Consider the following 136,664-nt stretch of genomic DNA (forward strand, 5'->3'; position numbering starts at 1 on the left):
GCATTTCCCATCTGCTGGCCACGGGAGCTGGCACCTTCCCTCAGCCCCGCCTGTCAGTGCCTCCCCCCAGGGTCCACCTTGGGACTTGGCCCCACCGTGCCAAGGTGACAAGAGCCTGCTCATTGGGCTCTGGCAGGACCCCTCTTCAGAGAAGGGTCTTCCCTGTGAGCCCCCAGATTTCCTCCCCACACCCCGGCCCTGCCCTGCGCTGGCCAGCTTCATACAGTGCAGGCTGGTCTGAGCCTCGAGTGGCCCGAGATGGGCCTGGGTCCTCCTCAGCCAGATGGGCAGACCCCCGCCCCTGCCCAGGAGCTGTCAGCAAGACCACGGGAGCCACAACACCTCTTCATCCCCGCCTGCCCCTGCGGCTCCTGGCTCCGGATGGGGGGATGGATGTGGGCCTTCCTGCTCTCTGCTCCTCCAGGGCTGGCTGGCAGGGCTCCCCACCTGGACTCCCTCATGCTCTCTGGCAGCCTCCCTGGGGAAGACCCTGGGAATGACAGCCCCGCATCCCAGGCACCTTCGTCAGGAGCAGCAAAGATCAGGAAGGGAGTTCTGTTTCTTGAGCACAGCTCAGGGGCCACGTGGCCTCCGTGGAGTCACCAAGTCTCTCGTGTTTCGGCATCTTGGCGCACGAGGTGAGCACAGTTCCCACACCTGCGGGATCTCAGAAAGCACTTGGGGGTGAGTGCATGAGGTCACGTCCGTGGACCCCGTGGAGAGCGGTGGGACGCTGTCCAGATGCCGAGGCAGAGGATTTCCCACCAGACCCAGAATGCTGCTGGGTAGCCCTGAGCCCAGCGGGCAGGGGGTACATGGCTGCCACAGAGACCTGTCGCATGCCCAGCATCTGGGATGCATCTGGCCAGACCCAGCCTACGCAATTTTAAGCAATGGTACCGCTTCCGAAGAGCAAGTTGGTGGCTTGTTTTAGATGCTGATTTGTCCCTTTTTAAAAAATGACAAACGGAAACCAGGCTCTCCTCTGGCCTCATGGTGGACTGCTGGTCGCCATGGTGTGGGCAGGACGGGGCCCAGTGCCTGGGCCGCCCCTGCCCTCAGCCAGCTCATCCGGAGGGGCCTCCACAGGAACTCATCTGCACCCTGGAAACCACTCTTTGTTTTGGGGACTGAGCATGCCCTGGGGACAGGCCGGCCCACACCCTGGGAAGGGTAATAAAAGGACAGTGGGTGGCCTCACACAGCAAAGAGTGACTCTCCCCACCCCCCACCCCCGCCAGGTCTCAGGACCCACATCTGCTGGACACAAAGCCCCTCAGCTCCAAACCTCTGGAGCCGGAAGCCACCTCTCAGGCCTGCCCTGAGATTAGGAGAAGGTTCTGGGGGTAATCCCAAGACGTCTGGGGAGCAGTGAAGAGTTTGGTTTGGTTTAGTGGACCGGTCAGGTCAGCTGTGAGGCCGGGAGAGGGCCAGGCCCACATGCAGGGCGGTTAAGAGCTCTCAGGCTTTCCTCTGCGCGAGGCAGGCTTTTGATTGAAGCTGGCCTGGCCGGGCCGACTGAGAAGCTGCAGAGGCCGGGGTCGGCAGAGGCGCAGGGAGGGGAGAGCCGGCAGCCCAGCAGGAAAGCGGCGAGCTTCCGGGGCCCCGGCGCCCAAGGGGGCCGTGCACACGTGTCTGTGTGCCGGGCACACGGGTGCTCTGTCCCAACACGTCAGCCTATGCCTGGGCGCCCCAGGTCCGGGCTTCCCTTCCTCCAGGAGCCCCGGGAGGACCGCAGCCGGCCGCAGGCCAGAGCTGAGTGTGGGGGCCATGTCCTCCAGCTGGCTGTGTGCTCAGACCTGAGAAACCGCCCCCAGCAGCTCCTCCTTGAGGTGCGGCCCCGCCGCCGCCCCTGTGGGTGACCAAGCCTGGCGCTGCCATCGGCTTCCCCTCCCCTGGCTGTGGATGAGAAAGGCATGCCCAGACTTCTGGCTGATCAAAGGGCTTGCTGAGCCCAGCGGGCTGCCGAGGAGCTTCGCCTTGATCCACTGCCCCCAGCAGGGGTTTGGAGAGAGGCGGGCTTGGGTACAGGTAGGACTATGTTTGCAGAATAATGGCACCCAGATTTTCTGCGTCCTGCAAACTCTCCCCGGCTCCTGACCCAAGGGGCAGCCTGCCAGCCTGGGGAGCAAGGCGCTGTGCCACTAAGACTCAGAGCCGAGCTTCTCTGGAGTGCAAACCAGGCCTAGGCTTGGGGGGCCGGGGGGGGGGGCGGTAAATGGGGTGGAGCTTCCAGAGTCCCACTGAGGGTCCAGCAGAGTCACACCAAGGCCGCATTTCTGAGACTCCACACTGGAGCAGTCCCTGGGGGTGGTCTTGGGCCCTGGTCCTTCCTAAGGACAAGAGAACAGTTCAATGAGTGGATATGAGAGACTCCATCCAGAGGTGGGGCAGTGAAGGCCAGAGGGTGGCTCACCTCCTGTCTCCAAGGTCCTGCAGAGCCACTCAGAGGCCGACAGCTTGAGCTTCTGTCCGTTAGAGACTCTGAGTGCCATTGCAGAAAGCCCTGCCTGGCCAAGCCTCCCCCAGGCCCAGTGTCACACCCTGTCCATCAGCCACGCCCTGTGTGCCCCTTCCTCCAGCAGGCTCCACCCCCTGCCGCCCCCGGGTCCCAGCGTCCTGCAGAGCTGCAGGGACCCTGTGTCCTCCGCTCTGGCCCAGGGCATCACACCACCTCCCAGGCCCCCCCCCACGGGTCAGGGTGTTACTGCCCGGCCACCCCCACCCTGTGCCCTCTGACCCCACGCATCTTATTGCCAGCAGGACTCGGCCCTTGTCAGGGGACACAGTTCGCAGTGACATTCTGAGTGGGCACACATGGATGGAAGTGACTTTAACTGTTCAGTCTAATTAGAAACTTGCTTTCAGGGTTACCAAGTCATCACGAGGCCCAACAGAAAAAGATCTCTGTTGCTCCCCAGTAGTGCCACCAACGGGCCACAGCCCGAGGTCCGAGCTCGGTCCCCCTCTGAGCAGTGCGCCCCGTGTGCCCAGACTCCTCCTGGGCAGAGCAGGAAGCAGAGGGCAGAGGGACCCTGAGCCACGGCACGGGCCCTCCAGGACTCAGGCCGCTCCTCCAGAAGAGGAAATGTGGGGGAGCCTGCACACCTCCTCTGACATGACTCTAAGTGGCCCCTTTCTTCCCAGCTCCTCGCTTGGTGTCAGCAGCAGGGCAAATCCAGTGTCCGTCACACGCCGCTGGCTCAAGGAACCCGGGCATTTTCTGTTTTTATGAGTGTGCAAACAACCAGCATGCTGGCACCTTCCACGGCGCTGCCATACGTGTGCGCCCATGGCGGACAGGCCGGCACCCCCCAGCAGAAGGGTGGTCCCATCCCCATGGCTGGGGCAAGGCGCACACACAGGGAGGGCTCTGTCAGCCCCGCACCCCCGCCCCCAGGGCTCCCCCCGGTGAACCCACCCAACCCACAGTGGCTCCTGCCCAGCTGACGGAGGCCGCGTGTGACGGCATGCGGGGCTGGTGAACAGGGTGACACGGACCTGTAGGGCTCAGGTGCTCCCTCCCCAGTGTGACCCAGCCCTGCTCCCGGTGCCCCCAGCTGCTTGCGCCAAGCTGTGCCCTGGCCTGGCCAACGGGCATCCCTCGTCCTGGGCTGTCCTAGACCGGCACGAAATCGAACGTGCAGAGCGGCCGCCCGAGGCAGCCCGGGTCTCGGGAACAGGAGGGCCGGGCCGGCACTTGGGGCAGCTGCTCAGGGGGCTCGTGGCCCGGGATGGAGCTCTCGGCCTCCCACAGTCCCAGAGCTCACCTCTGCAAAACCTCAGGACGCCCCTTGGGTGGGGGGGCAAGGAAGGCTCCGTGGGCCAGACAACCAGAGAGAAGACGGCAAGGGATTCTGCGGCGCGGGCAGCACCCCCTCCCCATATGCCCCCGCAGCCCCCGTCCCCACATCTGGCAGCCTTCAGCAGAGCCACCTCCCGCGGTGACTGCCTAGCGGCCACTACCACCCCCCTGTGCTTGGCCTCCCTGCTCCTTGTCATCAAGGCTTTCTGGCAGGTGCAGCCCCAGCAGAGCCAGGAGGACCACCCCCCCGGCCATGTGCCAGCCCCACGGAGAGGCTCTCCTCACAGCTCTTCTCCTTGCCCGGAGGGCTACTGCAGCGACCTCGCAGGGAGCGGGAAGGCTTTCTCTGAGGGATGGAGCCATGCTACACCTAGGAGGTGCCCCGGCAGGGCCGTCCTGGAAACCTGCCACGTAAGCGTGGCCCATGGACATTCTGGCCACGCTGCTGTCTGAAGACCCGGAAATGCACTGGACACCGACCCCACCCTGAGGAATTTCCCAATCTGGCTGGATTAAGAGATGGCAACAGTGATCACCATAACAACAAGACAGAAAGACCCTCAGGCAGGTTTAAGCCCCAGTCCAGGCTCCCGCCTGACCTGGAAGCACGTGGCCGTGGCCAGAGGTGAGCTCCTATAGACAGGGCCTGGGCCAGTGCTCCTAATCCTCCCAGGGGTGGCCTGAGCCAGGCAGGCATGTGGTGTGGTGGGGGGAGGTGGCCAGGCGGCTGTGCCAGGCGTGGGCAAGAAGGAGTAGGCTTGTGTGTGTGCACTGTTCGGGGGGAGGGGCGGGGGGGCTCTGTGAGTCACCAACATGATGAGGAAGCAGGTGCGTGGGGAGGGCAGGAGGTCTGTGCACTTGGGCTGGGTCCCCACAACCTCCCTCCATACAATGACTCAGTGTCTCTGGGTGAAGGGAGCAGGGCAGGAGACCCCAGGCCCCTTCTGGGGTTGCTGAGTCAACTGCTCAGGGAGGCAGGGGAGGGATGGAGAGCCCCCGACCCCACAGCCCACAGGGCTGGTGTGCCTGCAGGCAGGGGTGGGGAGGTATGGGCAGCGCCCCAGGGGGCTGCTTCCTGCAGGGAGTTCTGAGGTCCAGGCCCTCGGTGCCACGTGGTGGTCATCTCAGTGTCCTCCTGAGGGGGCACCACCAAGGGTGCCGACTTATTTGCTTTCCTCCCATTTCTGCCAGTTAGGCATCTGGGTTCATGACCTGGTGGCCTGGTGGTCTCTGAGGCCTTTGCCCACATGGCAGTGGGGAGAGCAGGAGGCCAGGGGAGGGGCGCAGCAGCTGGGGAAGAAAGAAACGGAGAAGCCCTCCAGACACCGGTGCCCTCGCTTCTTACCTCCCTTCCCACAACCCCCCCCCCCATCCCCACTCCCCTCTGCAGCTAAGGGCGCTGCCTGCCCACTCACTGCACCATCGTGCACGGTGCCCCATCAGCCTCACCGGGAGCTCTCCCGTCAAGCTCTCTGGCCTGCACCCTCTCCTCATCCCCCAGGCTACCTGACCTGTTGTTGGCCCCAAGAGGCCACCTGCCACCGCCCAGCGACCCAAGCCAATAGAGACGTTCTGCCTCGGTCACATTTGCTTCTCCAGGACCCACGCGGAGGGACCAAAAAGCGGCTGACAATCTCCAATAACTAAGTCGTCCGTTGCCTCTCTACAGGGCTGAGAAAGGTGGGGTCTAGTCTCCCAGCGAGTTTCCAGCGTACAGCCCCCCATCCGCCCCCACATAAACCTCAGGTGTGCGCTGGAGCCGTGGGAGAGGCGACTGAAGTGGACGTAGGGGGCGAGGGGCTGGTAAAGGGGTGCAGGCGAGCAGTGGGGGCGGCGCGCAAAGGGGAAGGAGGCGCTGCGGGAGCGGAGGCGCGGGGCGCGCTGCCAGGGTGCAGGGAGGCAGGGCGGGAGCGAGGGGGGCGGAGAAGGGAGGGATGCCGAGTTCGGCTGGGGGCGGGGAAGCCCCTGATAGGCGCGCGGAAGGCGTGATGTCACGTCCGGCGGGGGAAGCCCTGCCTCAGCACCCCCGCCCCCGCCCCCACAGGTGGTGCCGCCGCCCCGGGCGCTGGGCGTGGGGGACCCGCCCTCGGGGACCCCGCCGCGGCCCGCGCGCTCCCCGGCCGCCCCGCCTCCCTCGGGCGGTCCGCAGCTCTGCGCGATCCGGCGGGTCCAGGCCCTGGGGGGGCTGCAGGAGCGCGCGCTGCGCCCCGCGTCGCGCCCCGCGCCGCGCCCGGCCGCGCAGCTCCCCGCCCCGCCCGCTCCGCGCGCCCCGCCCCTGCTCGCCCCGCCCCGCCCCCTCCCCGGCAGCCGAGGGGCCGGGCCGCCGGCAGGGGAGGCGCCGAGCCGGGACTGCGCGCTCGCCCGACGCGCTCTGTGCCGCCCGACCGAGCGGCCGGACCTCGCGCCCCGCGCGCCCCGCGCCGCCGGCTTTTGTTGTCGCCGCCTCCTCGGCCGCCGCCTCCTGCGGACCGCGAGCCGCACGCGCCGGGACCTTGGCTCTGCCCTTCGCGGGCGGGGGCTGTGCGGCCCCGGGCGGGATCCGAGGGAGGCGCGGGCGGGCGGCCGGGGCGCCCCGGCCCCGCCATGGAGCTGCGGGCCCGAGGCTGGTGGCTGCTTTGCGCGGCCGCCGCGCTGGCCGCCTGCGCCCGCGGGGACCCAGCCAGCAAGAGCCGGAGCTGCAGCGAAGTCCGCCAGATCTACGGAGCCAAGGGCTTCAGCCTGAGCGACGTGCCCCAGGCGGAGATCTCGGGTAAGTGAGGGCGCGGCACCGGGGGCCCCGGACCCCGGCGTGTCCGGGTCTCTCCTGCGTACTCCTGCTCTCCCCTGGTCTGCCCTGCACCCGGATCGCGCCGCCCGTACCCCTGCTCGCCTGCACCCCTCGGGCCCTCGCCTCCGAGTGCCGCCCGGGTCTCCTGCGCTCCGTTCGGCCGCCCCCCAGCCCCCAGCACGCACACCGGCCCCTTCTCCGCGGAGTTCTCCTCGTGGGACTGTGGGCTGGGCGGTCCCCGGCAGGGAGCGTCCTCCAGGGCCACAGCTAGAGCTGGGCGTCTTCGGCCATTGGCTCGGCCCAGCGCGGTGGCGGGGCGGGAGTCCGAGCCCCGGGGCGCGCTCGGCTGACTGCGGGGCTGGCTGTCCGGGCGCAGCTGACGGCGGTCGCAGGTTGGGGACTCCCAGTTGGCTGCACGGGCCTCTCCGGGAGCCGCCTCGGGTCGGGCCTGAGGATTCCTGTGGGATCCCCAGCAACGGCAGCCTAGGTGGGTTCAATGAGAGGCCCCCCATTCCTGGCGGGAGTGGGGCCCCTGCGAGGTAGGGTGCGAGCTGTGCGCCTGGGGGTGGGGGCGAGGCGCGCCCTCTGCCACCTCGAGCCAGTAAGCAAGGGTTCCTGCCCAGGGAACTTGCACTCGCTGTTGCGCCGGCCTGGCACTCTGGGCTGCCTCTGGCGGGGGAGTCGAGCTGCAGGTGGTCGGTGCCTTGGATCCCGCCCAGGGGCCCTGTCTTTTCTTTGTAAGAGCGTCGACCCTCCCAGGCATCCTCAGGCCTGCAGCTGCCCGCAGTCCTGCCCACCCCCTCCCTGCAAGCCTCTGAGCTTTGGAGCCAGTATATGTGAGGGTGGGGGATGGAGTGCAGTGTCCTAGGGACCACCCGGACCCCCAGGCTCCTCAAACTGCGAATGTGTGGGGAAGCACACTGGGTCTGTGTGGGGTGCCTGGGACACAGTGGACAGCAGCAGAGCAGACCAGATTCCTCTAGGGAGGGGATTGCTCCCAAACTAGGGGGCAGTGTGTGCAAGTAAGGGCTCCGCGCAAATGGTGACACAGGGGACAGGGAATGACCCCGGCTACAGGAATTCTGAATGACAGAGGCGTGGATCAGAGTGAGGTCCATGGCCCTGCCTTGCTGGGGAGTGGGGGGAAGGCAGCCAGGTTCTGGCCCCCTGGCCCCTGGAAGGTCAGACACACAGAGGGCTGCCTTGAGAGATCCTTTGACGTAGCTGCCCCCCCAAGGTTCTGGAGAGCGCCCCCACCCAAGGACCCCAAAGCAGGCCTTCTTGTGCCTCCCTCTGCTGAGAGTTCCTGTCACTGTCAGGACTGCGTCTCTGGTGGGACGGGTGGGCATGCCTGGGTGCCTGGGGCGAGCTTGGGGGCTCTCTGCCCACCACTGCCCCTCTTCCCACACCAACAGAGGAACTTTTGCCTGGGTGTCCCTGGCCTTCCCGCTGGATCCTGCCCCAGGCCTGGGTCTCAGGGTCGACTGAGCAGCTGCCCCCCCCCCCAGCCCCAGATCTTGGATGGAAGCCTTCCCCTGTGCCTCTCCTTGAACCCTCTCCCACTTGGCCATTGTGTCCTTAGGGACCATCCTAAACTTACTCGAATCCACGGGCCTCTGTCCTGGTTAGGCCCAAGAGACAGAGTGGCAGAGTTTGGGCAGCTACGAAGGGCTGGGAGGGAGTGGGGCAAATGGGATGCTGAGCTGGGGCTGAGCTGGGGGCCGGGGGCTGGGCCTTGCTCCCCTTCAGTTGGGATGCTGTGGATTAGGGACCCCGGATGATCAAAGTGCATTGCAGTCTGTGAGTGTGATGGGTCCAGCTGGGCGAGGATGGCTACCCAGCAGCTGTCCCAGCATCGTGCTGATCAGGGCTCAGGTGCCACCCTCCTCCGGGCCTGGAACGCCAGGGACTGCGCTCTGGGCAGGGTCACCGCCCTCCCTGCCAGGACCCCTTCCTCCCGGAGCCCCAAGGCTTCTCCATCCTAGGGCCAAGGGCTTCTTCAGCAGAGCTCCTCTTCCTGACCCCCTGTGGCTAAAGCCCCAATGAGCACTGGAACTCCAGAGGGCCCTACAGGGCCCAGGCTCTGAGATGAGTGCCAGCGCCACGTGGAGCAAAGGATACAGGGTGACCTCCCGGGGCAGCAGCAAGCCCAGTGTCCCCTCCTGTTGCGACTGGGGCTGGCCTCTGTGGGCCAGGCGCCCTCTGGTGGCCCCGTGCCGCCCGCGCCTCTCAGGGCGCCCTGGCTTGGGTCCCCTCTCCTAGGGGCCTGGCCGCCAGACTTCTCCAGCGCCGGGCCCTGGGGTCACCGCCTGGCACTAACCCACCCTGACTCAGCTGGCCCAGGCCCCGGGGGAGCGACTGGGAGGTGAGGAGATGGCCCTGGGTCTGCGGGTGGTGCTTACAGCCTCTGTTGGGGGCCAGGAATGGCGGCGGGCTTGTGAGAGTGGGGAATGTCGGGCACATAGGGCTCCAGTTCGGGACTTGGGGGGATGTTTTTGGACGGCCAAGCCTGGCAGTCAGTGATGACAGCTGTCGTCATTTAACAGGTGAGGAAGCGGGCCTGGGGGATTCGCGGCCACGTGTGTGAACCAGAACTCCCTCGGGCCAGAGCGCTTCAGAGAAAGTGAGACCACGAGTCCAAGCCCGCCCAGGGCCCCTCTGCCGGGCGCCGGGCAAACGCAGAGCCCCGTGCTGAGTCACACACGCCCACTGGTGCTGGCAGGTTTTCTGCCCCCGCCAGCCAGCTTGCTCCTGGCTCCCAGACATTTCTGCACACCGGCCCAGCCTCCCAACACTCGAGGGATTTCCCTTGTATGGCTCTCACCCTCCTGAGGTGCTGGGGACAGGGACCACCTCTGTCTCTACGCTTCTCTGCCGTAGCGACAGAAGCTGGCCCAGTTCCCGGCACCAAGGAAGTTCTCAGTCAGCACTGCTGGGGACCCACATGTGTCCCACTCTCTGCCAAGCCACGCAGGGTGGGCGGGGGCAGACGAAGGGCCTGGGCGGCGGAGGAGGGGTCTAGAGGTCCAGCACTGGGGGTTGGAGGTCAGAGGGGGCTGTCCATGCAATGAGAACTGGTTGGCTGCCCCTCTGCCCCGGGGCTGAGGCCCACCTGCCAGCATGGGTGGGTACCAGTGGGCCGTGGAAGCCCCAGCGGGGACCACCCCTCAGGCCCATTGGCAGAAATGGGCCTGACTGCATGGGTGGTGAGAGATTCTGGGGAAGCGCCCTCAGAAGCCCTGGCCTTGCTCCCCACACCCCAGAAAGGGCCATCCTGGCTGGGCCCAAAAGAACCCACCCAGCATCTGTCCCTGAGCTGTGGTCTGTGGGGCTCTCACAAGCCGCCTGGCTCATGGCCCAGGGCCCCAGGCGGTCCTCAGCCCCGAGCCGTGCCGCCACTCTGGCCCTCCACCATTCGAGGACCTATGGTTTCATCATCCCCAGCTTGGAGACGGGGGGAGGCCCAAGGGAGCCAGGATTCGGCAGGGCCACCTGGATGATGCAATGGTCTGAGCACCTTGCTGGACACGTTGCCATGATCCTGAGAGAGGAGGGATATCCTCCCATCCTCCCTGGGCCTCGGTTCAGATGTCGGTCCTGCTGCACCAGCTTCCCGCCCCGCTTGGCCTCTCCCGGCCTCTGCTTCTTCACCGGCGACAGAGGAAGAGTCACAAGCCCCCTGACGGTCCCCAGGAGGAGCGCCGGCGCCACGCACTGCCCAGCTGGCCCCGATGCATGTTCTCCCCCTTGCCCCTGCCCCGAGGTCTCTGCGGGCCCGTGCAGACCCCCTCGGTCAGTGGCGTCCAGCCTTGAGAGCCCTTATTAGGACCCAGGCCCGGTGCACGTGTCTTCTCGTTACTGTCAACTTGACGCATCAGACGTGGAAGGGTGTTTGTAGACCTGACTTTCGGATGAGTAAACCAAGGCCCAGGGATGCCACGTAACTGCTCAGCGCACATAGGCCACGTGGAGCTCTAGGGACTGCAGCCCAGTCTGTTGACCCCAAAGCCTGTGTCATTCACTGCTCCCCTGTCCTGGGCTCTTGAGTTTTTGGAGGCCTCGAGCCCTCGCAGTCCAGAGGCCTGAAACAGGAATCCGAGGCCAGGCCATGGTGGACCACCAGCTGCCTTCTCCTGATGCCTGGCTCCCTCTCTCAGGCCAGCTTTGAACATGTGTGAACCAGAACTCCTCCTGAGCCTTTGATCTGGTCTCCCTGCGTCCATCGGGACAGGGCGTAGCTGGGCCGCATCCTCTGCCTGCTGAAGGCCGGCTCCTCGGCGGGCCTCGGGGCCTGCGGCTTCTGCGCTGCCAGGGAGGGCTGTTCCCAGGCCCCGTAGCGTGAGCCAGGCGGCCCCTGGGTGTACCCAGGATGGCCCGGCTGCGGACCACTGGCCAGTGCAAGGAGCCAGCACGTCCCCAGCACCACGCTGGGCCGGGGGTCACGGACAACGGCCTGATCCGGCGGCGAGTGAGCCTAGGAGACGGGAGAGGTCGGTCTGGCTCCGTGCGGGCACTAATGAAGGAACAGTGTAAGCCGGAGCTTGGCGGGCCTTCGGGGCCACAGAGCCCTCCTGGGAGAGGGACTGGGGACACGCTGGCCGGGCTTCAGAGCCCGGAGCAGAGCACGGTTGGCCGGTGTGGGTGTGTCCGTGTCCGTGTCCGTGGGAGGATGCCCACGCCCACAGGCGCGGGTGTCCGCCTGGCTGGCCCTGGACAGGAGACAGGCCGGGGGGGGCTCACCCCAGGCCACCGGGAGTCAGCTCGGGCGTGGGACCGGCATCCACCACTCCCAGGCCTGGACGTGCCCGGGCAGCGAGAGGCTAGGCACCTCTCTCATAACCCAGACTCTTCCTCCCAAGACCTGGCTTGGTTCAGTGTGGTTTCACACCAAGACTCCCAGCCCGAGTCAGGGGCGCAGAGGAACTGGGCCCCGCTGCCTAGTTCAGCCCTTGCCCGGCCACTGTCTCCTTGCTGGCGCCATCCCTGATCACGTGTGGCTGTCAGCACAGCCCGGGGGTCAGCTCACTGGCCACATCTGGGAGAAGAAACGGGCCCGGGAGCGGGAGGGCTCCAGCCTGAGGCCACCCACCCTGGAGCCCAGCTCCTCACTGCCGCGGTCGCTGGCGGCCTTTCTTGCCGGTACAGGCCCGGGCAAGTGCCCTGAGCTGCCGGAAGTCTCCTGGGGGTAGGGGTGGCACAGATGGGGGGGTGTTCCCTCCCATCCCAGGCCTTACCCCACCTTCCCAGGTGGGAGCACATGGTAGCCAGGTGTGAGGTGAGGGCAGGCATGGCCTCCCAGCTGTGTCCTCTACACTGGGGGGCAGGGCCCAGGCCGCCAGCCCCCTCAACTGTCTTCAGACAGGCTGTGGATGCCGGGGAAGCTGTGGGTGGGAGGGGTGCACACGTGCTCTCCCAGCAGGAATCCTAGAATCGTGGGTGGGTCTCAGAGCCCCTGAGGGGGCCAGGTCAGCCTCATCCCATCTCCTCATCTGCCCGTGGCCGTGGGGTCACCTCCCACGAGCTTCTGGCTGGCTCGCCTTCCTGGCACACACACCCCCTCCCACCAAGTGGGTCCTCCCCGTGCCCATCCACAGTACGTGGCTGGCTCCATCCTCCCTGGGGGGCTTGGCCCCGCTGCTCCGCTTCCCTGGGCATCCCCCAGCCACCCACACTCTGGAGCTCCCCCTGCTCCCTGGGGTGTGCCCCAAGTCTGGGCAGGCCTCAGCAGTAAGTGATTCCACGCACCTCCCGTGTGCCAGGCCTGGGCTGGGTGCCGGGGGTCGGGAGTACACCGGCTTTGCCAGGGCTGCCGTAAGACCCCAGGCAGCGGGCCGCTTACACAACAGAAGGTTCTCATCTGGCATTGCGGAGGCTGGAAGCTCGGGATTGAGGCGTTAGCAGGGCTGGTTCGTCCTGCAGCCGAGAGGCAGGGTCTGCTCCAGGCTCTCCCAGCTTCTCTGGCTGTCCTCGGCATTCCTGGGCCTGTAGGTCTCTGGCTCCATCTTCACGTGGGTTCTCCTTGTGCGGCCTCCAGATTTCACCTTATAGAAGTGAGGACAGCAGTCCTATCAGATTAGGGGCCCACCAACTCCCGTGTGACCTCATCTTAACCAGTGACCTCTGCAAAGCCCGCGTGCTCAGATACGGGCAGCTTCCCGTATCCTGCGGGTTAGGACCACGGCGCGTGAATCAGGGGCCACAGTGTGGCCTGTGGCTGCTGGTGGCCGGCACATCTGCTCCATGCTCTCAGTACTTTCTGTCTGGCAACGGCGATCCTGGGCCCAGGTGTTTCGTGACCGTGGCCCCTCGGGAGAGGGCCACGCCTCCTCGTGTCTGCTGCAGGCTCAGGGGCCCTGGCGACTGCGGGGAGGAGTCCTGGCCCACTCTGCACCCCTGCCACCCACAAGCTTCTCGGGGCACATCCGTGGTGTGGGGGTGCTTAGAGACCACGGGCCCGGGCCCTGACTGCCGCTGCGTCCGTGGCTCATCTCCGGCCCCTGTGAGCCTCAACTCCTCCATCCCTGTCGGGGTGGGAGGGCCAGGGACCACCCGTTCCGACATTCTGTGCCTGGAACTGCTGAGCCAGCGCATCTCCTTTGTGTCATGGCCCAGAACCAGGGTGGGCAATGAGGGGGGCCGGCCTTCTGACCCTCGTGGGAGTGGGGGCACCTGGCTAACGTCACTGTTACCCAGCGACACCAGTGTTCCTCCGACAGGCTCGGGGTCCCCACCTACAAGTGGGGGGCCGCCAAGCAGGGGACACAGCATTCAGGCCAGGCCCCCAGGTGGAATTCCGGGGGAAGGGAGTGGGGCTGAGACGCAGGGAGGCGGTGCAGGGTTTGGGCCGCAGGGAGGCAGACGACAGCAAGGGGCCCGCACACAGCTAGCCGCCCGTACGGTGGCCCAGCTGAGGAGGCGCGCTGCTCATTTGTGCTAAGTGCTCCCTGGGTTCTGGAGGCTTGGCTGGGTGACAGGGCAGCCCCGAGGGGCTCCATCAATCCTGCTCCCTTGCCATCTGCCCTGACCTCAGCCCCCCAGAGGCCAGAGCCCTGCCCGCCACCCCTGCTGTGTCTCACAGGGGAGGCCAGGCTGTCTGTGGGCCCACCAGGTAGGGGCTGAGGGTGGGAAGACAGAACACCAGACACTAGTGCTCTGCAGGGGTGCTAGGTGAGGGCCAGCTAACAGCCACGAGCGAGCTTCCCTCAGCACGGAGGGGGTGGGCTGCGCTGTGAGCTCGCCCCTGGGCCCTGCAGGGGACCTTCAGCATGGGGGGTGGGGGTGCTGTGAGCTCGCAGGGAACCGGAGGACCAGGATAGAGGAAGCAGGCTGGCCTGGCTGGTAAGGGGGGCCCTACAGGAGCCTCAGCTCTGGGCCTCTCCTTCCCACTGCTGAGGTGCCAAGGCCCTGCTTCCTTCAGCCTCGCCCTGGCCTCCTCTGGTCTACCCCTCGGTGGTCCTTCCAGGGGTGTCTGCAGGGCGGGCTGAGTACCATCTGGTCTAGCCACTTAGCGTGTGGATGAGGAAACTGGGTCCCAGAAAGGAGTCCCCAGGGCTCAGAGTCCTGTCCCTTGAGCGGCGTCTGGTGTGGGTACTGGGTAATGGACCCTGAGAGGGGTCCCCTGGAAAGGAGCCGGGGGGGGGCAGGCCATGCACACCTGCCTCAGGGGCACTAGGAGGGCACTGTGTGGCCCTGTCCCATAGGCGCTGGGTATGTGGTCCAGAGTGAGGCCAGCCAGGGGACAGAGAGCTGGGGGTCAAGGCTCCAGAGCACCTACAGGTGCAAGGAGAGATGGCAGGTCCCCGAGAACTGAGGGTTTTCATGCCGGGGTGGGGGGGCTGGGGAAGGCCCAGGAGAGAAAGGGGCCAGGAAACCCTTAGGCCCACGTGAGGCCCAGGTAAGGCCCTCATGACCGCTGGGATTACAGGAGGGCCTCCTAAGGTCAGAGCTGGTCATGCCGATGCACACCAAACGCCTGAGCCCCACTGCCCTGCCTCCCTGTGAGGGTGAGGAAGGCTGGCCAGGCGGGGGGCAAGGACCTCCACCCTTCCATGCATTCATCCGCGGTGTGCTCACCCTCTGCCGATTTCTGGAACACAGATATGAAAAGCCATGGGCTCTGCCTCCCAGAAGATCAAAGTTTAGTGAGAAACTCAGTTGGGGCTCCCTCCCAAACTGAGCAGCTGGAGCTCGTAGACACTGGCTGTGTCGTGAGCCTCGTCTGCTCCCCGGCCGGTCAGTCCTGGGACAGTGGCGGTGCTGCCGACCCCTGAAGGGACAGGCCAGCACGACTCCCTCCCTGGTGGGCAGCCGGGCCCAGGGTAGGGTGCCTCCCCAGGCTCCCTCCCCATCAGCACCAGAATCTTGGGTCGGTGGCCCTTGCATAGCTTCAGGCAACATCCCCAACACTGAGGACCCCCTTCCTGAGCCTGCCAGTGGCCGTCCAGGCCCATCCCTGTGTCTGAGCGTGACCTCAGTGTCTGACGCCACGTGGAGCCCTGTAGACCCCCATGGTGAGCTGTGTGTGACATCTGAGTGTGTCCTCAAGCATCGGGGCTCTGAGTGCCCATCCCCGGCTCTGGGGGCCAAGGGAATCCATCCCGCCCACCTGTGACCCCCTCCAGGCCCCAGGGAGAGAGAAGATGCCACCCATTGCCAGGGCTGGCTCAGATGATCACTCGCACCCCCGGTTGTCATGGAGCATGGGACACACTGGACCAACGCAGCTATTTTGAAAGGATGAGCCTCTTCATTAGCTCCCCCACTCCCTGACCTCCTCCTCTGGCATGCCGCGGGCTGCCCACACCACACTCCTGATACCCAGATGTCTCGGCACCTTCCCTCCGAGTGACCCAGGGACTGGCACCTCCCTATCGCTGTGCATCTGGGGGGCTGGGGGCCGTGGGGCCGCTGCAGGCCAGACACACACCGCTAAAGGCATAGGATAAGGTGGTATTTCCAACCAGGAGCAGTTAACCGGGGGGGAGTTTTTGGTCGTCACAGAGTCTTAGGGGTGGGGTTGGGGTGGCCAGGGACGCTGAGAAGTGCCGGACACTCTTGAACAGCTAGGAGGCGGCTTCCAGAAATCCCAGCAGCAGCTCATGAGAAGTACTTGAAGCAAAGCTCTGGGCGGGTGGAAGGAGTGGCCCGCGGAGCGCAGAGCTGGGGGCACCCGTCTTCGCCGGGCCAGGACAGCCCTGCAGTGTGGCTGGTGGGGTCAGCTCTAGAAGGAGGGCGAACTGTGGTGGACGGACACAGGTGTGAAGGCAGGTCATTTGAGGCGAGGGTTCGTAACTGGGGTGCACGGAGAGGCCCAGGGAAAGAATTCAGGGAGTTCGTGAACTTGGTCGAGAAAGAAATTACAGTTCTGTCTGTGCTAACCTCCACCCAGAATGCAGCATTCTCTGTTGCTGGGAGCAAGGGGCGATGGTGCTCCAGAATCTGGGCCGTCGTTGCCAGTAGAAGCTGCCGATGCGTCCGCATCCCTTTTCATTTGCCGCCGGCGCCTCGAAATCCCCTGTACGCCCCGCGCCACGTGAAGAGTGCGGCTGGTATTGGACGTGCTGCCAGGCTGTGCGGATCCTGCTGCGGGGAAAGCCCGCGAGGCACCCCGTCGCACCTTTGTTTTCTCATCGTCTGATCGCTGTTGCACTTCGCCTGCCTTCCTTTGTGATCCTCTGCATACTTCTTTACTTCCTACACCCCTGCAGAGGGTCCGCGGCCTTCTGCACACAGTCGCGTGGGCTCAGGGCACAGAGCAGAGACTGTGCTCGGGCCGCGTTTGCAGCCGGGAGAGCCGGCGGGGGCGGGGGCGGGGTGGTGAGGGGCATGGGGGGTGACGGGGCCTCTCCAGCCCGAGTCTCTCTGCATCCCTCAGCAAGTGCTCCCTGAGCTCCTCCTGTGTGCTGGGCTGTTCTCCCTGCTGACACGCAGCCACAAACCGTACCGGGGGCGCAGGGACCGCATGAGGCTCGGGGGTCTCCCGTGAGCTGTGGCCCCCCTGGCCACAGTGACCCGTGTTACTTTGTAAGAGGTCGAGAGAAGCAACCAGGGCATTTAGACAGACGCAGGAGGTTTGCGATCACACCCCCGGCCCGGGGCTGTAGAGCTAAGACCCCTCCCCGTGCGGGGCGCCCAAGGGCCCGGCCTCCTGGGCTGCCCATCCAGGACCGCTGCCTTGGGCCGTTCTCTGGTCCCACTTTCTGTGATCCTGAGAGTTTGCAGTCGGAGGCCTGGAGCACAGCTAGAGGAGGAGGAGAGGAGCTGGCTCGAGGCAGAGAGTCCGCGACACCTCACGAGAGGGAGGGGCACCGTGACCTGTGGCTCTGAGGGAGACGGCCTGCAGGCCTAACACGCACGGTCCCAGAGCCACTGTCCCTCAAGTCATCGTGTTAGGAAAGAAGCAGGTCTCCAGAGGAAGCCAAAACCTGGCCTGCTGGGGTTCAAGTGCCCACGTCACTTCCTGTGTGACCTTGAGCCAATCCCTGACCGCCTCTGAGCCTCACAGTGCTCTTCTGTCCGGTGGGGCTGGTAGCCTGCTGCATGGACAGCCGTGAGAACCGGTGCCCCCTGTGCCCAGCCAGGGCCGTGCTGTCCCCGAGTCCAGCCTTCCAGCGGGGCAGTGGGGGAGGTGCCCCCTGGTGGGCAGGCGGAGGACCCCTGGCCGGGGTCAGAGATCTAGGCTGGAGAGGCTTCTGCCCTTCTTCCATCACCCACTGCTGCTTCCCTCACCACACTGTGTGGTGTCCGCGCTTCTGCCCGGCCTGCCCTGCTCTCTGGTAGTTGAGCGGCGCAGGGAAAGCTGGCCCAGCCGGTCCTGGACGGCAGCCCGTGATGAGAGACTCTGGGTGGCGTTGGAGGGTGGCAGCTGGCTTTTGGAAGAGAGCCATGGGTGGAGGCACCAGAAATCAGCACAGGCCCTCTGTAGAGGTTGGAGGGGGATAGGAGTTGGTGCGGCAGGACCCCCACTCACGGTCAACCTGGAGTTGGGCCTAGAGTCTGGCAGCCTGCATTAGAGGGGCCTCTCCTCGCTGGGGGCGTGTGGGGCCTTCTCAGCAGCCCTCTGGCTACTCTCTGGGGATGGAGCTAGTTCTGTCCCCTCGGCCATCTGCTCCAGGATTGCCCTGGGCAGGACCATCCCACCTCTGTCCAGAGCTGTGTGCCTTTATGTGTGCGCTTCACTTGCTGGACAGGGCTGGACAGGGCAGGGGCCAAGACCCTTCATGCCTGGGGTGGCAGAATTCCCCCCTTCCTGAGGGGCCTGGCCCTCCTCTGACATGCTTGCAGCTTGACCGGCCCTGAGAAACTGAGCTGGAGAAGGCAGGGAATAGGATGGTCCCCAACATTCCCACCTGCTCCCAGGACCGTTCCACCTTTGGGGAGGTCACCTGACTGGTCCAGGTCTGGGAGCCCTCTTTGTGCTCAGCAGGGCCTGATGGGGGCTGTCTCTGGTGGTGGGTCTGTGCTACTGGCAGGAGCGTCCAGGCAGCTGTCCGTCCCCCAGTGAAAGTGGCCAGGCCTGGCTCTGCCACTAGGCCCTCGTGTTCCAGGAGAGGCCTCATGTCCATGCCTGGGACTTCCAGGCTGCCGGTGGGCCCCAGGTGCCCCTGGGCTCTCGTTTCCCCCACCTCAATGAAGGCAGGGAGGCACGGGGGCCAGCGACATTAGGTAGCAGGTCTGAAACACTGAGCAAGTCATGTAACCTCTCCTAGCCTCAGTCTTCCCATCTGTAAGATGGGTGTGATCATATCTTCTTGTTCATTGAGATAGGCCCAGTGTTCTCTGAGGAGGTTGGGGCTGTGGGTCTGAGGACCCCAGGCGGGGCCATGTGACCCGGGGTTGCAGGATGGGAACCCGTGTGACTTCAGTCAGGCGTCTCTCCACACCCCACAAAGGACCGCCAGATTTAGCAGATAAAACTGCAGGCTATCCGGTTAAATTGGTGTTCCAGGCAGTGAATAATCTTACAGTGCAGGTATGTCCTGAATATTTTAATTTGAAGTAAACAACAGATACGCTTTTAGTGAAAGCGTGCCCCACGTATTTAGTGTGTGTTGCAAATATGGGGGGGTGGGTGCTTGCTTTTTTGGTGATAAAATGTGCATAAAAAGGTTTATCGTTTTAGCTGGTTTTATGTATCGTTGAAAGTCATTAAATGCATTCACACTGTCGTGCAGCCGTCACCAGCCTCCATTTCCAGAACTTTCTCATCTTCCCCAACTGGAACTCTGTCCCCATGGAACACTGACTCCCCCGCCCCGCCCCTGGCGTCCGCTCTCTGTCTCTGTGAATCTGACCACTGTAGGGACCTCATGTCGGTGGAATCATACAGGATTTGTTGTTTTCAGTCTGGCGTCTTTCACTCGGCACAACATTTTCAAGGTCAGGGTTCATCCACATGGTAGTGGGTGTCCTACTTCGTTCCTTGTTAAGGCTCCAGAATATCCCATCGTGTGGATGGGCCACACTTTCTTCTCCATTCCTCCCTCCATGGACACTCAGGTTGTTTCCACCTTTTGGCTGTTAGGAGTAGTGCAGCCCTGAACAGGGGTGTGCAAAATTCCGTTCGAGTCCCTGCTTTCTTTCAATTCTTTGGGGCCAGATTTTTTTATACTAAGAAATAATGCAGTTCATCTTAAATTGCCGTTCACCTGCGTTCTGTCCTCTATCTCCAGCCCCCTCACTGGGGTGGCGAGGGCAGGGGCGGGCGGAGCTGCAGCCACCAAGTCAGCCAGGGGAGGAGACGGCGGGCCCCAGGCGGCGGGCTGGCCATGTGCTGCTCGCCACGCAGCGGAGCGAGCCTGCTTCTGCCTCCGCCTCCGCCCTCCTGCCCCGGAACCCCCCCGGGACTGGAATCAGGGGAGGTCTTGCGGTGGGAGGGGTAGGGGAGGCCAGCATTGTTCGGCGGCCACACCACGCTGAGTGACCTTGGGCACTTCAGCTCCTGTGTCGCCCCATCCGCGGTAGAGTGAGAAAGAGGGGCCCGATCGTAACACTCTGCCCAGCGCCGCAAGTCCTCCATCTCCCGCCGAGGTGGCCGGGTCTCCGTCAGAACAAGGGAGCCCTTGTGGGGAGCAAACGCACCCCGAGAACCCCCTCATGGCACCAGCACGCCGCTGGCTGTCCTGCTGCCCCTGGGGAGGGGTCAGGTCAGGGAGGTCTGAGACTCCCGTGCTGGGGCCGGGATGGGGTTAAGCCTTCAATGCCAGCCCTGGACAAAGAGTCTCTCTGTACGGTTTCTTCATATGTAGCTGTTTATTGACCCAGGTCTGGCCTGGGTGCTGGGCAGGGAGGCAAGAGAAGGGGAGTGGAGGCGCCCGCCAGCAGGCAGAGTGGTGCTCCTGCTGCCACGGGGGGTGGCCACCTGGGACTTGGGGAAGGCCCCGGGGTGGGCTGCCCGCACGAGCAGGTGCTGTGGCCCCGAGGGACCGGGGAAGGCTTTCTGGAGGGAAAGCTGAGTGGGTGTGGAAAGAGGGCCGAGCAAGGGGGAAGGGCGCTGAGATCCAGAGTTAGTGGACGTGGCAGGTCACAAGCTGGATCGGGGCGACGGGCTGGGACGCCAGGCCAAGGTTGGCCGAGACTCTGGACGTGGTTACCAGGCTTTGTGGGAAGTGGCTGAGTGAGAGGGGGTCAGCCGAGCCCTCTGCCCCTTGCTGGTCGTATCTATGGGGCCTGAGCTGAGAGTGGGCCCAGGTCACAGTGTGCCCCCACGGGCTCCGTCAGTTGGAGGGTCTGCTCGGGGTTCTGGCCCAGCTGAGAGTCCGTACCACCTCTGCCTGTTGGGCATTCAAGGGGTGAATGGGTGGGCCTGCGCTGTGTCTTCGTGGGGAACACAGCTGAGAGGATCTCTGAGCTGCAGTGTGCCCTCCTGCTGCTCCAGGTCGTTCCCTGTGGACCTCTCACAGGGCACCCTCAGCTGCCCCAGGCCCCAGGGGAGGGGAGGCAGAGCCCCACACTGCCCAGCCCCCAGCAGGGACTGGCGTGTGCACGTGCCCGCGGGGGTGCTCTCTGCAGCCCAGCGTGGGCCAAGGATGAGAAAGCAGGGCTAACTTCGGCCTGATGGGTGAGGTTGGGGGAGCACTCAGCCCTGGGCCCCAAGGGAGCGCTCCCTGCCCTGCAACCAAGACCTGGGGTCACAGGTGGCCCAGACCCAGGGTCCCCTTCCTCCTGATCTGTTCTGAGGCCATGGCATGAGTTGGGAACCTTGAAGCAATCCTGGGGAGGCTAGTTGGAGGTGGCCCGGCCCCTCGGCCAGAGCTGTGACCACATGGATGAGGCCCCCGGCCTCACCCAGGCACCCCCAAGCCTGGTGCCCACTGGCAGGGTGGCCTGCCCGGGAGGTCCCCAAGCAGGAAGCAGGCAGCACAGAGAGCAGCCTCGTGGGTTACCTGTGAATCCCGCCGTTTCTGGGGTCTGAGGTGCTGAGGCCTTGGAGAGGGGACTTGGATCAAGAGCTGCCTGCCAGGCAAGTGTCCGTGCCTACCGGCTGGCTGACAGAGAACACAGACGTGCTACTGAGTGGGTGAGAGGGTGGTGTTCTGCAGGGGGGTGGCAGCCGGGGGAAGGCGAGACCAGGGCTCCAGGGAGTAGAGGCTATCGGTGAGAGCTATCCCGGTGTCCTAGGAGGGAGAGGCCCAAGAGCGGGCTCGTGCCCAGGGAGGAGGTGGGGGCTCGGCCCATGGACTGTGCCCAGGTCGGGTTTGCTGTTTCCTAGGGGAAGGAGGTCAGTGGGGATGGAGGCCCAGGTCACTGAGGTGAGAGACTGGGAGGCTGGAGAGGGCTAAGTAGGGGATGTGGGGTAACTGATGGTGGCTTTGAGTACCCGGGGGGGAGGGGGGGGGAATCTGGTCGTCGTCAGCAGGAGAGGGGGCTCCCAGGTGGTCAGCTGCCATTCTGCACCCCGGGGAGAAACCTGACACCCTTCCCCCCGCCCCCCAGGCCCCGCCAGCATCCTGGGATGGGCCTGACTCCGGAGCAGCGAGCCCCAGGCGGGCGCCGGCTCTGCGGCAGGGACCAAGCCCGTCCTCCCGGCCCGGAGATGGGGAGGCACCCGGGGGCGCGGGGGGCGCGGGCCGCAGGGGGCGCGGGCAGGCGGCCCGCGGGTTCCTGGGAGACGGGGCGGTGCCGAGCGCGGCGGGGCGGGGGCTGCGGGAGGAGGCGCGTCCCCGCGCCGGGAGCCGCCGCCCTCGCCGTGCGCGCCAGTGCGGTGGCGGGGCTGCCGGGGCAGCGGTGGCCGCAGCTCCTCCCGGCTCCCGTCCGCCCGCGCCGCCTCCGAGCCCTCCGGCCCGGTCCTGCTCCTCCGCCTTCCCCCGGCCGGGTCCCCAGGCCCCCCACGCGCCCGCACCCGGAGTCGCGCGCCGCCCGGAGCGTCACCCGCCACCGCAGCTTGGGACGCCGCCGCTGGAGCCGCCGCCACCGCCGCGCAGGGCTCTCGGGCCACAGCGCGGGTGGCGTCTGCGGGGCTGGGATCCGGGCTGGGTGACCCCGCCTGGGCTCCAGCCAGCCGTCGGACCCAAGCCATCTCCATCTCCCCGGCCGCCCCCCGCCCCCCCGCATCCCCATCCCCAGGCTTGTCACCCCTACCTTCACTCCCTCCGCCTCAACATCCTCATTCCCACCCCTGTCCCCATCACCACTGCCTCGGCCCCATCTTCTGTCCATCCTGCCCCTACCCTCATCCGCACCACAAGCCCATCGTGGCCCCCGTCCACGTCCCCATCCGCTTCTCCACCCCTTCCCATCAGGACCCCATCGCCCAGTCCCCATGCCCACCCCATCCTGGCCGCACCCCAGCACCCCCCACCTCTTCTCCCCTACAGTTCCCCACCTCCCCTTCCCCGGGTCCCTCTCATCCCCGCAGCATCCTAACACCCCACCCCACCCCCATCCCTTCCTGTGCTTCCCAGCGCCTGCCGCAGCCCCCTTCCTGCAGCAAGCCCCCCTTCCTCTTCCGTCAAACCCATCCCCCTCCCCTTTGCTTGCCGCAGCCCCCACGAGTCCCGTCTGCTGCCACCCCCTCCCCACGCCTGCCGCGCCCACTGCGGCAAGCCCCTTCCCCGCCAATCGCGTTGCCCTCCTCCCCCACCCTCCCCCCGCCCCGGCTGCAGCAGCCCCCCACCCCGCCGCGTGGCCCCCCTGCTCTCTGCCTCCCTGCCCGCCTGCCTGCCGCAGCCCCCGCACCCCCTGGGTGCCCACCGCGCCCACTGCACCAGCGCCCGGTCCCCGCCGCGCCAGGAGCACCACCACATCTCCAGACCGCGCTGTCGCTCCCGCTCCCGCTCCCGCCCCACGGCGTGCGGTGCTCCGTCCAGCCCCCTGGCCCGCAGCTGCTGGCCAGGGCACCTGGCGCCCAGCCTTTGTTCCGCCGCCTGCGACCTGCCCCTCCTGCCCACCGAGGGAGGAGGTGTCCGCAGCGACGCCCCTCGGCTTTGGGTCCCAGTGCTGGTGGAGACTCTGCCGGGCAGTGGCAGAAGGCTCCTTGGTGATGCTGTCATTTGCCTGAAATGGTGGGGGAGGGGGGCTTTGGGTGGTCGGGGGTAGGGAGGCAGGTTGGGTCAGTGGTAGGAGGGGTTATGGGTGCTGTTGATGTGTTAGTACGGGAGGGTAGGAGATGATGGTTGAAATGTCCTCTGCAAGGTGGGTCCGAGGCCACCCTTCTGGATGATCAAGTGTGACCCTCTGACAGGGACCAGTCAGGGGCAAACGCTTCCGGACAGAGGGCTAAGAGAGGAAGGTCTGGAGCTCCCGTGTGGACAGTGCCCAGGGAACCTGCCTCTGTTTGCTCAGTGCCTCCCACCCCCAGCAGACTGGTGGACAATGCCAGCGGGATCCTGTGGCCACTGGAGCTGGATGGGGTCCAGGAGCAGGAGTGGGCAGGGGGCAGTTGTCCAGAAGAATATTGCTTGGGGGAAAGCCTTCTATACCTGCCCACCCCCAGCCTGCCAGCAAGGCCCGATGGAGGGTCCAGGACTGAGTAGAGGGGAGCGGTGGGGAAGCAGCCCCCTTCCTGCTCTTCCAGACCCGGGCCTCTCCCTTGGCGTGTTTTGGTGCCTGGAGCTGTCCACGCAGCTGCGTTTCCGCCCCGCGCGGGGAGGCCGGTGCCGGCGTCTGCAGTGAATTGGAGCCTTCTAGGGGTGGCTGGGACCGTCGGTGCGGAGCCTCTGGGATGTGGCTTTAAAGACAGGTTGAGCAGACAGTCTGCATCCTCTTGTGTGAGCAGTAGAAGCTTCTGGAGAGAGGGGCTTGGCATGGCGCCATCTTCCCTCTGCAGTCTCCTTGGGAGGGCTCTAGCGCCACCAGGGACAGGTGGCTGCCAGGCTGGGCCTGGCCACAGGAGGTCTGTCCAGCATTGGAAGTGGTGACCACTGTTGGGGTGGGTGTCTTGGGCTAAAGCACTGGGGTGACAGTGCCGGCGAGGTTGGCTGCTGGGTGGGCGTGCTCTTGGGAGGCTGCCGAGACAGGACAGCTGGGAGCAGCGGCTCAGCAGGTGGCGGGAGCGTGTGAGCCTTAGAGACGTTTGAGCCACAGACTGGGAGGGGCTTAGTGAAGAGGAGCTGGGGATCTGGGGTGACCCCAGGAGGTCTGGATCTGGAGGGCAGAAGATGGACATGCGGCCTGCCGCCCAGGAAGAGAAGCAGTTGCTTGCTGATGGGGTTAGGGAAGTGGGTGCAGGGACTTTAACCTGAGGAGCAGGATCAGAGGGCATCTGGGAATTTGGGGGCGGGGCCCGGAGGAGCCGTGCCACAGGGACCGCGGTGAGGAATGAACTATCCTCCCCTTTCTCTCCCCAGAAAACCTAGGATCACCCGTGGGAGGAAGTGTGCCCACAAGCTAAGGGAAGGGAGAGTTCTGGATGTGGCCAGCTTTTGCAAAAACAGCAAAGCACCCGAGGGAGAAAGGAGGGATGGTCGCTGGCCTGCTGGGGGAGGGGTCGGTGGGAAGAGGGGACCCGCTGATGCCTCCCAGGGCGGGGAGGGGGAGCATTCCCCCCCCCCCAGGCAAGTCTCCGTTCCTCTGCGGGTACTGAGCTGAGAGGAGAGGTGGGGGTTTGGGAGTCTGGAATGACAACGTACAGAAATCCTTCAGTCTGATTTGCACACTGCCAGGGGCAGGGAGCTCACTTGCGCTCCTGGCAGCCCCCCACCCGGGCACGAGTTGGCTCTGACCAGGAGACCAGGAGGCGCAGGCTTGCATTTCAGGGGGTGCAGGGGTGCCCTGCCGAACCCCCTCCAGCTGGCTGATGTGCAGACGCAGGCCGAGCTGGGCCGGGGTGGGCAGGAAAGAAGCACAAAGTCCTGACTACCGCTCTCGCACCCGCCGCGCACTGCGTCTGCCCTGCCGCTGGCTGGGGGGGCCGCCTCGGCCCAGCCCGCCCGGGACCTCAGGCCGGCGCCCGGGCTCTGGCTCCGTGTCTTCACTCCCGTGTGTCCGAGGAGGGAGGGAGGGACGGGGGCTGTGCTGGGGCGGCCGGAACAGCGCAGGCCACCGGGCGGCTGGACGAGGTGGCCAGGCAGGGCTGGCGAGGCTCCGGGAGGCCGCTGGGGTGGGAGTGGTGGCTGTGCTGACAGTGCCCAGGGGCCCACTCAGAGCCCGCCCGCGGTGGGGGAGGGGGGCTCCCTGTGTCTCCCCGAGTTTCTCCCCCGCCACCCGGCCTCTCTGCTGTCCGCATGAACTGGCAGGTTCGGGGAGGGGGTCTGTTGCTCCAGGGGACCGGAGGGTTCAGGAGGGAGGGCAGCCAGTCACAGACGCTGTCCGTCCCTGTGGCCTACAAGAGCTCTCGCTTTGGTAGCCCGTGCCCACCTGAAGACCTGTGGGTGCCCACCCACTGCCCACCCAGCCAGCCTGGCCCAAGTGCCCAGCACAGCAGAGCCCCGGGTGTCCCCCAGAAGCCCCAGGCTGGCACCTGCCCCCCGTCCCAGGGCACGCCCCCAGTTCATGTCCCCACCCCCTGGCACCATGGGGAGCCTGGCATGCAGAGGATGCTCTCCCAGCCCCTGTTGAGGCTGGGAGCTCAGCTTTCTCCTGGTTGGGTGCACAGGGACCCCATGGAGAGGACCCTCATCCTGCCCGGTGTCCTGCCTCCTGCTGGCAAGGGTCCTGGGCCACAAGTCAGAGTCAGTAAAGGCCCTGAGAGAGAGGGATGGCAGGTGTTCTTGGGCCCAGTCCCTGCCTGGAGACACCTGCCCACCCCACCCCTCACAAGAAGGGGCATAGGAATGTTGGCAGGTGCCTCCTCCCTATCAGGCCCTGGGGAGCCAGGCTCCGACCCTTGCCCCCAGCTGGCTCCCACAAGGCCCTGAAAGTCCTGATTCACCCAGGGGGTCAGGTCTCAGATCCCCAACTGTCACAGCCCCACAGACCTGATGCCCTCCCAGAGATGGGCCCAGGTGGTCTTGAGCGCCAATCTGTCTACCGCAAGGTTGGCCCTTTCCCAAGGTGGGGGCCACAGCCCCCCTCAGACGGACATGCTAGCATCACTTCCACACCCCTGGCGGAAGGGGTGGTGGTTCCCCCAGATAAGCAGCCCTGCAGGGCTCAGGTGTCTGAGAGCTGAGGGCACCTGGGGCCTGGGGAGTGGGACTGCTCAGGGCCCATGTGGGAAGAGGAAGAAGAAGGGGCTGGCTTTCCCCCCACCTGTGCCCCCCCAAACCTCCCCTCATCCACCGTGTCTGAGTGGGCTCCTCCAGGCACTCTGACAGCCTTCTTCCAGTCCCACCCCAGCATGCAGTGGCCCGTGGGCCGCCAGCAGTTGGCTGTCACAGGGATGGCACGGCGCCCACACATGGCTTCTCTGTCCTGTCCGCTTCTCACCAGCCCGGGGCTGTGCGCGTCAGCGCGGGAGATGATGCTCTAGCCTGGTCTGACCTGGTGGTGCCCACAGGCTCTTTACAACCAATTCAGCCGCGGGATAATTACGTCTTTATCGCCCCCCCCACCCCCCCCACCCCCCGCCCCAAGCTTCTACTGGAGGCTGCCTGTGCCCTCCAGGCCTTCTGCTGGGGCTGCTGACCCTCCCAGCCCTCAGGACAGCCTCGGGACCCCCGGAGCTCCGCCCAGGCTGCTCCACCCTACCCCGCAACAGTGCACAGGTGACCCTTCCCCACAGCCCCTGTCTGGGTTAGACCCCAGCCTCCTCCACAGCTTAGAGGCAGGAAATACCGCCGGTGGGGGGGGGGTGGGGAGGGCCGTGGGGGGGCGCACTGGGTGTGGGGGGGCTGCAAGCAGGCAGCCTGACTGAGCTGCTTGGCTCCTCCTGGCATAGCGTGGACTGGACGGGAAACCAAGTCTCTGCAAGGCGCAGTTTCCTGGGCTGCAAAATGGGGTCACAGCACCCGCCTCAGAACCACAGTTGTAACACTGGCATGGGCCCATTTTTAAAGGCGCCTGCTCTCTGGCCCGCACCCCTTCCTGCACGGCTCAGCGGTGTGTCTGCAGGGCTGTGTTGACCGAGCACCTGTCCCTGGCCCCAGGACGGAAGCATGGGTGGTGTGTTGCTGGGGAACACGAGGGGTGAGGGGGGCTTTCAGGTGCAGAGGAAGGGGCGCACCCCTGACAGGGACACAGGTGTGTCCAGACCCCCCGCATGCAGGACCACTCCTCACCAGGCACCCCCGGTCGGTAGCCCCACCCAGGCCCGCGGTCCTCATGGGAGCTTGCACCTCTGGCCTGGTGTGGGTGGGGGGGAGGCCCTGGTTATCCTGCCCTGCCCTGCCCTCCGGGGGTGGGGGATCCCTTCCTCCCTCCCCATCCTCAGCCTGGGCCCAGGCAGGGGGCACCCTCCAGGCCGGGAAGCTTGCCCCGGTGGGCCAGGGGTCTGGCAGCCCGCCCCTCTGCACAGACACAGGGCCCGAGGCAGTTCTGAGCTGCGCCAGGACCCTGGGCTGGCCCTCCTCACCTGCATGGTGACAGCAGCGGGCGCTGAGGGGCCAGGAGGAGCTAGGTGGGGATGACATGGGACGTCCCTGCCCTGGGGCTCAGCATTCTGCACCCCTGCTTGATGCCCACCGGCCAGGTTTGCCCCTGCAGAGGCGGCCCCACTCCTGTGTCCTGTGCTGGGGACTGCACGACCTAGCCCGGCCCCCGCCGGCGCTGTGCCCCCTCCCAGGGTCTGCCCGGGGCCCCCCTCCCCGCCTCCGGGCCGCCTCCTCTCCCTCACAGCAGCCGCTCCCCACAGGAGAGCACCTGCGGATCTGCCCCCAGGGCTACACGTGCTGTACGAGCGACATGGAGGAGAAGCTGGCCAACCGCAGCCGCGCCGAGCTGGAGACCGCCCTCCTGGACAGCGGCCGCGCCCTGCAGACCGCACTCGCCGCCCAGCTGCAGAGCTTTGACGGTGAGCAGGCCCCGGGCCGGGGACCGCAGGACACTGACGCGGGGGGAGCTGGGCCCGGGGGCACCTCTCCTGGCCCGGCGGGAGCAGAAGGCTGCCCGCATGCAGGGCCCAAGCCAGGGGGCCGCGAGCCCGGGAGCTGTCTGCAGGCATCCTCGTCCACCCTGGGGTGCGCGCAGCAACACATGTGCACGTTTGGGGAGATGGGGCCCATCCCTGCCAGCCCCTCAGAGGGTGCCTCCTTGTCACCGGCAGACAGGGACAGGCCTTGCCCTGGCCGCGGTGGTGCGGAGCCAGCTAAGCGAGCATGCTGGCCGGGGTCGGGGCAGGGGACTGAGGCTGCGGCTGCCCTGCTGTGGGAGCAGGGGCCCCGCTGTGGCCTTCCCATCTCCAGGGCAGCTGCTGGTCGGGCCTCTCATTCCCTGACTCTCGCCGGGTCTCACACCAGGTCTGGGCAGACAGCGAGTGCCCTGGCCGGCATGATGCTGCCCACAGTGGTCCCCTCAGGGGAATGGTGTGGGTGCTGGGGTGGGGCCCCCAGGAAGTGACCTGAAGCCTAACTGGAGGGGGAAGGTGCCCTGGCAGAGCCTGAGCGGAGAGAAGAGGGAGCGTGTGCGTCTGCAGCCACCAGGCAGCTCTGAGAGGCCTTGAGGCCCATGATCTCAGCCCCTGGACTCCTGCACACCATCCCACAGCCTGATCAGGATCTCCTGCCCCAGCCAGCCTGACAGCCCAAGGCCGGGGTGGGGGGTAGATGTAGGGGAGCCTGGAAACCCCTGGCTGCCCAGGGCCCCGGGGCCTGTGCCGGGAGGGTGGCCATAGCTCTTGGGGACGAGTCTGAGTGGAGGGCCTGTGTGGTCACAGACGGTGCAGTCTCCCTGCCAGAGGGGGGTGGGTGCTGTTTGGGGGCCCCGTTCTGGGCACATAGGGTGCAGGGGCATGTCCCCAAAACCACACAGGTCTGTTGCACATGCTCATGCCTTGCCCCCCTGGAGGGCTTCAACAGGCCTGCCTGGGTCCCTGGGCACATCCCAAAGGCTACAGGAGATCTTCCCCGGGCCCTCAGGCAGGCCAGCTTCCGGGGGCGCATGATAAGAGCTGAGGCTTCTGGAACCCGAGGGAGGGCATCTAAGAGAAAAACGGAGAAGGAGGGCCAGACACACCGGGGGTTGGGGGGCAGTGCGGGGAGGAACGGGCAGGAAGGAGGTGGATCCCACTCCCTGGCTCAGAGGATCCTCCTGCCCACCTTACAGGTGATCCCAGTAGGTCACCGAAGCACCCTGCGTCTGTCCCCAGCCCAGAAGTGTCAACTGGAGTCCCAGTTGGAGGCCCTGAGACCCAGGAGGGGACCCCCACCCAGGCTTTTGCACCCCAGGCCATGGGAGGGTGGGGGTGAGGTCTTGAGAGTCCAGGGGGCACCCAGGGCCCTTCCAGCCTCTGCAGCCTGGCCTCTGATTCTCCCAGAGCATCAGGGGTCCTGGGCAGAGCCCCCCCAGTCCTGCTCTGGCTGCCACAGCATGGGGGGCAGGCAGCAGGACAGGAGGCGCGGGGGGCCTCACGCCCCCGCCCCCCGGCCCAGATCACTTCCAGCACCTGCTGAACGAGTCGGAGCGGGCGCTGCAGGACGCCTTCCCCAGCGCCTTCGGGGAGCTGTACGCGCAGAGCGCCAAGGCCTTCCGGGACCTGTACGCGGAGCTGCGGCTCTACTACCGCGGCGCCGACCTGCACCTGGAGGAGACGCTGGCCGAGTTCTGGGCCCGCCTGCTGGAGCGCCTCTTCCGGCAGCTGCGGCCGCAGCTGCTGCTCCCGGACGACTACCTGGACTGCCTGGGCAAGCAGGCCGACGCGCTGCGGCCCTTCGGGGAGGCCCCGCGCGAGCTGCGCATGCGCGCCACCCGCGCCTTCGTGGCCGCGCGCGCCTTCGTGCAGGGCCTGGGCGTGGCTGGCGACGTGGTCCGGAAGGTGGCCCAGGTGCGCACAGCGGCCCGGGCTCTCGGGAGCCGCCGCCCCTCCCCCCCGCCCCCCCCTTGCCCTGCCTCCCAGCCCAGCCCCCTGGGCCCTAGGGCCGCCTGGCCATCTCCCTGACCCTGGGCTGCCGCCCACCCCCACCCCCACCCCCGCGTCCGCGTGCACACAGCGTGTCCCAGGACGGCTCTGGTGTGGGCAGCTGTCCAGTCCCATCCTCCGTCGGGCTGGGTCCCAAGCAGGACGGGAAGGCAGAAGGGCGTGGGGCTGGATGCTGAGCAACTGCAGGGCTCAGGTGGACGGGAGCCAAGGGGGTAACATCGCTCAGAGACCAGAGCAGGCTGGGCCTGAGGCCTTCAGGGCCAGCAGGGTGCCTCCCCCAAGGGGCAGCCCGAGTCAGACCCACACAGCCCCGGCTGTGAGCCACCTCCCCCTCCAGCTGGGGTCCTTAGCAAGTCCTCCTCCCAGCCCAGCCCCGGTCCCGTCATCTGCACGGAGGGCGGGCACACTCACGCCTCCCCGTGAGGCCCAGTAACAGCACTGTTCCAGGGAGTCGCGTGCTGGGACGGCAGCAGTGAGGAGCATGAGCGGCCCCACCGCTGGGAGGCTGCTTGACCACCTGAGATGAGACAGGGTCCCCAAGAAGGACTAGGGCCAGGTGGGGGCAGATCTGCGGCCCCCTGACTTCTGTCCAGAGCCCTCCACCCTGGGGCTCCTTGGGGGACTGGGCACACCCCGCTGCAAGGCGGGGCTCAGGCTGCCTTGCCTCCCCAGGTGCCCCTGGGCCCGGAGTGCACGAGGGCCGTCATGAAGCTGGCGTACTGTGCACACTGCCTGGGGGTCCCTGGCGCCCGACCCTGCCCTGACTACTGCCGCAACGTGCTCAAGGGTTGCCTGGCCAACCAGGCCGACCTCGACGCCGAGTGGAGGAACCTTCTGGGTGAGCAGTCACTGCCACGTGCCAGAGCAGCCCAGGGCCTGCAGGAGCGGGGACAAAGCCAGGCCTGTCCTCTGGAGCACCTGGCCGTGGCCCTGCGAGGGGGAGGGTCCCCGGGTCAAGGGACAGGCCATTTTGAGCAGTGTGTTAATCAGACTGCTGCCTGGTACGCAGCCCTCTGGGGTCATGGCTCCTCGTCGTCCCCCCCCCCCACGAGCAAGCACATACATGCAACCCGCCTGTGACCTGGGCTGGGCCGCCGTGTGCACGAACTAACATGTACGTGAGCCAGCGCGCATGCACTGCTGACTTGCGGCGGGCCGGCCAGCATGTACGTGTGCTGCGCAGGGTGGACCGACCTGCATGCACATCGCACGTGTGAGCGGACATCGCTGACGTGAGGCGCATCGGCGCCCGATGCCAACCTCTCTAAGTCCTAACATGCGCTCACACAGCGGGCCAACACACATACGTGCTGACGTGTGCTCACGCGTGTGTTAGGACGTGATCCGAGCCAACACGTGTCAACTAGCATGCACGTGGTAGGCCAGTTCAGTTCGTGCGAGCACACGTAAGAGCTGACGTGTCCGCGAGCGGACACCTGGTGGGCCGGCGTGCGTGCGTGTGCGTGAGCTAGCATGTTGACGTAAGGTGGCTAGTGTGCGTGTTTACAAAATGCCCCGTGTGCGTGTGTTCACACTTGGCCAGACTCCATGGTGCTCATCACCGACAAGTTCTGGGGCCCTTCGGGAGCAGAAAGCGTCATCGGCAACGTGCATTTGTGGCTGGCAGAAGCCATCAACGCCCTCCAGGACAACAAGGACGTACTCACAGCCAAGGTGCGGGCAAGCGGGTGCAGCGGGCATGGAGGGGCGTCCCAGAGATGGCCTCGTGCCCCTCTGGGACCCCTGTGGTCTTCCCCCAGGTCATCCAGGGCTGTGGGAACCCCAAGGTGAACCCCCAGGGCTCCGGGCCCGAAGAGAAGCGGCCCCAGGGCAAGTTGGTGTTACAGGAAAAGTCTCCCACGGGCACACTGGAGAAGCTGGTGAGCGGCCTGCGGCCGGCCAGGGCCCTGGCTGGGTGGGGGAGGGAAGGGCAGGTCAAGCAGGCCACCCCATGACCTGACCGCTGCCTCGCAGGTCACGGAGGCCAAGGTGCAGCTCCGAGATGCCCAGGACTTCTGGATCAGCCTCCCCAGCATGCTGTGCAGCGAGAAGGTGGCCATGAGCAGCGCTAGTGATGACCGCTGCTGGAACGGCATGGCCAAAGGCAGGTGGGTGCTGCCCGGCTGACCTCAGGCCTCACCCGGGTCCTTGTCTGGCCTGTGTCTCCCAAGTGCTATGTGCACAGGGCCGTGCCCGACGCCAGGCCCACAGGAGGACGAGGGAAGCCCGGACAGAGGTCTGGGCCAGCTCCCTGCGGCATGCACCCTGCTCGGTGCATCCACACTCCACTTCTGGATGTGCACATCCACACCCCAACAGGCCGCGGGGGGTCTCAGGCCTGCCAGCACCTGGACAGGAGGAGAGGGGATGGGAGGGCATGCCAGGGAAGCAGCCTTTGGCAGGGGGCAGGCAGTGACCCAGGGCCTGTCCTCGGCCCCCAGGTACCTCCCAGAGGTGATGGGCGATGGCCTGGCCAATCAGATCAACAACCCCGAGGTGGAGGTGGACATCACCAAGCCCGACATGACCGTCCGCCAACAGATCATGCAGCTGAAGGTCATGACCAACCGGCTCCGCGGCGCCTACAGCGGCAATGACGTGGACTTCCAGGACGCCAGTGCGGGCGGGGCCCCAGGGACGGGAGCCGTGGGGTGGTGCGGGGGGGGAAGGGCGCAGGGGAGGGGCCCTCCCAGCCGCTGGGCCCACACGTGGCTCTGGCCGCTGCTGCTGCTGCCCGGGCATGGACACCAAACAGCCGCCCACACACACACACACACACACACACAGACCCGCGTCCCCAAGCACGGCCGAGCCTGGCCAGGATGTCCATCAAGCGTTGGCAGGCCTGGGCGGGTCGGGAGCTGTGCTCGGGCGGAGCTGGCCTTGCCCAGCGCCGGAGGCCCCCATGGCCGGGGGAGGGGCAGGGTCCCTGGCGCTTGGGGTCCACAGCCAGGCGGGCCTGCTGGAGCCTCCTGTCCTCCCCCCAGGTGATGACAGCAGTGGCTCGGGCAGTGGTGACAGCTGTCCGGACGACCTCTGTGACCGGAGGGTCAGCAAGAAGAGCCCCAGCTCTCGGACGACCCTGACCCACGCCCTCCCCGGCCTGTCGGAGCGGGAGGGCCAGAAGACCTCGGCAGCGAGCTGTCCCCAGGCCCGCGCGTCCCTGCTGCTGCTTCTCCTCCCCCTGGTCCTCTCAGCCTCCAGGCCCACGTGGCGGTAACTGCCCCAGGCCCTAGGGGCCGAGGCCGGGAACTGACTTTGCCGAAACACAAAACAGACGATATTTAATTCTCCTCGGCCTAGAGGCCCCAGGGCAGCACAGGGAGGGACGGTGAGGGACCCCGGCGCTGTAACTGCACTGGGGTAGGGCAAGGGGCGCGGGCCCTCCTGGCCTCACTCCGCCGGCTACCCTGGCTTTTAATTTTGTATGAGGCCCTCAGGTCAGCCAGGAACAGTGTCCCCAAAAGCCATGTATTTCAGGGACCTGGGGGATGCCGGTGGCCACCTCCCGCCTGCCCACCTGCGCCTCCCCCCCCAGCTCCCTGAGCAGTGTCCCGCTGGAGAGCGCGAGTCTGTGCTTTCCTCTCCTGCCTCCTCCCACGGAGAACTTCTGGGCTCCAGGTGTCAGAAACCGAGGCCCACCCCTGGGCGCCTAAGGATCCCCGGGAGGGCATTGGGGTTTCTGCCATCCAGGGTCTAGCAGGGCCTATTGAGATTATGCATGAACCCTTCAGACCCAGCCAGGCCCCCGTGATGCCATGGCCCCCCCAGAGGCCCTCAGCATCAGGGTGAGCTCTAACTGGGAAGGCACCCTGCTGACCAGTGTGTCTGGACCTCATTCTCTCCAAGGACCAGCTGCAAGGGCCCGGGGTGCACAGATGGGCCGCGTGGGCACAGCCTCACCACCTCTGGGCGCTGCTCTTGGCTGACCCTCGTGTGGGGCTGGGGGTGCCGATCCTGGCAGTCCCAGGAGAGTCGGCTGGGCCCTCCACAGACGTGGGCACCCCCTTTGAACATGGGCCCCGCGCCTGCACAGGGCCCTGCGGCTGTGCGGAGGGGCTGCGCACCCATGCTCCTGCCTCTCATCCCCACCAGGCCCAGGGCCCCCCACTCGGGGTGACGCACGTGGGGCTGGAGGCCACACCTGGCCACAGGATGCGGGTGGCTGGTGAAACCTCAGCTCGTCCAGGAGGCCTGGCCCCGAAAGCCAGAGGGCCACCCGAGTCCCTCCTGACCCCGCCAGCTCCTGGGGGCCTGGGGGGCTTTGACAGTTAAGGGCTTTTCCAAACATACATACATTCATAGATGCTTTCCATCTCTTCACACAGAGCTGCTTTTCGGCTCCTCCTCCCAGAGCTTGGAAGGGCTGGGGCTTCCCGGACCTGGGGGCACCCCTGCTCGCTCAGGCTGTCCAGGCCCTCCCCCAGGCCCGGGACCCTCCCTCCCTCCCTCCTGGGCCCTAGCTGCTGTGGGCTCTGGGGAGGGGGCTGGGCCCCGCCAGAGAGGGGCTCCGGCAAGGGGACCCTCGAGGGTCCATGGGATGCTGAGCCACTGTGGCCAGGGACAGCAGTCCTAACCAGCACCGGGGCCCGACAAGGCCACTTAGCACTGCTTTGCCTCGCCTCTCACGCTGGTCAGGGCCCCCAGCCTGTGTCCCACCAGGCAGCGCAGTCCCACGGGCACCCCCACCCTGTAGTAACCCTGCTTGTGCCAGACTGGGGGGCTGGGCCCAGGGCCTCCTTCCCCGTAGGTGAGGGCCAGCTGGACTCTCAGGGGCTCTGGGGCAGTGGTTGCCTGCCGTCCCCACGGGGCCTGCACTGTAGGTCTCTGGAGGGGGCGGCCCCGGCCAGGCGGTGTCAGCTGGTGTCCTATGCTCTTGAGTCCTTGTACGAATAAAAGGTTGGAGAGCTTGTGTGGCTGCCGCGACCCCATCCTGGACAGCTCGGGCAAGGGCGCATCCCTGGGCCGTGAACAGCAGGACACGACGCAGGGCGCGCTGGGAGGTGGGGAGGGGCTTGCGCCCACACTGCGCCCCTGGTCTGCGTCTCCACGCCCCACCTGCTGTCCACTCCTTCCCTGCTCTGGACACACATCCTAATGCATGGCCCAAGAAGCTTCCAGTTCCTGCCAAGTAGCCTCAGAGATGCCCAGGAGGCCAGAGCGTGGGGACCAGTGTGGTTCTGAGGCCAGGCCTGTCTGGACATCCTGATGGTCCAGTCTGTCCCCCGTGCCGAGGAGCCCTGCTGCCTCACCAGAGCAGAGGCTCCTGCCCCCACCGGCCTGCCCTGCCGAGCCGAGTCCCGCACAATACCTGAGACGGAGCTGCCAGCCCCCACACTCACCCCCCAGTGCACTTTGGCCTCGCCAGCGCCCTGGCCTCGTGGGCAGCACATCCATGCAGGGCCCAGGACCGGCTGCCCAGCAGAGCCTGGAGGCCAGCCCGGAAGCAAGAGGTGCTGCAGGGTCACTTTATTTGGGAATTGCGGCCACACTAGTCTGCCTGGTGAACGTTCAATAAAGCCTCTCTGTCCCTGTGGGCCTGAGTGCCGAGGAGCCAGCGGCTGGGACCCCGCTCCCCCAGCACAGGGGTGCTGGGCTGCGTGCCCTGGGAGGGAAAACGCAGCTTCTCCAGGGGTTGCAGCTCCTTGGGGGCCCCTGGCCCCAGCAACGGCCTCCCCTGCAGAGCAGCGACTGTGGGCTCACGGGCCCACCCTTCCTGGAGCCCTGGGATGCGGGGTGGTCGATCTCCTCCCAGGAGGAGGAGGGGGGAAGGCCTCCCTCCCTGGGTGGGCTGGGAGACAGCCTCGACAGCCTCGGGAGTTCACGGAACAGGTGGGTCGCTAGACACTCATTCCTGGTTGTATGTGGAAAAGGAGCTCTTTGGCCGGCCTGGCAGCTTTGGGGTCTCAGGCTTCTGGCTCGCCTTCTTGCCCAGATGGTTTTGGAAGTTCTGTGTGAACGAAGCTGATTCCATTTTCCCTGTGAGGGAAAGAAGGACACAAGTGAGGTGGGCTTCCGGCACAGGCCGGGGGCAGGTGGGGACGGGCCACCCGGCCCACAGCAGACCAGGTGCTGGTCCCAGTTCATCCCTCTTGAGATACCCAGGAAGCTGCAGACTTGCGGACCGGCCCCCCGGCTGGCAGAAGGCAGCTAGCTCCTCGGCGCCTCCTGTGGGCAGGCCGGCGTGGCGCTCGGCGTGCACACTCGTGGGAACGCACACCCTCCTCCCCTCCAGGGGACCGGCGGTCCTTTACCTGGAGACAACCCTCTGTCCAGAAATCGCACGTATCATCAAAGTGCTAGGTCTAGTTCAGGGTAGAGAACAGATTCCCTAGTGAACGTGGAAGGATTGGAACCAGGGGCCTGTGTCCTGCTGGAAACAACATAGGTGGCAAGTCCCCTGTCCGAGCTGTCAAAGGTGGGGGTGAGTCTAGGGCAGGTGACGGGGCACGGACGGGACCCAGTGAAGGGCAACCTTGGTGAAGGGAAACGCTTCTCTCCCTCCCTCGTGTCGCCGAAGATGCAAACAGGACACTTCCCCGTTTGTAGCAGAAGCCCGTTTCCGGGCCCGACCCGGGAAGGCAGAGAAGCGAGCCAGCCAGGAACCTCTCCGGAATCTCCAACTACACAGCACGGCAGCGGGAACCCGACAGGCCGCCCAAGCGAGAGTGAGCAGCGGGGGAAAACACCGGGACGTGTCCGGTGTCGAAGCTCACAGCGATGCTGCCCCTGCAGACGGCACGGCGCGCTGGACAAGGCAAGGAACGTCACAGTCAGCAGCCATCATTGGGCTCCAGAGCGGGGGGGGGGGGGGGGGGCCACACGGCCAAGAAAGCTTTGCTGCAGGGGCTCTGCCCAGAAACCGCCTCCCCAGAGCAGGGGGTTCCGCTGGTCCTCAGGGGGTATCAGGCAGGGCTCCCCCGCCCAGGCAGAGTGAGATGCCCTCGGGAGAAGGAGTCACATATCCCCAGTGGTGGGAACTCAAATTAAAAATTACAGCATGCCAGAAAACACCCACCACCCGAGCCAGAGCCCGAGAACGTCAGGTCCTGGGGCAGCTGGTCTACAGAGTGTTGTGTGGTGTCAGAGACGGAAGCCCTCAGGTTAGAACAAGCCCATTGTTTAAAACAAAACAGGAGACTGGGAAAAGCACCAACTGGAGCTCAGATGAGGACCCTCCCCACACAGGACATGGGGAGCCCCCCTGAGGAGGCGGGGCCCCCACACAAGAGGTGGGGACCACACAAGAGGTGGAGACCCCCCACAAAAAGCAAGGGCCCCCCACAGGATGTGAGGACCTCCATAGGAAGTGAGGGCCCCGCAGGAGATGGGGACACCCCATAGGAAGCAGGGACCCCCCAATAGGAGGCAGGGACCCCCCACAGGAGGTGAGGTCTTCCCCACAGGAAATAAGGACCCCACAGGGGGTGGGGACTCCCCACAGGACGCAGGGATCCCCCAGAGGAGGTGGGCACTGCACAGGACGCAGGGGCCCCCCATAGGAAGTGAGCACCCCACAGGAGGCAGGGATCCCCCAGAGGAGGTGGGCACCACACAGGAGGCGGGGATCCCCCAGAGGAGGTGGGCACCACACAGGAGGCAGGGATCCCCCAGAGGAGGTGGGCACCACACAGGAGGCAGGGATCCCCCAGAGGAGGTGGGCACCCCACAGGAGGCAGGCTGGCAGGAGCTCCATGCCTTCAGCCAGGTGTGGGAGGGGGCCCAGGGAGTTGGCAGTTTCGTAGAAAGGGAAGCCCTCCCAACCTCCACAGGTTGGCAGCCTGAACACAGCCCCCAGACTACAGAAGACCATGCCAGTTTGAGTCCATCTGGAGGAAATTCTGGAAAAGGCAAGTCTGTGGGGAAGGGAGCAGATGAAGAGCTGCCGGGGGGGAGGGGGTGGAGAAGAGCACGTAAGCTAACCGGTGCCGGGCCCTCGACTAGCCACACGGCAAGGATCGAACAGGCCCCCACCTCACACCATCAACAAGAATACTGAGGATGGACTAAGAAGCAAACTGCAGAAAGCCACGTTTACAAGCACAGAAAAGACAGTGGGACAGTAAGACCCGTGGGCACAGCAAGCACTCTGGAGACATGGAGCCACGAGGATGCCGTGGGCAACTGTGGCCACACCGATATTCTGTCCTGCACGCAGACAGACCAGACACGAAAACGCAGGCCGTAGCACACACCAGAGGCTCCTGCCGTCGAGGACAGAGCCATCCCCGCGCAAACATGGGCAGCGATCACGCAGCCACGGAGGCGAATCCCAGACACGGGACTCCAAATGCCCGATAAATAATAAATAGGATGGGGGCCGCCTCGGTGGCGCAGTCGGTTAAGTATTCCGACTCTTGACTTCGGCTCAGGTCGTGGGCTCAGGGTCATGAGATAGAGACCGAGCCCCGCGTTGGGCTCCGCACTCAGCGGGGAGTCTGCTTGGGATTCTCTCTCTTCCTCTCCCTCTGCCCCTGCTCGTGTGTGCACGCGCTCGCACTCTTGCTCTCTCTCTCAAATAAATAAATCTTTAAATAATAAATAGGATAAATAACCACTAGTTACATATGAAAAAGTGCTCAATTTTCCTTGTCATCAGGGAATGCAAAAAGAGACTTTCCAAAGCACTGTGCAGTATATAATCCCACAATGGAAAACAGTCCCACGTGCCTTTTAGGGACACAGGAATGAAAAGCGAAACCATCTAATGGGGTAAGAGTGGAGGGCTAGCTGCACCGCGTTCCAGTTCTTTAACAACCAGGCGTGAGATGAGCGCATCTCAGTGCGGACATCTGTGCGGACAAGTGTCCCACCCAAGTGGTGGCAGGTCCGGGACTCCTCTTATTATTTTGTGGTTTTTTTAAAATGTTCACGGTTGAACCAGATCAGATGCAGGTTTTGCGGGGCTGTGAAGCTTTTAAAGTGTGGGGGAGGGGGGGTTCTTTAAAATAAAAGAACCCAAACCACAAACAGAACTAAGCCGGACACCCTTGCCCGTGGTCAGCCTGCAGCCGTGGCCCAAGGAAGGAGGAAACTCCCCAGGCTCCAAGCATGGGGGTGGGGGTGGGGGTGCCTCCACTCTGTGGCTGGGAAGGAACCCACAGCTCCTGGCCCTATGTTTTCTGTGTCCTGCCTGGGACCCACCTGGCCACCCCACTGCCTGTCTCTCCAGAGGTCACAGAATGCTGGATTCTGGGTGGAACCCTGACAACCACAGGTTCCAGGCCCTGTGGGTCCCTCACCAACATTCCAGACTGACCATCCCTCTCCATCCTGAGCTCATCTCAGGCTGTTCCCCTCTCAGGCACCCCGAATCGCCTCTGTTCCCAGCTTCCTGGGCACCTCCTCCCAAGGCTCCCTTGACCTTACCTGGCCACCCCTCAGGGCGCTGCCTGCTCTCCCAAGAGCCCAGGTATGGAGAGTCCGGGGAGGGGTCGTAGCCACGAGCCTGGTCCCTCCATCTCCCCAGCCCTGGCCCTCCCTTCATGCCCTGAGGACGGGGCTTCCCCTCACAAACACCATCCTTGCCCGGCCTTGTTGGCTCCCCTGATCTAAGTGAAACCCATCAACCCCTCCACACGCCTCCTCCAGAGCGCATCCACCATAGACGCCGCTTGCCCAGTGCCCTGCGGGCTGGCTCCCCAGCCTGAGCCTCCCTCACCCGCCCACTGCCTGGCCCTCTCCCCCCAGTGCCCTCCTGACCTGCTGTTTCTCCACCTGCACTGGGCTCTGCTGTAGGCCAGCTCCCCTAGAGCCACGGGCACTTGCAAGCTCGCCGTGAAGCCACGCATCTGGTCACCCGGCGGCACCCGGCATGTCTGCCGTCCTGCCCTCCACCTGCCCCACCTCACCCGCTCCCCGTGGTGGCCTCCTAGCGCTGGGGAAGGGAGCAGGGCACCTCTTTCCCGGCCCGAGGACCCCAAGAAGCCCGGGCGGGTGGCCGAGTGGAGCCCAGAGGAGCAGGAAGCCGGGAGCAAGGTCAGGGGATGGGTGAGCAAGGTGGCTGTCCGGGCACACTCCCAAGCCAGAGGAAGGGTGGGAGTGGCAGGGAGACAGAAGGTGGGTGAGCTAGTCTCGGAGCACCCTCACAAGCCGACCCCTGAAGAGCTGCCTGGGTGAGCCCCCCGTTAAACTCAGCCCTCCACCTGCTCAGCACTCCCCCTCTATACACGCACGCACACACACACTTGCACACACACACTTGCACACACGAGCACACACACACACTTGCACGCACGGGTGCACACACATGCACACACGAGCATGCACACACACTTGCACACACGCGCATGCACACACACTTGCACACACGAGCACGCACACACACATGCACACACGAGGACACACACACGCACACACGAGCATGCAACACACACAGAAACACATGCACACACGGGCACACACTTGCACACACGAGCACGCACACACACACATGCACACACGAGCACGCACACACACGCACACACACACTTGCACACACAGGCACACACACACACACCCCACGGTCTGGCAGAGCAGAAGGTCCCGCACTCCCGGCTCCCCCTGCCGGTTCTGTGGGCCGTCCCCTCTTCCCACAGCAGGACCAGGGCGACACACTCTCAGCATGCGCTCCATCACTGACGACGTCCACCCCGAGGGCTCTCCCACAGCTTCCTCGAGCCACTGAGCGCATTCCCTGCAGCCTGTCTCCCGCATGCTGGGCATTTCTATGCTGAGCTCTGCCCCTGCCCCAGCAGGCTCTCCCCTGAGCACCCACCCTGCCCACACCACTGCCCGGCTGGCCTCCACTCGTGCCCTCACCGCCCTGATGCTCAGGGCAGAGCCCAGACAAACCTCTGTGCCAGGCCCGCCGCGGCCTTCCGCTCCCAAGGTGTCTAGGCCCTCACAAGTCACCAGGCCCTGCGCTCCGTCCCATCTGAGCACACACCCCCACCACTGTCCTCCCACACCCTCCCAGTCCCAGGGAGGCCAGACCCCCACAACAGTGAGGCCAGAAAGCAGGGGCAGGGAGACAGTTGGTGGCTCGGCGAGGGGCCTGGCCTGGGCACGGTGGGACCCCCATTCTGCAGCAGGGCCTAAGTGACCAGAACTGCCACGTTCACAGGGAGCCAATGGGCTGCGCACACTATGGCCAGAGGAGAAGGGAGGCGGGTCCCCCCAGAGCAGCCGGGACACCTCACGCTCAGAGAGCAGAAGCAGGTAGAGGCGCTCAGCATCCAAAACTTTCCGAGGAGGGAGCTGCGCTCCGCAGCATTCCCCAGGACAGGTGCCCAGGCAGGCACCCCCTTGGTCCACACTCGGGCAGTGCCGGGCCTCCACTCAGACCAGCTGCCCGCGTCGCTCAGGACCTGAGGGGTGGCTGGCTGCTGGCTGGGCTGCACCCTGCTCCGGCTGGAGTCTCCAGGGACCATCGCGGGAGGGAACGGAGGGCACGCAGGACGCACAGTGTGTCTGGCCAGGCCAGCCTCTCCACAGCCCTCCCCCCGCCCCCCCCCAGAACTTGGTACAGAGCAGGGGGTGAGACGCGCACCCCCTCCCGCCCCGATGCACAGCGCCCAGTAAGGGCCGGGGCAGAGGCACCTGGGTTGGTGTATCCTGAAGATACAGGCAGCTGGATTCCTGACGAGCGCCAAGTCCCGGGTGACAGAGAGGCCAGGGCGGGGAGACCGGGACGTGGGGGCACTTCACGCGGAGGGGAAACACACAAAGGCACCACGTGGACTGAACAGCCAGACCAATGCGTTAAAGGAAGTCTAGAGAAAAAGATTTAGGCTGGAATGATGAACTTTGGCGTACCAATCCGTAAATGTAACGCCGGTATCCTTTTAAGAAATCGGCTGGAAGCACCCCACGTAGACACAAGGCTGCCGCGCGGCCCCTGCCGACTACCAGCGAGCCCCGGGTGAAGCAAGAGCCACGGACGTGGGACAGAAACAGGGTCCTACGCGGGCATCCGCAGCGCCTGCCACCCACCCAGACAGCTGGGGCCAGGCGCAGCGCTGCGGAGACCAGGGAAGCCCCGGGCCGCAGGGAGGAGGGGCTGTGCCCCCCCAGGGGTGCGGGGGGAGGCGGGGCTGTGCCCTTCCCCTGCCCCCTCCTCCCCCACAAGCATGCGAGGAGGTGGGCCTGTGCCCTCCTGGTGGGGAGACCCCTCCGTGCCTAGCCTGCGTCCTCACAGCAACAGAGCTCTGCTGGAAACACCGTACCTGTCCTGCTGGAGGCTGGCAAAGGGGGCATTTCTCCCACGGGACAGCTCTCCCTTCTAGAACGCAGACTCCCTCAAGGGGAGAGATCCAGTTATCTTGTCCTCTATGAAATTCAGGTGCCAGAAGCATGGCGGTCAGAGGATAATCGCTCAATGCACCTGTTGACCCAGAAGCTGGAGTGGACTCCACAGCAGCCTTCTGGGAACGGGGGAAGAGCCACAGGAATGGGGGAGCAGACCCAGGTGGGGGCGGGTAGGGGGGCTGGAGCAGGGGGGACAGTGAGCGATGGGTACAGGGAGGACTTTGATGGGACACAAGTGGGTGCAGGAGCAAAGTGGGCTGGCCTCTGGGGGCTGCAGGGACAGAGAGGCGGGCAGGGGCGGTGGTGGCAGGAGGTTCTAGAAGTGACCCGATTGGGCCAAACTTGGAAGGCAGAGCTGAGCAGACTTCCTACAGGGTTGGCCTAAGGAGAGACGGGGAGAGCAGCCAGTGGGGACTCCTCTGTTCAGGAAACCATCAGACTGGACGGGGACAGCACAGCCTTACCTGGAAGCCTCAAGCCACTGAAGATGCCACGTCTCCCGATCACACTAAGCAATTAGGATAGTTACAAAGTGTCAACAGACATTTCTGAACTGGACAAGCCAAATCTACATACAAGTTGAATAAGCACAGACTAACAGTTAGCGCCTTTCACAGGGAAACGGAGCGCTGGCCGGGCTGTCCCGCAGTGGGGACAGTGCATCGGAGGCTGCAGGAGCCACAGCCGGATCGTCCTTGCACCTGCCGCGGGACTTGGTCACCACTAGTCCTGTGGGGAAAGGACAGGACTAGTGGTGCCAGCTGGCTCTCAGATCTCTCACAGTAATTCTGGGCAACTGTAAAATTATAAGCAAAACAATAATGAAGATTGTTTTTAAAATCCGGGCGAACCTTGTATAATCTCGGTCTGGGGACTGCTTCCTAAATCTGCCAGCAAACCAGACCCCGAAACAGGACAGATGGATTTGACAACAGAGTGAAAAACTCCATGGAGCGAAGTTCAAACGGAGAGAAGGTCGGTCCCACGACAGGGAGAGGCAGCAGGGAGGGCGGCAGGGTGTGGGGAGAGCTCCCCGAGGCTGGAAGGGCAGGCGTCTCCAGTAACGGACCCGAGGAAAAACCTCAACGCTGTGTTCCCGCATCCGAGTGTGGAGAGGACTTTCAGCTTGTGCGTGGATCCCCGGAAGACAGGCAGCGCACCTTACTGGCTCATTACCCACCCGGTGTCGCAGCGCGGACGCGCCCCCCAGCCTTACCAGCAAGCGGGCTAAGAAGACAAAACTGATGATGGGAACGCTCCTAAAATCTGAAAATGCAACCTCTGTGAATTCTGCCCAAAGTAAAACTAGGTGGAAGGTGTGTGTGCAGCCCCCTCCGCGAGTGAGCCCTGAAACAGCAGATGCCCAGCGGCCAGGTGGTGGGCGGATGCCTCAGTTCCTTCAGGAAAATGGTAGGACGCACACAGTGCACCGGAAGGTAGGTTAAAGTCACAAAACGAGCCACTTAACTAAAAACAAATGGAGGGACACACGACAACACGCGTGTGCATATGCATGGGGGTGCATGAAGACGCACTCTGTGCACCTGGGCACAGATTAAGATCTAGTGTGTGCAGGTTATCTGTTCCTGAGCAGTAAGACTAGTTTTCATTTTCTTGTGTTTTTTAACAATGGGCGTAGATTGCATGCATAATCAGAATAAAAATAATACTATTTTCATTTGGGGAAAATTACGTTGCAGAAAAATATATCAAAGCATAGAAAGATTCGTGGTTAAGTTTAGAACATACAGATCACGCTCCCACACCCCGAGTGTGGTGCGTGTGGCGCGTGGTGCGTGTGCGTGGTGTGGCGGGTGGTGTGGGAGGGTGTGACGTAGAGCGTGTGTGATGGACGCGGTGTGTGCAGACACACAGATGGGACTGGAAGCACACACACCAAAGTACTGGCAATGGTAACTTCCGGGTTTGGGGATAACTGCCATTTAATCTCTTCTTTCTTTTGTGTGTATACATATAGATCTCTAAACGTCATATAATTAACAGTGTAAGTTCGAAATTAGGAGGTGCTCATTAGGAGCACTTCCTTTCCTAGCGGCTGAGGTAGGAGCCGCCCACACGTCTCTGGGGGCTGCCCCCGGCCCCGGCCCCTCCCCGGGAAGGCCCTCCACAGCCCCGCCAGGGGCAGGACCGGCTGATACAGAGCTGCAGAGCTACACACGGGCTCATTTCTCCTTGTGCCTAGGTGCTCTCCTCACCCCTTTACCTGGGAGCCTCCCCAGCAAGCTTCCCACATAAGGAGCCCCATCTAGACAAGAGACCCAGGAAATCAGGCAAAACCACGGCTGCAGGTGGGGCTGCCTTGACCAGCAAAAAGCGGCCTAGCTGGGGTCCCTGCACAGGCTCAGCACCCCTCCTTTCCCAACCTCCTTTCCCACCTGCCCCGCCCCACCCCCTCCTCCTCCCTGGCCATGCCCACCACCTTCTTGCTCAGGACTGGCACCCCAGTCCTCAATCCTCCCTGCCCCCTTCCTCCCACCTCTCCACGAAAGCACACCCACCACCCATGGCCCACCATCACCACCGTGCAGCACTCCTGACTCAGTCACCCCCACACACCCCTGTCTCAATCACGGCGGATTTTCCTATCCACCGTCCCCACCCCAGAGCCTGCCTGATGCACACAGACACTCGGTAAATGCACGTGGAAGATATGGACACCCCCCCCTTCTGGGGACCAGCAGGGGACCTGGAGCCTTCCAGCAGGAATGCAGATGAGAGCCGGGGCTGGGAGCACCTGGGAAGCCCCAAAACGTCCCCCAGCGGTGCAGGAGTGACCTTCCGGTAGTAGTCTCTAGAGCGAGCTCCAGTCCTGACCCTCATCCTCCCAGCCTTCCCATCAACTGACAGATGCCAGGCACCGATTGGCCAGGGAGACCCTCGGAAGCTCTGGGCTTTGTCTGGGTACGGGCCGGCGGAGCAAGGCAGGGAGGGTTAAACACACACCCAGTGGGGCCACTTTATTGCGAGGTCAGGAGGAAGACGTCATCACGCACAGCCCTGCAGGTGCAGACGTCCTGCACGAGGCCAGCAGCCTGAGGCGCCCCGAGGTGTGGCTGCCAGCAGGTGAGGATCACAGCGGCGGCATGGCCTGCCGCTGGGCCCCCCCCAGGCCTCAGGCATCCGGCTGTTCTGGCCATTGAGATTCCTCCGCCCTCCTGTGCAAGTCCTCCAGGTGGGGCCCTGGAGAAGGAACTGGCAGGGAGGAGGAAGGTGAGGGCCCGGGCTGTCCCCGAGGAGGCACAGGCGCAGGTCCCCTGCAGGAGTGCAGAGGGACCCCACGCCCCCTGTGGGCCCTGCCGGCTCGCTACTGTTCGCTGGTGTCACCTGGAACACAGCGCTCAGCTCTGCGAGCCCCGGGCTCCCGGCTCAGCCCCGTCCTGCCCTGCGTGGCGTCATGCTTGCACACGTGTGGCATGCATGGCAATGACTCCGTCTCTTCAAAGCAGGGGACTCCCAGCCTGGGGTCCCCAAGCCTAGGGAGCCTTGTCCAGACCCACGTACACCCCACAGAGCCCCGCTTCACAGAGGGGCACCGAGAGGACAGTGTTGGAGCTCAGAGAGGAAGGGCTCCAGGGGCAGAGGCCCAAGGGCAGCGGTCAGCCCAGCCTTCCTGTCCCTCCACACCAAGGACAGGCTCTGAGAGAGAGCGAAGCAACACCTGCTCCTCCCCCACCTGCTCAAGTCCCAGGGGACAGCTGTGCACACAGCTTTGCTCACCATTAGCTACCCTCAGAGCAGTGGTGCCCTGGTCCAGAGTCACCACCCACACACCCGCAGCTCCTCCCCAGGTCATCCCAAAGGAGGGGGCATGGGGAGGGTGGGCTGGGAGGAAGCTTCCAGAAGCAGTGCCAAGGCCAAGTGCCCCACGGTCCAGGGAAACCTGTGCCCACCAGGGCCCCCACATATGCAGGGGAGCCCCCCACATGTCCCATGGAGCCCCAGGGATGGTGTCCCGGTTCTGTGGGGCCCAGGCCATGCCCACCTCCAGGGAGCCATGGGCCCATGACATGTAGAGAAGGAGCAGGTGGGCTCAGCGCCCTGTCTGCACAACAGGCCCATCTGGGAATTCCGGAAAGTGGCTGGAACCTGAGAGGTTTCAGGGAATAATGGAGACCTCACGCAGCAGCCCCACAGGCGGGTGCCTACGTCCTCAGACTCGGCAGGCCCCACAGCAGCCAGCCGGGCACGCGGACTCACCGATGACAGACAGGGTGCCGCAGTCCCGCTTGTGGAAGTCGCCCCAGGCTCTGGTCTTGCAGTATTTGCTGCAGGTCAGGATCCCATAGCAGCGGGTGCAGGGCACCAGGCGCACTCCCACCGAGCGGCCGCACTGGGAGCAGAACTTGAAGAAGGGAATCCTGCACAGGAGCCACGTGGGCAGTGAGGCAGGGCCCGCCCTCTGTGCTCCGCCGTCCCCACCGGGGGGGTGAGCGTGCTGGGGCCAGGCCCACCATCCGCCACGCAGGGTGGCCACCCACACATGGACAGAAACCTGAAGTCCCCGCCCATGGATGTCCAGCACAGGGCGATTTTGAACAGGAAACACACTGTGGCCCGGAAGCCACCAAGGCCAGGTAGGGGACGATGCCGTGGCATCAGGGACCCTTCTTGCCACAGTACGGGAGGAGCGGACCCTGGCAGGCACACCCTCGAGCCCTAGGGCCTGTCCCCGCTCGGCACCCCCACCTCACCCACCAGGGTTTCCTGGGCAGGCACCTTCCAGAATGCCCACGGGGATGATCAGGTGCACATTTATGTAAAGGACTGTTCTGGAACAGCAGTGCGGGTGCAGAGCCATGATCCCAGGGAGGGGCTGGGAGGGCCCAGGGCAGTACAGCCCGTGACAGCAGAGATGCCTTCAGGAAGGCGAGCCCGCGCCCAAACCCCACTGGGCCACTCCACAAGCGCACCTGTGACCAACCCCATCTGCCACCCGCATCTCAGCCCACGGCCCGAGAGCAGGGCCATGTTGCTCAGGGCTTGGACACAGCAACGCTGTGCTGGGCAGAGCAGGTCAGGCCAGGCCACGCTGCCCAGCCCACGGCCACCGTCAGCCAGCCACTCACCGCTCCTGCTCCTCCAGGTGCAGCGCTCTGGACGGGACAGCACTTTTCCGCTTCAGCCTCTGGTAGGGGGTCAGCTCCGCTGCAGCGACAGAACCACGTTAGGCTCCGTGGGTCCTCCAGCCGTGCCGGGACGCCCGTGGGCATCGGGAGCCCCGAGCTGCTGCAGTGAGCCCATTGCCGGCACTGTGGGCAACCAGGTGGGACCCCGAGCCCTTCTACAGCCCGACACAAGTCTGAGGAGTCAGAGCCTCTGACTCCCAGCCTCTGGGGAGGGGGCTTCACCCCTTGACTTCCCTCTGCTCCTGCATCCTCGGCCAGCCCTCTGCAGCCTCCTGGCCACCCCACGTCTTTGCCATTGGCTGGCTCAGTGTACCCCTCTCTCCACACCGGGAAGAGGCCACCAGGCTTCTTTGGCCTTGATCAGCTCACGATGCTCTACAGAGTGAAGACTCCTGGCTCTGTTCTCCAGCAGCTGGCAGCAGGACACAGGGGGCCGGGGACCAAAGGCCAGTGAGGCCCCCCAATGACGGTCATGGGTTCCACTGCACCCCCTCACCTTCCTCTCCTCAAACAGCATGTCAGCCCCCCCACCCCAGGAAGGCCGCCTAACCTCTAATTCGGCAGAAACCCCCCAAACACCTGCTGGCCCCAAGAACAGAGATAGCGGGAGCCCCTCTTTCCTCCCCATCCTCCCCGTGCACCAGAAGCCAGGGCTGCACCGCAGCTCATCCCAGGGGCTCGAGCGTGGGCCCAGGAGGCCAGCTCTGCGGCACTGTGCCTCGCGAGCCAGAGCCGTTGTTGTAAGGACCACACGGCCCCAAGGCAAAGCTTCTGGGAGAGGTGACAATCAAGCAGAACCGAAGTGAGTCTGATGCGGCCACAGCATTGCGGTCACTTCTTTTGAAGAACACGGGCAGAGAGAAAGGAGAGCATCTCCGTGTGTTAGGGTGGTGGGACTCTGACAACTCTGTTGACCTATCGTTCGCATTCCACCCAGTGCACACATGTGAAGTGCACAGTAACGGCTTGTGGTACATTCACGGATGTGCAGCCGCCGTCATCTTTACAGCATGCCCATCAGTCCACATGCGAGCCCAGCCCCTGGTAACCACCATCCCCCCAGTCCTAGGCAACCACTGACCTACTTTCTGTCTCTACGGATTTGCCTATTCTGGACATTTCCTATGAATGGAATCAAACAGTGCATGTGTGATCTTTGGTGACAAGATTCTTTAGCTTAAAACAAGCTTTTTGAGGTTCATCCATGTCATAGCATGCACTGGTAGTCCGTTCTTTTTTATGGATGAATAATATCCCATTGCATGGGTATGCCATAATTTGCTTATCCATTCATCAGTTGACAGGTATTTGGGTTGTTTCCATTCTTTGGCTTTTAGAAATAATGCTGCTATAAACACGTGAGCACAAGTTCTCATTTCTCTCGAGTACATACCTAGGAGTGGAATTGCTGGGTCATACCATAACTCTATGATGAACATTTAAGGAACAGCCAGACCGCTCTCGGAAGAGGCTGCACCATTTTACGTTCCCACCAGCGGCGTGGGAGGGTTCTGCTTTCTCCACATCCTCGCCAACACTTGTTACTGACGTTTCGATTATAACCATCCTGGTGAGTATGGAGTGACAGCTTAATGCAGTTTGGTGTGTACATCACTGGGAACTAATAATAGTGAGCATCTTTTTTTTTAATATTTTATTTGTCAGAGAGAGAGCACAAGCAGGGGGAGTGGCAGACATAGGGAGAAGCAGACTTCCTGCTGAGCAGGGAGCCCAATGTGGGGCTCAATCCCCAGACTCTGAGATCATGACCTGAGCCGAAGGCAGCCACTTAGCCGACTGGCCACCCAGGCATCCCAGTGAGCATCTTTTCGTGTGCTTGTTGACCATTTGTAGATCTTTCTTCGGAAAAATTTCTATTCATACTCTTTCTCCATTTTTAAATTCAGTTATTTGTCTTTATTATGGAGCTGTAAGATTTTTTAATTTATTCTACATACAACTCCCTTATAAGATACATGATTTTCGATATATCTCCCATACAGTGTGTTGTCTTTTCATTTTCTCGATAGTGTCCTTTGAAGCACAGAAGTTTTTAATTTTGGTGAAATCCAATTTATCCATTTTTTTCTTTAATTGCTTATGCTCTTGGTGTCATGTCTAGGAATTCATTGCCAACTCTGAGAATATGAAGATTTGTCCCTATATCCTCTTTAAAGAGATTTATAGTTTAAGCTCTTGCATTTAGGTCTTTGATCCAAATTGAATTAAATTTTGTATGTGGTGTGAGGTAGGGTCAAACTTCATTCTATTGTGTCTGGATAACCACTTGTCCCAGTACCATCTGTTGAAAACTCTGTCCTTAACCTCATTTCAAAGTGTTGGCATCCTTGTTGAAAATCAGCGGACATACACATGTATTTATTTCTGGGATCTGCGTCCTATTCCACTGGTCCGTATGTCTGTCTTCATCCAGTGCCACACTCTTTTTATTGTCGTTTTGCAGTAAGTCTCAATTTGGGAAGTATGAGTCTTTCCAATTTGCTCTTTTCTTTCAAGATTGCTATAGCTATTCTGGGACCTTTGTAATTCCATATGAATGTTAAAATTAGCTTCTCAATTTACAAAGAAGGCAGTGGGATTCTGATAAGGAGATGTCTTCCCATTACTGAGGCCTCCTTTAACTTCAGCAACGTATTGTAGTTTTCAGAGTGTAAGTTTCACACAGCTTTTGTTAAATGTATTCACAAGTATTCTATTTTTATTAATGCTGTTGTAAATGAAACTTTTTTAAATCTCATTTTTTGTTTGCTGGCTGCAATTATATAGACATACTGCTGGTTTTTGCATGTTGATCTTACATTCTGCAACCTTACTGAATGCATTCGTTAGTTATAATAGCGGAATCATTTTATATCTGTACTTTGTATTTTAGTATTTATATGTTTAGTTTAATATTAGTTTCAGTTTAAAAAGTGGATTCCCTGGATTTTCAATCTGCAAGATAATTTCTGCAAAGAGAGACAGTTTAAGTTTTCCTTTCCAATCTGAATGACTTTCTTTTCCTTGCCTGGTTACACTGGGTAGCACTCCAGCACATCATCAAACAGACATGGTGAGAGGACGCATTCCTGTCTGCTTTCTGATCCTAGGGACAAAGCATGCTGTCCTCCACCGTGGGGTCTGTGTGCTGTGGGCCTTTTTGTAGGTCTCCCCAATCAGGTTAAGCAAGTGCCCCTCTATTCCTTGTTTGTTGTATGTTCTTTATCATGAAAGGGTGTTGGATTTTGTGAAATGCTTTTTCTACATTAATTGAAATGATCATGTGGTTTTTCTTCTTCAGTCTAAAAATGGGGTGTATTACATTGATTTTGCTCTTGTTAAACCATTCTTGCATTCCAAGGTCCGGCTGCAAGCTACCAGGTGCAGAGGTGAGGCAGCCAGGCGCAGAGGTGAGGCAGCCAGGGCAGAGGTCGGGCAGCCAGGGCAGAGGTGAGACAGCCAGGCGCAGAGGTGGGGCAGCCAGGGTGCAGAGGTGGGACAGCCAGGCGCAGAGGTGGGGCAGCCAGGGTGCAGAGGTGGGACAGCCAGGCGCAGAGGTGGGGCAGCCAGGGTGCAGAGGTGGGACAGCCAGGCGCAGAGGTGGGACAGCCAGGGTGCAGAGGTGAGGCAGCCAGGGTGCAGAGGTGAGGCAGCCAGGCGCAGAGGTGGGACAGCCAGGCGCAGAGGTGGGGCAGCCAGGGTGCAGAGGTGGGACAGCCAGGCGCAGAGGTGGGACAGCCAGGGTGCAGAGGTGAGGCAGCCAGGCGCAGAGGTGAGGCAGCCAGGCGCAGAGGTGAGGCAACCAGGGCAGAGGTGAGGCAGCCAGGTGCAGAGGTGAGGCAGCCAGGGCAGACATAGGTAGGAGCAGCAACCCCCATCCAGAGGGAGAGCCTCTCCTATGCAACGGCAGCCAGAGCGGTGACCTGTGTTACTCCTGGCGGGTCACGACCCCAGCCCCCTTGGGGATGTGGATGCAAAGGCCACCATCCCAGGTGACTCTATACTTTCTGGGGATACCCCATCATGCAAAGAAGACTCGGACGGCTGACCAGGGCGCTCAGGGGCTGGTCCCGCACAGCGTCCTGCTCTCCAGGGAAGCGTGCTCAGCTCTCAGCTGATGGCTTTTCTCCCGAAATCCAATTCTTGTCAGAAGCTGAATCGTCATTACTACAGCTAAGAAGCAAACTCCCTGCGTGTGCTTAAGCGTTTTCCAGATCCTTCTCGGGATCCATAAGCTTGTCTCCCAAGTCAAATGACCCTGCAGTCCTTCCCTCCAGGCTCTCACCGAAACTCAGCTCCCTCGGGCTGGCTCTGCCGCGTGTTGCCCCTCGGCCAGCCCGCATGGGGCCCTCAGGACCCAGGGCTGCACCTCCCAAACCAGGCAACACCGGGGGGGACACGGTCACCATTTCAGCCCCCAGGATGTGGCTCTCCAAGCAGAGGGCAGAACAGGTCCCTCTTCCTCCTGCTCCAGAGCTGACCAGTCCACCTCGAAAACCTGTGGCCCCAGGCCGAGAGTGTCCCGAAGTCACACTCACCTGCTGGCCTTCCACGGAGAAGCAGACCTGCCCCCACGACCCCTGGCCACAAGAGAGCAAAGCAGAGTCCTGGGGCCGCAAAGCCCCTGCTGCTTCCCGCAGGAGGGCTGCATGGTAGCCTTCAACAGCTCAGCCGGAACCTCGCCCTGCCTCAGGCGTCGTGCCCTCCGCCAGGGGCAGCCGGACAGCCTGTGCTGGTGTCCCCTGGCACTGGGCAAACAGTGCTCCTGGACATAGTCCCACAGTGAGGCCTGAAGACTCCCCTGGGGCCCTTCTCTCCCGAGGCTCATCTCCCCATCTCTCTCAATGTCTCCTGCAGGAGCTCCTTGGAGGGCAGGACACAAGGGCGAGCTGGGCAGGGGCAGGAAAGCACACTCTCACCCGCCCCGCCCCTCCCCTACAGCCTCCGGAAGCAGCCCACACCCCGGAGGCTCCTCCAGGAGGCGGGAATCCCACTCTGTGCAATTGGGAAGAGCAGCAGCTTCCCGGGCGGGGATGGCGCTGGTCCGTCCTGCCAGGCCGCTGACACCCACCTTTCTTGCTCAGGTTCAGCAGCTTCGGATCCCACTGGCTCTCCTTGGCGGAGACCGCGTGGCGCAACTGGAAGCCCATGTATTCCAGGAGCCTCTTGCGGGCCAAAAACATCTCCCGCTCGGCCGGCATCAGCATGTGGAAGGGGCAGTGGGCGACCTTCCGGTCCTGCAGCACAGCACCCCTTCACCACCAGGAACCGCAGGGCCCCAGCACACCACCCGGCCGGCCAGCACGGGAGGGACACAGGCGGGGAGCCCACCCCCCATGGTGAGGACAGCACAGAACGGCACTCCGAAAGCTGGCGACAGCAGCCCCGCCAGCAGGGTGCCGACCAGGGTGGGCTTCAGTCAGAGGCGGGAAGGGCCTGTGGCCCAGCCTTGCCCCAGACACACTTGGGGCCCCAGCTCCTCTACCCCCATCACCAGTAGGACACTCAGAGCCATACCTGGTAGAATTTGAAATACCCATAGTCGACAGCCGTGCCCACAGCCATCCTGTCCCCCTGAGTGAGCGTCACGGGGCTCAGGATGTCAGCCCCGTAATTAATTAGCCGGTCAATCTGTGGAGAACAGAGCCTGGGTCATATGTGCATGGACGCCCCAGCCACCAGAAGGCAGGACTCGGAACCAGGGTGCCCAACGCTGTGGCCCACGTCGCCTGCGGCCTCCCAGTCTTTACACGGTTGCTGGATGGCAGGGGGGCAGCCTGAGGACTGGGCCCCCAGCGGAAGAGTAGGTGCTGTGAGCAAGGGCTATCGTCCCCCTTATTCCCCAGGGAAGCCACCCTCTGAGCCGCGTGGAGAGTCAGCAGACAGGACAGACGTGCCGATCCCATGGAGGAGAAGTGAGGGCAGAGCCCAAGGGAGGTGCACGCTGGGCCACTGCTCAGGAGCCCCCTGCTCCCCACCGCCCCAGGGAGCTCCTGTGGGTCTGTAACTTGAGGCTGGTTATGGTCCCGGTCCCCAGACCAAAAGCCATAGAAGGGCAACCACCAAGCCCATCCTGACCCCCTCCCACCACATCCGGGGCGCTCGGTGACTGCGGATGCCTGCGCGTGCACGTGTGGACAGAGGCGCGTTTGACGGCGTGTGTGAGCAACTTCGGGCTCCTTACCACCCATCTCATTCACAGCAAATGGCACCCAACAGAGGTGCCCGCCTCCACCCCGAGAGGGAGGGGGTGGGTTCCATAAAGAGGCTGCAGGGTCCTAGAGCTTTAGCTCGGAAGCTTAACCCGACCACAAAACACGGGGCTCAGTGCGGCCCCATCCGAGCAGATGAAAACCAGGCTGTCATCCCCGCCGCTGCCCATACTGCATACGGTCTACTTCCTGGCCAAGTGCAAGCAGGCTGTCACTCGGGGGGCACACTGCAGTCCCCAAACAGCCAGTGGAGCCCAGTGCCAGTGGGCAGGAGGCCCCGAGCCTGTCCCCAAACGTGCTGACCCTGTGTGCGGCCAGAACCCGAGGTGCTAAACGCCTCTGTTGCTCAAGAGCTCTGACCACCCCACATCCCGCGAGGGCGGTGCATGTAGCTGTGGATGCGAGGACTGGGGAAGCACAGAGAGGAAGTCAGCCCTTGCACGGTCTCTGTCGTCATCTGGGCTGTTCACACCTCACAGACTCAACCACCGTCCCAAAAGCAAGAAGCTGGTTCCCTGGAAGGACCGGCTCCAGGCTCGTGTCAGGGCAGGAGGGGCTGAAGGATGCAGTGGGAACGTGGGCCAAGCCAGAGGGTGGGGAGGGCCTGCCGATGGCCGGAGGGCAGGGGTTGGGGGAGGGCCGAGGGTTGCACCCCCCATCAAACATCCGATAAATGCGGACTTCCTTGGTGTGGCAGCATGACGGAGATCCCCAGCTGGGGCTGGCACGGTGCTGGACGGCTGGCAGAGGGGAGCGCCAGGGAGGCCAGAAGGTGGGGAGGTGGGGAGCTAGGGTGTTAATAACCAGTGCGCCTGGGGGAGGGAATACAGCATCACTGTGCTCTCCTAACTTTTATGTGTTTGTTGTAATAAAAATTAGTAAATGAGTAAGTTGTAAGTAGTTAAATCATTGAAAAACCCCTGGTTGGCTGATGTGGGGTCAGGGGCAGGAACCCACAGGTGTGTGAGGGTCCCCTTGATGCCCCAGAAAGCAAGGCAGGCATCAGAGGCTGAGGGGACCAGGGAAAGTTTCCCAAGATCAAAGATAAGATGATTTAAGGGTTGAGGAAGACTGAATCCTTCTACTTGCCAAACAATTATGGAGGCAGATGGCCTGGCTGGGGCAGAGCAGACCTGCCCACCCCCAGATCCAGAACGCAGCACTGAGAGGCCCCGAAAGCACACACACAGGCGCTTCCAGGCGCTACAAGGACAGGAGATCAGGATCAAGGTAGGATCCTTAAAATGGGATCCGGAAACGGGATCGCAAGAAAAGGGGCCTTACTTCTTTTTCCATAAAGTTGAACTTTTGTCAAGTGTGACAGCCTCCAGAAAGCCAGGCTCTCAGCCCCCACCCTCACCCCGGTGCTTCTAGCTCTTGGGGAACCACACTGCGGCCCTCGATGGAGCCAGGGCAGCGGGAGTCCACACAGAGCTGCCTCACGTGGGTGTGGGAAGGGGTGAGGCCACAGCACAGGGAGGGCCTGCCCACGCCGCGCTGCCGTGGCAGACCCAAGGCCCTGGCACGGGAGTGAGGAGGGTGCAGACGCACAAGGGGACGTGTCTGGGTGCCTGGCGGGGCCAGAGCAGCTGGGAAGACAGAGAGGGACTCTGAGGGAACAGCACAGCGTCGAGGACCTACAAAGCACAGAATGCCTCCTGCTCACACCTGAGCCCACCCAGGAGAAACAGCAATGCTACAGCAAGCCACGTCCATAGCCAGGACACGGCACACCCCACAGACACCCACCCGGGGCAGCCCCAGTGCTGTCCCAGCACGTCCTTGACCAGGACCCCTGGCCAATGCCCGCCCTACTGAGAGAATCCACAGTCCTGCAGCCCAGCAGGTCCTTGACCAGGACCCCTGGCCAATTCCGCCCTACAGAGAGAATCCACAATCCCGCAGCCTAGCAGGTCAATGACCAGGACCCCGGCCAATGCCCGCTCTACTGAGAGAATCCACAGTCCTACAGCCCATCAGGTCTGTGACCAGAACTCCCTTGCCAATGCCCGCCCTTCTGAGAGAATCCATGTTCCTGCAGCCCAGCAGGTCCTTGAGCAGGGCCCCCGGCCAATGCCCGCCCTACTGAGAGAATCCACGGTCCTGCAGCCCAGCAGGTCCTTGACCAGGACCCCCTTGCCAATGCCCGCTCTACTGAGAGAATCCACAGTCCTACAGCCCATCAGGTCTGTGACCAGGACCCCTGGCCAATGCCCGCCCTACTGAGAGAATCCACTGTCCTGCAGCCCATCAGGTCTGTGACCAGGACCCCTGGCCAATGCCCGCCCTACTGAGAGAATCCACTGTCCTGCAGCCCATCAGGTCTGTGACCAGGACCCCTGGCCAATGCCCGCCCTACTGAGAGAATCCACAGTCCTACAGCCCATCAGGTCTGTGACCAGGACCCCTGGCCAATGCCCGCCCTACTGAGAGAATCCACAGTCCTACAGCCCATCAGGTCTGTGACCAGGACCCCTAGCCAATGCCCGCCCTACTGAGAAAATCCACAATCCCGCAGCCTAGCAGGTCCGTGACCAGGACCCCGGCCAATGCCCGCTCTACTGAGAGAATCCACAGTCCTACAGCCCATCAGGTCTGTGACCAGGACCCCTGGCCAATGCCCGCCCTTCTGAGAGAATCCACGGTCCTGCAGCCCAGCAGGTCCTTGACCAGGACCCTGGCCAATGCCCGCCCTACTGAGAGAATCCACGGTCCTGCAGCCCAGCAGGTCCTTGAACAGGACCCCAGCCAATGTCCGCCCTACTGAGAGAATCCACAGTCCTACAGCCCATCAGGTCTGTGACCAGGACCCCTGGCCAATGCCCGCCCTACTGAGAGAATCCACAGTCCTACAGCCCATCAGGTCTGTGACCAGGACCCCTGGCCAATGCCCGCCCTACTGAGAAAATCCACAATCCCGCAGCCTAGCAGGTCCATGACCAGGACCCCGGCCAATGCCCGCTCTACTGAGAGAATCCACAGTCCTACAGCCCATCAGGTCTGTGACCAGGACCCCTGGCCAATGCCCGCCCTTCTGAGAGAATCCACGGTCCTGCAGCCCAGCAGGTCCTTGACCAGGACCCCGGCCAATGCCCGCCCTTCTGAGAGAATCCACGGTCCTGCAGCCCAGCAGGTCCTTGAACAGGACCCCGGCCAATGTCCGCCCTACTGAGAGAATCCACAGTCCTGCAGCCCAGCAGGTCCTTGAACAGGACTCCCGGCCAATGCCCACCCTACTGAGAGAATCCACGGTCCTGCAGCCTAGCAGGTCCTTGACCAGGACCCCTGGCCAATGCCCGCCCTACTGAGAGAATCCACAGTCCTGCAGCCTAGCAGGTCCTTGACCAGGACCCCGGCCAATGCCCGCCCTTCTGAGAGAATCCACGGTCCTGCAGCCTAGCAGGTCCTTGACCAGGACCCCGGCCAATGCCCGCCCTTCTGAGAGAATCCACGGTCCTGCAGCCTAGCAGGTCCTTGACCAGGACCCCGGCCAATGCCCACCCTACTGAGAGAATCCACGGTCCTGCAGCCTAGCAGGTCCTTGACCAGGACCCCAGCCAATGTCCGCCCTGCTGAGAGAATCCACGGTCCTGCTGCCCAACCAAAGTGACGGCCTAGGTCTTCCTTGAGACAAACCAGAGGACTTCTGTGTGGCCTGTTGAGTGGGTTTGCACTTCACACGTTTAGGCCCACATAACATAAAAAGCAAGAATTTTGTATTCTTTCTCAAGTATTTGAACATTACAGAGCAAGAACACTTGAGACCCTCCCTGCCAGCAAGGAAGGCCAGACCCAGGGTTCCAACACCCCCACCCAGACCCTACATGCTAGGGCCCGCTGCCCTCCACACCCGCCCCCCGGCCTCACCCTCACCAGGGCCAGCTTGCTGTCCGTGCTCCTCTGGGGCTCACAGGTGGGGTCGCAGGCAACACAGAGGGCGCTGCCCAAGCCTCTGGTCAGCGGCAGGTTGGGGTCAGCTCCGTGGGACAGAAGCTCCTTCACAATCTGGACACAGAGACACCGGTCAGCACCCAGCTCCTCTCGCCTCATGTGGGCAGCAGTGCCCGGAGAACGGCTTCTGCTCTCCTGAGCGGCATCCCACCCGCAGGTACCACTGCTGCCTGGCTCGGGACGAGGCTGGGGCAGGGAGAGGGCGTACGGTGGCTCCCCAGGGAGGGCTGTGCGCCACCCACGCCGGCAGCCCAGGTCTGCTCCTTTCTCTGCACGCTGTCTAGTTGCTCCGAAGCGCTCCTGCCTCAGGTCTTGTTTCCCAGCCCAGGGGCCAGCACAGGCCTGTGTGTCCCATGGGCTCCTCCTCCCTGGGACCACTCTGCCTTTGCCCCCAGGCACCTGTGTCACTGTGATCACCTGACCAGACGCAGAACGGGGCACATCTCACTCGCTCCCTGCCAGATCCCCAGCCACCAGGAAGCCAGGCGGGACAGCAGCTTGGCTGGGCAGGAGACACACTGGTGTGTGGCTCTCTCAGGAGCGTCCGACCCCCAGAAGGCAGCTCTCTACCCTGCCTCGCCCACCAACACAACCAGGCACAGAGCAGGTGCCCCCCATAACTTGCTCAGTGAACGACTCTATGTACACGTGAAGGGAGGAGAAAGAGAAGGACCACAGAAGCCCCCATGACCCGCACCAACAACGCCTTCCTCTTCTCCAGGCCTCTGCTGATACGTCACCTCACCACAGACCACAGAAGCCCCCCTGGTCACCCGCTGTAATAGCCCACTCTCCATCATTCTCTACTCCTTACCCAGCTGTTACTGTCTTCATAGAACTTACCACCACCTGAAATTCTGTGGCACACTGGATTATGGTCTATCTCCCACACTAGAATCTAGGATCCTTGAGAGCAGGGACCTTATTTTATTCGACACCTAATGTCTAGAATGGTGCTTGCCTGGCACACAGCGGATGCTCAAAAAACAACAGTTAAATGAAAGGGTGAACGAGTGTATGTATTATAGATCGACGGAAAAAGGAAGTAAAGTAGAAAGGATGATGAATATCCGGATGGATGAATAGAAGGATAGAGGATGGATGGATGGACAGACGGATGGATGATGAAAGGATGGATGGGCAGATGGACTGATGGAAGGACAGACGGAAGGATGGGTGGAAGGAAGGAGGGAAAGAAGGACGGATGGATGGATGATGAAAGGATGGATGGACATGGATGAACAAAAGGACAGATGGAAGGAGAGAAGGACAGAAAGAAGGAAGGATGGAGTATGGATGGATTGGACGGATGTATGGATGGGTGGAAGGATGGAATGATGGATGTGTGGCTGGATGGATGGATGGATGGTTGGAAGCATGGAAAGATGGGCTGGATGGATGTGCGATTGTATGGATAGATGGATGAAAGGATGGATTGGATGGATGGATGGTTGGATGGATGGATGGGTGGGTGGATGTGGGTGAGTGGATGGCTATGTGGTTGGATAGGTGGATGGATGTGTGGTTGGTTGGCTGGCTGGATGGATGGATTAATGGAAGGATGGATTAGATGGATGTGTATTTGGATGGATGGGGGGAAAGATCAAAGAATGGATTGATGGGTGGGTGTGGGTAGGTAGGTGAATGGATGGATGAATGGGTAAGTGGGTGGATAGATGGACAGATTTGTGGGCAAGTGAATGAATGAACAAGTAGATGGATGGATTGTGAACACATACATCCTTGGCAACAATAGGAGATGTGAATTGGCCAAGGTTCCTTTCCTTTTCCTTACTGAGGGATTAATGCCTGGGATAAGCAGGGGTTGTGACCCACCCGCCCTGAGGGAGCATCCTCCCAGCTGAACCCTCATCTTCCCTGCTCACCTTCCTTTCTATACCCTTCTCTCTCTGAGAAGTTCCATGCACTGTGGAGGGCATCCACCATGCCCCTTACACCATGCTGTCTTCATGCTACCGCCAACAGCAGCGAATCCGAAAGACTGACTAGGGAGGGGGTCATGTTGAGGCAGAAACACTGCAGGTACACCATCAGCGGGTGTAGAACATGCTCACCAGGTCATTCCCACTGGCGATGGACAGCGAGAGTGGGGAGTGGCCACTCCACAGCAAGTTGGGGTTTGCTTTGTGGGAGAGGAGGAGCCGGACTATGTCCCTGGCACACTGGGTGGGGAGAAAGGCAGGACCACAGGTTAAAGAGATGCCCTGACTCCCAGGAGCACCTGACACTGACCATTAACTCAAATGCATAAAATCACGTTTGTCACTTAATCGCTCTTTCCTCCACACCAGCACCTTGCCCGGCACACAAAGGCTTTTCTAAATTTTGGATGGTTGCGTGGATAGGTGGGTGGATGGCTGGGTGGATCATCAAAGTGGAAAGATGTTTTCTAAACATACATCATTTCCAACACAAAACAGGAAGGACACATGATGCACAAACTGCTTTACAGCTTGTTTCCAAAGGAAAGGGGAGAGTCAGACCCATGTGACTACAGTAGCCAGGTTGGCACATGGCAGGTGTGGCCCCAGGGCTCAGGGATCGTGGAGGACACCAGAGCACAGGAGAAGCCCGGCCTCAGCAAAAGGGGCGCATTCCATGCAGGAAGGGCTCATCCTTGCCCTCTCTGCCCTTCTCCCGGGGGACCCCTCAGCTTGCCCCTCTGTCCTTCCTCTTTTCCCAGAAGTGCTGAAAGCCCTTGCAGCTTCGATTACCCCGCCTACAAAGACTCTTCCAGGCTCCAGCTCCCCCTGCAGGTGTGCAGACCCAGTGGGCTGGTCGGGCTGCCTCCAAGCCCCCTGCCCTTCCCCCACCTGGGCCAGGCCAAGGAGGTGCCAGCCCAAGCCTGCTGAGGGGCTTCTGGGAAAGCCTCCCCTCCTCTCCTCCCTGCTGGAACATGGGTGGCTCAGAGTGGTGGCCTGAGCTCAAGGAGGCTTTGACCAGCGATGTTGTGAAGCAGGGAGGCATGTGGGTGCCTCCCACCTGCCCCACCTAGCATCGCCCTGCACCCACCCTCATGCAGGTCCTCACACTGTCAGGGCAGCGTGCCCGATCACCACCCTGTGCAGGGGCAAACCACCCGCCCATGTCACAGACCCGAGAGCCGGCTAGGATTTCCGTTTTATGGGTGGGTAAACTGAGGCCCAGTTTACTACGTGCTCCGAGGCGCTGACCCAGGCTGCACCGGCCTACAGCACAAAGCCAAGGTTTGGTTCCCTCCGCAGCCGCTCGGCCTCCTCTGACAGGTTCCTGCACCCGCCTTGCTGACAATCCCCAAGGCAACAGGAGGCCTGACCGCAGGCAGAGTCACGGCCCAGGGCTCTACAAAACAGGACCACCCCGGGGTCCCGAGTCCAGACGGTGACTGACAGGGCTGCTGGCCCACTGCCCTGCCCCCAACACGCGCACAGCACACACACGGACACACTCGTGTGCACACACCCAAGGCACGCGCACACACACTCCCTGCCCCGCTCACCTTGTAGTTGTCCTCACGCTCACAGGCCACGTGCAGCGCCGTCCTGCCCCCCTCGTCGGGCACCGACGGGCGCGTGCTGTAGTAGATGTTAGCGGGGCCTGCTTCGTTGTTGAGCTTCAGGCTCGAAGGCAGCAGGTCCAGCTGTGCACAGACAGAGGGGGCAAGTACTGGCCCCCAGGCCTCTCCCCCAAGCGCCAGGCTGGGCCCGGAGACCCCTGCAGGTACGAGCTCCCACACAGACACGTTCCCACAGAGGAGCACCAGCAAGTGGCCCCCCTCCCCAGACGGCGGGTCTGAGAGCCCTCCTGCGAACCCCTCCCGCAGGCCCAGTGCAGCCACCACCTGCCCCAGTGAGGGTCAGAGCTGGGCCCCCACCCATCCTCGCCGTGCATGCAGGGAGCCGCGCCCATGCGGACAGATGCAGGCTGGCTTGGGGCCCACAGAGCAGTCATCAACCTCGTTAGGGACCGTGACGTGACAGTGAACTCTGAACTGAGCGGACAGCACCGTGCTCAGAGAGGCCTCAGCGCCCCGCCCCCGTGGGGCAGGACAGGCACCTTGCCCAGCTTGTACACGTCGTCCTGGTCGGCGGCCCTGGCGTCCACGTCCGTGATGGCGTGCAGCAGGAGCTCCGTTATCTTGACGCCCTCCTCCCCGGGAAGGGCGGCTGCAATATGCAGGGGGGTAAGGGCCCCCAGCTGCAGGGGCAACACAGGTAGGGGTGAGGGCCGGCTCCCAGATGGGCAGCACCCCCGAGGCCCACCCCTCTCAGAAACCCCACAGCACTGCGTTCTCCCCGGTCTCGCTGTGACATGTGGGACCACGAGGCCTGCCCACACTGGACCACAGACACGTGCACTTCAGCTCCTAAAGTGTTTCCATCTGCCTGGCCTACAGACAGCGAGCGGCCCTGCCTTCATTTTAGACCAACTGTCTCTTCCTTCCTCCGAGAAAAGCCCCTGCCCTTCCTGCCGGACCCTCGTTCGGATGCCACAGCGTGGATGGCCACGCGGCTCCCGACTCCAATCCCTGCCGGGACCTGTCCCTTCTCCGCCCTGACCATCTGTTGAGAGACTGGCAGGAGGACCATCTCCATCTCTGGGCGCTGCTGGGTCTGTGCCGGCCCCACGGACGTGTGAGAGCCCGGCCAGGAGCGTGCAGCGGACCCGGGGTCCAAGCGGAGAGCTGTCGGCTCCCCCAAAGCAGGATCTCAGGGTAACAGCGGGTGCCCGCGAAGAAAGGTCGGGCGGGCGTCAGCCCACCGCGCACAGACGGTCTCCGGTCTGCTCATTGTCCGCCCGAACGTGAGAATAGAGCCAAACCACGCCTGGAGAGAGGACCGCGTGCGTGAGCGACAGGCGCCCGATCGGGAAGGAGAGAATGGATGAGTGCGCGAGTGGTGTGCGCTCAGTTTACAGGCTGCCACCTTAGCTTCGACGGCGGAGTCCCAGCAGTAAACCTGGAAGGGTACCACGACCTACCCCGGGTCTCCCGCGGACGTTCTGCTCTCCTGCACTCACGTTCCCTCCACGCAGAGAAGAGAAGGGGTGCAGGCCTGGCCGAGGGGCTGGCGAGGGGAGACCCACACGCCGCTGAGCGAGGACGCCGAGCGGCCGCTGAAGCCACACACTCCTGCCAGCCTCGGCCACCCCCGCCGCACGCGCACGTGCGCACGCCCCTCCCCCGCCGCACGCACACGCCCCTCCCGCGCCGCACGCGCACGTGCGCACGCCCCTCCCCCCGCCGCACGCACACGCCCTCCCCCGCCGCATACTCACGTGCGCACGCCCCCCCGCCGCATGCTCACGTGCGCACGCCCCTCCCCCCACCGCACGCACACGCCCCTCCCCCGCCGCACGCACATGCCCTCCCCCGCCGCATGCTCACGTGCGCACGCCCCTCCCCCGCCGCACGCACACGCCCCTCCCGCGCCGCACGCGCACGTGCGCACGCCCCTCCCCCCGCCGCACGCACACGCCCTACCCCGCCGCATGCTCACGTGCGCACGCCCCTCCCCCCGCCGCACGCACACGCCCTCCCCCGCCGCACGCGCACGCGCCCCAACACAGCAAAGAGCCCGCGTTCACGTCGCCAGAGAAGACACAACACTGCGAGGACATGTCAAAACCAAGCGCTCTGACTTCTCGCCCCTAATGAGCCCCCGTCAGCCCACCCCTCCCGCCTCTCCGGACCCCGCCCCACCCCCGCGGTGGGGTCCTACCTCAGCGGGGAGCTGGATGTCCGCCCTGGCCCTGTTCTCCAGCAGCAGCTTCACCCCGGCCACATCCCCGGCCTTCACGGCGAAGAACAGGGCCTGCATGGGCACGCGGCACAGGTTGGGGTCCGCGCCTCGGTGCAGCAGGAGCCTGATGCTCAGCCACCTGTTGCTGTGTCTGCAAGGATCAGTGTGACACAGTCACGGGCCGGAGGACAGGCACAGGACAGCACCCGGTCAGCACCGGCGCTCCCTGGGGGAGGCGGCTCGGGAGCCCCAGCACTCATTCGGAGACCTCCCGGCCCTGCCCTGCGCCCGGGCAGCCCCCCCTCGCCGAACCACCCTGGGCTGGCCAGCCCAGCCCAGCTCGAGTCCAGCCGCAGCCCTGCCCTGCTCCAGCCTTGGGTGGTCGCTCAGCCTTGCTGAGGTCATCTGTGACATGGGGCATGAGGTGCGGACTAGCCCTCCCCCCCGGGGTGGCCGTGAAGTGACGACATAGAGCACCTAGTACACATAGGGCACGACATTGTACCCAGACAACACGCACACACGTGCACACGACACATACACATGCACACCATACATACACAATCGCATACACACACTGCGTGCACACGTACACAGATGCACACCACACACACACACACACGCAACACACGTGCACACCACACAAGCACACCCATACGCACAGCCCACGTATACACATGCACACACGTACACTGCGTGCACACACATAACACCTGCACGCACACTGCATGCACACATACCCGTACAACACACAACATACCTACCACACACATGCACACGACACACATGCATACACATACAACACATATACGCATACACATGCACCACACATATATATATACACATGGAACACGCACACATATAATACACTCACATATACCACATGCATACATGTAGGCACACAACACATACACACGCATGCACATCATGCAGATACATGTACATACACCCAACACATGCATATTCACACACACACGCCATGCGTATCACACACGTGCATGTACCACACATACATACAATATACACAACACACGACCACGCCATACACACACACTCGTCCATGTGTGTGCACATACACACTGACACACACAGCTCTTATGAGGAGCACAGAGCCGGCATCAGTGGGGAAGCTTTGCCGAGACCCGACCGGCCAGGACGGCAGTCCCTCTGGGCAGGGAGTCAAGGTGATGAGCCAAGCAGGCTTTAAGAACGGTAAGAGAGCGGGAGGATGGAGGGTCTGGCCCGTCCTGCTGGCCCCACCGCCGGCGCAGCACCAGGTGGGCAGACAAGGAGGCAGTGGAGAGGCAGGGTCAGTCTACAGCAGCGGTTCTCAAACATCCTGCTCTTGGGACCCCTTTCTGCTCCTAACATCCTTCAAGGACCCCAAAGAGCTTTGTTTATGCAGGTTCCATCCATCCATGTCTACTGTATTACAATTAAAATGAGAAAAAAATTTTAAATACTAATACATTTAAAAAGTAACAATAAACCCATTGCATATTAACAAAAATAACGTATTTTTATAAAAAACGTGTACTTGGCTGCATCACCAGAATCCAGCACTGCGAGGGCTCCCAACTGTGCATGAGTCCGGGCCATCGGGACCTGGTCGCGCGGGAAGACCTGAGCTCTCCCCCACACTGACACGCATCGTTAGACGCGATGGGGGGGTGCACGGCCTCCAAAATGCCAGTTTCCACTCGAGACCCGAGACGCCGTCGCTGGCACGCACCCTGCCGGCTGCCCCCCTAAAGCGGGAGGCTCAGCACTCGCACAGGGATGAGTGACCCTAGTGTGCCAGCTGGTCGTTCTCGCAAGGAAGAGCGGCGTCGCACAGGGGGACCACGGCAAGCACCCTTTGCAACGCGCGCTGTGGGAGAAGCGCTTTCCTCGAGAAAACCGTCCGACTGGTTTGGAGATGTGCTTCGGCGTCCCTCCCATCCGGTCACAGAGTAGTAGAAAGCCGTAAGCTCGGGGTCAAGATGTAATGACTGAGTAGCCTCTACTGCTTCACCGAGTGCATCCTCAGCGGAGCGCGTCCTCTTACGCGCGTGGGCCCAGGGAAGAGATGTGGTGGGGGTGTCACAGAGCGAAGCGGCAGGTGACGTCTGAGGATTGTTAGGAGGATCGTCTCCACCTACAGGCTCCCCGACAGGGTCTGGGACACCTGGGCACGCTTTGAGAGGGCAGGGGGTGAGTGTGAGTGTGTGTGTAGGATAACGTGCGGGTGTGTGGGCAGGGAGGGGTCAAGTGTGTGCAGATGAGTTGTGTAAGCAGGTGTGTGAGTGCATGTGTGAATGTGTCGGACAAGTGGGGGGAGTGAGTGTGTGCAGGCAAGTGTGTGTGTGTGAGCATGTCCGTGGTATGTGTGTGTGCGTGTGTGTGAGCACCTGCATGGTGCCCCCCGCTCTGCGGCAGCCGGGGCACCCTCCCTGGATTCTCACTGCCACTGTCCCCCTGATGTCATAGCCAGGCCCCCAGCCCGGACACACAGCCACACAGACGCCCCTGGAGGCCGTGCGCAGGACGGGCCCCACGGCATCCCTGCGGGCTCGGGGGGTGTGGGACACGCACCTCCAGAAACGCTCCCTCCTGGCGGCCGGGGAAGTGATGCTGGCCCACTGAGCCTGAGCTCCACCCCTGAAAGTGACCCTCAGGCCCGACGCCCAGGCTCCAGCAACCTACTCGATCATGGCCAGCGCCATCTTCCTCATGGTGCCCTTTACTGAGCCGGTGGTGCTGAGTGAGGAGGCCTTCAGCATGCTGTAGGCCTGGGCGCTCTTCTGCAGGAGGTCCTGGGACAGTGTGATGGAGTAGTTGTGCACACAGATGCCAGACTCGAAGTTCGTCTCCTGGCTTCCCAGCGTGTGCCCGTCCAGACTCCCTGCCACGCGGTCCAGCCCCTTCTCCAGGTCGCTGACGCTGCCCCGCGGTGACAGACGGTCCCACTTCGGAGGGTTGCCCCCCAGGTCGGGGGACTCATGAGACAGCTGAGTGCCCGCAGAGAGGCCGTCCTCCTCACCGCCCCACGCAGCCGACTTCTGCTCCTGGCTGCCTGGGGTGAGCACCAATTCCTCTAAATACACAGACTCCTTGGCCGCTTCGAGGAGTGAGAAGGCGTGGTTGGGATTTACTGGCATATTTGAAGCTTCCTTTGGAAAGTACCAAAAAAAGAAGGAAAATCATTAGAAGAGTCAGAGTGACAACCGCGTGAAGCTGACTTCTTTAGCGAAGACCAGCGCTCACGGCAGACAGCGTTCTTCAGGCACCGAGGCTGACGACGCTAAAACACTTTGCAAAAGTCCAGGAAGGGAAGCAAACACCTCAGGCATCGCGTGGAAACCTGAGCCACACAGCAGCCACCAGCCACACGTGGCAATGGAGCTCTCAACCTGAGGCCCGTCCAGGTCCGGGGTGTGCGTGAGCAGACAAAGCAGAGCGTCCCCTGTCCTGATACTGATTTTACACACAGAGATAATCAATTGTGGATACACACGGTTAAATAAAATATACCATCAAAATTAATTCTACCTGTTGTACCTCTTTTTAATGTCGCTCCTAGAGACATTTATTTTTTTGAAGATTTTATTTGCAAAAGAGAGAGAGCGCGCACAAGCAAGAGGAGGGGCAGAGGGAGAAGCGGACTCCCCGCAGAGCAGGGAGCCCGACGTGGGGCTCGATCCCAGGACCCCGGGATCACGACCTGAGCCAAAGGCGGACGCTCCAGGGACTGAGACACCCAGGCGTCCCAACCCTAGAGACATTTAAATGACAGGACTGGCAATGTGGCTCGCACTACCTTCCTGCCGCGATGCTGCCCTGCATGCCCCATTCACAGCCTCTGCTCTCCAAGTGTGGTCCCGGGGCCATCAGCCTGGCCAAGAATGCAGATTCTTGGGCCCCACCCAAGACCCTTAAGGCAGAAACACTGGGGGTGGGGGGGGCGCCTGGGTGGCTTAGTCGGTGAAGCATCTGCCTTCAGCTCAGATCATGAGCCCAGGGTCCTGGGATCAAGTCCCACATCAGGATCCCTGCTCAGTGGGGAGCCTGCTTCTCCCTCTGCCTCTCCCCTTGCTTGTGCTCTCTCTCTCTCTCTCTGATAAATAAATAAATCTTAAAAAAAAAAAAAGGAAACGCTGGTGGTGGGGTCAACTCTCTGTGATCCCCCCCCATAAGGGGTCAGATGGTAGACAAAGGGGACGAGGTGGCCCCAGGGCCCTCTGCCGGGCAATCTCGGGCGGCAGGTGGGGCGGCGGCTGTGTTCACAGCCTTGTGGGGGGGGTGCTCCCCGGACCGGTCCCTCCTCCCCCACCACGCCACTCTGCAGGGGTGCGGGGAGGGGGGAGGGTACGCTGCCCACATGGCAGCCCGGCTTCTCCTTTGACTCAGGACAGAGCGGGGCACCAGTCACAGGCTGAAGCAGCAAAAAATCTCAACTTTGTGTGGCATGCAAACTCGTCTGGGTCTGGACTCATTTGACTCCATTCTAGATGTTGACGTGGGAACTTGGGGAAACTGCCCCTGATGGGATCCCCGAGGACTCAAAAACTTGCTGTTTAATTTTTCAGGTGAGATGTTGGCGTCTGTGTGTGCTAAGAACCTGTCTTTAGAGAGGGGGGAAAGATGGCGGAGGAGTAGGGGACCCTATTTCAACTGGTCCCCGGAATTGAGCTGGATATCTACCAGACCACTCTGAGCACCCACGAAACCAGCCTGAGATGTAAGAAGATCTGGATCTCTACAAACAGAATATCGCAGGCGGTTGGTTTTGAGGTACGAAGTGGGGAGCCCTGATTCTGCGGGCAGATATCGGAGGATAAACGGCGGCGGGAGGGAGCCTGGCCGTGGGGATCCTACACCGCCGGTGAGCGACAGCCTCCCGCGCTGCGGACGGGCACAGACTCGCAGACCAGTAGCGTCAGGAAAGGACTTTAGGGCAGCCCCCGGGGTGGAAAACCAGACCGGCGGGGTCACGCGCGCGCGAACTGGGAGCGGCTGGCGGTTTTAGAAGCACAAAGGGCAGAGACGTGCCCCGACCTGGAGGCAGGACTGGGGGCGCTGCGGAGGGGCGCACAACCCAGGCCGCTGCAGTTTATAGCAGCAGGGACAGAAACGGAGACAGTGTGGCCTGGAGAGCTCACTGAAGAACAGACTGCGGTCTCTCTGCTCTGAGGCAGACGGTTGGAAACGGTCTCTTCTGCTCTGACTGGCGGAAGAGATGCGGAAAGCCGCCAGGGAAAGGCGCCAGAGAACAAAAGCCCCAAAGACTGATTCCCACTGAGCCCATCCCCCGCCACAGGGGCGCAGGGCAACTCCGCCCAAACAGGGTTGCCTGAGTAACAGTGCGGTAGGCCCCTCCCGCAGAAGACAGGCTGGGAAAACAAGAGGCCAGCAACCCTAAGGTCCCAAGAAAACAGGTGCATCTTGCTTGGGTTCTAGTCAATAATTTGGACTCTACACATTCCCTCAAACACCCATCAACAGAATGACTAGGAGGAGGAGCCCCCAAAATAGAAAAGACTCAGAGATTATGACTTATGCTGCAGATTTACAAATGGATGCAGATATAACCAAGATGTCGGAGATGGAATTCAGGCTAGCAATTGTGAAGACAATGGCTAGAATGGAGAAATCAATGAATGGCAACATAGAGTCTCTAAGGGCAGAAATAAAAGGTGAATTGGCAGAACTTAAAAATGCTATCAATGAGATCCAATCCAATCTAGATAATCTAACAGCTAGGGTAAGTGAGGCAGAAGAACGATTAGTGACCTGAAGACAATTTAATAGATAAAAAGGGAAAAGAGGAGGCCAGGGAAAAACAACTCAGAATCCATGAAAATAGAATCAGAGAAATAAGTGACACCATGAGGCGTTCCAATGTCAGAATAATTGGAATCCCGGAGGGAATGGAGAGAGAGAGGGGGCTAGAAGATGTATTTGAGCAAATCGTAGCTGAGAACTTCCCTAATCTGGGGAATGAAACAAACATTCGAGTCCTAGAGGCAGAGAGGACCCCTCCTAAGATCAAGGAAAACAGGCCAACACCCCGGCATGTAACAGTAAATCTCGCAAATCTTAGAACCAAGGAAAACATCTTAAGGGCAGTTAGGGGGAAGAGATTCCTTACGTACAGAGGGAGGAACATCAGAATAACGTCAGACCTATCCACAGAGACCTGGCAAGCCAGAAAGGCCTGGCAAGACATATTCAGGGTACTAAATGAGAAGAACATGCAGCCAAGAATACTTTATCCGGCAAGGCTTTCATTTAGAATGGATGGAGAGATGCAGAGCTTCCACGACCGGCAGAAGTTAAAAGAATATGTGACCACTAAGCCCGCCCTGCAAGAAATATTAAGGGGTGTTCTATAAAAGGAGAAAGACCCCAAGAGTGATCTACAACAGAAATTTACAGGGACAATCTATAAAAACAACGTCTTCACAGGCAACATGATGACAATTAATTCATATCTTTCAATAATCACTCTCAACGTGAATGGCCTAAACGTTCCCATAAAACGGCCCAGGGTTGCAGATTGGATAAAAAGACAGGACCCATCCATATGCTGTCTACAAGAGATTCGTTTTGAACCTAAAGATACATCCGGACTGAAAGTGAAGGGATGGAGATCTATCTTCCATGCCAGCGGACCTCAAAAGAAAGCTGGGGTAGCAATTCTTATATCAGACAAATTAGATTTTAAACTAAAGTCTGTAATAAGAGACACAGAAGGACACTATATCATTCTTAAAGGGTCTATCCAACAAGAAGATCTAACAATTGTAAATATCTATGCCCCCAACATGGGAGCAGCCATATACATAAGCCAACTGTTAACCAAAATAAAGAGTCATATTGATAACAATACGTTAATTGTAGGAGACCTCAATACTCCACTCTCAGCAATGGACAGATCATCTAAGCAGAAAATCAACAAGGAAACAAGAGCTTTGAATGATACATTGGACCAGATGGACCTCATAGATATTTACAGAACATTCCACCCTAAAACAACAGAATACTCATTCTTCTCGAGCGCACATGGAACTTTCTCCAGAATAGACCATATACTGGGTCACAAATCAGGTCTCAACCGATACCAAAAGATTGAGATTATTCCCTGCATATTCTCAGACCACAATGCTCTAAAACTGGAACTCAATCACAAGAAAAAATTTGGCAGAAATTCAAACACTTGGAAGCTAAAGACCACTCTGCTCAAGAATGTTTGGGTCAACCAAGAAATCAAAGAAGAACTTAAACAATTCATGGAAATCAATGAGAATGAAAACACATCGGTCCAAAACCTATGGGATACTGCAAAGGCGGTTCTAAGGGGGAAATACATAGCCATCCAAGCCTCACTCAAAAAAATAGAAAAATCCCGAATTCGCCAACTAACTCTACACCTTAAAGAACTAGAGAAAAAGCAACAAATGACGCCCAAGCCATGCTTTAGAAGAGAAATAATTAAAATTAGAGCAGAAAACAATGAATTAGAAACCAGAAACACAGTAGATCAGATCAATGAAACTAGAAGTTGATTCTTTGAAAGAATTAATAAGATTGATAAACCACTGGCCATACTTACCCAAAAGAAGAGAGAAAGGACTCAAATTAATAAAATTATGAATGAAAGGGGAGAGATCATGACTAACACCAAGGAAATAGAAACAATTATTAGAAATTATTATCAACAACTATATGCCAACAAACTGAGCAATCTGGATGAAATGGAGGCCTTCCTGGAAACCTATAAGCTGCCAAGACTGAAACAGGAAGAAATTGACAACCTGAATAGGCCAATAACCAGTAACGAGATTGAAGCAGTGATCAAAAACCTCCCAAAAAACAAGAGTCCAGGGCCTGATGGATTCCCTGGGGAATTCTACCAAACATTCAAAGAAGAAATAATACCTATTCTACTGAAGCTGTTTCAAAAAATAGAAACAGAAGGAAAACTTCCAAACTTATTCTATGAGGCCAGCATTACCTTAATCCCCAAACCAGGCAAAGACCCCATCAAAAAGGAGAATTTCAGACCGATATCCCTGATGAATATGGATTCCAAAATCCTCAACAAAATCCTAGCTAATAGGATCCAACAATACATTAAAAGGATCATCCACCACGACCAAGTGGGATTTATCCCCGGGATGCAAGGGTGGTTCAACATTCGCAAATCAATCAAAGTGACAGAACACATTAATAAGAGGAGGGAGAAGAACCATATGGTCCTCTCAATTGATGCAGAAAAAGCATTTGACAAAATACAACATCCTTTCCTGATTAAAACTCTCCAGAGTATAGGGATAGAGGGAACATTCCTCAAGCTCATAAAATCCATCTATGAAAAACTCACAGCGAATATCATCCTCAATGGGGAAAAGTTGAGAGCATTCCCTTAAGATCAGGAGCACGTCAAGGGTGCCCACTCTCACCACTGTTGTTCAATATAGTACTAGAAGTCCTAGCAACAGCAATCAGACAACAAAAAGAAATAAAAGGCATTCAAATTGGCAAAGAAGAAGTCAAACTCTCTCTTTTCGCAGACGACATGATACTTTATGTGGAAAACCCAAAAGACTCCACCCCCAAATTACTAGAACTCATACAGCAATTCAGTAATGTGGCAGGATACAAAATCAATGCACAGAAATCAGTTCCTTTCTTATACACTAACAACACAACTGTAGAAAGAGAAATTAAAGAAACGATTCCATTCACAATAGCACCGAAAACCATAAGATACCTCAGGATAAACCTAATCAAAGAGGTAAAGCATCTATACTCTAGGAACTACAGAACACTCATAAAAGAAATTGAAGAAGACACAAAAAGATGGAAAAATATCCCATGCTCATGGATCGGAAGAATAAACATTGTTAAAATGTCTATGCTCCCCAGAGCAATCTATACCTTCAATGCCATCCCGATCAAAATTCCAATAACATTTTTCAAAGTGCTGGAACAAACAATCCTAAAATTTGTATGGAATCAGAAAAGACCCCGAATCGCCAAGGAGATGTTGAAAAAGAAAAACAAAGCTGGGGGCATCACGTTGCCCGATCTCAAGCTATATTACAAAGCAGTGATCACCAAGACAGCATAGTACTGGCACAAAAACAGACATACAGACCCATGGAACAGAATAGAGAACCCAGATATGGACCCTCAACTCTATGGTCAAATAATCTTTGACAAAGCAGGAAAAAACATGCAATGGAAAAAAGACAGTCTCTTCAATAAATGGTGCTGGGAAAATTGGACAGCCACATGCAGAAGAATGAAACTCAACCATTCTCTAACACCATTCACAAAGATAAACTCAAAGTGGATGAAAGACCTCAATGTGAGACAGGAATCCATCAAAATCCTAGAGGAGAACATAGGCAGTAACCTCTTTGACATCGGCCACAGCAACTTCTTTCAAGATACATCTCCAAAAGCTAGTGAAACAAAAGCAAAAATGAACTTTTGGGACTTCATTAAGATAAAAAGCTTCTGCACAGCAAAGGAAAACAGTCAACAAAACAGAGGCAACCCACGGAATGGGAGAAGATATTTGCAAATGACACTACAGATAAAGGGCTGGTATCCAAAATCTATAAAGAACTTCTCAAACTCAACACCCAAAAAACAAATAATCAAGTCAAAAAGTGGGCAGAAGAGATGAAAAGACACTTCTCTGAAGAAGACATACAAATGGCTAACAGACACATGAAAAAATGTTCATCATCATTAGCCATCAGGGAAATCCAAATCAAAACCACACTGAGATACCACCTTACACCAGTTAGAATGGCAAAAATGGACAGGGAAAGAAACAACAAATGTTGGAGAGGTTGTGGAGAAAGGGGAACCCTCTTACACTGTTGGTGGGAATGCGAGTTGGTACAGCCACTTTGGAAAACAGTGTGGAGGTTCTTCAAAAATTTAAAAATAGAGCTACCCTATGACCCAGCAATTGCACTCCTGGGTATTTACCCCAAAGACACAGATGTAGTGAAAAGAAGGGCCATATGCACCCCAATGTTCATAGCAGCAATGTCCGCAATAGCCAAACTGTGGAAAGAGCCGAGATGCCCTTCAATAGATGAATGGATAAAGAAGATGTGGTCCATATATACAATGGAATATTACTCAGCTATCAGAAAAGAAGAATACCCAACTTCTACATCAACATGGATGGGACTGGAGGAGATTATGCTAAGTGAAATAAGTAAAGCAGAGAAAATCAATTATCATATGGTTTCACTTATTTGTGGAACATAAGGAATAACATGGAGGACATTAGGAGAAGGAAGGGAAAAATGCGGGGGGGAATTGGAGGGAGAGATGAACCATGAGAGATTATGAACTCTGAGAAACAAACAGGGTTTTAGAGGGGAGGGGGGTGGGGGGATGGGTTAGCCCGGTGATGGGCATTAAGGAGGGCATGTACTGCATGGAGCACTGGGTGTTATACGAAAACAATGGATCGTGGATCACCACATCAAAAACTAATGATGTATTGTACGGTGACTAACATAACATAATAAAATTTAAAAAAAAAAAAAAAAAAAAAAGAACCTGTCTTTAGGGGACGGCTCTGTGGCTGAAGCCCGGTGATGTGGATGGAATTCGCCCTAAACTGCGCACGGCGGGCGTGGGGATGTGGTGGGAGCGCCACCTGCTGGCAGCTGCTTAGTCGGGGGCGGTCCCCGCACGCGTCCCTGAACAGCCGTGTGTCTCGGAATGAGACATTCAAAAGAAAGACAGAGGAGTGATTTTTACCAGTATTTTAAGTGTACAAATAAAACGCTTTCTGGGGCTCTTGCTGCCTTCACCAATAATGGATGAGGCTTCTTCCCCTAGAGCCAGGGTCCCCCAGAGACGCTGTGGGCCTGGAGAAGCTGTGGGGACAACACTCCCAACGAAGGGGTGACAGCACAGGACCTCTGTTCACACCATCACCTTTGAACTTGAAAGTCGTTGTTTCTGTACGTTAACAACTTCTGGCCAAGAAGGAGCATGTACTCACAAACCAGATACAAATGAATGGTGCCATAAAAGCAAAGGGACCTTACAGCTGGTTCTCAAACCCTCCACCTTCGACTTCCTGCAGGCTCCTCAGCTCCCGCCTCCCGGGAGATCTCTCCCTGCCGCCTGCACACAGGACCCACCCAGGGCAGCGGGGACCCGGTGTGCACCTGACCCCCCCACCCCACCCAAGGCAGCGGGGACCTGGTGGGCTCTGGCCTCCTCCCCCGTGCACCTGCTCCCCCCCACTCCACCCAGGGCAGCAGGTACCCGGTGGGCTCTGGCCTCCTCCCCACGTGCACCTGCTCCCCCCCACCCCACCCAGGGCAGCAGGACCCGGTGGGCTCTGGCCTCCTCCCCGCGTGCACCTGCCCCCCCACCCCACCCAGGGCAGCAGGAACCCGGTGGGCTCTGGCCTCCACCCCGCGTGCACCTGCTCCCCCCACCCCACCCAGGGCAGCGGGACCCGGTGGGCTCTGGCCTCCTTCCCACGTGCACCTGCCCCCCCACCCCACCCAGGGCAGCGGGACCCGGTGGGCTCTGGCCTCCTCCCCGCGTGCACCTGCTCCCCCCACCCCACCCAGGGCAGCGGGACCCGGTGGGCTCTGGCCTCCTCCCTGCGTGCACCTGCTCCCCCCACCCCACCCAGGGCAGTGGGGACCCGGCGTGCTCTGGCCTCCTCCCTGCGTGCACCTGCTCCCTTACCCACTCCCCACCCTGAAATCCTCAGGAGCTGGTGTGGTCCCACCGCAGCGAACTGAAGGCAGGAACCGAGGCCTGCCCTGGAGAAGCAGGGGTGGGGCCGTGTGTTGGTAACTGAGGAGCTTTGCCCGCCTCTTCTCAAGGAAGAAATTCAGGAGACAGCGTGAAGGTGAGAGAAGAGTCCCAGCAAGGGGACTTTTTCCAGCACCACTCCCTCACCTGCCCAGGAGGGGCCCTGACCACGAGGACAGAAAGCCGCAGCCCCCACAGAAGGCTTGCTGGGAGGAGGTCAGTCCCAGGCTGGGCCGGCCTCACAGGGCTGACAGTTAGGGTCCAGGGTTCCCCAAGGGGTGTGCAGACGCGGCCCCTGCGGCCGGCACTCAGGAGACAGGCCACGGAGGTCGCCCTGCGCTGCAGAGAGCGGGCCCTCGGGCACTGCCCAGCCAGCTGTGAGGCCCCAAGCCTGCACTGGAACGGAGGCATACAGGGCTGCCCCTGCAGCGGCGGCAGGGCTCAGAAGCTCCCGGACGGATGAAACACAGGACCACCATGTGACCCCGCGATCCCACGGCTGGGGGTACATCCCAAACAACCCAAAGCAGGAGTTCATGCTAACGCTTGACCAGGGACCTCTGGGCAGTTCTATTCACAACAGGCAAAGGGCTGCCTCACTCCTGAATCACCAGCCTTCCCTCCCTCCCTCCGAGTCTCGTTCCCTGGGGCCCACAGGAGGGGTCTTGGGCCGACTGCTGTGCATGTGGCTCGGATGGGACACATAGCCCTTGGCGTTGCGGTAAGAGCTCAGGACACTGAGCGGGCATGCTGGCTCCGTCCCTGCCTCCCACTCCCCGCCCGCGGGCCGTAGTGTCCCTTCACCCCATCTGAAGCCCATCTGCACAGAGACAGGGAGGCCGGGGACCGCGGCCAGGAGAGACGGACAGGTGGATGGGGGATGGGGGACGGGATGGGGGACAGGGTGCTACAGACGCCAGGCCGGGCTGCAGGGTCGAGGGGCTGACCTGGGGCTTGGGCGTCGTCCGCTCAGCGATGTTGGGCTTGAAGCACCTGGACGGGTAGTAGAGAAGGAAGCACATGTTGAGCGCCGTGAGGCCCTCGTCTGTGTACTTGTTCACGTCGGCCCCATGGTCCAGCAGAAGGTTGATAATGTTGTTGTGACAGTGAACCTGGAGGGAGGAAGCCAGCCTCGTGAGGACAGCAGGTACCTGACTCAGAGACAGCGGCGTGGGAAGATCAACACGCCCCAGCCTCCTGCCATCTGACCCTGTGCATCCCACTTCTGGCTGGGAGGACAGCAGCCCCGCAGAGGGGAGAGGACCCCAGACTGTCACGGGTCCACAGTGCCGGGGGCACCCCGCATGGGGACTTACGGCGGCCGCAGCGAGCACAGTGTAGCCCTTGGCATCGGCCACATCAGCGCTGGCGAGGTCATCCCTGAGGATCCCGTAGATCCAGTCATAGTTCCCTTCCCCAGCCCTCAGGATCATGTCCTTGGCAAGCCGCTCCTTGGGCCCATGACACGCAAAGCTTCTCCGGTCTCCCTCCAGGATGGCACCCATGTTCCAGCTGCTGTGGGCCTTCTTGTTCCTGGCAACACGGTGGGCCTCAGTGGTGTTAGGCCAGCCCAGGACCCCCACTCAGGGCCCTCTCTCCTACACCCCTTCTCTTCATTCCTCACCCTGCCCTGCCCCAGGCCCTTTTCCTCCCCTTACAGTCCACTCCTCAGGCACCCTGAGCCCTGGGGGCTGCACCACTGAGCAATCACAGTTGGCGTGGACACAGCACTGTGGTGTGACTCGCAGCCCTCAGGTGCAGATGCTCAGGCTTATCATGGGCCCTGCACATCCCTGCACATCGGTCCCTTCATGTGTGCTGGGAAAGGGGCTCTCATAGGAGGGGCCCCGGGCGGGAAGGAGGTCAGGCACACACATGGGTCTGGCACTCAGCACCAAGCACTCATATCCCACCTCTGCTCATTCACTTTTTGAGTAGATAACACGCAAGTCCCATGGCCCGTTCACCAGCCCACACTTAAGCCTCCTGTGTACACATAACCTCCTCCACCATCAAGAATCTATGGATTTATGGCACCTTCTGGGCCCACCAGTTATCAACAATTACTGGCTCAGCTGACGTCCGCATGATGGATGGACAGATGGATGGCTAGGTGGATGGATGGAGGGGTGGGTGGGTGATGGGTGGGTGGATAGGTGGATGAATGGAGGGATGGATAAATGGGTGGGTGGGTGGATGGATGAATGGAGGGATGGATAAATGGGTGGGTGGGTGGGTGGATGGGTGGAGGGATGGATGGATGGAGGGATGGGTGTGTGAGTGGGTTGATGGATGGATGGATGGAGGGATGTGTAGATGGGTGGGTTGATGGATGGATGGATGGAGGGAGGGAGGGAGGGATGGATGGAGGGATGGGTGGGTGGGTGGATTGACAGAGGGAGGGAGGGAGGGATGGGTGGAGGGATGGGTGGAGGGATTAAGTGGGGGGAAGCATGAATGCATAAGTACCCAGCCACTTGTGTTTACCAAACATGAATTCTAAAACAGTTTAGTGACATCAGAGGACAAAGTTTAGTAAACAAATGAAAATATTCTTCAAAATTTTAACTTAAAATATCAGTTTTCATCAAGTAGCTGCTAACTTTTCCAGGGCTGGGGTGGGGAAGAAGGGTGTCTTTGGAGACCATCGAAGCAGCTCCATCTTTCCCAGCCATTTTGGAGAAGCCAGAGCTCCGTCAGCCCCCAGCCTACTCCTACCCTGCTCTCCCACCTTGGCTCTCGTGTCAGATCCGTACTCATACACCAGGGTAATAGCAGTCCCTTCTCTTTGTGTGGACCTCACGTAGATACCCAACCTACCGGACACCTAGTCGCAGACACGACCTGCAGAGGCTGGGGCGCAAGCTCCAACCGGTACAGAGAAAACACACACAGGGTCCCAGAACCAGGATTTGAACTCAGCCCCATCAACTCAGGAGTTGACCCTATTCCACATCCCCTTGCGAGGCTCTACACCCTTCTCGGGACTACCCTGTCTCCATGCTCACCAAGGAACCCCCTGACCACTCCTTCCCCCAAGACTGGGTGAGCAGGATCCGGCGTCCCAATACCCTGTGCGAACATCGATGGCCCCAGCACCTGCCTGCCCCACCCCTCTCCTCGAAACCCGGGGACATGTCCCTGCTTACAGGCCCGTCACGGCTTTCCCTCCCCCTCCATCACTGGACTGCCTCAGTCAAACAGGAGAAGCACATATGATTTAACCTGACAAATAACCCTGCAAGTTACTCAGCCAGGTGCCGGAGGCCTCCAGGGGGCCCAGCACTGAGCGCAGGCCCGTCAGCGGCAGGGAGGAGCAGGCCTTCCAGGCGTGGAGGTGAGGAAGAACGATGTGAGGACTTACCTGTACTTGTAAGCTTGCTTCTGGATTTTGACCATCAAAGGGGTCTCATTTTTTATAAACCAGGGTTCGCCGTCCTCAACAAATGGAGGGATATCGTTAAGGAAGATCAGGGCATCTAATTCTTTGCGGAAAGAGCAGGTCATGGGCAGGTGGCTGTTGTCGGTTGAGTAAGTGTATATTTCTGGAGGCAGAGTTAAGTCATCATTCAGAAGAAACCGCTTATAGTCATAGAAAAAGGGGTCCTGTTCCTCATGCAGGTCCCACTCCATTTTCTCCTCGCCCAAGAGGCTGATTCTAGCAGGAGAGTGTGTGAGGAAGCCCGAGTACTCGGGGTAGTCGTGTATGGAGAAGCTGCTGGGCACCTCTGTGCACAGCTTGATGAGGTGCTCCCGAAACCACAGCCCGACGTCCTGGCTGCCATCGGGGTAGGTCTCAATGCCTGGCCCAAACCGCTCGTTGGCTTTGTACATCCCCTGCAAAACAAAGTTCACTAGGGCAAAAGAGAGAATTCAGCAGGGCCGTCTGCTCTGTAACTGGTTTCTCAAAATCAAAAAATTAAACCTTCCTAAGAAATGTATTCATTCATTCAACAAATATTTGCAGAGGCTTAGTATGCACCAGGCCCAGGGGCCAAAAGCAAATGTGTAAATATGGAACACGTGGGTGGAGAAAGGTGCTACGGGCCTGGGGTGGTTAGGGGTGGCCATACTGGGAAAGTGGGGACACGCCCAGGGGTCTCAGGGTGGAGCGTGTCGGGGACACCACGTGTAGGCTCATTTCAGGGAACCCCTTGCAGCACTAGGGGCCCAGCCCAGGCACCCCAGCAGCATGGGGGTCAGAGATGCTGGGCACTGGGTCACAGAGACCCCAGCAGGCATGAACCGAGGAGGCAGGAGGAGGAGGGGAAGGATGGGGAGGAAGGGAGGGGGGAGGAGGCGGGGCTAACGCTCCCTTCCCACGAACCCAGCCGGGTGCAGTGATTCCTGGGCCTCTCTGGGTGCTCCCACTGGGTGGGACGGTGTCTGTGCTGGGTGGAGCATGGGTGCAGAGGGAAGGGCCAGGAGGGCCTTGAATGAAAGGCAATGCCGCCCCCCCCACCCAAGGAAACTGGGAGAAGGGCTCTGGCACCGGGAGCTCAGAGAGAGGCCCCGCTTCCCAGGAGAGCTGCATGCTCCCTGCGCTGGCACTGAAGGACGCCTGGAGGTCACTGGGAGGACTGAGGAAACAGCCTGGGCGAAGTTGCAGAGGCCTGACACAGCGGGGGCATTCGGTTCACTCCCGAGCTGTGCCCGCATCTGTGAACCGGGCCAGGGCTGCTGTGTCAGGGCTCTCTGGCTGCAAGCCCCGGGGCTGGGCACTTGGGATGTAAGGCTCCAAGCTCCATGGCCCTGAGCACAAGAAGCTCGCAGTCATGGGGCGCCTGGGTGGCTCAGTCGTTAAGCATCTGCCTTAGGCTCAGGTCATGATTCCAGGTCCTGGGATCGAGCCCCGCATCAGGCTCCCTGCGCCACGGGAAGCCTGCTTCTCCCTCCCCCACTCCCCCTGCTTGTGTTCCCTCTCTCGCTGTGTCTCTCTCTGTCAAATAAATAAATAAAATCTTAAAAAAAAAAAAAAAAAAGAAGCTCGCAGTCTACAACAGGCTAAAGAAACGAAAAGAAAACGCTCTGAGGATGACGTCATTGTGCAGGAGGTGGGGGGAGGGGGCAGAGGTACTTCGGGAAGAAGCTGCACAGGGCACGAAGTGCCACCTCGGTCTGTGAAAGTGGCTTGGTGGGGCGGGGCACATTCAACCTGGAAGCTCCTGTCACCCAGGAGGCAGGAGCCACAAGATCCATGGGCGGGGAAAGACTGGGGACAGGGCAAGGAAAGTGGGTGCAGGGAGGCAGGCAGTCGGAAAAGCAGCTGCTGCAGATCTATGAGGAGTCCAAAGGCGCTCATGCCCCGAGAGCTGACCCAAGAGCTCCCCTTCCAGGAATCCATCATAAGGAAATAATCCCAACATCATCAAAGCTATGGTCACACATACGTTCACGACAGTACGTAAGCAACAAACTATAATCATACTAATAAAATATAATCCTAATAACAGTTATGTCTGCAGGACGCAACAGGCCACAGTGTTCGTCTCTGACACACATTTACTTTGTGACCAAACAATGCCCTCCTAGGAATGAATATATCCCAGAGATCACCAACAAGAGCACAGAATGGTTGATGAGCAAGACCGTCACCACCATGCCCTTTGGCACAACAAAGCCTGGAGAAAAGCTCCCGGTGGTCAACCCTTCCCAACCAGCTGTAAGGACACGAGATGCCCGGATGATGGGAAACTGCAGGCAACCGTCGGAAGTGCGAAGAGCGCAGGCCCTGCCGTCTAAGTGGGGAGGAACGTGCAGGCGCACGGGCTCATGGTTGCACCTGCAAAGATAAAGCTGTAGAAACAGTCACCAATGACAGGACCGGACGCCAGAGAGAAGAGAAGGGATGGACGCTGGACTCCTCTGGGTGGACCCTGTTTGCTAGATTTGCCTTCAGAAAAATATCAGTTTTTTACATAAGTATAAAACAAAATTAAGGCAAGATTTAAAAAATCAAATCCTGGGGCGCCTGGGTGGCTCAGTCGTTAAGCGTCTGCCTTCAGCTCGGGTCATGATCCCAGGGTCCTGGGATCGAGCCCCACGTCGGGCTCCCTGCTCTGTGGGAAGCCTGCTTCTCCCTCTCACTCTCCCCCTGCTTGTGTTCCCTCTCTCGCTGTGTCTCTGTCAAATAAATAAATAAAATCTAAAAAAAAAAAAAAAAAAAATCAAATCCTAAAAAAACAAAAGCAAAGCGAGTGAGTGCAGCTCTCCTCCCAGGTGGTGGGTTAACTGCCCAGAGAGGAATTATGTCCTGTGATTGGACTCAACATTCCTGTGGGGTCAGCCCCAGGGCAAAAGGAAGGCAAAGGAGCTCTGAGTTGCTTTCAGGAGTCGTGGGGTCCCAGTGCTATGTTATTATTCCGAAACTGTCATACATATTTTATGAGGTAAAATAGGTAGAAATGTTGTTAATGGTTAGAAATGAGGATTTTTAAGACTAAGAGGAAAGATATGCAAATACAATACCATGGCTGTTGAGTAAAAACCCTGTATTCCTAAACTGGATTTGGAGACATCAGTATGAACCAGTGGTATCTCTTCTCATTTAGAAAATACATATTATTGAGATCTCCTACTGAAAATACTAAATATGAAAACCAAGCCAACACAGTAGTAATAAGCACCCAAACTGTGGTTTCTAAACACCATTTCCCACTGTGGAACCAGGCCTGCCAGATAAAGTCGATTTTGGGTCCAGGGCAGGAAGTGTATGGATGACCTGGGTACGACTCCTCACTGCAAAAGGCAAGAAAGCCACCAAAGCCTGCTGGAGTTGTGTCAATTGCAAGAGCCAAACGAAAGAGGCTCCCCCTGACCAAAGAGTGCCAACTGGGCATCGAAAAGCCTAACGACTGCAATGTACGGAGATAAACCAACTATATTAAAATCCATGAGTTCATAAAGATACAGAAAAACCCCACTAAGCTCCACTGACCACCTCTGAAGAATGTTTGACAGTAATCACCTTCCGACTCTGACAACCAGCAAAGAAAGGGAAACGATCAAGTGTCATTTTGCTTTTCCCATTAAACTACCTCCAAGTAACCAGACAGCTGATGAAGGATGTTGTAGATAAAAGAATTCTAGTTAACATGGGCGCCTGGGTGGCTCAGATGGTTGAGTGTCTGCCTTCGGCTCAGGTCACGATCCCAGGGTCCTGGGGTCGAGTCCCACATCGGGCTCCCTGCTCAGTGCAGAGCCTGCTTCTCCCTCTCCCTCTGCCATTCCTCTGCTTGTGCTCTTCTATCTCTCTGTCAAATAAATAAAATCTTTAGAAAAGAATTCTAGTTAACAAATGGAGGAGGAATTGTAGATTTAGAAGGTCACTGTCTTACACCCTCTCATGAAATAACGGTCATCGGTATTCTCCAAAATCACGAGAAGTAAGACGACCGCCATCGTAACAGACGGGATAGGACTGCAGACCCCGGCCCCCACTGGCCAATCCTGACATCACATGAAGAAAGACAACCAGACATGTGTCTCCCGTGTGGTTTTTGACAAAGGTGCAAAGGCCAGCAGTGGAGAAAGGACAGTCTTCTCACCGACGGCAGGGGACCAGCTGGACACCCAAGGGTGGGGACGGGAGGGGAGGAGGACTCACCCCCACTTCACGTGAAATGCAAAAGTGAACTCAAAACGGATCACAGAGCTAAATGTCAGCGCTAACACGAGAACACGGACGAAAATCTTGGTCACCTTGGGTTAAGCTAAGATTTTGTAACTAGGATATAAAAAAAAGCAAGAGCTAGGAAAGAAATATTGATAAGCCTAAGAGTGGCTAAAATGAAAATAGACACCACCAAGCACTGACAGAGATGTGGAGCAAGGACAACGTTCACATGTGATGGGCTGAAACAGCAGGCGGCACAGCCACTTTGGAAAACCACTCGGAGGTGCCCTATAAAATTCATCATACACGTAACATACAACCAGCAGTCCCCTCCCAGGTATTTACCCAAATGCAAAAATAGACATGCGTGCACGTGAGGACTTGTAATCAAATGTTCTTAGCAGCTTCATTCGTAATAACCAAAAACTGGAAAGATCAAATCAAAACTGTGTATCATATCCACGCAATGGAATACTGCTTCCCAGTAAAAGAAACAAATTGCTGACACACGCAAATACGTCTGAATCTCCAAAGAATCATGCCCTACACCAGAGAATTCACACAGGAAGTGCCGCCCACGGCAGGGTCCCGAGGACCTGAAATGACAGGAAAGGGAGACCTGTGCTAACAAGCAGAGCAGGGTCACTGGGGGCTGGCGGGGGGGGGGGGGGGGCGCTGGAGATTGACTCCAGCGAGCCCCAGGGCCTTGAGGGGACTGCGCGTGCTCACGGACGCACACACGTGCACACACCACGTATAAATGTTTACAGCAGTCTGATTCAGAACCGCCCAGAGCTGGAAACGACAACAGCGGGACAACTGTGGCGGAGCCAGGCGCTGCCCAAGCGCTCAGCGCTAAGGAAGGACCTACGGGCTCAGTACAGCGCAGGTGGATCTCCAACGCATTTGCTAAGTGAGAGGTCTACATATTGTATTTTGTTAACAGGACATTCTTGCAAAGGTAAATTATAGGCCAAAGGATGGGCCAAGAGCTGGGGTGAGGGGAGAGACCAGTCCCAAAGGGGCACGGGTACCATCGGGGGATGGAACGGTCCAGTGCGTTCACACAGCTCTAGGCTTGTGAAACTGTATATATACTAAAGTGGGTGGGTTTACTGTGAGGAAATACAAGGAGGAAATGTATCTCATCTGCAAGTTTCAAGACACTCTATGTGGAACGATCCAGTTTACGTACAAAAAACTAAACATTTGTGGTGCATTTACAGTTGACTCTAAAGGACACACAGAGCGCTGATACCCAGCCCTATTCTGGAAAATGGGATCCGGAAGAGGCCTGTCTTCTCACTTGTGTTCGTCTTCTTCTCATGAGCCTTATTATTGTATCTTATTACTGGTACTGTTTTAATCTCCAAAAATAAGAAAGCTACCACTTGTTGCACAAATAAAATTCCCCAGAACCTAAATATCCTTTTATCCAGTGGCCTGAACACGCAGGACCCCACCTCTCCCCTGCACACTAGGTGGCCCCACCTCTCCCCTGCACACGGGGCAAATCCGCCCCTCCCTTGCACAAAGGACGGCCCCGCCCCTCCCCCACACAAAGGGCAGCCCCACCTCCCCCCTGCACACAGGGCGGCCCCCCCCCCCCGCACACTGGCGGCCCCACCTCCCCCCCCCCGCACACTGGCGGCCCCGCCCCCCCCCCCCCCGCACACAGGGCGGCCCCACCTCCCCCCTGCACACGGGGCGCCCCCCCCTGCACACAGGGCGCCCCCCCCCGCACACAGGGCGGCCCCGCCCCCCCCCCCCCCCGCACACAGGGCGGCCCCGCCCCCGGCCCCCGCACACTGGGCGCCCCGCCCCCCCCCCCCCCCCCGCACACTAGCGGCCCCGCCCCTCACCTGGAAGAGCCTGGTCTTCTGGTACATGGTGCCGTAGCCTTCTCGGTAGCTCAGGTAAAACATGCCGGTGAAGCTGGAGCCATCGGGCCACAGGTAGGTGCCCAGCCCATGGCGGTGGTCGCGGTAAAACTGCCCGCGGTAAGACTGCGAAGAGAGCCCCGCGCCGGGCGCGCCTGAGAAGCTGCTCCTCCCCACCCCCACCAGCCTTCCCGAGCCACTCTGGCCACAGGCCCCCTTCAAGCTGGGTGCATGGTGTCTGTGAGAGATGGTCACCTACGCGCCGCAGAGCAGGTGCCAGGCGGTCCGCGCCCCAGTGGCCGCGCTCGCCCTCGCCTGCCCTAGCTCAGGCAGGGGCGTCTGGACAGGTGTTGGTACAGCCATGACTGGGTTTGGGTGGGAGCCGGCTCCGCTCAGGAGCTCTGCCCGGGCTCTGCTCCATCCTGCCTGGGTTCACGGGCTGCAGGCTGGCCCGGGTAGGGGAGGGGGCACCAGCCTCAGGCTCCCCTGCGTGGCCTCAGGGGCAGGCTATGGACCCTGGTGGGGAGCATGGTGTGGCTTTGATTTAAAACGCCTCCATACTGAGCCATGGATGCGGGCATCTGTCCGCTCTCGTCCCAAGCCCCACCGATGTTAGGGGCGGGTCTGTCCGAGCCTGCCCCTCTCCTGGGGTCTCAGGAGGAAAAAAGAATGTGATACCCATTCCGAGCACTTTCCAACAGCCAGACCGGACCCTGGTGCATGGCTGACAGCCTCTTTCCACACCAGGAGCAGGCCGGGCCCGGCAATGCTCAGAGACCACTCTGGAGGAATAGGATGCTGCCTGCTGCCTGCTTAGTGTCCCTTCTCTTTCCTCTGGTAATGGAGAGGACTCCCTATGGGGTTGGCGGTGGACTGACCCCAGCCCCCAGGCACACGGTACCAAGGCTGGCCAACCTGACGACTCCTGACCCCCAGCCCCAGCCCTGACCTGGGCTTGGCCACAGGACCCATGCCCAAGCCAGACTAGTGCCCTGCTAGGGCCTTTCCTCTTCCAGGAGCATGTGATGCAGCTCCCGTGGGCTTGCCAGATGGCGGAGGGTCAGTCTGGACCCCCCACATGGAGATGGGGAGAGAGGGGCCCAACAGGGTCATTGGAATCCCTGGATCCAGCCAAGCCTAGGGCCACATGACCCCCAGTGATGGACTTTTCAGTTCCAAGAGCCAACAAAGGCCCTTTTCAGTCTCACCTGGGTTGAATGTAGGCTCAGTTACGGTTCTGAGGAGCCCGTCCAGCGCAAGGACACTCACTGAGCAGAGAGGCACTGGGCTGGGGCTGCCCATCTTCCGCCAACACCCATCTAATTAACATGGTTTTGTGGAGCAAATCAGAGTCCACCAAACTTTAAAAAAAATGTTGACTGGCAAATTGTTTGTGTAGAACTGCAGGGGGGACATTTAACCCTCTGGTTACTTGGGTGTGTATGCATGTGGATTTCTGTCCACTCCCCGGGAGAAAGCACCGGAGGGACCCTGTCCATCGTTGGCTCCACCCCTCCCTGGCCCTCCGCACAGACCAGGAGCCTCATCTCACCAGCCGGAGCTGACATGCTTGGTCCGGTCCTTTGAACACAGTTAACGTGTTTAAGGTCACTGCTCATGAGTGGCATGCCCTCTTGTCCCCTGGCCTCTCCAGTTCGTGAGCTGGATGAGCATCTGCTCAGTGGACCGGAGGTCCCTGCCAGGCAATAATGAAGCCGTGGCTCCATCACAATACCCCCACCCGACTGTGGTCTCCCTTCATGGGGAGAACCTGTGCTCTGCAGGACAGGTCACCCAAACCTCCCAAAAGCCATGAACGGGGCCGTGGGACACTACAGTGTTGGGACAAAGGAGAACCCAGCTGAGAACTAAGACAATAAACAACCCACAGGGGTCCATGCTTGATCACTGACGTCACGGTGACTTGCATTCGTCAACAGCAGCTCCACACACGCTTCAGTCCCAGCCATCCTGGCCTCTGTTCTGGTCACAGGAGGTCTGGAGGGCCCTCTGAGCGTGGGGTGCATTCCTGGCGAAGGACCGGGCCTGAACCAGGGCCCCACCAGTCCACTGCCCTTGGAGCTACTGAATCAAAGTCCCCTACAGGGACATCTTCCCACCTCACACTCGTACCCATGCTCTGAAAATCTCCCTGCTGGAAGAACAGGCAGCCACAGCTCGGGTGTCGGCCACGGTGCTGCCCAAGGCCGTGGCTGCCCCACCCTCCCCGAGGCCCCAGGGGGAGCAGCTTCGGCAGCCAGTCTGCTGGGGTCTCCCCTGGGGTCCCGGACATGGCCTACTGCGTGGGCTCTAGAGCGTGCTTTCACTTGATTGTTAAAAAGATCCTTTCCCTCTGCTTAACCTTAAATACAAAGCCATTTCACCAACATAAATACAACTTCATACAGTAATTTGTGATTTTAAAAGTCACCCGGAATAAGAATTTATCTTAAGTAATACTTCCCAAGCTTCGACCTAGGGACACCCAGGCCAACCGCAGGCATGACCCTGGAAGTCTGTGAGAATGTTTCTCTCCAGACATTTCTCATGTGGGAAAGACATTAGCCTAACACCCTTCCTGGCCGGTGGTCTGCAAGTTCACCTCACGTCCCTCTTAGGAGAGACCAGGGCCACCCGGGTGCTGAGGCAGTTGAGCGTCTGACTCTTGATCTCAGCTCAGGTCGTGATCTCAGAGTCATGAGATGCAACCCCATGTCAGGCTCTGCGCTAGGAATGGAGCCTGCTTAAGACTCTCTCTCTCCCTCTCCCTCTGCCCACCACCCTGCTCCCTCTCTCCCTCTCTTAAAAAAAAAGAAAAAAAAAGAAAAAGAAGAGGAGAGAGCGGTGGCTGGCTGACACTGGCCAGGAGGGAAGGAGCAGTGGGAGCTGGTTACCTCGCCCGTGGGCCAAGAGAATTCACCATTGCCCAGCTTCATGTCCAGCCCGAAGTCCCCTCGGTATACACAGCCATCCTGCCACTCTTGCACGCCTTGGACCAGCTGGATGTAGGTCTCTTTCAGGTCCTGCTCCCCGGGGGGACCCTCGGACTCCTCCTCCTCCTCCAGGGCCTCTGGGATGTCCCTAGGAAGGTGAAGAGCAGGGCAGGGAGGACCCACACTGGCACAGGCCTGAGGAGTGACGGTGGAGAGAACCACACGCCATCTCAGTCCTTCCTCCCAACAACCCCCCCAGGGCAGATGCTGTTGCTACCCCCATTCTGCAGAGGGAAACTGAGGCATGGGGGTGCAGTAATGGCCCAAGTGGGCAACCTGTGTCTGTCTCACGTAGCTAAATGGCTGCCAGTGCTCTGGAGGCATGACCAGCTCTAGTACCTGGAAGCAGATGGTTGCCCCACTCCAGCTGGTTGTGGGGCAAGCCTGTGCCTTCTACCAGCCCAGAGCGCCCCTGGCAGGGGCTTCACTCAGGAGCCGGCAGCCTGGCCCACAGCTGGGCAGGAAGTGGACACTCGGCGGACATGCATGGACTAATGAATGGTCTAAAGAAGGAGAGGGAGCTTTGGTCCCAGAGGAGCAGCAAGCTGACCAGTAAGCAGACAGAGGGAAGGCCGCGGGGATGGGTGGGTGCACAGCAAGGGGCAGAGAATGGGCATCAAGGTGAGTTTGCTTCTTTTCTGCTCTTGCTATCTAAAAGTACAAGTCCTAACTTAAAAGGGGACCTACTCCTACCCCCCATCACACACACACGGCCCCCCTCTCTGCCTCCCTCTCAAGTCGGAAGGGCGCTCTGGGGACTCTGCGTCTTGGTGTCTCTGGTCTACGGACCTTTGCAACTGTCAGGTGGACGGTCTAGCGGGGCTGCTCAGAGCACAGAAACCTCCAGACTTTGGTCCCCTACACCAGCCAGCCCTCCCATGCCAGCTCTGAGCCACGGGGGCTTAACAAAGCATTGCCCAACGAAGGGACACAAAGTCTCCCGTGAACACAAGATCTCCATTTGCCGTGTAGTGATGCGTCTGTACAAAAAGCCAGGAAAAACAGACGCCCGCACGCAACAATGACAAAACCTGGGGGCTCAGATTTGGTTTGTTTTTTCTTTGCTTACCTGTGGCTACGGGTTGAGTTGTGTCCCTACCCTCCCCCTAACACACACACAATCCTCTACTGGAGCCCAAATCCTAGCACCTCACCATGTGACTGTACTTGGAGACAGGATCTTCACAGAGGGGACCAAGTTAAAGTGCGGTCATTAGGGTGGGCCCGGTCCAATGTGACTACTGTCCTTCAGCCAAGGGGAAGTGTGGACACAAAGAAACACATGAAGAGAAGATGACGCGTAGACACAGGAAGAAGACAGCCATTTACAAGCCAAGGAGAGTGGCCTGGAGCAGAGTCTCCCTCACACCCTCAAAAGAGACCACCCTGCCCACACCTTGACCCTGGACTTGCAGCCTCCAGGCTGATAGACAATACATTTCTCTTGTTTAGGCCACTCAGCCTGTGGTGGCCTGTCGCAGCCCTAACAAACTCATACGCCACTTCTCTTCCCACTTGGCTGCATGGCACAGATCCTACTTCCTTAATTAAACAAGTAGGAACAAATGGAAATTTTCCTTAAAAAAATAAATGGAAATGAGTTTAACATCAAGCAAGAACATCATTAACACCACCAGTCAGCTGTAGGGGTCCCTGGAAATGGTCAGCTGGCAAGGTGAGCAAGGGCTTGACCATCTGGTCCTGCCGCCAGACAGGTTCCTTCCCCCCCCCCTTGTGACTCAAGGACATTCTTCATCGGTAAAAGAGGGGCTATGTCAGTCCGTTCAGACTATTACCAAGCCCCACAGGCTGGGGGGCTTGGACCGCACACATTTATTTCTCACAGTCTGGAGGCTGGCAGCCTGAGACCGGGGGGCCTGCAGACTCTGTTCCCAGTGAAGGCCAGCTTCCTAGTTCATAGATGGCCGAAAGAGAAAGCTTTAGCTTTTTCCTCTTCTTATAAGGGAACTAATCTTATCATGGGGCCCCACCACCTCATCTAAGTCTATTCCCCAAAAGCCCCATCTCCAGGGCTGGGTGTGCGGGTGCATGGAGGACGGATGATCCATAGGAGAGGTGTGCTGGCCAGAGGAGAGCAAGGCGGCCTGGCAACCAGGGGTCTCGGGCTGGAGCCTGGGGAAAGGCAGGGGCCAGTGGGAGTGGGAGCAGCTGCAGACCGAGGCGGAGCTTCCGGGACCTCGGCCCACCCTCCGGGAATGCACCCCATGCTCAGAGGGCCCTCCAGACCTCCTGTGACTAGGACAGAGGCCAAGATGGCTGGGGCTGAAGCGTGTGCGGAGCTTCTGTCGACGAATGCAAGTCACCATGACATTGGGGGTGAGGGCTTTAACATGAATTCTGGGAGTGGGGAAGAGCCAGGGAGACACAGTTCAGTCCATAACAGGGACAAATACAATAGAATTACAGGCTGGGTTTCACAAGATGCCAAGGTAAGACTCTAAGGGCAGCCCCTGGCCCAAAGTAGACCTGAGATGTGTCACATTGCTCACAGTTACCATACTGTGAAGAAGCTGTACCAACTTGGGAACTCCACAGTATAAAGCAGATGTTCCTCGCGGCAGGGATGTCCACTATCACCACTGCTATTCAACATAGTATTGGAAGTCCTAGCCACAGCAATCAGACAACAAAAAGAAATCAAAGGCATCCAAATTGGCAAAGAAGAAGTCAAACTCTCACTCTTTGCAGATGATATGATACTTTATGTGGAAAATCCCAAAGACTCCACCCCAAAACTGCTAGAACTCATACAGGAATTCAGTCAAGTGGCAGGATATAAAATCAATGCACAGAAGTCAGTGGCATTCCTATACACCAACAACAAGGCAGAAGAAAGAGAAATTAAGGAGTCGATCCCATTTACAATTGCACCCAAAACCATAAGATACCTAGGAATAAATCTAACCAAAGAGGCAAAGGATCTGTACTCAGAAAACTATAAAATACTCATGAAAGAAATTGAGGAAGACACAAAGAAATGGAAAAACGTTCCATGCTCATGGATTGGAAGAACAAATATTGTGAAGATGTCAATCCTACCTAGAGCAATCTACACATTCAATGCAATCCCCATCAAAATACCATCCACTTTTTTTAAAGAAATGGAACAAATAATCCTAAAATTTGTATGGAACCAGAAAAGACCCCGCATAGCCAGAGGAATGTTGAAAAAGAAAAGCAAAGCTGGCGGCATCACAATTCCAGACTTCCAGCTCTACTACAAAGCTGTCATCATCAGGACAGCATGGTACTGGCACAAAAACAGACACATAGACCAATGGAACAGAATAGAGAGCCCAGAAATGGACCCTCAACTCTATGGTCAACTAATCTTTGACAAAGCAGGAAAGAATGCCCAATGGAAAAAAGACAGTCTCTTCAACAAACGGTGTTGGGAAAATTGGACAGCCACATGCAGAAGAATGAAACTGGACCATTTCCTTACACCACACACAAAAATAGACTCCAAATGGTTGAAAGACCTCAATGTGAGACAGGAGTCCATCAAAATCCTAAAGGAGAACACACGCAGCAACCTCTTCGACCTCAGCCGCAGCAACTTCTTCCTAGAAACATCGCCAAAGGCAAGGGAAGCAAGGGCAAAAATGAACTATTGGGACTTCATCAAGATAAAAAGCTTTTGCAAAGCAAAGGAAACAGTCAACAAAACCAAAAGACAACTGACAGAATGGGAGAAGATATTTGCAAATGACATATCAGATAAAGGGCTAGTATCCAAAATCTATAAAGAACTCATCAAACTCAACACCAAAAGAACAAAGAATCCAATCAAGAAATGGGCAGAAGACATGAACAGACATTTTTCCAAAGAAGACATCCAAACGGCCAACAGACACATGAAAAAGTGTTCAAAATCGCTCGGCATCAGGGAAATCCAAATCAAAACCTCAATGAGATACCACCTCACACCAGTCAGAATGGCTAAAATTAACAAGTCAGGAAAGGACAGATGTTGGCGGGGATGCGGAGAAAGGGGAACCCTCCTACACTGTTGGTGGGAATGCAAGCTGGTGCAGCCACTCTGGAAAACAGTATGGAGGTTCCTCAAAAAGTTGAAAATAGAGCTACCATATGATCCAGCAATTGCACTCCTGGGTATTTACCCCAAAGATACAAAAGTAGGGACCCGAAAGGGTACGTGCACCCCGATGTTTATAGCAGCAATGTCCACAATAGCCAAACTGTGGAAAGAGCCAAGATGTCCATCGACAGATGAATGGATAAAGAAGATGTGGTATATATATACAATGGAATATTATGCAGCCATCAAAAGGAATGAGATCTTGCCATTTGCAACGACGTGGATGGAACTGGAGGGTATTATGCTGAGCGAAATAAGTCAAACAGAGAAAGACGTGTATCATATGACCTCACTGATATGAGGAATTCTTAATCTCAGGAAACAAACTGAGGGTTGCTGGAGTGGGGGGTGGGGTGGGAGGGATGGGGTGACTGGGTGATGGACACTGGGGAGGGTATGTGCTCTGGTAAGCGCTGTGAATTGTGCAAGACTGTTGATTCTCGGATCTGAACCTCTGAAACAAATAATGCAATATATGTTACGAAAGAAAAAAAGAAGAAGAATGTAGCAGGAGGGGAAGAATGAAGGGGGGGAAATCGGAGGGGGAGAAGAACCATGAGAGACGATGGACTCTGAAAAACAAACTGAGGGTTCTAGAGGGGAGGGGGGTGGGAGGATGGGTTAGCCTGGTGATGGGTATTGAGGAGGGCACGTTCTGCATGGAGCACTGGGTGTTATGCACAAACAATGAATCATGGAACACTATATCTAAAACTAATGATGTAATGTATGGGGATTAACATAACAATAAAAAAAATTAAAAAAAAAAATAAAGCAGATGTTCCTAAGGCCACGAGAAGGTGACACAGAAAGGCAGAGTGGGTGAGCCAGAAGGAGTGTGCAGAGATCAGGCAGGGGCCTCGTAACCCAGGGTTGTAATTTTCCTCAGTGGTGGCTGATACAACGTTGAGGTTTTCCTGTCTCTCCAGAGACAAGTTTTAAAGGGCAAAATAAGTTTTAGCAGTTTTTTAACACCTGCCCCAATGCTGGATCCCAGCTAAGTGGTCCCCAGGGTCAGGCTGGGACCCCCTGTGGGAGCCCCCACCCCACCCCTCACCTTTTGGTAAAGAGCATATCCATTGTGCTGGAGCTCTCCAGGGTCCCCAGGTCCTCGGTGGGGGCAGCAAGCTCACCGCCCCTCCCCACCAGCTGATTATCATAGATGTCAACATCTGGGATTTCATAATAGAAGGCTGAGGAATAACTATTTTCCATGCCTCTCGTCCTTGAACCTGGAAGCAAAGCCAGGGACCCACATTAGCCCTCAGAGCTCCTGGCGGGCGCCAGGGACAGGCCCGCAGCCCCCCATCCGCGTCAGAGAAACGAAGCCCCATCCCCCCAACCTGGTCGACGCCCCTATCCTATTGGAAACTTCCGGAGAAACCTTGCCAGCACCCCGAGGATGTCCCCGTCCCTCCAGTGGGGCGGGAACCCCATTAAGGGCGGTTGGAGCCACCCTCGCACGACCTCTTAGGGCCCTGTGTTGGGGTCAGTATTACGGCTGCTAATGGCCCCAGAGGGGCCACAAACAGTAGGCGCCCCTCCCCCACGGGCCTCTGAAGCCAGCCCGCGAGGGGTGGACGGGCAAGTGCGGGGACACGGTCCTCACCCGACCTCACACTCACAGCCTCTGAAGTCCGCCAGGCCCCAAGTTTCCTGCCTGTCCCGGCCCCGGGAAGACAGAGGGCCATGGCCAGGGCCGTCGAGTCCCCGGCACAGGCCTCCCCCGCCGCCCCCGCAGAGCTCCGGGACACGCCCCTTCCCGGCTCCCCGCGCTCCCGCCGGGATCCCAACCGCACCCCTGCCGCGGGGCCGCACCGAGGCTCGGAGAACTGGCACCCCCCGCTCCTGGTCCGCCCAGGGCAGCGGCCAACACGGAGCAGCCCAGAGCCGCGCCCCGAGCCGAGAGCGTCGGGTTTCCCTGGAGACCCACCCGCCGCCCACGTGCCCGCTGCGGCTCTCGGCCTCCGCCAATCCCCGCGCCCGGCCCCGCCCACGGGCGTCCTCGGCCGGACGCGGGGCGCCCCTCCGTGACCTCACTGGGCCCCCCACGCCTCTGCGCGCGCCGGCCTTCCGTCTGAGCCCCGCCAGAGAGAGGCGCGGGGACCCGGCCGGCCCGTCTCCACCGCGGACACCTACGTCCACGTCCAGCAGAGGACGGGGAGCCAGCTCTGGGCCAAGGGCTCCTCGCGGGGGAGCGCTAAATGCTCCAACGGCCCCGCGAAGAGCGCACGGGGACTGTGCCCATGCGACACCGGAGGAAACCGAGGCACAGTGAGGTTAACTTGTCCACCGCCACGTGCCAACACGCCGTAAAGCCAACATCTGAAGAGCTCTGCCGGACTCCAAAGCCGGTTTTTGTCGGTCCCGTACGAGTTTGTGGCAGGCACGGAGCGGAAGCTTCTGGTCCGGTGCGGGGACAAGGCGACCTATGGGTTCCAGATCACGGAGACAAGAAGGATTAGCTCTGTGGACCGAGGCGTCACTGGAGAGGACTGCGGAGAGGGAGTCCTGAATAGGGCTTCAGAGGATGCGCAGGAGCTCTCCAAACAGAGGAAGGAGCGAGGTGCAGCGAACTGGACTGGGATGCGCAGAGGCACAGCGGTGGGAAACGGCTCAAGGGCTTTCTGCAACTGAAGCCATTGGAGCCTCTGAGAGGTGGGGCTCTCTGCAGGCGCAGGGTCCGGGGTCCTCAGCCCAGGCTGCCCTTTAGAACATGGGGAAAGGGATACGCGAAGCCCATGCCCAGTCCCTTCCCCAGTGGCTAGATTCTGGCTAGGGTTCTGGGGTGCTTCCTCCATCCCTCTATCTCCCAATTCACCTCTCTTCTCCCTTCATACCTACCTTGGTTCCTGGATCCCCTCTCTCTTTACCTCTTATCCTTCCCCCTCAGGTCCCATCTCTGCCCTGCTCCCTCCCATTGCAGCTTGGGAATTTTAAGCACAAACTAAACTGTCTTTAAAATTCCTTTGGGGGGCGCCTGGGTGGCTCAGTGGGTTAAGTGTCTGACTCTTGATTTCTGCTCAGGTCATGATCTCAGGATGGTGGAATCGTGCCCCCCACATGGGGCTCTGCTCAGTGCAGAGTCTGCTTCTCCCTCTGCTCCTCCCCCCACTTCCGCTCTGTCTCTAAAATAAATAAATAAAATCTTTAAAAATAAAATAAAATTCCTTTGCTATGAAAAGAGAAAGAGGGACGCCTGGGTGGCTCAGTCAGTTAAACGTCCGCCTTCGGCTCAGGTCATGATCCCAGGGTCCTGGGATGGAGCCCCGCATCAGGCTCACTGCTCAGGGGGGAGCCTGCTTCTCCCTCTCCCATTCCCCCTGCTTGTGTTCCCTCTCTCGCTGTCTCTCTCTCTGTCAAATAAAATCTTAGAGAGAGAGAGAAATGGTCAACTTCAAAATATCCTACAAACTTGGTAAACCATACCATCTGTTGCAGGTTGAATGGCATCCCCCCAAAACATTAAGTTTAAATCCTAAGCCTTGATACCTGTGAATGACCTTATATGGAAATAGGGTCTTTGCAACTAATCAAGTCAAGAAGTCATACTGGATTAGGATGTGCCTTAAACTAAATGACTAGTGTCCTGATAAGAAGAGGGAGATTTGGAGACCCCAAACACACAGGGAAAAATAAACTTCTGTTGTTTTAAGCTACCAAGTTTGTGATGTTTTGTTACAGATGAATCAGAAAAAAACATTTACTATTATTAGAATAAAACAAAGTGCAATATCATTGTATACAGGGTTGCAAGACAGCTACTTTTCACTGAAACGGATCCTGGAAAGACGTCCCTGAATGACACTGGCCATCAGAAAAACCTGAATAAGTCTTATGTGGCAACTATGTGGACATTAAATGATTTGGGTTTTTTTAAGAATTTATTTGCGAGAGCACACGCATAAGCCGGGGGGGGGGGGGGAGTGGCAGAGGGAGAGGGAGAAGCAGACTCTCCGCTGAGCAGGGAGCTCAACTCGGTGCTTGATTCCAGGACCTGCAGGACCTGGAGATCATGACCTGAGCTGAAGGCAGACACAACCCACTGAGCCACCCAGGAGCCCCTAAACGATGTTAACTTTTTAAAAGTTAGAGTGATGAACCAAAAATTAAGAAAAATAAAAATACTGGTATGTGAAGAAATGAAAATTTAACAGCAAATAGTTTTATTTCATATGAACTGTGTTTTACAATAAAAGGGAAAATAAAATGCAGAAATTACAAAGGGCAATTTATTAGGAAGCGGATAAAAGGGAACAAACATAAAGCTGCACTAAAAGGCACCTCAGCCGGCAATACAATTATTAGTTCCTAAGAGGAAGCGAAGCCAGGCAGCCTACCAACAAAACGATATAGAGGATACTGGAGGGGACCCCCTGTCCTCCGCATGGCAGCTGGAGAAGCCCACCTCCCCGAGCCCAGCTGGGGCCCTGCTACCCGCCCCCTCCACGGCCAGACCGGCTCCGGGACGGGTGCCCGCGTCGGTGAGCCACCCCCCACCCCGGGCGCAGGGACAGGCACTGCAGCACTAGAAGCCCAGCCTCGCAGGTCCGCCCCGGCCGCGCTCTGTCCAGCCCAGGATGCCCGGGAGAGAACACCGCCCTCCCGCGCAGGATCGCGGCTCCCGGTCCTCCACGTTCCCCAGGGACCGCCCATTCATCCCAACGTCCCGGCCCCGCCCGCCCCGCTGCGGCCAATCCCATTCGCCCGCCGGTCCACGAGCCCAGCCAATGGCCGCAATCCATCCGCAGCCAATCAGAGGATGAGCCCTGCTCTGCCCCGCCAATGCGGACGCAGCCAGAGCCCCGCGGGTGGGACCCTCGGAGGCCTTTAGGACCCCGGGGGTGCCCGGCGGGCCGCCCGGCCGCCCAAACTAGTCCCGCGGACCGGGCGTCCCGGCGCGGGTCATGGACCCGGGACAAGCCAGCCGCCGCGAGGTCCCCGGGGTCGCCTCGCCCGCGCCGCCGCCGTTCGTGCGCGTCGCCCCCTCGCTGTTCCTCGGGACTGCGCGCGCCGCGGCCGCGCCTGAGCTGCTGGCGCGCGCGGGAGTCACCCTGTGCGTCAACGTCTCGCGCCAGCAGCCCGGCCCGTGCGCGCCCGGCGTGGCCGAGCTGCGCGTGCCCGTGTTCGACGACCCGGCCGAGGACCTGCTGGCGCACCTGGAGCCCACCTGCGCCGCCATGGAGGCTGCGGTGCGCGCCGGCGGCGCCTGCCTGGTCTACTGCAAGAACGGCCGCAGCCGCTCGGCCGCCGTCTGCACCGCCTACCTCCTGCGGCACCGCGGCCTCAGCCTGGCGCGGGCCTTCCAGGTGGGGCGGGCCTCCCAGGTGGGGCGGGCCTCCCAGGTGGGCGGGCCTCCCAGGTGGGGCGGGCCTCCCAGGTGGGGCGGGCCTCCCAGGTGGGCGGGCCTCCCAGGTGGGCGGGCCTCCCAGGTGGGGCGGGCCTCCCAGGTGGGGCGGGCCTTCCAGGTGGGCGGGCCTTCCAGGTGGGCGGGCCTTCCAGGTGGGGCGGGCCTCCCAGGTGGGCGGGCCTTCCAGGTGGGCGGGCCTCCCGGCGTTAGGGGCGCGGAGCACCTTGAGGCGCTGCGGTCAGCCTCTGCTTTTCGTCCGCAGGCCGTGAAGAGCGCGCGCCCGGTGGCCGAGCCCAACCCGGGGTTCTGGTCTCAGCTGCAGAAGTACGAGGAGGCCCTGCAGTCCCTGCCGCGCCTGTCCGGGGGGCCCTCGGGACCGTGCTCCGGAACTAGAGGAGATGAGCTCCAGAATGAGCCCTAGTCCTGCAGCCCTTGGAGAGCACCCAGCCCCCAGTGCAGGGTGCGTGGAGTTGGAGGTAGTTGAAGCGCTGCCTGGAGGGGGTCTTTCTCCTCCTTCCTTACTGTCGCACACAGTTTTCATTTTCCGATTCTTCCTGAAAGGCTGCGCGTTTCTGTCCCGTTTGACAGTTCGGCGGGAGTGTGTCCACTGAAGAGGGGACTGGAAGCGTTCCTTCCTTGGTCAGCAGCTTTACCAGACAGGGCTGGGTCAGGGAAATCCAAACCACGTGAGGAGTTTTAGGCAGAAAGGTCTTTAATACAGAGGGCAAGGCCAGGGAGCCCAGATCAGGAGATGGGAGGGTATGGGAGTCATGGAGACCCCCCGACCGCAGTCGTGGCCGCCTGCCACTCTCATGTGGCTGCTGCTGGAGGACACCAGACTGCCGGCAAAGCCTCGCGCCTGCCACTGTTGGAGCCCACGGGGCTTTTCCCAGACGCCACACTGGTCCCCTCTCAGGATCTGGCGCAGGATCCAGACCTGTAAGTGCTGCAGCACAGGCCGGGCTGTGAGGCTGCCTGACCACAGCCTGGCGCCTGCGCCCACCTCCGACCTTACCGACCTCCCAGTTTCCACAGCAGCACTGAGCCCCCGCCTCACATCCCACAGCCACCCTCCTGTCGAAGATGCACTCACCACCTGCGCGGCTGAGCGTGTCGACTCCTCTTGTGGTTCAGGCACACCTCACCTGGATCCTGTGGTCTAAAGACTATACCAGAAAATTAATCACCATCAACACCTCTGAAATAAGATAGCAGGAGGGAAAAAGGGGGGGAAACTGGGTTACAATATAAATTACAGATAATACAGCGCCCGGTTAATATATGCTGCTATATACATATCAAGGTAATTAATAAAATATCATAATTAGTGTTTAATATTTCCACTCCCCACTACTCATTTCATGCTCTTCTCCTCAGCCAGCACCTCGCTGGTCCTGGTCTTTTCCTGGTGAGGTGATTTGAGCCTCCATTCTGAAGGGCCCTGAGTGGCCCTGTCTGCATGGGGGCTGTGGCCTCCCTCACCTCGTCCTCAGTGGGGAGTACTGAGGGCATCAGGAGAATGTCCGAAGCTCAGCATACTCCTCCTGGCCCCACTGAGCGGCAGCAAAGCCCAGCTGCTCCTTCAAAGTCAGGACCAGGCACTCCACCCAGCCCAGCAGCCCCGGATTTGTCTGTTGCCTCTGTGGCCTGAGGAGCCCAGAATGGTCAGGTGGTGTCTCAGCCTGCCATCCAGGGGGACACCTGTGTCCCTGGTAGAAGCATCATACCTGGGAACAAATCCTCTGACCCAGCAGAGCCCAAAGTTGTGGGGATGGGAAACTCACACTTTGTGAGGCACTGGGATGGCCATGAAAGGGGCCCTCTCCCCGCCCCCCCGTTACACCTACACCTGGGTTCTGACTGTGACAGGAGTGACACCCTTTGTTGGTCTCTGGCTGCAAGCATATACCACACCTTGGAGGTGGGCACCCAGCCTCTGGCAATATCACCAGTCAGCAGCTCCCGCCCCCACGTGCTGCAGCCTGTCATGACCTGCCTGTAGCTCACTGCGGCCGAGCCACCACCTACCACCTTTGTGCAGGGCTTGTGGGCTGCCTCACTCTCTCCAAGCCGCTCAGAGCTCATGTCGCCTTGCCATCACCCCCTTCCATACAGGGGCTACTGCCACCGTGTCCACTCAGTAGGTGAGGCTACAGTGACTTGGAGGTGAGCCGAGCAGTCTACCAGGACCTGAGTCCAAGTTTTTACCCAGCATGCTCACGGCACCTTTCATGGAACCCACCCCCCCCCCAGCCGCCAGCCCGTCTGGCTGACCTGGCTCTGGATAACGAAGGTGCAAGGCCACAGAGCTGGGCCAGGTTGAAAGACATCTGTGGGCCACATCAGTGTTTTACCCACCAGTTCTGTTTGAGAAGCTCTTACTAGAGGCCCTGTTCTCCCGAGGACCTCTGCCTGCCTCCACGTGCACCTCCCAGCAGGGGAGGCAGGGACCCGTCCCCTCCCTGGCACAGTGCACCTGAATGGTGGTGCCAGTCCATGAGCATTAGGGGAAGGCTGGGTGTAGGCAGTATTGACTGCTCCAGCCCACCCAAGCCAGCTAGGATTTGATCACCAGAAGACTGGAGTATGGCAATTCCTGTGGGAGAAACCCCAGCCTCTGAGAGCCCCAATTCCACGTTCCTCTCCCTGGGCCAGGTCACGTGGGGAGAGGGGAGAAGTGCATTGCAGCTGCTCCCAGCCCCGCTCCCCTGGATAGTGGCTTTCCAGCTTTCTGGAGGGCTGGAGTGTAATGTAGCCCCCTGCTGCAGGGTAAGGGAGGGCAGCCTGACCGGCTACAGGGAAGGGCCTTGGCGCTGTGTTGAAGGCACGGTCCCCTGCAGGACAGAGACAGGGTGGAAACTGAGGACAACCACAGCCCTCCACCTGTGGGCCTCACAGTTCACAAGGTGCCTTAGTGGGCCGGCTTTAGTCCTGCAAAACAGATGTGTTTGCTCTAAAACTGGCTTATGTTGGTTCCTTACATAAATGTGGGGTAGCAGGCACCCCCACCCTGGGCGGAGAGGGGGTAACAGCTGTGGACCAGCAAGGCTGCCCCACTCCACCCGTCCTATGTGCAGAATTGGCCTTGGGGAGATGCACAGGGCCCTCCAGCAGAGAAGGGATGAGATGAAACCCCTGCTTCCCCAACTCCAGGGGACCAGGAAGACAAGAAGCCCTTGATGGCTTCTGAGGGCACAGGTGGTTGGTCATGAGGGGATGAGGGCAGGCTAGTGTGGGTACCCATGTGCAATCCTGATGTTCCTCTAGCCCGAACCAACTGGCCTCGGGGAAAGGGCTCAGAGAAGCTCCTAAGACTGCGAATACAATCTAAAACCCTCTGCCCTTGGCACCTCAAGAACCTCACCACGTGGGCAGGCACTGGGCCACGTGAACTCAGAGAGGACCAATTAGACCCCAGCTCTCTCCTCTTTTGAGTCTTAGACGTAGAACTGACCTCCTCCTCCAGGTGACTGCAGGAGCCCTGGGATTCCTGGGGGGTTTGGGGTTGTGTTACCCCAGCTAAGAGGACCCAAGGGAAAATTAAAGCAATGCTTCAGTGCACGTGCTCCACATGGGTGGACCTGGTCCTCCCTCCCAGCCAACCATTCCTCCCACCCCTCCCCTGCTCCCAGGGAGGAAGGCGGGCGCCATCACATGGGTTACAGACAGGGACAGAGTCCAGAGGATTAAAGGCTACTTGGGGATGATGCCTGGCTGGGTGCAGCGTCTGTCCCACACAACGATGGAGCAGAGGAGAGCGGTGTGTGAGGCTCCTGGATGCCCTTCCAGGCCCCAGAGCCCCTTCTCCCCAAAACTGTGAATTCTTACATCATGGTAACAGCACCATCTTGGTGGCCCCTCTCATTCCATGGCTTCTGGTGGATCTTGAAGCCTCCCTGGTGTGCAGCCCTCTCCTCTGGGCCCAGGCCTCTGGACAGGACCCTGCAAGGCGGGATGGGGAGCAGGCCAGATCCCTGCTACGGCCCCAGCACTCACCAGCTCAACAGTGGGGCCTCCAGGGCCCAGCCAGCCCTTAAGACAGCACTTTCTGCGATGATGGAATATCCACTCGGACCAACAGTTGCCACTAGCCACACAGTACCCCACACACACGTGGAGACCTTGAAATACAGCTATGCCAGGGAGGAACCAAACTCATAACTGTATTTCATTTAAATCTAAATAGCCACACACGGCTAGTACTACCTTATCAGACGGCACAGCCCTAAGGCCCCCGAGCTCCACATGGCCCACAACACAGACCACTGGTCTCACGGGGGCGGCGGTGAGGGAGGCGTGTATACACTTCCTGGCTTTGCAGAAGCAGAGACTGCACTAGGCAGCCGTTGCCCCAGGAACCCGGCCCACAGCAACCCTCAGGAGCCGGGTCAGAAGAGCACAGGGCTTGGGAAGCCGCTCGGCCACCCGGTGCCTCCAGGCCCCTGCGCGCCCTGGTCCTCCAGTGCACAACAGCCCCGGCGCCCGCGCCCAGGACCCCCAACCCCAGCCCGGCTTGCTGTCCGGCCCGCGCACTTTGCCCCCAGTCCCCCCGCATACGGCTCCCTCGGCTCCCAGCCCGGCCTAACCCTACCTCACATTGCCCCCGGACCCGCACACGGCGTCCCCCGCTCCCCGGCCCGGCCCCCAGTAGAGCGCCCCGGACCTCGGGTCCCCCGCGCACGGCCACCCCGCCCGCCCCCAGCCCAGTCCCGTGCGCACTGCGTCCCCGGCTCCCCGGCCCGGCCCCCAGTAGAGCGCCCCGACCTCGGGTCCCCCGCGCACGGCCACCCCGCCCGCCCCCAGCCCAGTCCCGTGCGCACTGCGTCCCCGGCTCCCCGGCCCGGCCCCGCGCACAGCGCCCCCGGCGGCGGCCGAGCGGAGCCCGAGCGGGGCGGTGCACGGCACGGGGCCGGGCCGGGCGGCTCCCGGCGCGACTTCCTGTTGTGCCCGCGCCCCGCCGCCGCCACCGCCGCCGCCCGGCGCCCCTTGCCCGCTCCCCGCGGCCCGGCGCGGCCGCCGCCCATGGATTTCACCTAGCGCGGGCGGCCATGGCGGCGCAGTGCTGCTGCTGCAAGGCGCCCGGCGCCGAGGCCGCGCCCGCCCGCCCGCCGCCGGAGCCGCCGCCCGCCCTGGACGTGGCCTCGGCCTCCAGCGCGCAGCTCTTCCGCCTCCGCCACCTGCAGCTGGGCCTGGAGCTGCGGCCCGAGGCGCGCGAGCTGGCCGGCTGCCTGGTGCTCGAGCTGTGCGCGCTGCGGCCCGCGCCCCGCGCGCTCGTGCTCGACGCGCACCCGGCCCTGCGCCTGCACTCGGCCGCCTTCCGCCGCGCCCCCGCCGCCGCCGCCGCCGAGCCCCCCTGCGCCTTCGCGTTCGCGGCCGCCGGACCCGGGCCCGCGCCGCCGCCCCCGCTGCCCGCCTTCCCCGAGGCGCCCGGCGCGGAGCCCGCCTGCTGCCCGCTGGCCTTCAGGGTGGACCCGTTCACCGACTACGGCTCCTCGCTCACCGTCACGCTGCCGCCCGAGCTGCAGGCGCACCAGCCCTTCCAGGTCATCCTGCGCTACACCTCGACCGACGCCCCGGCCGTGAGTCCGCTGGGGCCGGGGCGGGGGGCGGGGGGCTGGGGGCTGGGCTCGGGGTGCTCCCCGGGCAGCCTCTCCTCGCGCTGCCAGGTGAGGGGGCCTTAACCTGGGCTCCGCGCCTGGGGCACCTGCGGAGAGGGCGGGGCCGGCCTGGCCCTGGGGCGTCCGTGGCCTCGGGCCTGGCACTCCTCCTCCTGGCCCTGGAGTCCTGTTCAGGTGCTCTCAGTGATTTCCAGCGGATGCCTGGGGAGTTTTTAGGAGCCTTGGACAGAGTGAGAGTCCTGGTGTTGGCCAGTGGGTGGGGGGGGGCAGGGGACAGCATGCCACCAAGGGAGGCCTCTCCTTTCAGTTGTGCCAGAGTTGTCCCTGCCTGGGGCCAGGGCAGCTTCCGGTGGGTACAAGCCAGTCCATACATCTGCCTGAGCCAGGCACTGGGGCAGGCCAGGGGGTGGTGTCAGATGTGGAAGGGCCTCCGTGTGACCTAGGTCTTCAGAGGACTTGGGGGCAGCTCATCTATTCTCTGGAGGTGGCTGTGAGGGACAGAGCTGCCAGAGCCAGAGAGGGCCGGCTTGGCTCTGGGCCTTGGGCCTTCTGGGTGAGGATTGGCCGGGGCTGCAGCTGGGTGCCCCCGCAGACAAGCAGGTAGGCTCTGCGGGGCTTTGGGCACGGAACACCCACTGCCCCAGAGGCTCTGTCGGAAAGCCGAGGCGGCTCAGGTCCGGCTCGGTGGCTGCAGCACCGCTCTGCCACCGTGAGGCTTTTAGGATGGAGCAGGGCCTTTCACTCCTGCGGCATGGGGGTTCCCTGGGTTCCCCCCACGTACACAGCATGCACACAGCTCTGAGACGCCCTGGGGGGTTCCATCTGTCCCTGTCTGTAGCATGCAAAGGGACAGGTGGTGTGGTGGCATCTGGCCAGGGGCCACCAAGGTGACATCTGGGTGGGAAGAGCCCAGACCAGACACACACCTGTGGGCTTCCTGCATGATTCCCAGGAACCCTCAGCAGGCCCTGCCACCTCACTGCCTACCCTGAGCTCCCACGAGTCTGCTAGCTGCTGGCCCCTGCTGCCTGCTCAGGTCATCTGGGGCTCTGACAGGCGGCAGATACGCCTTCCAGCATGGCAGTGAGAACGAAGAGACGTGCTTCTCCCTGACCCTGATCTGTGAGCTTGGAGCCCTTGTGTCTGGTCCACTCAAGACCATGACCAGCAGAATGGTGGGTCCAGGACCCTTGGCAGGCTGCTGGGGATCGGGTCAGGCCAATAAGAGCAGCCGTCCTCCCTGGGCTTTCTATGGCCTGGGGGCTGGAGCGGGGAGGGGCGTCATGGTCCCCACAGATGGTGCAGCTGTGGGCTTGGGGACAGGGGCCTGGCCTGCAAACTGGATCACTTGCAGAGGACAGAGGGTTTGGCCCGGGGCACCCACCATCATGCAGGAACACCACAGGGCTCAGGGCCTGTGCACGGAGTCCCCCCTCTTCCTGGCTTGTTCTAGGCCTAGATCCCTAAACCTGTCCGTGTGCCAGTGCAGATGCTGCTTCCTGGGAGTGGGGCCCCACACCCCAGAGGCAGTTTGTCTCTTGCATCCCACTCCTGAACCCTCCTACCCCCCCTTCCTGGGAGTGGGGCCCCACACCCCAGAGGCAGTTTGTCTCTTGCATCCCACTCCTGAACCCTCCTACCCCCCCTTCCTGGGAGTGGGGCCCCACACCCCAGAGGCAGTTTGTCTCTCGCATCCCACTCCTGAACCCCCCCACCCCCTCCCCCAGCAAGAACAGCTTTCTTCCTTTACTGTGGCGTCTGGAGTCAGTAGCCCACTCCTTCGCAGCCCCTCAGCAGCCGCACCTCTGCCCCTGCACTCTGAAAGGGTTTGGCGGCTCGGCTCCGGGGCAGGGCCCTGCCCGCCTGGGGGTTGGCCCCAGCCCACCACTCCCAGGGAGGACTGTGGACCCCATTGGTCTCTGCTAGGCTGAGGGGAGACCAGTGCTGGATGGGCCCTCTCTGGCCGGGCTGAGAAGTGGACACGGTGGTGGGAACAGGAGGCCTGAGATGGGCAGAACCTGAGGAGGGCCCCAGGGAAGGGAGGGGTCAGTGGGAGGGGAGGCTGTGGTGGTGGAGCAGGTGTGAGGGGAGAAAGCGAGGTTGAAGGGGGTCTGGGGACTGCGGGGACCCATCCCCAGCATGGGCCAAGGACCACCTGTAGCAGGATCCACTACAGAGTCTCCTTAATGCAGATTCCTGGGTGCTGGCCCCTGGCAGCTCTGGGATGGGGCCCAGGACTCTGCAGTTCTGAACAGTCTCCCCAGACAGGCCTTCTGGACATCCGGGGCAGCCTGGGGGGGTCAGCAGAAAAAGAAAATGCCACTGCAAGCGTCCCCTAGTGAGGGAACAGAGACATAGCAGCCCAAAGGAAGTTTTTTAAAGAAGCCGGTGAACGTTGGCCAGGAGTCTGGCCAGAAGCAGATAGGTAGCCCTGCCGAGTCTGGGAATCCACTTGGGTCCGAGGTCTGCGGGAAGGGCAGCCCCTCCTGGGTGTGGCGGTCCACCACTCCTGTGATCTCAGCATGAAACACTGCGGGTGGCCAGCAGCCGCCGTGGGTTCCACGGACCCAGCACTTGCAGAGGCTGTGGGGGGTCCTGGGAAGACCCCTCTGTGCTTGGTCACCGAAGCGGACAAGGAACAATCCAGTTTGCTCCAGCGATCACGGGCCGGCAGAGGGGAGCGTGGGGAGAGCAGAGTCAGGGCCCTACATACGCCCCAGTGGCCCTCCCATGGCCACTCCTGGCCTGCCCGGCCCATTCCTCTCCAAGTGCCTGGTCCCATTCTCAGGGGTTCAGGAGCTCCCTTCCAGTATGTGGAGTCATCAGGAAGCTCCAGTTTTCTCCCATTTTCAGTTCTTGGCTCCCTTTCCTCGCTGCCAGCCTATGAGAATTTGGACTTGGGTCTTCGACGGTGCTTCAGTTTCCCATCGGAAGCTGGGATGAGGGGCTGGGGCCTGGAGACCCCCTGGGCTGGCCCCTGGGCACCTGGCCTCCTGCTGGCCATGCTCTGGGTCAGCTGCCCTGCCTGCCTGAGGGGCGGGTAGGTGACAGTGACCAGGAGCGGCTCTTGGCCCTGGAGGAGCCCAATCAGGCCATCTCCTCCCGGGCCGCCGCTGTCTTCCTCTCCAGCTGCCGCCCCCAGAGGCTCTGGGCCGAGAAGCCTGAGCAGGTCCCCAGGTTTGGGGCCCGCTCCTATGGCCCTGCTCTTTCCAGGAAACCTGCCCAGCTTCCGGAAGCAAAGCATGGTTGGCAGGGGTGTCCTGGCGTCCCCACGTGCCACCTTCTGGTGGGACAGGGCCCCCTCTTGCCTCGCTGTGGTGGGGACGGTGGCGCTGGCTGATGCCCTGCCCACCGCCTGCCTGCAGATCTGGTGGCTGGACCCCGAGCTGACCTACGGCAACGCCAAGCCCTTCGTCTTCACCCAGGGCCACTCGGTGTGCAACCGCTCCTTCTTCCCCTGCTTCGACACGCCTGCTGTCAAGTGCACCTACTCGGCCGTTGTCAAGGTCAGCGTCCCCGGCCTGGCCTGCCTCCTCGCCAGCCTCCGGGAAGGAGCCCTAGTGTGGGAAGGGGCAGCCTGATGGGGGTTCCCAGCAGAGCATGGGGCTCTTTGTGATGAGAGGTGCCCTCACAGGGATGTGGCTCTCAGGCCCAGGTCGTGGGGCTCCCCGTCAGGGATGTGGGGCTCCCTACCACAGATATGGGGTTTCCTGACCCAGGGTGCGGAGTTGCCAGTGGAGAGAGGGGTCAGCCTGACAGGGGGCGTGGGATTTCTCATCGTGGACATGGGGTGCCCTGTTGGGAGATGTGGGGTTCCTTATCATGATATGGGGTTCCCTGACTGGGTTGTAGGGTTTTCCACCAGAGCATGGGTTTCCCCATCAAGGACATGGGGTGCCCTGATGGGTGGGGCCTCCTCGCACGCAGGCCCCGTCGGGGGTGCAGGTGTTGATGAGCGCCACACGGAGCACCTACGTGGAGGAGGAGGGCGTCTACCGCTTCCACATGGAGCACCCTGTGCCCGCCTACCTCGTGGCCCTCGTGGCCGGGGACCTCCAGCCGGCAGACATCGGGCCTAGGTAGGGCCACTGCTGCTTGCTTCCTGCAGCAGCTGCTGCCACGGGGGGCCCAGGCTTTGGGGAAGTCCCGCCACGGGCCAGGCATGGGGCCCGCATCTGTGGCTGCCCCGCTGGGGACCCCGCAGTGTGGGGACCAGCCCTGCCCCCCCCTTTTCTTGCTTCCACCAGAGGCCATCCCTGCCAGGCTCCTCTCACCCCACCCACCCCCAGACCAGAAGCTGGGGCCCTCGGCCTCCTTAGTGCCCTCCTCAAGCCCGTCCTCCTGCTGGGACCACACAACAGCCTGACGCACCCTCAGGCTTGGGCGGGTTTTTTCCAACGCAGCCCCCCCTCGGCGTGTGGCTTGGCCGTTGTGGTGGGAAGGGCCTGCATGGTAGCCCTCAAGTGAGGTGGGGCAGCGGGCTGGGCGCTTTCTGAGGTGTGGGTGGTATTTGGGCCAGAAGGAGAAGGCCGGCCTGCTGGGTGAGCGGGGTGGGTGCTGGTCAGCCTCTGCCCACCCTCTCTGCCCCGGAATAGGAGCCGTGTGTGGGCCGAGCCGTGCCTGCTGCCCACGGCTACCAGCAAGCTGTCGGGCGCGGTGGAGCAGTGGCTGAGCGCGGCCGAGCGTCTGTATGGGCCGTACATGTGGGGCAGGTACGTCCCGGGCACCTGGGAGCCTGGCTGGGTACCGGGGGGGGGGGGGGCACGGCCAGAGGGCAAGTCCCGCCCTCCTGAGGAGTAAACGGGGGCCTACAAGGAGGGCCCCGTGTCTGACCTTCTGGGGAGGCAGTGCCGCTCACCACCCAGGCCCACGGCCCTCTGGGGTCACCTGCCCGGCCTCCCGCCCTGAGCAGGTACGACATCGTCTTCCTGCCCCCCTCCTTCCCCATCGTGGCCATGGAGAACCCCTGCCTCACCTTCATCATCTCCTCCATCCTGGAGAGTGACGAGTTCCTGGTCATCGATGTCATCCACGAGGTGGCCCACAGCTGGTTCGGGAACGCAGTCACCAATGCCACGTGGGAGGAGATGTGGTTGAGCGAGGGCCTGGCCACCTATGCCCAGCGCCGTATCACCACCGAGACCTACGGTACTGCCCGCGGCCAGCCCGGGGTGGCAAGGGGGGTGGCAGGAGGCTGGGGCCACAAGAGGCTGAGAGCCCAGCCTGTCCCCCAGGGTGTGGTCCTCCGACATGTGTGTGTCCAGCAGGGTGGCCTTGGGTCGGCTCCACAGAGCTCAGGGTGGGGAGCACCTGGGGCAGCAGCTCAAACCTGCTCAGGTGCTCAGGCTGCCCACCCCCCTCCTGCCTCCACTGCCCCCCTGCCCCCGTCCAGGGGCTGCCTTCACCTGTCTGGAGACAGCCTTCCGCCTGGATGCCCTACACAGGCAGATGAAGCTCCTCGGAGAGGACAGCCCAGTGAGCAAGCTGCAGGTCAAGCTGGAGCCAGGTACCCACTCCCACCAGGCCTCGCCCTGGGCCCTACATACGTCACCCTGCAGGGCCTCCCTGCCATCCCTTGCTTCCTCTGGCTAGAGCCAAGGCCAGGCCAGGTGCCCCCAGCCCTAGGAAGGCTTCCCCTAGGCTCCCTCAGCCTGCCACCGCCTCTCCTGGGCTCTGAGCACTGGCCACCGTGATGTGTGCGCCCTCGGTTTCCACCAAGGCTCCCTGGGCAGGGCAGGCCCCACCACTGCACTCCTAGGGCATCCAGATACGTGAGGGCCCTCAGCCCTTCCTGCTCCGCAGTGCCTGACCTCCCCCACCCCCAGGCTCTCCCTACCCCATCCCCTCCCCATCCCCTATTTTGGGTAGGGGCGCTGCCCAGAGCCAGGGCTGTTCCCCTTGCAGGAGTGAATCCCAGCCACCTGATGAACCTGTTTACTTACGAGAAGGGTTATTGCTTCGTGTACTACTTGTCCCAGCTGTGCGGAGACCCCCAGCGCTTTGACGACTTTCTCCGAGTGAGCAGCCCTCTCCCTGGGACAGGCCCTGCCCTCTGCCCACCCTGAGCCCCTCCCCACCTCCCAAGGCTGCCTCCTGTCCTGGAGGTTGGCGTGGAGTCGGGGGCACCTGGGAGCAGCAGGGCGGGACGCCGCCGCCTCCCTCTAGCGCCCTCCCGGCTCCAGCCACTTGGCATGGCCCACATGGCCACACAGTGCCTCTGTGCCCGCTCCGCTCTGGTGGGGATGGTGTGCCCGGCCCCCGGGCCTGCTGAGCCCTGCCCCACCTGCGCAGGCCTATGTGGAGAAGTACAAGTTCACCAGCGTGGTAGCCCAGGACCTGTTGGACTCCTTCCTGAGCTTCTTCCCAGAGCTGAAGGAGCAAAGCGTGGACTGCCGGGCAGGTGAGGCCCACTGCCTGCCATGTGTCCGTGGCCACCCTCAGCCCACCAGGGGAACAGAGGGTGTGAAGGTTTGGGGGGGGCTCTACTGCACAGGTTACTGCTTCTGCCTAGGGAAAGGCCCCTTGGGTTCAGCTGTCCCTCCTTCAGCCAACCCTGGCCAGATGGCGTGAGCCTCGGGCTGGGACACCATGGGTGCAGAGGGGAGAGTGTGCTTCCTATCCTGATGAGGCCCAGGAGGCTTCCCTGAGGAGGCAGCACTTAGGTCAAGCAGGCTGAGCTAGCCAGCATGTGCAGAGGACCTGGGGCATGATTGCTTGGGCAGAGGGAGGTTTGCCTTGGAGCTGTCTGAGGCTGCTGGCCCGCTTTTGTGATGCCCATAAAGATATCTCTGGGGGTCCAAGGGCTTGGGGCCAAAGGAGAGACTGGAGGGTTCTGACATCTAGGGAGAGGCCAAGATTTGCTGGAGAGCAATGAGGTGCGGCTGGCTGGGGGGTCTGGACAGGGTGACTGCTTTGGAAGCTTTAATAAGTGCACCAGAAGTTTTCGGCGGTGGGGAATGGGCAGCACCTGCCCCCAGAACGGCCCAGGGCTTTAGAGCAGGCTGCTGGCCAGCCCCCCGTTATGTTTCAGAGCACCCCCACACACACACCCACTCCTGCCATTCACCGCCCCCATCACACTCCCTGGCGCTGAGGTGGGGTTTAAAGTGCCTCACTGTTTGGTACCCATGAGAGGCATGGAGGGACAGGGGTACCTCATTCACCAGCCTGAGTCTTTGGCCTCCCCATGCTCCCTCACGGAAGCCACTCCTCTGGCTCAAGGTAGCAGGTGCTGGAGCTGACCCCAGCCTCCCAGCTGCCTCTGCCCTGGGGCTCCCAGGCCCTGGGACGGTCACACCCAGGGACATCCTCGGCATCTGGGGTCTCCTGGCTTGGGTGGGGACCCCAGGATGGTATCTCCCCTGCAGGGCTGGAGTTCGAGCGCTGGCTCAACGCCACGGGCCCACCGCTGGCTGAGCCGGACCTGTCTCAGGGATCTAGCCTGACCCGGCCGGTGGAGGCCCTCTTCCAGCTGTGGACCGCGGAGCCTCTGGACCAGGCAGCCGCCTCAGCCAGTGCCATTGACATCTCCAAGTGGAGGACCTTCCAGACAGCGCTCTTCCTGGACCGGCTCCTGGATGGGTCCCCGCTGCCCCAGGGTGGGTCCCGCGGCTGCCAGGGTGGCTGGGTGGGGAGTGCCTGCCCAGCCCTGACCTGCCCATGGCCCCGCAGAGGTGGTGATGAGCCTGTCCAAGTGCTACTCCTCCCTGCTGGACTCGATGAATGCCGAGATCCGCATCCGCTGGCTTCAGATTGTGGTCCGCAACGACTACTACCCCGACCTCCACCGGGTCCGGCGGTTCCTCGAGAGCCAGGTAACGACCACCTGCACAAGCCCCGCCCCCACTGCTCCACCCAGCCCTCCACTCCCACCTCACAGGCTGGGCACCCAGGAGAACGGGGGTGGGGGCCGTGCTGGGTCTCGGTTGCCCCTGGGGGGCGCACACCAGGTGGGAGGAGCCCGGACCCTGTCAGTCGTCAGGGAGGCCGTGTCCTCCAGAGGGAAAGCTGGGAGCACGGTCTGGAGGTCTAGGCCTACATGGCCCTGGGCCCGTGGGCAGTCCCACACCCGGCCTGGCCCCAGGGCTGTCTGAGGGTCCCAGGCCCTGTTACAGGGGCTCTAGCCTCCCCACTCCACACGGCTGTCCCCCGTCAGTGCCCCTGAGTCCAAGCTCCCTGGAAACGAGGCCTCCGCAGAAGGCCCATAGTGGTGTGTGGGTTGAGAGGCCTTGGGCAGCCTGAGTGCGGGCAGTGCGGGCCTGGGCCGGCGGGGGCGGGGGCGGGGCCGGGGCGACAGTGTGCCCACCTCCCCAGATGTCCCGCATGTACACCATCCCGCTGTACGAGGACCTCTGCACCGGCGCGCTCAAGTCCTTTGCCCTGGAGGTGTTCTACCAGACACAGGGCCGGCTGCACCCCAACCTGCGCAGGACCATCCAGCAGATCCTTTCCCAGGGCCTGGGCCCCGGCGCCGAGCCCAGCGTGGAGCAGGCCAGTGCCGGGGCGGACTCGGAGGTGGACGCAGACACGCCGGCCCTGTTGCTCGGGGACGAGCCTCCCAGCAGCGCCATTTCTCTCAGGGACGTCAACGTGTCTGCCTAGCCCTGACCTCCCAGACACCACGATTGTGCCTTCCGTGGCCCGGGCATGCCGGGACTGTGCCTCGGCTCTGGCCGTGAGCCCCCCCGGGGCGCACGCCCCCTCCTGCGGGCTCTCCCAGGGACCTCCTCATGGCCGGCGATGCCCGTGGACCTGGTCTCCCCAGCTCTCTTGCACTGCAGGCCCAGAGAGGCCAGCACTCGCCATGCCTCCCTGTCTCGACACTGACCGCCAGGCACTGCCCTCAGGGTGACAGCCCCGCAGTCCCCACGGCAACTGCCACACTGTGCCTTACATCTGCCGCGACGTCCAGGCTGCACTGTCCCCACGGCGTGCCTGAACCCCGCAGAGCCCTGCACCCCGCCCCGGAGGTCGGCAGCCTCAGCTGGCCCCTGGCAGAGGACAAGGACACAGACATGCCCTTAGCGTAGGGCCAGGGGACACTGAGGAGAGGGTGGACCTCCCTGGGGAGGGGTCCCCGGAAAGCCTTAACCCCTCAGGGAACATGGGGTCCTGGGCCCCAGGGGAAGTGGGACAGGACAGTCTGTCTGGTGGCTGTAACACCCCGACAGGGAAGAGGACAGGTGGGGCTGGTGCTCTTTGTAGGCCCCCCGTGCCGGCATAGCCTGGGGGCCCCGGCAGTCCAAGCTGGGCTACCCCGGGGACCGCTGCGACAGGGTCACCATGATTGCCCCATTAAACCTCCACTCTGCAAACAACCTCCCAGCCTGTTCCCCCGACTCGTCTTCCGTGGGCACGGGGCTCCCCTGGGGTGGGGGCCAGGAGCTGTGCATGGTCTGTCCTCTGACGAGGGGAGGCTGAGGGGGCCGAAGGGTCTTCCTCTGCACTCCAGCCACTCCTCGCTGTGCCCTCAGAGGCCCCAGATCCTGCCCTGCAGCCGGGGCTTCTGAGGACCTGCAGCAGCTCCCCCCAGTCGGGCCCCTGGGCCAGGTCTCTGCTCCCTCCCACTGACCCTCAAACACCGAAGCAAAGGAGGCCGCTTGTCACCACCCTAGCTCTGGGCCTTTCTCAGCAGCGGCCCCCATCCCAACCTGGCGTAAAGGCAGGGGTACGTGGTGGGGGCGAGTTGGTCTTGGGTGACGGAGGGCAAGGGGCCGCAGACATCCACGAGCATGGGTGCAGCAGAAGCTACGGGTGAGATGCGGCCCAGAAGGGGGCACGAGGCGGGGACTCCACTGAGCGTCCACCACGAAGGGGGACGACTAAGCAGTGGGCCGTGGGATGAGGAAGCCACTGAGACCAAAGGCTGAGTCCAGGCTCTGCTCAGGGTCGCCCACGGGCTCAGCCTGACGGGGCCGCGCCACTGGCCAGTCCCAGGCACAGAGCCCCGCTCTGCACAGGGGGCCGGGACGCGGGAGGACTGGGAATGGTGGGCCAGCAACCCCAGCACCGCCACGCCCAGCCGCCCGGTCACCAATATCCCATCAACCCTTCCGCGCTCTAGACCCCCCCACCCCCAGCAGGCGGCCCGGTCCTCCCCCGCCACGGTCATGGTGCAGCCCACAGCCAGCATCTCGGTGGTCTCCAGGAATGTGGGGATGTGCACGAGGGCTAAGTGGGGCCCACAACCCAGAAACTTGTGAACTGGAAGGCCAGTCACCCGCCCTGCAGGGAACAGGGACGGGGCCACGGCAGCAACATCCCCGCAGAAGGGGGAACACCCGGCAGCCCCATAGCAACCCTAGCACCCTGCAAGGGACCCAGTCCTGCGAGTGGGGGCCCGGTCCCGTGCTCTCGGTGGCCCCTGGCTCCGACCTCAGGAAGGTCCGTTCTCTTCCTGAACCAGGTGTCAACCAAGAAGCCCTCCGTGGGGCTGAGCTTCCTTCTCAGCCTCTTCCCTGCAAGAGGGAAGGTTGTTTTCAAGTCTCTGTCCCACGCCTTTTAGTCCTGGGCTCTGGGTCTCTTCGGCAACTGGACTCTCAGCAACACGGACTTGCCCGCCTTCCTGGGGCCCTGCTAGGTGCGCTCGGCTCCCCGCCCGCCCGGCGGTGCCCACGTGCTCTCTCCCGACTGCAGAAGCAACTCCCAGCCGTCACAACTGGGGGGTGGCGCCCATATCCTTGACCCTGTCCTTGTCACGGCCCGTCCTGGCCCCGAGCTACCCTCTGGGGCGAGCGGCCGTGCTCCCAGCCCCGTGAGGCCCGGTGTTCCTGGGCTCTCGACACTCCCCTTCCCTGCAGCCTGGAAGCCGGGGTACGGTCGTGGCCCAGCGCCCCCCCGCCCGCCGTCTGGCTCCGTGCTGCCCGTGCCCCACACACGCTGCGGCTGCTCCCGCCAGACCCGCGGGCGCCTCGCGCACCGTCTGCCCCGTGAGTCGCCAGGGCTGGCCTTGACCGGGTCGCGCCGCCGCCTCACAGCAGCTCCCGGTCACGGCACCCGAGTCCTGTGTTCTGATCGAGGGGCACCCTCCCCGGGGCCGGCTGCTCGGCCACGGGCTAAGCTGCGCTCCAGCAGCGAGCCCTCTGCGATGCCAGCGTGTTCAGCGGGGGTGTTTCTCATTCGTGCTGCAGCTGGCGGGGGGGCGGGGGGGGGGCTTTCCATCGCTGTGGTTCCTCAGGGGCCACCCGTGCTGACGAAGCAGAGGACATCCGGAACATTCCAGACACCTTGCCAGAGATGAGCGAGAGCTGATGAGGGGCTCACACGGGCCCCGGTGAGGGCACGCACTGGGGGGCCCGCACAGCTCCTCCCACCACGTGCAGGGAAGGGGGGTGGCAAGTGGCAGTAGTGACCCCCGCAGGGTGAGGGCCGAACGCTGGGAAACAGCTGCATTTTCGGGACAGAGAAGGGAGCAGCCGGGCAGGTAGGAGAGCGGTGTCGAAGGAGCCAGGGGCAGGACGCCCAGAAGGGGGACAGCAGGGGCCTCGAGCAGCAGCTCTCGTGGCCGTGGCCGTGAGGAGAGCTGACAGCCGAGGGAGGTGGGAGGGAGGCCGCGGGCTTGCATGCGGAGACTCTCTGGTCCTAGGGTCCCTCAGGCCGCGTCCTGTGCAGTCCAGCCCGCCCCAGGAGTGCTCCCCACTCAGTGACTCACTGGGGGTAGGTCCCTCCCCTAAGGCCGGGTGCCTGGGGTGGAACTTCAGGTCGAAAGATAAGGCTTGGTCCGGCACCCCCGGGAGAGGGTCAGCACCCGCCAGACCAAACTTACACCCGAGGGAACAGCAAGCAGAGTGGTCAGAGGACGACGTCACAACACGAAGGAAAGCCTCAGCCATGGGGGGGGGGGGGCTGAAATATGCCACAAAGCAGGGGTCAGCACTTGCGGGACACTGGGACACACAGAAAAGAACCAGGCAGAGGTTTGGAAACTGTTTTAAGGAGCCATCACTAAGATAAAAAATGACCCCCCCCCCCCCAAAAAAAAGAACACTTGGTAGAAAGGTCACAATGCAGAGGGGATTCATGGGCTGGAATACGGGACAAAGAATGTTCTAGAGTTAGCAAAGGAGTCTAAAGAGTAAGTACAGAGGAAATGTGAAGTAGCAGAATTTCCTCAAGACCAGGTGGTCACGGAGAGACGGATAAAGCCACACAACGTTCACGCGAATCGAGGGCCCTCACTCTGCCCTCGGCTCGCCCTTCCTTCCACAGCTGGGCTCCCGGACCCCAGCCTCCCCTCTGCTCCCCACCACTCTTCCCCATCAGCCCTCCTGGCCCTGGCTCCCGCGTACCTCCCACACCCAGCACAGACTGTCCTTCTGCCAAGAGAAATCTAATGTCAGCTGTCAGCCATGCCCCCGCCCCTTCTCAGTAAACCGCCACCCGCCCAGACCCTGGGAGAGCAGAGGCCCCAGAGCAGGGCCCTGGAGTCAAGAGGGATGATCTACACTGTGCTCATGACAACACGGGAATGCATGACCCCTAGAACCCCTCCAGAGCAGGAGTTAGGGGGAAAATTCCTATTAGGAGCTTGTATTATTTTTATTTTTAAAAAATATTAACCTACACCACCACCGAAAAGAAGCCATTCCTCTGTCGCAGTGAGCAAAGTGAACTAGGTCTGCCTGGCTTGGGCGCTGTGTCCTCCCCACAGCGGTGCTCACCTGGCCCACCACCTCCTCCCTTTGAAGCTCAGGCTCCTTGTCCTAATATGGGACAGTGAAACCTGCCTTTGGGATGGGCAAGGACAAACTCAACACTCATCGTGTTCAAATGAATTCGACCCTTCGAGCCCTTAGGGGTGGATGCAAACAAGGCAGAAATAGCCCTGTTCCAGCCCTGCCTGGGAATTCCTTCAGCTCGAGCCTTCCAGCCAGGGAACGGGAGATCCAAGCTTCTAGGACCCAACTCCCACTCCACCCCAAACGATCCCACAGAGAAGCAGTCCGTGTTCTCACTGACCGCCCCCCACGGCTGAGGACCGTGGCCCTCACTGACCATTCCCTGCACCCCCCGCCCCGGGCCAAGGCCAGCCATACACTTTGCATTCTTTCTCACTTAATCGTCACGACCACCCCAGGTCCTCTGTACCACGGGGTTTGTGGCTGACACAGAGGCCAAGAGCAGCCAGGAGAATCCTTGCGCAGGTGCCTTTAGAGTGGTCCAGGCTCTGGGCTGCGGCTCCAGACACCTCCTGGACCTGCTGGGGTGGCCGCCCGGGTTCCTGCCATCCCTGTGTTCTGACGGCAGATTTAGCTCTGGGATGGGCACGGTGGAGGCTGCGGGCCTGGCCAAGCTGGGGGCTTCGCACCTGTACCCTCCCCTCCTTTGGAGATGCCCAGAGAGAAGGCCTTGCCCAGAGGAACAGGTACCCTACTGCCCGCGGGACCAGGACACTGGGCCCCTCTCTGGCCTCTGGGGGTGGGACCCAGGGCCTGCATGGTTTTGTGGGCCAGAGACTGCTCTGTGATTCAGACCTGGCCGTGTGACGGAGAGAACGCCTGCCCCTAGTCTGAGTCAAGGCATGTCCCTGAACAAAGGCTGTTCTTTTGTGAGGAGTCCCATGAGCTTCCTAAACTGACGGGGCACAAAGCCAGCCCTTCTACCAATTCCGCAGGGCCCCCGGGCTGCCTCACTTGGCACCCCCATCCTGCAGCACCCTCCCTCTGACTCACGTGACTAGTCACCAAGGACCTTCAAAGAAACTAAATCTCGTTCTCCTTCGCTGGTTTAAAACCTAGGCCCCTGGGCTCACTCTCCCGCCCTGGCCTCAAAAGACCTCCTTCCGAACCCACCGCACAGTGCATGATCCCTTAAAATGAGAGCCCTGGGCTGCCCCCCTCACCACCCTCCCCAGGCTCCCACACCGCTCGTCTGGTCCCTACACAGGCCACACTCCCAGCCCACCCTTCAGGACCTACGGGGGCCTTAACATGTGTGCACAGCTTCCCTGATGCTCTCTTCCTGAGTGTGGGCTGCACTGGGGGAACTTGGTCCCAGTGAAGGGAACGTGGCAGAAACGATGGAGGACATCTGAGGCAGGTCATAAAACACCCTGTCAGGAAGCCTGGGTGGCTCAGTCTGTTAAGTGTCTGCCTTCAACTCAGGTCATGATCTCAGGGTCCTGGGATCGAGCCCCGAATCGGGCTCCCTGCTCAGCAGGGAGTCTGCTTCTCCCTCTCCGGCTGCCGCTCCCCCTGCTTGTGCTCTCTCGCTCGTGTGCTCTCTCTCAAGTAAATAAATAAAATCTTTAAAAAATAAAAAACACCCTGCAGCTTCTGCCCTCCCTTCCCCTCTGATGGCTTGCTCCAGGAGAAAGCAGCCACCACGGGGTGAGAACACTCAAGCAGCTTCACGAAGGTCCACATGACAAGGAGCTGCAGTCCCCCGCCCCAGCCAACCTGCAGCTGATTCAGTTCTGGCTGACACTGTGACTGCCATCCCCCGAGACCCTCAGCCAGAACCACCCACCTGACGCCACATTCCTAACCCACAGAAACCGTGACATCATAAATATCTTTCTAAGTTTCTAAGTTTTGGGGTAACTCGATACACAGTGGTAGACAATGAATACAGGTCTCTGCACGGTGTCTGTAGTGCTCAAACAAAAGATTCAACTCAAAATTTACTCCACTGTAAAACTGTATTTACAATCTATGACCAGAAATCCCAAGGTGGACGATCCCAGGACCAACAAGCTCAGGGGCTCGGCGACGCCATCAGGCTCTTCATCTCTCTGCTCTGGAGTCTGTGTGTGCAGGCCTTTGTCTTCTGGCTCGCCCCCTGCGGTCACAAGCTGACTCAGCAGTCTCCATTACCACACCTCCACACACCAGCAGCCAAGGCTGGCTGCTGCGAGAGAAGGCGCCGTCACGTGCCCTGGGTAGATTGTGGGAGACGCCCCACAGCCCCCCAGAGGACTGTTCCCTGTGTCCTGTTGCCCTGAGCTGGGGCACATGCTCCTCTCTAAAACTTCTGACCCTGAGCTAGGGAGAGGTCCAGGCTCCCCAGCTGACTTCAGCTGCACCAACTAAATCAGGTTCTTGCTGGTGAGGCAGGGACAGCTATGGAACGAGACAGTCCGCCAACCCAGGGCTGCAGCCACGGCCCAGCTGTTCTGCCTGTCCCTTCACCTGGGACACCTCCACTCTGCCCTCTCCTACTCTGGGTGATGTCTGGGCAGGACACTAGTTTCTAATCTCTGTGTCCCCATGAGAATGCAGGGTTACTGCCCACTGAACAGGGAAGAGATGTGGGGGTTCAGAAGAGACAACCCCCAGCCCCAGCTGTGAAGTCAGAGAACATCCCTTGAAAAACAACAGGGAGTCATCCGGGCACAAGTGTGAGCAAAGTCACGGAGCACAAAACCTCCAGAGCAGTGATAACCTGACGGGCTTGAGGGGAGCAGGCAGGGCTCAGATTCCATAGAACCCGTTAACACCCACAGGCTCAGGAAAGGAAATGGTCAGATGTGTGTTGTACATGTCCGCAGGAAGCTGCCTGCTCTCCAGACTTTGGAAGCCTGGGTGAGTGGCACAGATCCTGGGCTGGCCTCAGTTCTGCTGCTAAGCACCCCAGTGTGCTACCTGGGGAGAATAGTCCAGCAGCCCAGGCCAGGTAGGAAGCTTGTCACTTACTCCTTCAGGACCCCGACGTGAAGCAGAGCCCAGGCCTTTCCGGATTCCCTTCAGCTACAGGGCAGCCACCAGCCTCCCAAGGAGTCATCAGCATCTTGCGGGAGAGCTACCACCATAGGAATGCCACGATGTCCTAGCATCCCAGAGACCGCTGTTGAGATACCTAGTTGTTTTCTAGAACCTCGACAGAGTGCCCTAGGCCCCCAAAACAGCGTGGTGGGTGGGGCTCACACAGTGTGACACTCTCAGAGGGAGGAGCTGCAGCCATCACAGGAACCTGGGGCAGAGGCTCCAGGACCAGTTCTCGCTCCTGGCAGTGGGGACTTGTCGGATCCATCGCAGAAGGGCTTGGATCGGACTACCCTTCCTATCCGGGGGCTGCATAAAAGCAGCCTGGAACGCAAGATCTGAGTAATCCTAGCAGTGGCGGAGAGCTGCCACAAGAAGGGTTGAGGCCCCTTCTCCTCCCCTGCCCGACCCTCTGTGAAGGCTCCGGTCCCACTGAAGCAGGCTTCGTGGGGGCAGGCAGACAACAAGCCTCCGGCTGACTGCCTTCCGTGCTTCCCAGGAATGGGGAAGCACCGGTTCCTGCAGCAAGGGTGAATACTTAGGCAGGTCCCGAAATCCCTGTCCTCGCCTGCCCGCAGCTATAAGCGCACTTCCAGCAGGTCACTCACTGTCCAGCCCACCAGGACCATATGCCCGGGCATCTGCTGCAGCCTCGTCCCCTGCCCCGCTAAGGACCCAGCGCGTCTGATCCCACGTGGTCTCGAGACAACGTCCCAGGCCCGGCAGGCCCTCCCCGCGGCCGGGTCCCGCCGGGAGCCCAGCCCTAAGCCACCGCAGCGGCTCGCCGCCGCCGCCGCCGCCGCCGCCGGGAGGAGAGGCGCATTCTGGGAGGCGGCGCTGCATGCTGGGACCTGTAGTCCGCGGCCCGATCTCGGCCGAGGAGGCCTCTCAGGTCCCTTCAGCCCCAAGAGCCCGCGAGTCCAAGCGGCCCCGACGCCCCGGCCCAAGCTGCACCGGCGCGAGGATACGATGCCCGTCGGAGGGCCGGGGATCAGTCGCTGCTGGGTCAGTTCCCCAGACCCAGCCCCGGAAAGAGAAGAGAAGCCGGGGCGACGGCGCCGTCTCGCGAGAGCAGAGCTCGGGAGCCACGCCCCCTGAGGGGTCGCGGACTTCCGCCGCTCGAGTGCGATTGGGCCGCTGTGTCACGTGGCCCGGCGGTTACCGCGGCGACCGAGCGGGCGCGCGCGGGACCTGCGGTGGACTCGCCTTCCTTCCGGGGCCGCGCTCGGCGCCGGGGGCGCGGGCAGCCCATGGGAGCCGGGGGCGCCTAGGATGCGGGCGCCGGCCAGGGAGCTCTTCCGGGACGCCGACTTCCCCGCCTCGGACTCCTCGCTGTTCTCCAGCTTCTCCACGCCGCTGGCCCAGTTCCGCGAGGACATCACATGGAGGCGGCCCCAGGTGGGGCTGTTGGCGCGGGTCTCGAACCTCGGGTCGGGCCCCGAACCTCGGGTAGTGCCCCGCGCGCTGCCTCCGGCGGGGTGCCGCTGCAGCCCTCAGGAGCGGGGCGTCCCTCGGTAGGGAGCCACCGCGGAGCTCCTGGCCCGCGCCCTCGAGAGCTCGGTTCCGAAGGCGGTTCGGGGCAGGGCGAGACGTCCGGGCCAGCAGACGCCAGCCCGGCCCCTCTGCTGCTCCGACGGGCGTCTATCCGGACTGAGCTTCTGGACTGCGGGGCCCCCCTGGCCACAGGCGGTCCTGCTGTTTCTTGTGTTTGCCGGGATCGGCTATGCTCATGATCTTCTGGAAGGGCAAGGCTGTTTGGACTCCGTGCGCCTGCATTTTCACATGTGAACGCCTGAAGGCGGCAATTTAAAGGGACGCTCTGGCCTAGGGCTATGTTGGTATCTTTAGAAATGGTTTATCCGCTGAGTAAGACTTCTCAGGAAGGGCCCTCCCCTGCCTGCAAGTACACAGTCTTAATGGAGACCTCTGCATGGTCACCAGTCCTCGGAGCACCTTGGCTCTGGCCACAGAGGTGCTTGGGCAGCACGGAGAGTGCCAGTTTGGTGTGGAAGGAGGCAAGGGCCAAAGCATGAAGTCTAGGTCGTGCCAGTGGAATTGGGGTTAAAAATGCATTTTAGGCACAGTGGGAGGCCATTAGAGGGTTTTAGTAGAGGAGCAATTTGAGTGGGTTTGTGTTTTAAGAAGCTCACTTTTACTGCTGGCTGGGAAGTGGATCGACAGGGCAGGAATGCAGTGGTCCTAGAGAAAGGTAAAGGGGGTCAGGGTAGTATGGCAACCTTTAGGATGGGGCTTTGGAGTGGATGGATTTGAGAATTAATTTGGAGGGGGATTAATAAGTTTTAGTAACCGATTGGAAGTAGAGGGTGAGGATAAAGCAAGGATCAAAAACGACTTTGAGATTTTTAGCCTGAGCACCTGGGTAGATGGTGGTCCTGTTTGATGTGCTGGGGGACAGTGGGAGGTGGGGGACAGCTAGGGGTGGAACTCCTGCGTTGCGTTTTGCTCTCACAGGTGTGAGCAGGGCTGTCCACAGGCAGGTGGGCATGAGAGTCAGGTGCTCAGGAAGTTCTGGGCTACAGGACCCAGACATCAGGGAACGGGGACCGTGACAGGGCCGAGGGCCCCGAACAGTATCTCAGGAGAAAGTGGGTCTGAAGAAGAAGAGAAGGCTTGGAATTGAGCCTTGAGCGACCCTAACATTTCCCAGCGGGTTCAAGCAGTTCCCTGGCAGGTGGCCTGGAGAAGCAGCAGGTGGCAAGGTGAAAGGACAGCCAGGAACACGTGGAACCATGGGAGCCAAGAGGGGACTGTGGGGGAGTGCAGGGGGACAGCCACTGTTCTGATGTTGCCAAGCGTCAGGGAAGACGAGAACAGAGAGAACCCGTTGGATGTGACAACGCAGAGGTGACTGGCCCAGAGGCTAGAGGGGCCTGTGCGGAGTGAGCAGGAGGGAGGAAGTAAGGAAGGCAGCACTTTCTTTTTTTTTTTTTTTTTAATATTTTATTTATTTATTTGACAGAGAGAGAGAGAGAGAGAGAGAGAGAGAGAACACAAGCAGGGGGAGCAGCAGGCAGAGGGAGAGGGAAAGCAGGCTCCCTGCTGAGCAGAGAGCCCGATGCGGGGCTCGATCCCAGGACCCTGGGATCATGACCTGAGCCGAAGGCAGACGCGCTTAACCAACTGAGCCACCCAGGCGCCCCAAGGCAGCACTTTCAAGAAGTCTGTCAGAAGGGAATACTCAAGGGGAGATAATGCAGGGGGGACAGTATCTTAGAGAAGATGGGGGTTCTCTCTGCCCTATGCTGGTGGAATTCTCCCTGCAGCGGGGAGGAGGCGGGGGTCATGGGAAGAACCCTGGCTCTAAAGGCAGGAGAGGGGGTCAGGTGGGGGTTGCTTCTGAGGAAGCTTCTGGCAAGGTCATCAGCTCAGAGGGGCATGGGCAAGGGCAGGAGCGTGGAAGTGTTAAGAAGAGAGGGGGAAAGGGGAAGGTATAAAGTAGTCTGGGTTTGGGGAAATTCAGCCGGATTCCAGCAGTATGGAGGATCCGTCTGAGATTTGCTGTTATGAGCTTAAAGTGAAATCATTTTCTAGGGCAAGTTAGCTGTTTCGAGAAGGGGGATGGTGAGACTCATCTAGAGTTGGGGTTTTGCCACTTTAGGAAGGTGGACAGAGAGAGAGAGGGACCCTAGGACCTAAGCTGGACGGGGTGATCTAAAGCCAGGAGGGACTGACAGATCGGGGCTGTGAGAGGCCAGCTGCTTCCCCTCCCCTCTTAGGCAATGTGGGTGACCAGAAAAGCTCCTCCCCGGTGCCTGTCACCTAGATCCTGTCTTCTTAGTTTTAGAGACTAGCCTTCAGGCATGATGTAACTGGGTGATACTCTTTATTTCAGGAAATCTGTGCCACGCCCCGGCTGTTTGCAGATAACCCACAGGAGGGACAGGTGAAGCAAGGGCTGCTGGGAGACTGCTGGTTCCTGTGTGCCTGCGCCGCCCTGCAAAAGAGCCGGCACCTCCTGGACCAGGTACCCGTGGCGGGGCGGGCAGCTCTTCTGCTGTCTTCCTGTCTGCTGTGCACAGGAAGGAAGCAGGAAGCAGGGCAGCTGAGCCTCCTGCTCCGTGGGCTCTGCTGTGGTCCCCCGGCACGGCTGGCAGGAAGGGAGAGCTCTGCTCTCAGGCCACAGGGGCTCCGAGGCATGGGCACTGTGTCCCCCTGTCCCCAGGGCTCCAGCGCGGGGGCTTCCTGCCCTGCTCTGCCCTCCTGAGCCCTGGGTTCTGTGCGGGCAGAGCTGTGTGTCTGGGATGCAAAGATGAGCGCACAGCCGCCTAGAGTAGGAAGGGTCGGCGGAGGGGTCCTATGCCCTGGTTTGCAGTAAGTTTCCCTAGCTAGTTGGTTTTTGTTTTTTTTTTAACAGGTTTTGAATATAAATTGGCAAAGGGTGATTAAAACTGTTTCGGATGCTAGGCAGATAGCACAGGTGTAAAAGGCCTGCTCAGAGTGCTTCTCCAGCATTCACAGCTTTGTTTGGCTTGCTGCTAGATGTCACTGATCAATGCAGCAATAGTGAGAGTGGTGACCCGTTCCGAGCTACTCCCATGTCAGCAGGCCCCGCTAAGCGCACCGTAGCTGCTGGCCTTTGTTCTCACAGGCCTTACTGGCTTTGACCCCTGTTTGCAAACGAGGACGCTAAAACCGTTGTTACCATGTTCGTGGCTAGTAAGTGACAGAGTCAGGACCAGACAAGTCTGTGTAGGTGCAAAGCCCACGTGTGTCTTACTCTGGGTGAGAGCTCCAAAGCCGGCAGTGACTGCACTGGGTCCAGGCGCTGGCGGAGCTCCTGAGGCACCCCCCCTCCCCCCGCAGCTGGGGGCCGTCTGCGGCCAGCTCTGTCAGGATTGCCTGTAAAAGTCAACGTTTGTTTTGGATTCGGGTCGAGTGCTTATTTGGGACAGTAGGACATCATGGTTGGCTTTAAGCTTTTGGAGACACTTAGCTCCCTCGGTGTGGTCCTAAAACGTTTTACCAAAAAGTGTGTTAGTTTTCTGTGTGACGACTGGGTTTTGTGCCAACACTGACGTCCGGCTGCGGAGCAGAGTCGGGCCCCTGGCAGGGCAGCAGGGTACCGTGGAGCAGCTCTGGTGACGGCGCGTGGGAAACACCGTGTGGTTTGTCTCTCATGCTCTCCTTTTGCCTTTCCCTGTGCGTGGTAGGTCTTTCCTCCAGGACAGCCGAGCTGGCATGACCACGCGTACCGCGGCTCCTTCACCTGTCGAGTTTGGCAGTTTGGACGCTGGGTGGAGGTGACCATAGATGACCGTCTGCCTTGTCTTGCAGGGAGACTCTGCTTCTCCCGGTGTCAGAGAGAGGATGTGTTCTGGCTTCCCTTACTGGAGAAGGTCTACGCCAAGTACGCGTGCTGGAGGCTGGAGGGGCTGGGCCGGGGTGGGCTGGGGAGTCACAGCTGCCTGAGGCCGCCCCTGGGGAGCACGTCTCCGCTCTCCTTGGGCTGTAGCACCCTCCTCAGTCCCCGGGACCTGGCAGCCAGGCCTGCGGTGGGACCGAGCTGTCCAGAGACAGAACTCTGAGACGTGGCCTGTGGCGTGCGTCTTCCCCCGGCCCATTCCCTCTTTCCCCGTCCTTGCTTCAAACTTGGGCCCGAAGGCATCACTCAGCACGGCAAGCCGTGGGAGGGGTGAAGCCACCCAGGTCTCAGTGCTGCTTGAGGTCGTGCCCCTCACCCCGGGTCTGAATGGGAAAACTTCCCTCTTAGAATGCAGCGATGAGCCTGCAGGAAGAGGCCGCACGGATAGGCAGGATAGGCAGGCCTTTGTACGGAGGGAGTGAGGGGGGCCTGCGGGGATGTCGGCGTGAGCGCCTCCGTCCCGGGGCAAGGGTGGGGTTTGAGCCTGAGAAGTGGAAGAGTGGGTGTTCACAGCCTCACGCCCCACGCCGCCTCACTTTTGTGTCCACACTGGAGGCCGCAGGGTGTTGCTGTGCTGCTGTGCTTTCCGGCCTTTGGGGGTCAGATGACGTCTGTACTTAGTGAGGATGAGGCAGGAGTAAAGAGAAGCGATTGAAGTGGTGGGTGAGGTGATTTGGGGGTGTTGCAGACGCGGGGATGGAAGAGAGGCAGGGCGCCATGCCCCAGTGCCAGAGGCTCACTCCCCGTGGTCGCCCCCCCAGGGTCTATGGGTCCTATGAGCACCTGTGGGCAGGGCAGGTGGCGGATGCCCTGGTGGACCTCACCGGGGGCCTGGCAGAAAGGTGGAGCCTGAAGGACTTGGCAGGAACCAGAGGCCAACAGGACAGGCCTGGCGGCTCGGAGCGCAGGACTTGCCGACAGCTGCTCAGCCTCAAGGACCGGTGTCTCATAAGCTGCTCGGTGCTCAGCCCCAGAGCAGGTAAGGCAGCAGGCAGACAGCAGTGGGATGGACCTGCGCCCCCGGGCGCCCCCACAACCCCCACAGCCACACAGGGGCTCGTTCTCGGGGCCCCGTCAGGACTAAGTGGAAAGCAGGACGTTTGTCCTTCAAAGCTGGTGTCTGGTGCGTGACCTCTCCTGCCGCCTGTCCTTCTCCGGAGGGAAGGTCCTTCTCCCTTGACTTTCTTCTTCCTTCTCCCTGACTTATGAGTAGGGCGAGGCTGGAGCCTCTGCCAGGGCAGCCGCCACCCGGACGCTCGAGAACCTGGTGGCGGCGGCATCTCCGGCCTGGCTGGCAGCCTGGCAAAATCAAACTCAGGTTTTCATTTGAGTGATGTCCGCGCTCGTTAAAGGAAGTTTCTTGAAAGGAAGAAACCCCGCCCACAGAACTATTTTTCCGTGGCCCTCGGGGCTTTTCCACAAACAGGCGCGTGTGCCGCAGACGACATTGCGCTCTCGGCGCCGCGCACACCGCCTTGTCTCGTTCCGTCAGCGAAGCCGCCGTGTTTTCTTACGCTTGCCCTGAATGCGGGCGATTCCGCACGTTACAGATGGCATTACTGAACGTTTTCACGGTTGACAGCGTTCACATTTAGGATGATTTTCATAATGGGGTTTTTGGCCCGAGAACACGGACACCGAGGTCAGCGGTGCGTGCGGACAGCGAGCGCTGCCGACGTGGGTGGGGGGAGGTGGGGGGAGCCCGCGGACAGCCGTGCAGACCGTGGGGACACGGCGCCCGAGCTCTCCCTGAGAGGGGCAGGGCTCGTCCTTCGCGCTCCGGGCTGCGCGGACACCCCCAGGCGGAGGGGGTGCTGGTGCACAGCTGGATCCCACGGAGGTGTCAGCGCAGACGCCCGGAGTGGTGGCGACGACGCCATTCTAAATAAAGCTTTTAAAGACATTCCAGAACTTTCTCCTTCTCTCTGGACCGCCCCCCCCCCCCGCAGATGGGGCTCCAGTCACCATCTGGCTCCTGCCTTTCCACATGGTTTGACCCAGGGCTCTGGGGGCTCGGGCAAGTGGGGTTGTTTGCTCCCTGGGGCCTCCAGTCTTCCCCCAGCGGCGTTTGGTCCCACGGCCCCCACCCCCACCCCCACCCCGCGCGGCCGGCCTTGCCAGGAGGAGACTGCTCTTCCTGCCCATCCCAGACCCGTCCCAGACCTGCTGCCGACGACGCTGTGGCCGCACGTTTGAGAACCGGCCCAGCACCGGGCACCCTGCGCTGCCGTATCGGCCAGCTGGCTGTCCTCGCTCGTCCACCCAGGCGGGGACCAGGGCCTCGAGAAGGGAAGGACCTGCCAGGCCCTTGGCAGCGGGGCCACAGTCCACACCCAGGTCCTTTGCCGTGGCTGTGCACTGGCTAAGGCCGCTTCTGAGCTCACTTGTCCACAGTGGTCAGGAAAGGAGCCCCGGTGGCCCGTGGGGATCTGGGTGTTGCTGTGGCCACAGTCGGGTGGGCTAGAGCATCCCACGGGGAGGGAGACAGACCTGTGCATCCGCCCGGTTTGGGGACTTCCTGCCCACAACGAAGCTGTTCCTCACCCAGGTACCAGGGAGCTGGGGGAGTTTCATGCCTTCATTGTGTCTGATCTGCGAGAGCTCCAGGGACGGGCCGGCCAGAGCATCCTGCTGCTGTGCATTCAGAATCCCTGGGGCCGGCGTTGCTGGCAGGGGCCCTGGAGAGAGGGGTGAGTATGGGCGAGGGCCGGGGCTGTGCCACCGTCAGCGAGGGGAGAGGGCTGGGGCCCCGAGTGGCAGCGGAGAGCCATCACAGCTGTGCACGTGCCCGGGCTAGTTTGTAGCTGGTCAGCACAGTGCGCGGCTGGTCTCCCACAAGGCCCCTTGGCACCTGCTTGTGGTCCCCCGGGTCCGGTGTTTTGCCCTAGACAGCCCCAGGAGGCTGGTTTAGTGCTTGGCGCCGGGACCGAGGCCGCCCTAGGCCCTGGGCTCCTATCTTGAGGGTGCCCCCGGAACGGTGGATGCCCGGTCAGGCTGCGGGTGACAGGGACATGTGGGATGCCCGAGTCACAGTGCTGAGCTCAGCTTTAAGGCCTTTACTGACGCCAGGGACCAGGATTGAATGAGGGCCCTGGGTCCACTCCCCTCGGCTGACCGCAGTTGGTCAGCAGATCCGACCCTGGCTCCTGAGTGCAGGAGGCTGGCGGCAGTTCGGTGTGAGGCGATCGGGCACGTCCTTCATTGGCCTGCTCATGGGCACAGCCCTGGGCAGACGTGTCCGGAGGCAGGAGCCTCGGGGAAGGAGAGAGGGGATTGCCCCGAGGAAGGGCCGGCAAGAAGCTGGCAGGGCACAGGCCTCCCCAGTCAGTGCTGTCAGCTGTGGGGTGAGGTGCCGCCGCTGAAGTGAGCTGCCTTCCAGGGGCGAAGGGTGGAGCCGGGTGGACCCAGCCGATGAGTCTGAGTTGCTGTCCCAGCTGCAGGAAGGAGAGTTCTGGGTGGAGGAGGAGGAGTTCCTCCAGGAGTTTGACGAGGTCACCGTTGGCTTCCCGATCACGGAAGCCGGCCACCTGCAGAGCCTCTACTCAGGTAAGGGGGAGGCCTGCACCCGAGGGGAGGCCGCCATCACCTGGGGTAGGCCCTTGGGGGGCGACAACCCACATGGCTCTGCCCTCTGAGGTCAGGGCTGAGCGGCCACCGCATCCCCCTAGGGGCTCCTGGGCACGACCCTCGCCCCAGGCCCTCTTCTACTTCTGTGTGCGGAGAGATGGCTTCATCCCCTGCCGTCCCAGGCGGCCTCAGGTGGCGGGAGACCATGGGGCCCCCTCCTGTAGGGTGCCGTGGCCGGTGTGGGTGCGAGTGGCGGGGCAGCCCGCGTGGGAGCCCTTTCCTGAAGCTGCTGTTGCTGGCTCTCCTAGGAAAGGCGCTGTGCCACACTCAGGAGCTGCCTGGGGCCTGGGTCAAGGGGCAGTCGGCAGGAGGCTGTCGGAACAACAGCGGCTTTCCCAGCAACCCCAAGTTCTGGCTGCGGGTCTCAGAACCGAGCGAGGTGTTTGCCGCTGTCCTGCAGAGACCCAGGGTGTGCGCCGTGGGCCGGGCAGGCCGGGCTCGGGCTCCGGTGGGGGACGGGCCTGCCACGAGGAGCCCGGCCAGCTTCCTGGGTGAGGACTACCAGGCCGTGGGCCTGCATATCTGGAAGGTAACTCTGCCCTGGGCCCAGCTCCCTGCTCAGGGTCTGGGGTTGCTGGGACACGAGCGACTGCCGGGAGCCTCTCCGACCTCATCCTCCGGGGTCGCATGCCCGCTGGAGCTCCCACAGCCCCAGCTCCGCCCGGCCGGTGTCGTTGGACAAAGGGAGATGAAGCAAAAGCAGTCCTTGGCCGACTGGCAGGAGGGAGGGGGGCACGGCCCTGTCTAGACCGGTCTGCTCTGCCCCAGAGCAGGAGGATTTGGACCCCAGGGTCGAGTGAGAGCCCTGGGTTGGGGGCACTTTGAGCCGGGCCCCGCCGAGCTGGGGAGGGACCCACAGGTCTGGGTGCTGTCTTTCGTGAAGCCGTTCGAGAGGTCCTTCTGCTGGGCGAAGGCAGTGGGGCCGGTCTCCGGACGGTGGCACACGGTCCTCCTCTGTGCAGGTGGAGAAGCGGCGGGTCAGCCTGCCCAGGGTCCTGTCCACGCCCCCCGTGGCCGGCACTGTGTGCCATGCCTACGACCGGGAGGTGCACCTCCGCTGTGAACTCACGTCAGGCTACTACCTGGCTGTGCCCAGCACCTTCCTGAAGGACGTGCCGGGGCAGTTTCTGCTGCGGGTCTTCTCTAGCGGGAGAGTCTCCCTCAGGTGAGAGGGGCAAGGAGGGGCTCTAGGCTGTTCTCCCCCGAGGGCCCGGCTGAGGAACGGGGAGCGCGGCCCCGGGCAGCGTCCTGGAGATTTGCGTGTATTCGCGGCCCACGGCGCAGGCCCTGAGCGTGCTAGCAGCCGCCCTCCTGTGTGTCTTTCCCGGGCAGTGCCATCAAGCCGGCGGCCGGGAGCCCTGCCCCTGGGGAGGCCCTGCCCGCGGGCGAGTGGGAGACCGTGCAGCTGCGGGGCTCCTGGAGAACCGGCCAGACAGCAGGGGGCAGCAGGAACTTTGCCTCCTACCCGAGCAACCCCTGCTTCCCCCTGTCGGTCCCTGAGGGCCCAGGCCCCCGCTGTGTCCGTGTCACCCTGCGTCAACACTGCCAGGACACCCAGTGCCACCCCATCGGCTTCCACGTCTTCCAGGCAAGCTCCTCCTGCGCTGGGGGGGCCGGGGGGAGGCCCTCAGAGACCCTGTGTCCCCACCGGTGGCCAGGCGTGACCGAGGCCTGGACTCGGTCATGCGGGCACAGCCGGCTGGCCGGTCCCATGCAAGGTCCATGTCTCGGTTTCCTGAAGTCTGTAATTCACTGGGGTCCTGGGTCAGCTCACACGGCCTCTTGGCCACTCCCCCAGCTCAGAACGACGGTGTCATGAGGTCAGTTCTGCTCCCCAGAACTGTGCCTCCCGCCCAGGAGACCCGATGGCGTGCCCTGCCCTTCCCCGTGCCCCACACCCCCTGGGGCCCCTCCTCTGGAGAGCGGGCGTACCCTGGGGGCCGGGAGGAGGCCCTGGCCCAGGCTCGCTGGGCAGAGCGGGAAAGGGAGGGAGGGAACCACACAAGACAGTGTGGGGCCCCGGTGGGCAGATGCCACTGAATGCTCGGATGGTTCTCGGGCCAGAAAGCTGTCCTGGGTGGAGAGGAGCGGGTGCTGAGGCCCAGGTGGGGCCTGTGCATCATAAACACCACCCCAAATCTCCTTCCTCCACCTCAGCCGCTCTCGTTGTGCCGGGCTGCAGGTGGGACACCTTAGCAGACCTGTGGTTGGGGGAAGGGGGACAGGCACAGTGCCAGAGGTCAGAGGTCGCAGGCCCAGATGCCATGGCAATGAAGTGGCTCCCAGCCCACGTGTGTGCTCCTCCTTGGGGCCCCACTTCAAGACGGGCTTGACGGACTGGTGGGTGCCCGAGGAGGGCATGGGCCCACACGATGGCTCCGTTGTGGGGTGGGTGTGCTCAGCCTGGGCTGCAGATGACGGGAGGGAAGGGTAGGCAGGTGTCTGAGAAGCTTCTGTACCCTTGGGAGGACAGAGCCTCTGCGCTCCCCAAGAGCGGAGGGCTCATTCTGGAGTCTTGCCCCGCCCGGGCTGCCAGCTGGGGCACCAGGAGCTCTGATAGAAGTGCCAGCACCAGGAGCCAATCAGGTGACTCGGGACGGAGCCCTGGGCAGTGGTGATGGTGGCGGTCCCCCAGGCAAGGGCCGCCCGCCTAACAAGGGCCGTGGGGCCTCGGTGAGCGGTGAGCCCAGCTTGGCAGGCGTGGCAGGTCTTCCTCCGTGGAAAACGGCAGGTGTGGTGACGTGGGAGATCCAGGCGGACGGCCCCAGGCTGGTCCCGACCCCAGACATCCCAGCCTCAGAAAGGGAGGGAAGTCCCGAACTGGGGAAGGAGAGCAGCTCTCGGTGGCCGTGGCGGCCCGGTGGACAGGCCTCCCCGTCTGAGCCCGTGCGCCCCCAGGTTCCGGTGGCCGGGGGGAGCCGGGGTGCGCCCGGCCTGCTGCTCCAGGAGCCTGTGCTAAGCTGCGTGCCGCATCGCTACGCCCAGGAAGTGAGCCGGCTCTGCCACCTGTCGGCCGGGACGTACCGGATCGTGCCCTCCACCTACCTGCCGGACACAGAGGGGGCCTTCACGGTGACCATCGCCACCAGGATAGACAGGTGGGGCTCCAGGGCTGGGCGGTCCTCAGTGTACGGTGTGCACCTCCCTGTCGTCGCCTCCGCCCCGCCCGCCCCGGCTCTGACCCGTCCCGGCAGGCCGGCAGGGGAGCACGTCAGCTTGCAGGGGCCAGGCAGGAGAGCGCGGCCGCTCCTCGAGCTGGGGGCAGCCGGGCTACCCTGTCCTCTCCCCTGCAGGCGCTCCATTCACAGCCAGGAGAGGCTGGGGCAGCTCCTTCAGGAGGTAGGTGTGGGGCTTGGGTCAGGGCTCGGCCCGTACTCCGCCTGGGGGCCGCGTTCCCGCAGGCTCCTCCCGGGGGCCGCGCTGCAGGCCGGTCTGTGCCCTGGGACACAGGCACCCTTGTCTCTTGCCAGGAGGGCCGGGAGGCTGGGGCCGCAGTTAGACCCGGGCAGTGCGGCCAGGTGCATGAGGGGGGCGGGCCCCCGCCGCCGCCCACAGCTCGCCGTATTCCCTCCTGCAGGCCTCCTTCATGGCAGTTAGGAAAACCTAACCGGGTGACCCCCCGTGTCAGCTCTGGCGACTGGGGGTTCCGAGGGGCTCCCTCACACGGTGCCACCAGCCTCAGCACCGCGGCGGCCGCGCGTGCTCGCAGGTCCAGGCGAAGACCCCGGCCCGCGGGGCAGGTAGCCCGGGGCGCAGCAGGTGCCGCGGGGAGCGCACAGGGCGTCTGTTCCACGCGGCTGGGGCCGCAGAGCTTCCCGCCGACCCTGCACAGCGTCTGCGCCTGGCCCCGGAGAGAGGCCCTGCAGCAGACGAGAGCATGGGACGACAAATCTTGTTGAGAACTATTTATGTGCAGCATTTTTCGGAAGTAACTTTCTAAATAAACGTGAGTACTGAGTGGTTGACAGACGAGTCGTCTCGGGTAGCGGGTGGCTCGGTCCGCTCTCGCTGAGGAGGAGGGGCAGGCCCGGGCCCTGCCTCCCCTGGGGCCCTCCGCCAGCCGCTCCTGCACTGGGGGTGGCCAAGGCCTCCGGGACGGGCCGGCTGGCCTGTGAGGCGGGCGCAGCGGGTGCTGAGGGGTTTGGAGGGCCGGGGAGGGGTGGGCACGCCGGTACAGGAGCAGAAGGAGGGGCCTTACCCCCGCTGGCTGCCCGGAGAGACCCCGAGGGGCTGCCAGCTGCAGCTGTTTGCTCCTGACGTGGGAGGAGGCGTCCCTTCCAGTTGGACGCAGTAGGCCCTGATCTCAGCCGGGCCTCTCGCCCACCACCTCCCACTTCTCCGACTCGCCAGCGCCCTGTTGTCACCGTCACCCAGGGTGTCCAGCTAACGCGCCACCCTTCCAAAGGAGGGCAGGGGGCCGCTCCTGAGAGAACCGCTGCTCACTGCCCTACCCCCCTCCACATATGGGCAGGACGTCTCTAGAAGGCAGGGCCTGGCCTTTCTGTGGCAGAGGGGCGGGATCAGAAGCTGGTGCCGCTGCGTGAGTGGCCCTCGCTGCGACCCTGTGACCGGTTCTCTGGGGTCGAGTGAGGACAGAGGAGGGCCCCCAGGATCTGCAGCCTCTTAGGTGGGAAGGCAGCCTGGAGGAGGCAGCCAGCCACCAGCTAAGCGGGGCTTCGGGGCCCGGCCACGGCCGTGGGGCGCAGGCGGTGGCCCCTCCCGGAGGAGGCGGAGGGTGTGCCCCAGCATGTGCGCCCTCCTGGCCAGCAGCCCCCGGCCCGCGCCAGCCTCGTCCTTCCTTCACATGGCTCCTTCAGCTGGCCTTGCCCCCAGGGCATCCTCAGTGGCTGCCTGGCCCAGTGACCTCCAGAAGTAGCTTGCGTTCTCTGGGCTTCGGTGTCCTTGCGCAAAACGTGTCCGGGCTCTGGCCACGCTCGGTGTGTCCCGTGTCTGGGCTCTGGCTCTCTGCTTTGCCCTGGAGTCCTTGGCCTGGCTCGGCCTGCGGAGTGGGTACCAGCTCGGCTCATCCTGCTGAGGGAGGGAGTGATGGAACGTGGACCTGTGCCCCCACCACCCCACAGTGAGACACGACCCCCCCCCAGGCATCAGAGACCTCCAGGCTCCGCCTTTCTTCTCAGGTCTGCCGTCGCCCCCACTCCCAGCCCCATGCAGGATGCACCAGCTGAGCTGGGGGTAGACCACAGGGCCCCACAGGCTCAGGGCCGGCCCACAGCTGCCTCACCCCTCTGCTGTGTGGACTGGTATGGACTGGAGCCCCCCGCCCCAGCCCCGGCCTGCAGCTCCAGGGACCCCAGCAGCCGCGCTGGCCACACCAGGGGAGTCCCGGCGGCCAGGCCCCCGATTCTGTGCACCTGCCAGTGGGGGACTGGGTAGCGTGAAGGGCCTCCCCGCTGCGTCCGGTGGCCCCGGCCGACCCAGAAGGGTGGGTCTGGGTGTGTGCTGCTGAGAACAGCGCCTTTTCAGCCTTCCCAGCAGACGTTGCCCCACATCACCTGTTCGGGCTTCCTTCCCCTTATCACTTCCTGCTTCAGGCAGGCAAGCTGTGCCCTCCCCGTGGGAGCCGTGTCCTGCCCAGTCCTGGGCCTGGGTCTGCTCTCATTGGCCTCGCCTGCCCCCTCCCCCAGGCCTGGGTCAGCCTTGGGGGCGTCAGGTGTTCTGGGGTGAGTATCAACATCCTGGTGCCCTGGGCGCGGTAGTCAGGGAGGGGGCCTGGCCGGGCAGGGCTCCCCGGGTGAGAGGCAGGCTGGAGCTGGGTGAGCGGGCCCGGGCCAGCCAGGCTGGGGCAAGGTTCTCAGATGCTGCAGGCCCCTTCCTCTCTGTCTCTCTGTCTCTCCATTAATAGTCATTTCTTTCTTGCTCAGTGTCCCATGTCTGCGTCATTTGGTCTTACTAGATTTTTTTTCTCCTCTAATATTTAACAGATGGAAGCTAGATTTGCTGCCTTTTGAAATGAACAGAAGAGTCACTTTTTTCCTGGGGACACTTTGGTGTCTGGGGGACCCTAACACAAGGCCTTGGACATGGCTGCTCCATCAAGGAGATGCTATTTACTGGTTTTGAGGATGAGTTTTAGGGGGCAGGCTGGGCCTTCCAGCCCCCAGGAGTACTCAGCTCTGCGGCTCGGGCCCAGTGCCCGCCTGGGGGACCTGAGCTGCAGGGCTCCGGCTGGTCCTCTGATTCCCAGCAAGTGCCATCTGTCAGCACAGACAGTGGTAACGCATCTGGCCTGGGAGCCTGCTCACTCGGGCCCTGGGGGACACGCGGCATGGAGGTTTAGTCACCAGGCTTGTGCACGGTTGCCTAAAGCACCCCCCATCCCATGCCTGCCCTCCCCCCACACACAGGGCCAGGGCTCAGGCTTTGCCCATCCTCAGCTGTCTGTCCCTTCACAAATCACCCAGGAGGAGAGGCTGATAGACAAGAAGACCGCCCTGCCTTGGGCTGGGCTGGCTGCTCTGTCAGGGGTCAGTCCTGGTCCCCTGTGTGTTCGTGGGGCCTGGACAAGTGTGATGTTGGGGCACCGGGATGTGTGTGTGTGTGTGTGTGTGTGTGTGATCTGATTGATGTGCTCTCATCCCTCATCCGCCAAGCCCCAAAGAGAAGACCCATCAGCATCAACATCCCTCTCTACCCTGCTCCCCCATTCCTTCATTCTGAAGCCCCTCTGAGCATGTGTGGGGTGCTATGGATGTAGCCAAGAGGCCCAGCACCCCTGCCTTTGAGGCATGCACAATCCATTAGGGATGACTATCTGCACACAGGTCATGTGGATACTCCTGATGGTGAGGGACAGATGACACATGGGGGTGGTCCTTGACCAGCCTGGGGCCAGCAGTGCAGGGCAGGGGCTGACAGAGGAGCTGGGCACCCGCAGGGAATGGAAAGAAGCTCTCTGTGCCTACGGTGTGGGGAGTAGGCTCAGAAAATGGCAGGAGCTGAGGCTGGAAAGGTAGGTAAGGGCCTTGAGGTCCATTTAAGGAGCTTGGGTCTTATGTTTTGGGTGGTAGGGAGCCACTGCACAGTTTTAAGCAGGGTCTGATGTGTGTGTATTTGACATTCTCTCTCTCTGGTCAAAATTTCTGGATGGGGAGGGGACCAAGCAGAAGGCTGTTGCAGACATCAAGGGAGAGATGATCGTGTCCTTGCCGGACGGGAGGTGGTAGAGGCAGAGACAAGAGGTCAGTGTTGAGGTAGAGTTAGGAGGCAAAATCAATAGAACATGATGCTTGATGGATTATTAATTAGATCAATCCCACAGATCAGCATGAGGAGAATTAATCCCTTCCAATCCATGAACATGGTCCATTTTTTGAGGTGGTCTTTAATTTCTCTCAGCAATATTTTGTAGCTTTGAGCATAGACATTTTATGCTTTTTCTTAACTACTTTGTTTTTTGACACTTGCAAATGATACTGTATTTTGGGTTTTATTTTTCCAGTTTATGGCTAGTATATAGGAATACATTTTTTGTATATTAATTTTGTGTCCTATAACCTTGCTAATTCACTTATTAGTTCATAGTTTTGGGGTTGGATTTTGGTTTTGGGTTTGTTTGTTTGTTTTTGTAAATTCCTTAGGATTTTCTACATATACAATTATGTCGTATGTGAAAACAGAAAGTTCTGCTTTTTTCTTATCTGAATGCATTTTTTCTTGCCTTATTTCTGCTGGTGAGGACCTCCAATACCATTTTGAATAAAAGTGGTGAGAGAAACTTTCCTTGTTCCTGATCACAGTGGGAAAGCATTCAGTCTTTTACCATTAGGTGTGATTTTTTTCTGTAGGTGCCCTTTGCCAGACTGAGGCAATTTTCTTCTACTCCTAGTTTGCTGAGAGTTTCTATCATAAACAGATGTTGAATTTTATCAAATGATTTTTTGCATTTATTGAGAGGATTATATAAATACTCCCCTTTATTTTATTAATGTAGTCAATTATATTGGCTGACATAGTAATGTTAAAATAACCCTTACATTCCTGGGATACTTGTTTGTGATGTATTATTTGTTTTATATATTGCTGGATTCAGTTGGTTAATATTTTATTAAGGATTTTTGTATCTGTATGCATACATGATTTGATCTTTATTTTTCTTTTCTTGTAATATCTTTGTCCAGTTTTGGAATGAGGGTAAAGCTTGCCTTTGAAAATGAGTTTATAAGTGTTCTCCTCCTTTATTTTCTGAAAGTATTTAGAATTGATATTATTTTATTCTTAAATGTTTGATAGAATTCATCTGAGTCATGAGTTTTCTTTGTGGAAAGGTTTTAAACTATGAATTCAGCAACTTTAATAGATATAGACTACAAACACAGATATAGACTATTCAAATTTTATTTCTTGTACAAATTTTGGCAAGTTGTGACTTTTAAGAAATTTGTGCATTTCAACTGAGTTGTCAAATACATTTGCATGAAGTTAATAATGTTCTTTTCTTCTTCTTCTAATGTCTGTAGGATCCTGATGCCTTCTCTCTCATTCCTGATAGTAGTAATTTGTGGGGTGTTTTTTACCTTGATCAGTCTAGCCAGAGGTTTATCAGTGTAACTGATCTTCTCAAAAACAAAACAAAACAAACTTTCATTTTGTTGGTTTTATCTATGTTATTTTTGTTTTATATTAAATTTCCACGTTTTCTTATTTTCTTTCTTCTACTTACTTGGGTTTAATTTGTTGTTGTTTTTCTCCTAGGTTCCCAAAGTGGACTCTTAGATCAATGATTTTAGACCTTTTCTCTTTTCTAAAATAAGCACCCAAAGCTACGAATTTTCCTCAAAACATTGCATTAGCTTTATCTCACAAATATTGATAAGTTGTGTTTTCATTATCATTTAGTTCAAAATATTTCCCAGTTTCCCTTTGATTACTTATTTGACCCTTGAGTTAATTATAATTATGTGTTTAAGTTCCAAATATTTGGGCACTCTTTAGATACCTTATATATCTTTTTGTTATTTATTTCTAATTTAGTTGTGTTGTATTTAGAGAATATACTCTATATAACTTAATTCCTTTTAATTGTATTGAGACTTGTTTTGTGGCCTAGCATTATGGCCTATTTTGGAGAACGTTTCGCACGTGTACTTGAAAAAAATACATACTCTGCTGTTGTTGGGAATGCTGTTCTCTTAAGTATCAGCTTGGATAAGCTGATTGATGTTGTTCAAGTCAGCTATATCCTTATCAGTTTTTCTCAGTTACTGAGAGATGCGTCAAAATAACCCATCGTTGTTGTGGATTTCTCTATTTAT

General features: G+C 60.6%; 5 protein-coding genes and 3 long non-coding RNA genes across 13 annotated transcripts; 4 read left to right on the forward strand and 4 right to left on the reverse strand.

Annotated features, from left to right (window-relative positions):
• Positions 1-6,126: 6,126 nt before the first annotated feature.
• Positions 6,127-34,874, forward strand: GPC1 (glypican 1). 2 transcript variants are annotated; one of them, XM_036117605.2, is made up of 9 exons: positions 6,127-6,554; positions 27,742-27,900; positions 29,477-29,868; positions 30,637-30,802; positions 31,508-31,638; positions 31,725-31,844; positions 31,939-32,072; positions 32,406-32,581; positions 32,952-34,874. In XM_036117605.2, exons 1-9 carry the CDS (start codon positions 6,389-6,391, stop codon positions 33,182-33,184), a joined length of 1,677 nt encoding a protein of 558 aa, XP_035973498.1. In that variant the 5' UTR covers positions 6,127-6,388; the 3' UTR covers positions 33,185-34,874. The 2 variants fall into 2 exon arrangements, with proteins under 2 accessions (XP_035973498.1, XP_035973499.1); XM_036117606.2 differs by lacking the exon at positions 6,127-6,554 and adding an exon at positions 21,204-21,322.
• A 544-nt stretch (positions 34,875-35,418) lies between these two features.
• On the reverse strand, positions 35,419-93,622 carry ANKMY1 (ankyrin repeat and MYND domain containing 1). 3 transcript variants are annotated; one of them, XM_078071558.1, is made up of 18 exons: positions 93,532-93,622; positions 92,771-92,945; positions 87,492-87,678; positions 84,580-84,723; positions 78,467-78,939; positions 76,419-76,635; positions 76,050-76,214; positions 65,989-66,455; positions 63,283-63,454; positions 61,619-61,759; positions 61,062-61,202; positions 59,638-59,745; positions 57,485-57,616; positions 52,917-53,030; positions 52,471-52,636; positions 47,340-47,418; positions 46,471-46,631; positions 35,419-35,943 (listed from the first exon to the last, which is right to left on the reverse strand). In XM_078071558.1, exons 2-18 carry the CDS (start codon positions 92,926-92,928, stop codon positions 35,813-35,815), a joined length of 3,156 nt encoding a protein of 1,051 aa, XP_077927684.1. In that variant the 5' UTR covers positions 92,929-92,945; positions 93,532-93,622; the 3' UTR covers positions 35,419-35,812. The 3 variants fall into 3 exon arrangements, with proteins under 3 accessions (XP_077927684.1, XP_077927685.1, XP_077927686.1); XM_078071559.1 differs by having other exon boundaries at positions 93,339-93,618; XM_078071560.1 differs by lacking the exon at positions 35,419-35,943 and adding an exon at positions 45,200-45,465.
• A 2,895-nt stretch (positions 93,623-96,517) lies between these two features.
• DUSP28 (dual specificity phosphatase 28) lies at positions 96,518-98,398 on the forward strand. Its single transcript, XM_036117609.2, has 2 exons — positions 96,518-97,022; positions 97,326-98,398. The coding sequence occupies exons 1-2, from the start codon at positions 96,621-96,623 to the stop codon at positions 97,482-97,484; spliced, it is 561 nt and encodes a 186-aa protein (XP_035973502.1). The 5' UTR covers positions 96,518-96,620; the 3' UTR covers positions 97,485-98,398.
• On the reverse strand, positions 97,758-101,645 carry LOC144381672 (uncharacterized). Its single transcript, XR_013447446.1, has 2 exons — positions 100,892-101,645; positions 97,758-98,261 (listed from the first exon to the last, which is right to left on the reverse strand). It is a non-coding gene; the product is annotated as an uncharacterized LOC144381672 (long non-coding RNA).
• Positions 101,646-101,999: 354 nt separating this feature from the next.
• On the forward strand, positions 102,000-111,998 carry RNPEPL1 (arginyl aminopeptidase like 1). 2 transcript variants are annotated; one of them, XM_078071561.1, is made up of 11 exons: positions 102,000-102,642; positions 106,047-106,187; positions 106,609-106,760; positions 107,277-107,393; positions 107,594-107,829; positions 108,101-108,187; positions 108,586-108,698; positions 108,973-109,081; positions 110,049-110,279; positions 110,353-110,495; positions 110,995-111,998. In XM_078071561.1, the coding sequence occupies exons 1-11, from the start codon at positions 102,112-102,114 to the stop codon at positions 111,280-111,282; spliced, it is 2,148 nt and encodes a 715-aa protein (XP_077927687.1). In that variant the 5' UTR covers positions 102,000-102,111; the 3' UTR covers positions 111,283-111,998. The 2 variants fall into 2 exon arrangements, with proteins under 2 accessions (XP_077927687.1, XP_035973496.2); XM_036117603.2 differs by having other exon boundaries at positions 102,002-102,642; positions 108,074-108,187.
• Positions 111,999-117,300: 5,302 nt separating this feature from the next.
• LOC118551686 (uncharacterized) lies at positions 117,301-119,511 on the reverse strand. The gene is made up of 2 exons (XR_004925192.2): positions 118,314-119,511; positions 117,301-117,528 (listed from the first exon to the last, which is right to left on the reverse strand). It is a non-coding gene; the product is annotated as an uncharacterized LOC118551686 (long non-coding RNA).
• A 35-nt stretch (positions 119,512-119,546) lies between these two features.
• CAPN10 (calpain 10) lies at positions 119,547-131,359 on the forward strand. Of its 2 annotated transcripts, XM_036117604.2 has the most exons (12): positions 119,549-119,780; positions 122,236-122,367; positions 123,554-123,750; positions 124,527-124,744; positions 126,314-126,455; positions 127,145-127,311; positions 127,641-127,921; positions 128,355-128,557; positions 128,725-128,980; positions 130,291-130,490; positions 130,686-130,731; positions 130,970-131,141. In XM_036117604.2, the coding sequence occupies exons 1-12, from the start codon at positions 119,655-119,657 to the stop codon at positions 130,997-130,999; spliced, it is 1,998 nt and encodes a 665-aa protein (XP_035973497.2). In that variant the 5' UTR covers positions 119,549-119,654; the 3' UTR covers positions 131,000-131,141. The 2 variants fall into 2 exon arrangements, with proteins under 2 accessions (XP_077927689.1, XP_035973497.2); XM_078071563.1 differs by lacking the exon at positions 130,686-130,731 and having other exon boundaries at positions 119,547-119,780; positions 130,970-131,359.
• LOC144381673 (uncharacterized) lies at positions 131,283-132,913 on the reverse strand. The gene is made up of 2 exons (XR_013447447.1): positions 132,765-132,913; positions 131,283-132,423 (listed from the first exon to the last, which is right to left on the reverse strand). It is a non-coding gene; the product is annotated as an uncharacterized LOC144381673 (long non-coding RNA).
• Positions 132,914-136,664: the final 3,751 nt, after the last annotated feature.

This window comes from Halichoerus grypus, chromosome 4 (genome assembly GCF_964656455.1).
Source record: "Halichoerus grypus chromosome 4, mHalGry1.hap1.1, whole genome shotgun sequence".
In the NCBI taxonomy this organism is placed as follows: Eukaryota; Metazoa; Chordata; class Mammalia; order Carnivora; family Phocidae; genus Halichoerus; species Halichoerus grypus.

Bases quoted from the DNA above. Each gene is read 5' to 3' on its own strand.
- GPC1 (XM_036117605.2), top strand. From the start codon at position 6,389: ATGGAGCTGCGGGCCCGAGGCTGGTGGCTGCTTTGCGCGGCCGCCGCG. The intron at 30,803-31,507 runs GTGAGCAGTCAC...ACACTTGGCCAG, and splicing joins CGAGTGGAGGAACCTTCTGG to ACTCCATGGTGCTCATCACC. The intron at 32,582-32,951 runs GTGCGGGCGGGG...TCCTCCCCCCAG, and splicing joins CGTGGACTTCCAGGACGCCA to GTGATGACAGCAGTGGCTCG.
- ANKMY1 (XM_078071558.1), bottom strand. From the start codon at position 92,928: ATGGAAAATAGTTATTCCTCAGCCTTCTATTATGAAATCCCAGATGTT. The intron at 66,456-76,049 runs GTCAGCCCCTCG...TACTTTCCAAAG, and splicing joins GGACGACGCCCAAGCCCCAG to GAAGCTTCAAATATGCCAGT. The intron at 46,632-47,339 runs GTGAGTGGCTGG...GCTCCTGTGCAG, and splicing joins CACCTGGAGGAGCAGGAGCG to GATTCCCTTCTTCAAGTTCT.
- DUSP28 (XM_036117609.2), top strand. From the start codon at position 96,621: ATGGACCCGGGACAAGCCAGCCGCCGCGAGGTCCCCGGGGTCGCCTCG. The intron at 97,023-97,325 runs GTGGGGCGGGCC...TTTCGTCCGCAG, and splicing joins GCCTGGCGCGGGCCTTCCAG to GCCGTGAAGAGCGCGCGCCC.
- RNPEPL1 (XM_036117603.2), top strand. From the start codon at position 102,112: ATGGCGGCGCAGTGCTGCTGCTGCAAGGCGCCCGGCGCCGAGGCCGCG. The intron at 106,188-106,608 runs GTCAGCGTCCCC...CCTCGCACGCAG, and splicing joins CCTACTCGGCCGTTGTCAAG to GCCCCGTCGGGGGTGCAGGT. The intron at 109,082-110,048 runs GTGAGGCCCACT...TCTCCCCTGCAG, and splicing joins AAGCGTGGACTGCCGGGCAG to GGCTGGAGTTCGAGCGCTGG.
- CAPN10 (XM_078071563.1), top strand. From the start codon at position 119,655: ATGCGGGCGCCGGCCAGGGAGCTCTTCCGGGACGCCGACTTCCCCGCC. The intron at 127,312-127,640 runs GTAAGGGGGAGG...TGGCTCTCCTAG, and splicing joins CCTGCAGAGCCTCTACTCAG to GAAAGGCGCTGTGCCACACT. The intron at 127,922-128,354 runs GTAACTCTGCCC...TCCTCTGTGCAG, and splicing joins TGGGCCTGCATATCTGGAAG to GTGGAGAAGCGGCGGGTCAG.